The sequence below is a fragment of the Syngnathus leptorhynchus genome, chromosome 7 (assembly GCF_054491065.1).
Source record: "Syngnathus leptorhynchus isolate UIUO chromosome 7, UIUO_Slep, whole genome shotgun sequence".
Lineage (NCBI taxonomy): Eukaryota > Metazoa > Chordata > Actinopteri > Syngnathiformes > Syngnathidae > Syngnathus > Syngnathus leptorhynchus.
This window is the reverse complement of record NC_141201.1, coordinates 13,009,223-13,140,339: the sequence shown is the minus strand read 5'-3', so window position 1 is coordinate 13,140,339 and position 131,117 is coordinate 13,009,223. Positions and strand designations below refer to the sequence as shown.

General features: G+C 42.8%; 4 protein-coding genes and 2 pseudogenes across 9 annotated transcripts in view; 2 read left to right on the top strand and 4 right to left on the bottom strand.

The window, feature by feature from the left end:
• Positions 1–10,215: 10,215 nt before the first annotated feature.
• LOC147054822 (unconventional myosin-XVIIIa-like) lies at positions 10,216–31,072 on the bottom strand. Its single transcript, XM_085915556.1, has 3 exons — positions 30,907–31,072; positions 22,267–23,348; positions 10,216–13,254 (listed from the first exon to the last, which is right to left on the bottom strand). Exons 2-3 carry the CDS (start codon positions 23,263–23,265, stop codon positions 13,207–13,209), a joined length of 1,047 nt encoding a protein of 348 aa, XP_085771682.1. The 5' UTR covers positions 23,266–23,348; positions 30,907–31,072; the 3' UTR covers positions 10,216–13,206.
• Positions 31,073–35,416: 4,344 nt separating this feature from the next.
• LOC147054821 (phospholipid scramblase 1 pseudogene) lies at positions 35,417–36,261 on the top strand (annotated as a pseudogene).
• On the bottom strand, positions 35,980–45,527 carry lgals9l3 (lectin, galactoside-binding, soluble, 9 (galectin 9)-like 3). Its single transcript, XM_085916560.1, has 8 exons — positions 44,433–45,527; positions 43,682–43,770; positions 43,365–43,572; positions 43,163–43,282; positions 42,924–43,085; positions 42,632–42,720; positions 41,184–41,340; positions 35,980–38,947 (listed from the first exon to the last, which is right to left on the bottom strand). Exons 1-8 carry the CDS (start codon positions 44,463–44,465, stop codon positions 38,801–38,803), a joined length of 1,005 nt encoding a protein of 334 aa, XP_085772686.1. The 5' UTR covers positions 44,466–45,527; the 3' UTR covers positions 35,980–38,800.
• A 1,748-nt stretch (positions 45,528–47,275) lies between these two features.
• On the bottom strand, positions 47,276–111,362 carry LOC147054818 (kinase suppressor of Ras 1-like). 6 transcript variants are annotated; one of them, XM_085917327.1, is made up of 18 exons: positions 111,188–111,362; positions 87,800–87,947; positions 85,648–85,996; positions 77,303–77,457; positions 77,142–77,208; positions 73,134–73,217; positions 73,003–73,064; positions 68,260–68,372; positions 68,010–68,175; positions 67,534–67,591; positions 67,411–67,465; positions 62,064–62,282; positions 56,743–56,939; positions 56,533–56,629; positions 53,017–53,150; positions 52,811–52,939; positions 52,303–52,438; positions 47,276–50,419 (listed from the first exon to the last, which is right to left on the bottom strand). In XM_085917327.1, the coding sequence occupies exons 1-18, from the start codon at positions 111,314–111,316 to the stop codon at positions 50,297–50,299; spliced, it is 2,421 nt and encodes an 806-aa protein (XP_085773453.1). In that variant the 5' UTR covers positions 111,317–111,362; the 3' UTR covers positions 47,276–50,296. The 6 variants fall into 6 exon arrangements, with proteins under 6 accessions (XP_085773453.1, XP_085773454.1, XP_085773452.1 ...); XM_085917328.1 differs by having other exon boundaries at positions 47,277–50,419; positions 52,811–52,942; positions 111,233–111,362; XM_085917326.1 differs by having other exon boundaries at positions 47,277–50,419; positions 52,811–52,942; positions 111,188–111,361.
• LOC147054819 (uncharacterized) lies at positions 92,781–93,616 on the top strand (annotated as a pseudogene).
• A 6,273-nt stretch (positions 111,363–117,635) lies between the features above and the next one.
• The window catches only part of wsb1 (WD repeat and SOCS box containing 1), a 27,139-nt gene continuing 13,657 nt past the window's right edge, over positions 117,636–131,117 (bottom strand). The window contains exons 7-9 of the mRNA XM_085916891.1: positions 128,375–128,488; positions 119,242–119,349; positions 117,636–119,146 (exon numbers count right to left, since the gene is read on the bottom strand). Of these exons, the coding sequence (XP_085773017.1) occupies positions 118,984–119,146; positions 119,242–119,349; positions 128,375–128,488 (385 nt within the window). The 3' untranslated portion in view covers positions 117,636–118,983. The remainder of the gene's footprint in view (positions 119,147–119,241; positions 119,350–128,374; positions 128,489–131,117) is intronic.

Genomic DNA, 131,117 nt, shown 5'->3' with positions numbered 1-131,117 from the left:
CCCCGCTGTGGGATGAATAAAGTTCTATCAATCAATCAAAGAGAGGGGGTTGTCTTATAATCAGGGTCATCTTATATTCGGCCCAATACGGTATATGTAGGACCTGACATTCAGAATATTTTACTGGGAATATTTTGGTTTTGTCAAGAAAACATACAGAATGTCACCAGAGCTCCAATACACCAGCCACCAGATTCCAACAACGTTTTTAAAATGACAGATTTAATCTCCATTTATATTTAAACAATTTTTTATATTATTAAATGTATAAAATACTAAAAATATAAACACACACATTTCCAGTGGAAAAATATCATTTAAAATATCCGGTCATAAAAAAAAATGTTTTGGTGGAATATGCGCCGTATAAAAGCAATTGAGGCGGCTCGGTGGTGCACTGGTTAGCACGACCGCCTCACAGTTAGGAGGGTGCGGGTTGGATTCCACCTCCGGCCCTCCCTGTGTGGAGTTTGCATGTTCTCCCCGGGCCCATGTGGGTTTTCTCCGGGCACTCTGGTTTCCTCCCGCATCCCCAAAACATGCTTGGTAGGCCGATTGGGCACTCCAAATTGTTCCCAACCAGTTCAGGGTGTCCCCCGCCTACTGCCCGATGACTGCTGGGATAAGCTCCAGCACGCCCGCGACCCCCGTGGAGGACAAGCGGTACAGATGATGGATGGATGGATGAAAGCAATTGAAGTGGCAACGGCTAACTTAAAAACTTGAGAGCACAATATTTATAAATGCTTTTTATTGACTTTTGTTGATGGAAAGCACATTGCATTCCCTTGTGTATGAAATGTGCTGTGTAATAAAGCTCCCCTTTATTTGACTTCCTGTTTTTCTCCTTTTCTTACAAAAAAGTTAAATACACGTGCCATACATTTACAATCTGTTCAATGATCATGTTGTGAACTCCAAAATCCAAATGCTTTTCACAGTTTCATTATCTCTCTGGTTAACCAAGATATCAGATTCATAAGGCAGTTGCATTCTGCCCTAAAGAATGTTGGTGTACGGTAACATTGTCTTCCTGTTTGAAATTTTAATGCAGAGAGGATGGGGCCCCTGGTTAAAAGAAGGAAACTTGCAACAACAACAAAAAAGAGTAGTGCAACCAAGTTAATAATTAATTCTATTCCTTCACCATATTTCAGCATCTTGTGACATGTGATTCTTGACTTGAAAAGCATGTTGATTCTAAAAACTAATTGAAAGTGACAGCCCAAACTACAAGACTGTCAAAAACTGCTTTTGAATTGAACTGGGGTGTGGTGAAGCATTGTTCTGGCACAATGTCCACATATTTTTCATTGGTTATTTTTTTTCTCCTTGGAATAGGATAGGCAAGAGGATACCAATAAGCCGATTGGGCTTGTTAAAAAGTCAAATTCTTCATACAGTGGATTTTGTACTGTGTCAAAATGTAATACAGTATTTCAAAAAATCCAGCAAAATGCTCAAATCTTCATTCAATCTTCATAGGCGCAAATCAATTTAGAATTGCAGCAGAAGCATTTATAAGCTGTGTTCAGGTTTATTCACTTCGTATGTCCTTTGAGGTAAAAAAAACAAATCGAAAGAGCATCCAGCTATATAAAAGCACATACACTAAGATTACAGAAAACTAAACCATGGACTGCTGCAGCCAAACCACAAGATGGAGCTGAAGAACCAGGAGAAGACAAGCATACAGTGGGAATCCCTTAAACCACACAAAGCCTCTATTCTTTCCCACCAGCTGCCATGAGCTTCAGTGGGGAACTAAGGCTGTGTTAAAGGTGGACTGCAAATGTACTTGTAATGTACAATAGGTTTAGAAATGCACCAAAAAAAATGAAATCAATATGACAGAAGAAGTTGTGGGTGTTGTTCTCGATCTAAGGCGGAAACAATGGGTGAATGATAGTTTTAAGAAAAGGGCGGGGCAGCTTGAGTGGCAAAGGTCTGCAGTGACGTATCAATGTACAGGGTACAAATGTTACAGATTGAAATTACAGAAGCACATACAGATGTTTCCAGTGTGCGTTACCAAACTCAGTATTAAAAGGCAGTGTCACACTATATTCACAATCTGTGCTGTAAACAATGAACTTTTCTGAGGGCACCAGTATCACGCAAAAGAAAAATTTATAAACATTTTAAATTTTAGATTGTGTTAGTTGTATCCAAAGAGAACACATCAAATCAAGCTTTGATCAGGTACACAGAGTAAATTGGAATGTGAAATAGGTAGTATTTAGTTTGGGGGAAAAGAACATACCATAACACGTGTGTTAGATAACCAGAGCTTTGAATCTTCAATCTTATTTAGGGGATTCCCCTTCCAAATACTGCCCCAAATTTGTGCCTTAAAATCCCCCATTCATTCTTAATGGCGCATTAGACACGAGCGACGTATACGACCGAGTTCAAATTTTGACATCTGACAACTTTTTTCATGATTTCTTTCCTTAACTCGTTTATTTAACTCTTATTTTTTATTTATTATTTTCCATTCATTCATTTAGTTATTCATTTAATTTTAAGTTAAAAACATCATTTTACCGTTTTAACAGCATTCACCATTTTTATTTCTTGTTTAATACCATCATTCCACCGAACCAACACTAAGTCGCTGTTTAGCTCAGTAAGAATACAATGATGTTTGAAACACAAGCCACTTCCGCGAGGGAGTTCGATCCCGGTTGGTGATAATTTTTTTATTCATTAATTTTTCATTCATTCAATTTTAACACATTTTAATAATTATTTTCATCATTCATTTAGTTATTCATTTAATTTTAAGTTAAAAACATCATTTTACCGTTTTAACGGCATGTACCATTTTTATTTCTCGTTTAATGGCATCATCCCACCAGAATAGCACCAAGTCGCTGTTTAGCTCAGTAAGGAGACAATGGCGCTCTGAACGCGAGCCACTTCCACGAGGGCGTTCGAATCCCGCTTGGCCATAATTTTTTTATTCATTAATTTTTCATTCATTCAATTTTAACACATTTTAATAATTATTTTCATCATCATCATTAATTTATTATTTTTATTTTATTTAATCATCATTATTAATTTATAATTAATATAATTAATTTTATTTCATTTAATCATTATTTCGAGTCCCACAATAGTGTGAAGTGCCTTCGCCTTCACACGCAATTTCTCCAGAAATTGCCAATTCTAGTTCATTTATATTGCATATTCAATGCTGCACATTTTCGCGCCGCAATTGTGCTATGAAAAAGGCAATGTTAGGGTAAAAACTTGCTGGTTGAGAACAGATTATTGCGTTTTCCGTTATTTCCAATGGGTAAAATTGCTTCGGATCCTAACGGTTTCGCTTCTCAATGCTCCTTCTGGAACAAATTAGCATTGAGATCCAAGGTTCTACTGTACTAAAATTGCCAGGACATTGGAGCATAACAATTTTCCCGATGAAAAAGGGGTGTTCCAAAAGCAAACGGACTACTCCAAACAGATTGATATTATAAAAAAAAAAAAATAAGGCCAGTTCTATTTTCCTGACAAACAAAAACTACATTACTTGAGCTTGTTAGTAAAGAATTTATCATCTTGACGCCATATGTCCTTTAAGTCTTGGGTGGCAGTTTCTTAAATGTTTAGCATGAAGCTGGTATAAATTTCTTTTACACAATTACATTCCATCACTAGCATGTTAAGTTTTGTTGTTCTGTTTTACCTTTATCTATTCATGCATAACTCCTAATGTTAGCAGCGCTTTTATCCCCCCAAAAAATGTAATGTGCCAAATTAGATTTAACGTTCATTAGTCCCACAATGGGGATATTAAGAAAATGTACAAAGTGATTGCATTTTCAGGCTCCCAAAAGTTGCTATGTAAAGAAGCCAAAGTTTAATCATTGTCTCGCGTAAATATTTGTGTCTCAAGCCTGCGCCATCAAATCATGTACACGTGCATTTGGGTAATTTGATAATGTGTGCATTTGTTTGTTTTGAAAAAATAAACTATCTTGGTTGGCGCTGGGTACTAGTTCTACTTGAATGCTGAGTTTGTACTCAAAATACAGGTTGTATAGAGTATACCTCTAATCAAGGGCTATGGGGAAAAATGTGTAAATTGACCACTGAAAAAAAGAATAATCAATTCTAGAAATATTTATTAATGACAGTTCTATTATGATCTATTAGTTTAAATTTAATTTTGAAATATGATAACACTGACAACATCATAATTTTGGGAACGTTAATTGTGATGTGAAATGTTCCTGCATTTTCAAAGCATGTTCATGTACACAGGTTAAGTGTGTGCGTGCTTTTCCATGCCTCATTTCTGTAGCTGATTAGCAGATGTAGGTCAGACAGAGTGCATGTTGCCACATGTACATAAAACATCAATGCAAGCACACAGTCTTTTGAACAAAGTACAGTTTACATTACGACGGTGTCATAGAAAACCAAATAGTGCATTTTTACTACTAACTAAAAATAATACATGATTATGATGAACCCATGCAAAATATTCTATCACCATCAAGGTTTAACTAAAAGATAAGTCAGCTAATTTTAAAAAACACATCAAGTAAACATTTACAGTGCAGTGTGAAAAGGTATGTAAATCCCTAGGCTGATAACTTCACCAAGAACTATTTACAGTCTAAAGTTGACCAACCCAGAGACCAAAAACAATTTACCGTGATTGAAGTTGTTGGTTAAGACGCCCTGCTCCAAAAAAGAAATACACATATTTTGGGTATATTGAGATGGGGGTTTTTGCTGGGGAGAGCGACCAACCCCTGCAGCAAATAGCAAAAATCAGTGAGTAGTTGACCCTGAAAAATACATAGGTTTTGAATTGCTCACTAATGCCCCCAAAAAATGGTAGCATCAAAGAACGTAGTTCACCTATCAGGGGCCTGTTACGTTGATGATTTTATTATATTTATTATTTTGTGTATTTTGCAGATTGTTGTTGTGAACTGACTGAACTGGCTTTTTCAGTTTTGCTACTGGTGCTAAGCAGAAAGACGTTTAAATAGATTTGTAGTGTTTATCATGTAAATCTGGCACTCAATGTAATACAAGATGAAAGCACTGCCTACACTATGCAGATATCATGATCGTGCTGAATAATGAACCTGTTATGAAGTGTGCCCAATGACAGAAGCCTCAGGTCTTAGGTCAGTGGGATGACAGAAATGACAGTGTGCTATTCTCTGTCCTGTTTTCCCAAACGAAAACTGAGCACTAAATAAACTCACTGGCACATGACATTTGTTGAAGGGGAGCCTTTCAGTTGAGTGGCTGTGTGCCAAGGGTGCCCATTAGGTTGATCGTAATTGATCAGTCAATCGCCAAAAATTGTCGGTCGATCCGATGGGATTAACAAATTCACACCTACCCACAATTTTATGATACAGCATAAGTAGATGCCTGCCTGATCTGCACGGTGGAAATACTTCGGCCATCTGCTCTCTGTGTGTTCACCCAGTCTTCAAGAATGTTTTCCAGTTCGGACCACCGGCTTTTAAGACCTCTGAAAGCTTTCATCGTCTTTTTACGTTGTTGCAGTGCTTCCAGATGCCGTTTTCACCGTCTCACCATAGATTCAATAATGCCAAATTGACATGCAACCGCTATGTTCCCTTCTTTATCAGCCAGCTCAATGGCTTTTAACTTGAAAGCTGCGTCATACGCACGCCTTCTGTTGTTTTCCATCTTTGGGCTTAGTTTACGCCAAATTTCCTAATGCACAACCCACCACTACTGTCTTCATCGACGCAAATATTCCACCTCTCTCACTATTACCTTTTCTGCTCGAGTCCTCCCCTAATGACTGTTAGAAACAATGCATGTAAAGTCGCCGCATGATCGCGTAAGGTTTTTAATGTCTAATTACCATTTGTAAGAGAATATACACAAAGATTGTCAGGAAAGAGATCATTATTTAGGGACGCATAATTTTTATTAACGTAACAGCACAACAGCAGTCCACAGCCTTTTTCTGAGTGTATATTAGTGATGAAGAAAATTAACAGGAAAAAAAACGAGGAAAAAGCCGCTCTAGAGTATAAGCCGCAGAGTTAAACATTTTAGAAAAAAGTAGAGGCTTATAGTCCAAAATTTACGGTAAATGATAAGCGCAACAGCGCCATCTCCTGCAACGCCATTAAATTAGTTTTTTCACTCTAAATTTACAGAATACGTATGTATACCTAATAGGGCTTGTACTCACTCTTGTCATCCCCATTCGCCAATTGTGCCAACATCAACAACTTCCGAGTGGATTTGTCATTTACGAAAAATAAATACGATTTTTTGAGTAATTAAAGAACTTTTATGTAGCACTTTATCTACACGATATGTTGCTCAAGACATTTTGTCACTATTTTGTAACAATGCGCAATAACTGACTCAGAATCTATAGTTGTCCACAATGCACAGTGAGATTCAACTAATAGTAAGCTATTTAGAACACAAAAAAGTACTGTAATTTTCGGACTATAAGTCGCGTTTTTTTTTCATAGTTTGGGTGGGGTGGGGGGGCGACTCATACTCAGAGCGACTTATATGTGATTTTTTTCACAAATTTTCAAAATTCAAAAATCTGCGATGTAGTAAAACCGCAATAAATGAACCGCGATGTAGCAAGGGATTACTGTCATTTAAACTGCAAGTGACGTCACCTGCACCGCGCGGCGGTTGTTTACATAAAGGACAAAGGATTCGATCACGGGATGACAAAGATGACGAGGGGCCCCACGTTTGAAGGATTTAATGATTTGGAGTGACACAAGGTTTGAAAAACTTATGTTATACTTATTTGATCTTTTATTTCATATAGCAACTTGTACATGTTTTTATCGTTACAGTTCAGTAGTTGCTGGCTCGTTCAACTCTTGTTTTGTTAAATAAAGAGCTGTTTACCAAACTCACGTCTTTCCTGGTACTTTGTTAACGCTACAATATAGTTATATACTAGATCTGTGCGACATAAAGGACGAGGAATTTGATCGATGGATTTAATGATTAGGAGTGACACAGATGGTTTGATAATATTGTTGTTATTTGAAATACACTTTATATGTCGTTATATGGGTCTGTGGAATAATTAGAAATGCAACTTACAATGAGTCCGACGTCAGCGGCGCGGCGCATATGCGGCGCATGCGCGGCATTGTTTACATAAATGACGATCGATGGATTTAATGAATTGGAGTAAGACAGATGGATTGATAAACGTACTTATTTGAAAAACTCTGAATGTTACGTCAGGCCCGTTCTCAGCTTCTCGTTTGTGTGTCACGTTAGCATACCGTATCGTTTAGCCTGTTGTTGCTGGTTCATGTCTGTTCTTGGTGTTGGATTTTGATAAATGAATTTGCCCTAAAAGTGCGACTTATACTCCGGTGTGACATATATGGTTTTTTTTTTTTACTTTATTGTGCATTTTATGGCTGGTGCTACTTATACTCCGGAGCGACTTATAGTCTGAAAATTACGGTAGTTAGAAGAAAATGGCAACAATGCGTCTGCTTGATACATTTTCAAATAAATGAATATTTTGGTTTTTTTTAAATGTTTTGAGTAGCATGATTTAGATACAGTACATGAGTTATACAAATCTATTGCTATAATTGCAATTTTTATTTATTTTCCAGAAATATCTTATTTACTTACTGGGAAATGCATATCTATATTACCCGGGTAAGGGGCAACTCCCTATAGTGTTCCAATGGGATGCTTTAAATAGAAAAGCAGACGTAGTATTATTTCATCTCACGTCGCAAGACATTTTATTTAATGTTGCTTTTTGCTTTCACAATTACAGTATAACTTAACCAAAAGAATAAATCTGGACGGCCATGTCCATTGATATGAGTGTGAATTTGCTGCCTTTCTGTGTCACTGAGACTGGTGCGGAGAGAAAGAACTGCTGACAGTGGGGGTTTTACGTTAGTAGTAGTCAGCACTCGCAGTGACCAAACAGGCTCTGGCATTAGACCATAACATGAACAGAGAAAATATGTTATTGCATTCATAGGCACTTGTCTTCGTACATCTACTGCCCTTTCAAGCAGGGAATGAAAAACATGTTTATTGAGATAATAGTTAATTTGATGAATAAATCTTTTCAACATTTCGTTTTCCTATGGCCTTTGCTTACTTCCATATTCATACTATTTCGAACTGTGTTCATTTTTGGAGGAAAACCATCCAAGCCCAAGTATAATTTGCAAAACACACTAGATATCTCCCAATATTTTGTTATTTTACATTGATATTGTAAAGAAAACCAAAACCAGATGGATGAATAAATAAGCTGAAGGAACAATTAAAAATACCAACGTGTGTTTTGAAAATTGTGTGGGGGGCTTTCTTGTTTTTCAAAAATATTTAAATATAACTGAATTACGTATGCTATGCCGCTGGCGAAATGCATGTGGAAAAATGTTTATGGGCCACCGAAATCAAGGTTGATCTTATTGGCTATGAATCCAAAAGGTATGTTTGGAACAAACACAACAGTGCTCGTCACTGCAAGAAGACCATACCCACTGGAGGGGGGGTAGTGGCAGCATGCTTTTGAGGCCATTTTCCTTCAACTGGGCCGTTAGTCAAGGTGGAAGTTGTTATGAACGGTTCTAAATACCCGTTAGCTTTAGTTAAAAACCTTAAGGCTTCTGCCCGAAAGCAAAAACATGTCTGGAAAATACCGTATTTTTCAGACTATAAATTGCTTTTTTTTTTTTCATAGTTTGGGTGGGGGGGCAACTAATAGCGGCCGCGATTGTGTGTGATGTGAGTCACCCCGCTCACTCTTTGTTTGTACTTCTGCCCTCTAGGAAGAGATACAGATGCCTGCGCTCCCGCACCACCAGACTCAGAGACAGCTTCGTGCTCCAAGCTGTCCGGATCCTGAATTCACTCCCCCCTCCACCCTCTGCTACATGACGTCCTGTTCTTTTGCGCTATGATCTGGCTGTCTGCTATTAGCGTGCTTGCTCCGTTTTGCTGCTCTTATTTGTCTATTTGTCTATTTATTTATTTATTTATTTATTTATTTGGGTTATTTGCTTATTACTTATTCGTTGCTCTTGTCTGTTCGTTTTTACTCTTTGTGCTATTTGATGTGAGTGTTGTGTACTGTGTCTAGTCACCGTGGGACGGTGGGAAACGTAATTTTGATCTCTTTGTGTGCCTTGACATGTGAAGAAATTGACAATAAAGCGGACTTTGACTTACAGTTATTTAATATATAGTTTATTTAGAGGAGCAACATCTATGTTGTTAGACTTCAATAGTTTCCGATTGTCTAGCAAGGCCATGAAGGCAGCGGGGGGGGGGCGGGATGCACGAGAAGAGCGATCCAGCGCGCATGCGTGTGTTGGCTCATATGTTGAGCTCTTGATTTGTGAAATAAAGAGCCGGTTACCAAACTCACGTCTTGCCTGGTACTTTGGTAAAGCTACAATATAGTTATATACGAGATCTGTGGAATAATTGGGACCGCAACTGACGACGAGGCTGATGACGAGGCTGACGACGAGGCTGACGACGAGGCTGACGACGAGGCTGACGTCAGCGGCGCACGTAGGTCCAGAATTGACAGCTGTTGGGTTTTTTTTGGTCACAGAGAATGAATATTCCGATGGATTTAATGATTTGGAGTGACACGGATGGTTCGTTAAAAATCTTGTTTATATTAAATTTATTTGATATATCTAGTCTGACGTCAGTGGCGCACGTAGTCTTTCCAGCATCAACAGCTGTGTGTGTGCGTGTGTGTGTGTGTGTGTGTGTGTGTGTGTGTGCTTTTAAAAAAAAAAAAAAAAACATTTTAAGCGACATAAGACAAAGATTCCGATGGATTTAAAGATTTGGAGTGACACGGATGGTTCGATAAAATTGTTGTTTATATGATTGTTATTTCATACACAGTTTCTATATTGTTCTATGGGCCTGTGGAAAAATTTCAACTGCAATCCGCCGCTGACATCAAACTTGTAAAGGAGGACGCAGATGGTTTCATTATTTATGTTATAGTGATTTGAACAACTGTTAATGTTACATCAGGCCCGTTCTCAGCTCCTCGTTTGTGTTTATGTCATGTTAGCATACCGTATCCTTAGCCTGTTGTAGCTGGTTCGTGTCTGTTTATGGTGTCGGATTTTGTCAAATAAATTTCCCCCAAAATGCGACTTAAACTCCAGAGCAACTTATATAGGTTTTTCTCCTCTATATTGTGCATTTTAGGGCTGATGCGACTGAAACATATGGTACTAGAACGGCCGAACTTTATTAGAAGTAATTTATTATAAAGACTTCCATTAAACACAATTGGTTGATCGATAATCGCAAATTACCGTAATTTTCGGACTATAAGTCACTCCGGAGTACAAGTCGCACCAGCCATAAAATGCACAATAAAGTGGAAAAAAAACATATATAAGTTGCACCGGAGTATAAGTCGCACTTTTGGGGCAAATTTATTTGTCAAAATCCAACACCAAAAACAGACATGAACCAGCAACAACAGGCTAAACGATACGGTATGCTAATGTGACATATACACAAACGAGGAGCTGAGAACGGGCCTGACGTAACATTCAGAGTTATTCAAGTATGTATTACATAAATAACACGTTTATCAAACCATCTGTGTCACTCCAATTCATTAAATCCATCGATCTTGCTTTATGTAAACAATGCCGCGTATGATCAAATTCCTCGTTCTTTATGTCAACAACGCCGCGCTATACAATAACTATATTGTAGCGTTAACAAAGTACCAGGAAAGACGTGGGTTTAGTAAACGGCTCTTTATTTAACAAAACAAGAGTTCAACGAGCCAACAACTACTGAACTTCCAGCCACGGAGGTGGAAGAGAGCTCCATAAAATATGACCGGGCTTGCGTAAAAGCCAGGTCCGAGCCCCATCCACCGTCTCCAGACAGCCACCCGGCCGAGCGCCGGCCCCCGACTTTCATCCACAGAGGTGAAAGAGAGCTCCCGTCGAGAAGGACCGGGGGGGCGTAAAAGCCATAATAGTTTTTCAAACCTTCTGCGTCACTCCAAATAATCAAATCTTTCAAACTCTTTGTCCTCTGTGTCACTTACAAAGCCGCTAATGACGCCGGTAGTACGTGGGGCCCTTTCGTCATCTTCGTCATGCCGTGATCAAATCCTTTGCCCTTTATGTAAACAACCGCCGCGCGGCACGGGTGACGTCACTTGCAGTTCAAATGACCGTAATCCATTGCTACATCGCGGTTCGTTTATCGCGGTTTCAGTACATCGCAGATTTTTTAATTTTGAAAATTTGTGGAAAAAAATCACATATACCGTAATTTTCGGACTATAAGTCGCGGTTTGTGTCATAGTTTGGGTGGGGGGGGGCGACTTATACTCAGGAGCGACTTATATGTAATTTTTTCTGTACATGTATCTGTGATACATTTTCTGTATTTTTACTTTTTCTTGTATTTCTTTTAAAATGTTCGAAATAAATCAACAAATAAAAAAAATAAACAAAGTTGTTTTATTCATCTAAAGAAACACGACGTTACAGAGAGATGACAAAAAAAACTAGATATGTACATCAGCTTAACTATGATAATTTGTTAATATAGCCATAGCGTTTGAACACTTAAACAGAGACATAGACACACAGCAGTTCAGTCTAACTGCATAGCCTGTCAGTATGCTGACATTGTGATTACGCAATCCTCAGAGGAGGCAAGGCAGGAAGTTGGCTCTTCCGAGCAACTTGTCTTCGGTTTTAACATAACGATAAAAATTCTGCGATTATGTTCAAAATGATACAAAACTACTGAAATTAAAAGTAAAATGACTTTATAATAAAAACAGTTGAATCTGTTTTTCCCCCTTTTCATGATGGCACAGGAGGCACGGCCTCCCTTGCCTCCTCTGACTGCACATACCTGGGTCGAATGGTTGGTCAACAAGACCCTGTTCGACCAAATTCGTATCGGTCGAGCAATCGCTGATGTCAGTTTCACGGAAAGTAAATGACTTCGGATGAAACCGTTATTACAAGTACGGCAGGGAATGAACAGGCTGTAAAATTGATTATAAATTAAAATTGGCTGGCAATCAGTTCAGGATGGACCTCGTACTGCCCAAAGACTGCTGGGACAGGCTCCAGCACACCCTCGACCGTCGTGAGGATAACTCAGGAATGGGCAAACTACGGCCCGCGGGCCAAATCCGGCCCACGGGGCCATTTAATCCGGTCCGCCAAACCCGAATAAATTGTATTATTCACCTTTTTTTGGGGTCATTTTCCCCAGTAGATGGGGAAGCGCCCGCCCGCGCATTTACTCCCGGAAGCTGTGTCAAAAAGCTCAGTGCACACTCACAAGTGCGTGTACGTACTAAGTAGTACGGACCTGGCGCACTCCGCGCTCTATTTCTATCAGTGCCAAATTTCCAGTGTGGGTTGTAACATCAGCATTCTCGTAATTCACGCACTGAGCTTTCAGATTCAGTTTTACGCTAATGCCACCCACAAACCTTCCCCTGAAATCCTTCCATTAAAATTAGTGGCCCGAGGAAAAGAAAGATGGACACTGAGGGCCGAATGTTAAAAAAGAGTGGACAATTTGGCTCGACCTACGTGTGTGAGCAGACGTTCAGCCACATGAATGTCAACAAAGCATGTCACAGATCTAGGTTAACGGACCGACACCTCGGCTTTATCCTAAGAATTACCACAACAGATTTTACTCCAGACCATGATGCACTAGCAAAAAAGGGACACCAACAATACTATTGAGACTTCACTAGTTACTTTATTTAGATGCATTCGTTCACTGATTCTTCAAGATGTGTTTGGTCAGAATGTTTGCCGTTTAATGTGATTTCACCTCATTAGATAACCATATTTCATAAATCGGACCTGCAGGCGGTGAAGTGATGGAAACTATTATTCATAATAACAGTGTCGTATTTAATGAGAATCACTGATAGTACCGTATTTTCACATTCAAAAGGCGCACTGTAATAAAAGGGCAGTCTCAGTTGTGTGCCATGACTGTTTAAACAACACATAGGGCGCAACGGCTCATAGGGCGCGGGTTTTATATATACAATCCACGCCCACACATACCCCTTTAACGTTCTCATGCGCTCTCAACTACGCGCGCCTTACAACACACACACACACACACGGTGTCAGCCGACATGTTAGCTTTACTTGTTTTACATGTTTACTTTGAATGGCCGGTCCAGCGGTTGGAGTTCCTTTGTCGTGCCTCCTGGAATGACAGCAAGCTCGGCGTTTATTGCTTCAATTGTTTATTCACATCGACTATGACAATAGCACACACACACACAGATACACACACACGGGGCGCACTGCAAATCCACGCCCACACTTCCCCTGTAAACGTTCTCATGGCACACACACACACACAAGCATACAAGTGTGCGTATTTAAACACGAAGCAGGAGAAAAACTGAGTTTGGTATTCACATTTTTATTACCGGTAATGGTCATCAATTAAACCCATCAATTTCCTCGTCCTCTGTTTCTGAATTGAACAGCAACGCCAACAGACATGCCAGGTTCACTTTCTTCACTGTCAGAGTCACGTGGTGGCTCTTCGGATATGATGCCGGCTTTTATGAAAGCTCGAACAACAGTGCCAGCAGACATGTTAGCATGTTAGCAAGCTCAGCGTTCATTTGCTTCACTTGTTTTTTTAACATCGGCTGTAAGATGGGCACGCATAGTCACAGATCAACAGCGATGCTGATTCGTGGAAAAAAAAACACCTGGTCTCCTTACATGTTTGTGTGTATATGTATAGATAATGATGAGACAGAGGACGACAGCGAGTGCTCAAGTGTGTGACTGTATTGAACCAACGCCCGTGCGTCATGACGTAACACAACACAGCAGTGCCGCTGGGGCATATCATTGTATGTGGGGGTGGGGTTCCACTCCCTCTAAGATCTCCCCTTTTATAGATGGTATCTTATACATTGCTTCAAGCTCCCGAAAAAAATATAAGAAACAAAACTGTGGTGCAAACCAAATTAAAATTCATTAATACTGCAAATCTACGCCCACAATTCTCCCTCTAACGTTCTCATGGCGCTCTTTAATACGTCCGCCTTACAACACACACAGGGATCACTGCATGATGGGGCGCGCCGCACATTTTGAAAAAAATCTAAGACTTTTATCCACGCCTAATAAACGTGATAATACGGTAGTTTTTTTGGTGAAATATATTTCTAATGCTGTTAATAAATGCATTTGTTTTCAAAAAGCTTTTTTTGAATATTCATGCTTTATTACCAACTAAAAGTAAAAACCTTTTATGCAATGACCTTTACATGTCATTTCTTTTACTTCACACAAACACTACATCCATCTGCTCCTGGTTCGGGCCCCGAACTAGAACATGACGTAATTGACCCCCCCACTTCACGTTATAAAACGTCACAATTTTTAACTTGGAAACTAACAGAAGGGACCACTACTTTGGCAAGCCTACCCAACATTTGGATGGCAGTCATGATTAAAATTGTTACCCAACCATTCTGTGAAGGACAGATTACACCCTGCTGGTTTAGGACTGATATGCGCTCCAAGCCTGTAAGCACCAGTGGAATACAGAAATGATGCCAACCAACGCGGTTAAATATACGCTTGTAATCGACCTGTGTATGTACACTGTTTATTATAAAGTCCCAATAAAATATATGGGGCAAAATGTCTGAAATGTACATTGAGGTTTATTCCCCCCCCCCCCCCTTTTTCCCAATAAAGTGAAATAATTTAAGACAGAAAACAGCTACAGTACATGTTCACTGTGGGGTGAATAAACACTCCGCAAAAGCTGTCCCATTCCTTGAGCCTGTGGTTAAATTGTTTTATATTAATAACAAACAATGGAATTTTCTAGTGTCTGAGCCAAAGTTAGAGGCAGTACATAGGATTGCCAATGACAGGACATGAGGAGATGTTTTACATTATTTGAAGTGCCTTTAATATGATTAAATTACGTTGCACTTAGCAGAAAACTGCCTTTTTTTTTCCCAAAAAAGTTCAGGTACACACACTTTTGATCTCGAGAAGTATCCATGAATATTCAAAGTTTTCTCTCTGTAAGCCCTTAGCTTAGCCCAGACACAAATTTGTCTTCCTCTAATACAGAATACCAGAGGGAAAGGGTCAGGAAGTGGCCTATTTGTTCCAAAGCAGATTCCATAAATACCAGACTGAAAGAGAGGGCCCTGCTTCCCGTTGTTTGAAGTGAAACTGTTAGGACAAGATTGCTTCTTCTAAAATAAAGGTCTAAAACAGTGATCCCTCAATATTTTTCCCACAGACTGGTTTCAACATGCTGGAGGCTGGGAGGGTTGTGGTGATGTAGCTAACAGTGTTCCCTTAGGGCTGAAAGTAGTTGAGAAAAAAATTATATTGCGATTTTTCGATGGATATTGGGACTTCAATTCGATTTGTGATTTTCTTGAAATCAGGTTTCGATGCACTATTCACATTGTACAGTAACATTAATTGGAAACATGACAGAAAATGACATCACACTATTAATTGTATTCATTGAATTTTTTGGTCCTGACAGAAATAATATATGAAAAAATCCTAATAGGAGTACAGTAACCCTTTGCTGCATCGTGGTTTGTTTATTGCGGTTTCACTACATCGCAGATTTTTTTTCCAAATTAAAAAAATATTAAATTCAAAATAAAACTTCTTATTTGGGGAATTATGGCACAAATGTTGCCCACACGGCAGCAGAAGGCAGGGTGTGCCCACACAATTGCAGTGCGTACACTTTTATTTAAAAAAAAATGTATAATGATAAGAGTTCTAAAAATATATTTACAGTGTTGTACCTTGTTATAGAAAATGTGTTATAATAATAAAAGAGTTCTAAAAACATATTTACAGTATGTACACTTGTACCTTGTTATAAAAAAATGTTATAATAATAAAAGCTGTTCTAAAAACATATTTACAGTATGTGATAAAAATTCTCCATGTTATGCTTTGAGTTGAGGTAGGGTGCTTTATATTTATTTATTCTGTTTCACGTTCGTGTACAGTGGTGTTACAGTGGTACAGCGGTCATTGACGGTAAGTGGGTCTCCTAACAAGAGAAATGAACGATCACATGTGTCTAACATTTAGGACAATGTAGTATTGCTCCAAATGTTGGTTTACATTCCTTTAGAGGTCCTTTTTCGTGTGTTAGCACAATCCATCTCGAATTAGCATCTTTCCGCTAACTCGTTAGCCTGTCCAGTACTTCTTGTTAACATGTTACACTTTATATTCTATACATGCTCTCCCTGGGTCAGGTCATCAGCCGACATGGCATCTTTTTTCACTGCTAAGCCAATGACACCCAGTTATACCTCCGGACTGACCCCAATCCACGCTCCACTCTGGTCCCCTCATCATCACCCACACAGGCCCTTACCAACTGCATGGAGGAGATTAGGGCATGGATGAGTTACAACTTCCTTCAACTGAACAGTTGCAAAACCGAAGCCATAAAAATTGGCACCCCTCACCAGATCCAGTCATCACCCATAACCACCATTTCCTTCTTTGGTCAAGATATCCCCCTCTCCACCTTTGTTACCAACCTCGGGGTGAAGTTCGACCCACAACTTACCTTTACCAACCACATTAAACATCTGTACAAAACCTGCTTTTTCCATATCAAAAACATTTCTCAACTCCGCCCGTTCCTCACCTTTTCCGATGCAGAAAAGCTCGTCCATGCCCTAATCTTCTCCAGGCTGGACTACTGTAACAGCCTGTTCATCGGTATCCCCAACAAACACCTCCAGAAACACCAATTCATTCAGAACTGTGCCGCCCAAACTCCGATGAAAACCCGCAAACATGACCCTATCACCCCTATTCGTCAGCACCAACACTGGCTTCCCATAACATCAAGAATTCATTCCAAGATTACCCTCATTACCCACCTCTGCATCTACAGCAACGGCCCTCAATACCTCAAAGACCTCCTTACCCCTCACTCATCTATCCGCAAAAAAAAAAAAGGGGGCTTAAAACTTTTCTGTTTAGAAAGGCTTTCCCCGGCTCCTCATAGGTGTGTTTTATTGCCTCTGTGCTTTTATCCTTTTATTCTGGTTTCTTGTGTGTTTTTATTTCTAGTCTTGTTTCTGTAGCACTTTGAGATTCTTTTATGAAAAGCACTTTACAAATAAAATGTATTATTATTACTATTATTATTATTACACGCACACACGTATATATTTATACTTTCAATATTTATAAAATAAATTCTGTATGTTATTTATACTATTAATGTATTATTTGCATGTTTGAAACAATTATTTAATGTTCTAATAATAAAATGTGCACTTAAATGGTTTCATATACATTAATAGACACACAAAAAATGTACAGATGAGCGGGTGACCCTACTTCACGGGTTTCACTTATCGCCGGTGGGTTTTGGAACCAATTATCCGCAATAAACGAGGGATTACTGTATTCTTGATTGGGCTATTTGAATGCGGAAAGGCATGCTGGGTAATCGGGAGAGCCGGAATTTTACCCGGAGGGCTGTCCCACTGTGTGGGGGTAGGGCCAGCCCGTCATTTATAGGCTACAATTTAATTAAGATGTATAAATTGTTTTAATTCAAGAAAATCCACCATATTATGTCTTCGAACCCCCCCTTTTGCATTGCAGTTTTCTTTCCCATGTGTAAAGTTGGGAGATACCATTACATGGTCGTGCACCAAACAGTACTAGCTTGTTTTCAATAAAAACATGAACACCCTTTTGTGTTTGTCAATTTCCATCTTTAGAAGCTACATTCATTTCCTTTTGTAAGTTCTCACTCGCGTTGTGCACAAGGTGTGTTCAATGACCACTCACAGTCGGAAAACTCAATAATTTCACCGAAAAGTAATTACAAGGACGTGAGCACATTGCAAGGAGTTCATGAAAGCATACAATAATTTATTAGTCTGACTTTTTGTTTGTCTTCTCGGGGGTATTCTTTAGCAAGTGTAGAATATTAAAAGAGGTTCCACAACCCCCCCCCCCCAAGCATTTTCTGTTATATAGGTTTGAAAAAGCACAAATAAGTGTTGTTTTGGTTATCTGTATGTTTTACACAGAGCTATAGGTGTGAATTTTGGGGTCTTTATTTGCTTTTACATTGATTCCTATGGAAAATGTTGATGTCATGTTGATGAAAATGCTTGCTTCTACAAACCCGATTGCGGAACCAATTAAGTTCGTAAGTAGAGGTACCACAGTACAGTGTTTTTGTTTAAGAAGGATACCTTTCAAGTCCAATCAGATTGAATGAGGTTTTTTTTTTAAGTGAAAGTAAACACGGAATGTCATTATTTCAAGAGACATTCCATCAGGTTTTTTGGGGGATATCCTGTCGACACTAACCATTGTTAAAGGCATGGTTGTATATCCTGTCTGGTTTTGTTGAAATATTGATTTAATCCTTGTGAGATCCTGTTTTAAACCGGGGTCACCAATTCAGCTCCCCAAGGGCTTCTACCCACAATGTTTTAGATGTATCCCTCCTGATCATTTCAATCAGGTGTGTTATTGGAGGGACACATCTAAAGCATTGTTGATAGGTGCCTTGGAGGACCAGAGTTGGTGAACTCTGTTTTAAAAAAAAAATGCTGAGTATTTAGAAGGATAGGAAGATTAGGATAGACCCTTGATTTAACTTCTTGTTACACGGCCATTGATGTTTGTTTCTTTGTTTGTTGCTGCTGAATTTCTTTACTGTTTCTCGTGTGTGTGTGTGTGTGTGTGTGTGTGTGTGTGTGTGTGTGTGTGTGTGTGTGTGTGTGTGTGTGTGTGTGTGTGTGTGTGTGTGTGTGTGTGTGTGTGTGTGTGTGTGTGTGTGTGTGTGTGTGTGTGTGTGTGTGTGTGTGTGTGTGTGCCTGCATGCCTGCCTGCCTGCGTGTGTCTGTTTATGCACTGGGAACTGAGAACGCACGTTGTCCTGGGGTATGTCAAGTCTGGCTTTTATGGCTCTCATTTACCAGTGTTAAAGTTATTAAAGTTTTATTTATTAATCAATCTTTGACATCTTTCTTTGCAAATATCTCATAATATTATGCCGAAACCTGCAGCTAATAATAATATTGGCAAAGCATAGCTATTGCGCCGTTTACTCAAGTGCACTTTGTCGTCTGGAAATTATGGTAATCAAATGCAAATTGACATTTCAATGTACAGTAATCCCTCGTTTATCGCGGATAATTGGTTCCAAAAACCACCCGCGATAAGTGAAATCCGCAAAGTACCGTCACCAACAAGAAGTACTGGGCAGGCTAACGAGTTAGCGGAAAGATGCTAATTCGCGATCGTGCTAACACGCGAAAACGAACTTCTAAAGGAATGTGAACGAACATTTGGAGCAATACTACATTGTCCTAAAGGTTAGACACGTTTCCTCAATTTAGAAGTTTTATTTTGACTTTTCAATGTTTTTTTTAATTTGGGGGAAAAAATCCGCGATGTAGTAAACCCGCGTTAAACGAAACGCAAAGTAGCGAGGGGTCACTGTAGTTGACTGCTGTAATCTGCACTTTAGTTTGTGTGATTTTTGACTGATTTACAGCACAGTATACACTTGTCAACATCATGTTAACATCACACTTGTTGCAGAATTTTACTGTCCAGGTGAATATGCGATGCATTTGCTTCTTAACAGTTACCAGAGAATGATAAAAGTGGGACAGTCAGCCAAAAGTTAAAGGATGGTGTGATATTCAGAAAACTTGCTGAGGAACAACCTATCTGTACGGAAACAGTTACCATGTTGCAGGCATTTTTAAAAAACTTTTCTTTATAGTTAGAATGAGCATAATGCAGAAGCATGTATAAAAAAATAATTAGGGGAGTCTTTAGCTTTATAGTCATCACACAACTCTAATACAATTAGATAAAAACAATGTATCCTAGTCATGCGCAATTTCTCAAAAAAGGATCTGTTTCAGACAAACCATGCAAACGAATGCCGCTCCCACCACAATTAATGAAAGGGTTTGTTTCTAGCTCTAGCCTTCCTGTTTGGAGGGCGCATGTTCTCCCTATGCTGGTGTGAATTTCCTCCGGGTTGCTCTGGTTTGCTCCCGCATTCTAAAAACATGTTTTTTTTGGAGGCCTACTGACCTCCTGAGGTAGTACAATGTAGTCCTATAGTAACTTCCCTGGCTTTGTTCAAATAAGTTGGAGTCTGTTCGAACTACTCCCCTCCGGACGGTGTTACAGAGCCCTGTACGTCAAAACCAGCAGACACAAAGACAGCTTCTTCCCCCAGGCTGTCGCTCTGATGAACTCACACCATTCTTAGAGTCTCAGAGACATTGTTGTGCAATAACATCCTGCTCTCAACGCTTTATTATGAATTGTCTATATTATGTGTACTAAGTGTCCACTCTGCATCCATTGCAGCCTGGTCATCCTGGAAGAGGGATTATCCTATCTTGTGGTCTCTTCTCAAGGTTTCTCATTTTCCCTAGTAGGAGTTTTGAGTTTTTCTTTGCGCTCCTGGGAGTTTTAGATCAGGGGATGTTTGAGAATATTTGTCAATTATCGCACATCTTGAGAGTTGTTCGTCACCTAAATGTGTACAGAGGCTGATATGTACCGAAGTCAAATTACTTGTTTGGCATGCTCAAACATGGCCAATAAAATTCTTGAATCTTGAATAGGTGCTCTCCTGTATTTGGTGTTTTCATCAGTGGTGGTAGTAGCAGGCCTTCTGCTACAGTGAAACCTGTACTTACGAACATCTATACTTTCGAGATACAATATAGAGCCTCAAGATTTATTTGCCTCCACTTACAATTTGACTTTCGATCCTGTGAGCGCCTGGTCACGTTGTGACGCGTGTGTTCGTGCCTCTCCTCTAACCACTTCCTGTGATTGTCTTGGCACACGTTAGCATAGCAGTGACAAATTCATCCGTAGTTCAGCCATAGTTTTTTTAGTCAAACATCTGCTAAGAAAGCTAGTACAAAAAGCAGCGATCGTAGTCAGAAGCGGGTGTTGCGAACTTAGAAATTAGGCACGATACATGATTCTCCCCCGCCCCGTCTCTCAAGCACCTACTCCTTCAGTTGGTCGTCATTTCTTTCAAGGTAAAGCACTTAAAAATTAATTTTTTAAAAATGATTAAAAAAAATACAAAATTGGCATTCGTTCTGATGGGAAAAATTGCTTCTACTTACATTACAGACTTTTCTACCTACGAACGCAATCATGGAAGAAAATTAAGTTTGTAAGTAGTGGTTTCACTGTACAGTGGAGCCTCGGTTTTCGAACGTCCCGGTTCTCGAACAATTCGGTATACGAACAAAAAATTCGAGATTTATTTGATTAAGCTCCGTACGCACTGAGGTCCACGTAAATTTTGGAAAGTACATCATGACTTTAAAAATATTTTCTAAATTTCAGCGGCCGCTCTGTCACAATAATGCGACCAGGGCAGTGCAGTTGCGTGGTCGGCGACGCGCTACGGTTGCGCGTTCGCCAGTGCGCTACAGTTGCGCGATCGGACAAAAATGCGCAAATGGAAAAAATGACGTATTTTTTTGCTTGGAACGGATTACATTTTTTTTCCATTATTTGTAATGGGAAAACACGATTCGGAATTAGAATGATTCACTTCTCGAACAGCCTTCTGGAACAGATTGTGTTCGAAAACCGAGCCTCCACTGTACTTGGTTTGTCAAGAACAGATGCCGTTTCGAGAAACTTGCCATGGATGGTGTATATTGTATTGTACTTGGAAGGATGACCATAAAGCTTCAAAAACAGACACTGAACTTCGAGGATCGAAAATACTTAATTTAGCAACGGTGTTCCAATGTCAATTGGCTAGAAAATGATATGCTGATATGATATGCTTCGTGATATGATATGCTTAGTTAGCCTGGCAAACTCTAATGGCCACAGGTCTGTCCAAATTATGCCTGAAACGAAATACTTAAGTATATATTGACTTTGAGGACACAATATTTGTCCCGTGACAACATAATGGCCCATCTGCACCTAGGACACCAGGGGGAAAATGCAGAGACTCCAGCTGTATATGGGGACTCAACAGGACTTTACTTATGAAAAGATTGGGTAAAAATGTCGATATGCACACAAAGCTGATGCCGCAAGAAGTATATTATTAGGCAAACGTGAAAGCAGCACAGAGGGCATAATAGGTTATAGTTATGCAAAATTAACAGTAAAGTTCACGTCTAACCTGACTCCGAAGTTCCTCTGTGTTCCTTAGCCAAGAGCGGCTCAGCTCACTCAGCTCCAGGATTGGCTGCACTTTCAGTCGCACGGTGTCACCAGACTGGCGGATCATCTCAACGATTTCATCCCGGCTCTTGTTCTCTACATTGCGGCCATTTATCTCCACCAGTCTGTCTCCTGGCACCAGACCAAGCGCCAGATCCTTTGTGCCTGCACCAGGCTCAGCAAAGTGAACTACCCGCCTGTAGACTCCGCCGTCCGGGCTGCGGTCCAGCATGGTAGTACGACGCAAAGAAAATCCAAAATCACCTGTGTTGCGACGCTGGAGTATCAGCTCACGTGTCTCAGGTGGTGTTGGGGCAACAACAGCTGGTAGATATAACTGAGCAGGGAATGTCTTGTCAACGACTTCTGGAATGGAAAACTGTCTGTCAATGGGTTTTGCAGTATGTTGGTTGAGGCTATGTTTGCGCAACATGTTGAAGACTTTGCTCTCCACTTGTGGAGAATCAGAGTCCTGGCCTGAAGGTGTGGAACATTCTGAAGGGCTCTCTTCCTTGCTTCTTTGGGAAAAGGAAAACCGCTTTATCATTTGTCCCATCTGTGAGGAGTTCTGTTTGGCCAGTGAGCCAAAGTGAGCTACGCGATGTCGTACAGAATTGCGATGATCCTGACCTCCGCCCTCACCCTTCAGGTCATCAGTGGAGCTAGCAGCGCTCAGCTGCTCATCCAGAACCATACTGCTTCTGTTGCTCAGGCCGTCTGATTCAATGTCAGTCAGAGTGAGTTCTGAGCCGCTCGCCACTTTTATAGGAATTGGGTTGGAGATCTCCACCTTGTGCTTGGACTCACGCTTTGTTTCTCTTTTCAAGTTGAAGAAACCTCGCCGCATGCTCATCTCCTCCAAGCTTCGCAGGTCTGCCGCAGACATTCTCTCCTTTTTGTCTTTCTTTTCCTTCCTTCCCGATTCCCTCTCCTTCTCCTTTTTCATCAGATTGAACATGTTGATGTTTCCTGCCAATATGGTTTTGTTCTTTTTCGGAGGAAGAATCCACTAATATACTTTTATCCAGCCAGGACAAGTGCCTGAAAATAAATGGAGACAAAGACAACTTGTAAATATTGTCAATGCTAATGCTAAATGGCTTTGCAATCACTGAAGATCCATATTCCCTTTTTTTGGGTGTCGGTTTTTGGCTCAGTTCAGTATCAAAGTCAAAGTCTGCTTTATTGTCAAATTCTTCACATGTCAAGACACACAAAGAGATCGAAATTGCGTTTCCTACTATCCCACGGTGACAAGACATATTACACATATATATATATATATACAGACAAACACACACACACACACACACACACACACACACACACACACACACACACACACACTACGGGGGTCGCGGGCGTGCTGGAGCCTATCCCAGCCGTCATCAGGCAGTAGGCGGGGGACACCCTGAACCGGTTGCCAGCCGATTACAGGGCACACAGAGACGAACAACCATCCGCACTCGCACTCATGCCTAGGAACAATTTCGAGTCTTCAATCGGCCTACCAAGCATGTTTTTGGGATGTGGGAGGAAACCGGAGTGCCCGGAGAAAACCTACACGGACTCGCGGAGAACACGCAAACTCTACACAGGGAGGGCCAGAGATGGAATTATATTATATTGGTCCACGGACAAACAAAACATTCAAGTAAACAATACAAAAAGTAAAAACAAGAAGGCACATACAATGAATAAATAAGAGCAATGAATGAATGAATAATAAATAAATAAATAAGAGCAGCATGGTTGAAATGGAGCAATTGTGCATACAGCAGACAGTCAGAACATAGCGTAAAATTAATACATTCTTATATACATATACATTCAGGTTCAAAGTCACAAGAATGAGGCAGTTTGACAATTGATTGACGTCATTGTGACAGTCTTGAGGAGGGAGGGACGGATGGACGGAGTGCTTCATTAAAGGCCATGTGAAACAATTGCGTGTGGTGTGCAGGTTAGCACATCCACCTCACAGTTAGGAGGGTGCGGGTTCGATTCCACCTTTGGGCCTCCTGGTGTGGAGATTGCATGTTCTCCCTGTGACCGCGTGGGTTTTCTTGGGGCACTCCTGTTTCCTCCCACAGTCCAAAAAAAAGCTCGGTAGGCCAATTGAGCACTCCAACTTGCCCGTAGATGGGAGTGAGAGTGCGGATGGTTGTTCGTCTCTGTGTGCCCTGCAATTGGCTGGCAACCAATTCAGAGTGTCCCCCGCCTACTGCCCGATGGACTGCTGGGACAGAGCCTACTCCAGCACGCCTGCGACCCTGTGGGGACAAGCGGTATCGAAAACCATCCGTACTCACACCTACAGGCAATTTGGAGTGTTCAATTGGCCTACCATACATGTTTTTGGAATGTGGGAAGAAACCGGAGTACCCGGAGAAAACCCACGCAGACACAGGGAGAACATGCAAACTCAAAACAGGGCCAGAGGTGGAATTGAACCTGCAACCTTTGAACCGTGAGGTGGATGTGCTAACCAGTGCTCATCATGCCACCCATACAAAGACATACTGACAAATATTACCGTAATTTTCAGATTAAGTCGCGGGTTTTTTCATAGTTTGGGTGGGGGGTGCGACCTACTCAGGAGCGACTTATATGTGATTTTTTTCACAAATTTTAAAAATTCAAAAATCCGCAATGTAGTGAAATCGCGATAAACGAACCGCGATGTAGCAAGGGATTACTGTCATTTGAACTGCAAGTGACGTCACTGGCACCGCACGGCGGGTTGTTTACATAAAGGACAAAGGATTCGGTCACGGGATGATGAAGATGACGAAGGGCCCCACGTTTGAAGGATTTAATGATTTGGAGTGACACAAGGTTTGAAAAACTTATTTATGTTATAGTTATTTGATATATTTTATTTTGTGTAGCAACTTGTATATGTTTTTATCATTACAGTTCAGTAGTTGTTGGCTTGTTGAACTCTTCTTTTGTTAAATGAAGAGGCGTTTACCAAACCCACGTCTTTCCTGGTACTTTTTTAACGCTACAATATAGTTGTATACTAGGTATGTGCGGCACGCGCAGAGCGTTGTTGACATAAAGGAAGAGGAATTTGATCGATGGATTTAATGATTAGGAGTGACAGATGGTTTGATAATATTGTTATTTGAAATATACTTTATACGTCGTTATATGGGTCTGTGGAATAATTAGAAATGCAACTTACGAGTCCGACGTACGCGAAAACCATCCGCATACGCGGCGCATACGCGGCGCATACGCGGCGCATACGCGGCGCATACGCGGCGCATACGCGGCGCATACGCGGCGCATACGCGGCGCATACGCGGCGCATACGCGGCGCATACGCGGCGCATACGCGGCGCATACGCGGCGCATACGCGGCGCATACGCGGCGCATACGCGGCGCATACGCGGCGCATACGCGGCGCATACGCGGCGCATACGCGGCGCATACGCGGCGCATACGCGGCGCATACGCGGCGCATACGCGGCGCATACGCGGCGCATACGCGGCGCATACGCGGCGCATACGCGGCGCATACGCGGCGCATACGCGGCGCATACGCGGCGCATACGCGGCGCATACGCGGCGCATACGCGGCGCATACGCTCAGCTTCAGTGTGACTACGATAGGAGACAAGGAAACTGTTTACTGTGCCTTACAATGTTGACAGCGGACAGTATGAAGCCAAATAAATTAAGGCAGCACTTTAAGTCATTGCACTCCAATCACACTGATAAGATGCTTGAGGTTTTTCATCGAAAACAGGCTGAATATTGCCAACAATCATCCCACTTTGTGAATGCTACTTCAGTCAGTCAGCAAGCACTGTTAGCATCATATAAAGTAGCGTACAAAATTGCTTAGTGCAAAAAAAAACAAAAACACACCATTGCAGAAGAACTGGTACTACTTGCAGCCGTGGATATGGTCTCCGTCACGCTGCCTTATTTTGATTAAAAAAGAAACAGCACAAATTGTTTTATTCATTTTTGTTTTCTAGGTTAAAATGTTTTATATATTCTGCTCCTGAGTTAATGTTGCTGATTACTTTGAATTGAATATTATCTATTGCTGTTATTTAATTTAATATTATGTACCGTAATTTTCGGACTATAAGTCGCTCCGGAGTATAAGTTGCACCAGCCATAAAATGCACAATAAAGTGAAAAAAAACATATACAAGTCGCACCAGAGTATAAGTCGCACTTTTGGGGCAAATTTATTTGTCAGAATCCAACACCAAGAACAGGCATGAACCAGCAACAACAGGCTAAACGATACGGTATGCTAACGTGACATATACACAAAAACGAAAAGCTGGGAGTGGGCCTGACGTAACATTCAGTTATTCAAATAAGTATTACATAAATAACACGTTTATCAAACCATCTGTGTCACTCCAATTCATTAAATCCATCGATCGTCCTTTATGTAAACAATGGCGCGTATGCGTGGCATATGCGCCGCTGACGTCGGACTCGTTGTAAGTTGCATTTCTAATTATTCCACAGACCCATATAATGATATATAAAGTATATTTCAAATAACTATCATATAACAACAATATTATCAAACCCTCTGTGTCATTCCTAATTATTAAATCCACCCATCAAATTCCTCATCCTTTATGTCAACAACGCCGCGTGCGCGCCGCACAGATCTAGTATATAACTATATTGTAGCGTTAAAGTACCAGGAAAGACGTGAGTTTGGTAAACGGCTCTTTATTTAACAAAACAAGAGTTCAACGAGCCAACAACTACTGAACTGTAACGATAAAAACATATTCAAGTTGCTACACGAAATAAAATATAAAATAACTATAACATAAATACGTTTTTCAAACTTTGTGTCACTCCAAATCATTAAATCCTTCAAACGTGGGGCCCTTCGTCATCTTCGTCATCCCGTGAACGCATCCTTTGTCCTTATGTAAACAACCGCCGTACTGCTGACGTCACTTGCAGTTCAAATGACAGTAATCCCTTGCTACATCGCGGTTCGTTTATCACGGTTTCACTACATCGCGGATTTTTGAATTTTGAAAATTTGTGAAAAAAATCACATATAAGTCGTTCCTGAGTATAAATCGCCCCCCCCCCCCCCCCCCCCCCCAAACTATGAAAAAAAACGCGATTTATAGTCCGAAAATTACGGTACTTTTTTGGTGTTCCAAATAGCTTACTATTAGTTGAATCTCACTATGCATCGTGGACAACTATAGATTCTGGGTCAGTTATTGCGCAGTGTTACAAAATAGTGACAAAATGTCTTGAGCAACATATGGTGTAGATAAAGTGCTACATAAAAGTTTTTAAATTACACAGAAAATCGTTGTTTCACTAGCTTGTGCCATTTTATATTTGACAGTGCACCATTAATTTTCCTTTGCTCAAAGGAAATGATTGGTACCAGTGCTCTGAATTATGTTGTTGCTGTGACTTTCGGTCCGTCCCATCAAGGACCACCACAACTAGTAATTTGCATGAATTCTTTGGCACAGTTTTTAAGTCGGATGCCCTTCCCATTTTTTGTGGGTTTTAGCGGTACTGGTCATGAACTGAATTTACAGAGTCTGTATTAAAGGCAGCAGCATATACCATTACACCACCAGTATCTATCATGATTCAGATCTACCTGTTTAAAAAATATATATATAAAAAATCCTTTCCTCCTAATCATGTTTGGATGTCAAACCAAAATATTTCCAGTCTATAGCAAGAAAAAAAACATAAGGCTCACTCTCCCTGTACTTTCAGTGCGTCCTAGTTTAAACTGCACTTGATTACGTAGATTGCTGCTGATTGCTACATACATTTATATATATCCATCCATCCATCATCTGTACTGCTTGTCTCCACGGGGGCCGCGGGTGTGCTGGAGCGTATCCCAGCTGTTAGATTAGGATACAATAGCGACCAAACTGGGAGTGGCCACAGTAAACTGATTTCAGCATCTATCCTAAAAACTTGATTCTAAATTTGTAAAAACCTCATTAAGGATGTGGCGACGTCAAATCTACCTCATCAATGAGCAATTGGCAGTAGTTTGTGTCAGCCATACACATTGGCACAGCCAGTTACAAACCTTAAATCTACACATTATCACGCAGTGCCTGCTAATAAGCAACTAAAACCTGATTAAGCGAATAGCTACGGTGTTGTGGATAGGGATCCATATAAAAGTCCACAAATCCATTTGCATCACTTTTACAATTTAAGTCACACCACATGAAACGACGTACAGATATCATATAGTCATTTAAAGTATTTCTATGTTTCGGCGAATCCGATCCCTCTTGCCCTGAAAAAAACTAAGAATACTAGTTAAATGCTGACCCACCATATTGGAGGAAATGTGGTAAAAGAAACAGCATAAATAAATAAGTGAATGTGTTAAAAAGTTGTAAAAGTATTGTTTTCATCCAGTTACACTGTAGATATTTATGTAAATCTGCCTCTATTGCAGCATAAATCGTAATCTTTTTAACGGACAAAATTTCAAAACCGAATCAGGAAGTCATCACAGACATCCTTAATTAAAGCAGACAACCAACATGTTGTAAAGCCTAGTAAATGCCCTTGGGAAAGCCTTTCCATGACCAAACCACATTCTTGTCTCTACTTGTAGTCTCGCCATAGAAGAAAAAGAAAATCCGGTTGAGATTGTTCTTCCAGATACACAACCATCCTGTCACATACCAACCATTCGTGACAGACACACACACACACGCAGAAACAAACAACAATCCCAGAGTTCAGCGGATGTACTTTACAAATATTCATAATGAGAAGTACACAGCATTTGTATTCCTTATGTTTGATTAATCCCTGTTGTTAACCGATGCTTATCATTGCATTATTTTCTAGTGCTTTAATGTTTATGTTGTAGTGGGGGTGGGTCAGGAGTATTTTTTTTCAATTCTCTTGAATCTTTTACCCCACCCAGGCCAACAATGCATAACACAATTAGGCAAGAGTCTCTCTTTAATAAACTCGACATTAACCCAGTGTTACATGTCAACTTGCTCCCATGTTATCTTGCTCTCCGTCTCGAGTTACGACTGTTATGGTAAACCAATCGGACTTTGTGTTTCCCGACTGGAGGGTGAGCGGTGGGATATACAAAAGTAAAATTCACTTTAATTGACTTTACAGGTGTTTGTCTCTAATTATTCATCACATTTTAACGGTCCTTACACTACTATTTCAAAATCCATGCATTGACATCATCCCTGACATGGTGGTGCAAACAAACTTGAACATTGCGTGTATTCAGATACCTCTAAGGACTTTTGAATGTCAACATTGTGCAAAGAGCTCTGATGTCAAACATAACAGAACAATAATTCATCCTTGGCTGGGGGGGCTTGTGCAAGTGTACCACCTTTTCAGCAGTAAACCTTTGTTCACTCTCCGCACGTCGCATGACAGACAACCATTTGTAAAATTTTGTTCTCTCCACACTCCCATTAATACGCAAAGCCGATCAATATAACACCGCTGCTTTAGTACTTGGACCTAATCCTTATGTGTCTAGAAAGTTGATCATGTCATAAATGCATGATGCCCTGCTGCGAGGTTGACGTTAAGTTTTGGAACGGGACCATGTCAAGTTGGTGCGGAGGAGCCAGTTAACATGGTCGGGTGTACACAAGGCATCAGACCGCCTACCCTCGCCGGGTAATTTAGTTTTGCCTATATCGAAAATTATCTAAGGCGTTTGCTGTGTGTCACGGTAGCACGACGGTTACGGCGATGCTCAGTACGCTGTACTTTATTTCTTTGCGTCACGGGTCAAATCTCGCTTATGACTTTTCTATTTTATATATTTTGTTAGTGTTTGCTATGTGTTGCAGTCAGTCGGAAATGCAAACGAGACGTTTCGTTCAGCGCTTTTATTGAGAATTTGAACAGTTTTGCAGTCAGGCAAGTTCCAAGTCGCTTGTGACGAATCTCCAGTCGCGAAAAACAAAATCGCTTTACCATAACAGTCGTAACTCGAGACAGGGAGCAAGATAACATGGGAGCAAGTTGACATGTAACACCGGCGGGCGCCTGCTGTTCGTTAAGCTCACGCCTATTTAGCTACTTAGTGAGCTGCAGGCAAAAGGATGCCAACACCTGGTACGCACTAGTAAACAAAATGACATAGTTGATTTTATTCTTTTTTTTTTTTTTAAGGACCACTGTGTGCAATGTGCATGCAACCTATGGGACACAAAGAATGACAGCGCAAAAGGTGTAGCTTTTCGGCTATGTTAGCTAGCCGAGCTACTGTAGGTAGGCACTATTGATGAAGCACAATAATGTTAAACAAAACCCATTTCATTGCAGACCAACAAGATCCACAAGCAAAGTCAGTATCTTAGTGACAACTTTGTTCAACTTTCAATGAATATATAGGATAGGCTCCCAGCGCAATTCAGTAAAGTCAGTCTTAGTTTCTGTCCTCATTTTTTGTGTAAAAAAAAACAACAACCTGGACCGCATTGAATTGTTAACATAATCCAGTCCGCCCGCCCAATACCCTTACTCTACACTGCTTCCTACCGAAATGCCTGCTCCCTACGCACAATTCGTACATATCAAAGGCAAAATACTCACTGTTGTCTTCAGCAAACTGAGGAGCACTCGTAACCCGTTCAAGGGTGCAGCTCTGAAGGCAGCCTGGCTTGTAGCTAACTGCTTACCATCGGTGGTTGTTCCCATTGCACCAGTCTGAGCGGCCAAGGGTGACCCCTGCTGGACAACACTAGTACACTGCACTGGACAACTGTTTCCCAACAAACATGTATACTGAACTGACATTCTCTGTAATCAAAAGTGCCAGACCCCACAACAACAACGAATATCCCAATGAGTCAGTACTGTAGCGGTATTGTGTTGAGATATGCAGGGCAATGCCGTTTAGATCAATTTCACTTCACATTTGCATTTCTGCCCAGACTAAATCACAATAGTCACATTCTATGAAGGAGCTTCCCCGGCTCTCGTCTGTCACAAGGGTAATGTAATATGACTCTCAACCTTTGTGAAGGACAAAAAACTGTTGCTAAGGGATGTCATAACAATGTATCTCATATCACGAGCAAACAACCTGCTGTTTGGCAAACCACATAGAAATAATCATTTGATGAGAGCATATGGTGGGTAGAGATTCTATTTTTTAAAAATCAATATGTAAGGAATATATTTTACTCAGCCATAACTTATAGAAAATATGTTTGGGCAAAGAAATTTGAGAATCAAACATTAATGTGACATTTAGACGTCAATAAGTTGTTAAATACTTCCCATCTAGTAATAGTCTACTACAGGGGTCGGGAACCCAAAATTTTCAAAGAGCCATATTGGCCCAAATAAAATAAAAACCATACCTGTCTGGAGCCGCAAAAATCTAAAAGCATTTTATAAGGCAACGTAGACTGTCAATACATAAGCTGTATGCCTACTAATAAAATAATTAAAAAAATAAATAATTGTGGTATCAATTCGATCAATTCTTCTTGCGGCCCATTAGAGTTCACGTACCTGCATAGCAGAGCTGTCTGTTCGATATCAGAATTGATGTCCTTGATCTGGTGATCGGTGATATTGTCGGTGAGGCATGTCTTTAGTTTTCTGAATGATTTCGGTTTTGTTTTTGAAGTCCAAAAATAGGCACTCTGATATTTTAATGACTGAATCCTTCATCTACTCGCCATCGGTGAAGGGTTTTCCGCGCTTTATTATTCAAGATTCAAGAAGAATTTATTCGCCATGTTTGAGCGTGCCAAACAAGGAATTTGACTTCGTAACATCACGGTCTCTGTTCAACATTTAGGTGACTAACAACACTCAGGACATGTGAAAATGACAAATGACAATATTCTCAGCCATCCCCCGATCTTAAACTCCCATGAGGACAAGGAATAACTCAATCTCCGACTAGGGGAAGTAAGAAACCTTGAGAAGAGACCACAGATGGGAGGGTCCTACTTCCAGGATGACCAGGCTGCAATGGATGCAGAGAAGACACATAGTGCAAACAGTGTAGACAATCCCAAAAGGTGTGGAGAGCGGGATGTTATCGCACAGCAATGACTCTGAGACTCTAAGAGTGGTGTGAGTTCATCAGAGCGACAGCCTGGGGGGAAGAAGCTGTCTCTGTGTCTGCTGGTTTTGGCGTACAGAGCTCTATAACGCCGTCCGGAGGGGAGTACTTCAAACAGACTGTAACTTGGGTGAGAAGGGTCTGTAGAGATGTTGCTTGCGCGTTTCCTGGTCCTGGACAGGTACAAGTCTTGGATAGATGGGAGGTTGATTCCAATTATCTTTTCTGCAGTTCTGATTGACAGTTGCAGTCTGTGCTTGTCTTGTTTGGAGGCCGATCCAAACCAGACAGTGATGGAGGTGCAGAGGACAGACTGGATGATGGCAGTGTAGAAGGTCTTCAGCAGCTCCTGCGGCAGGTTGAACTTCTTGAGCAGTCTCAGGAAGTACAGCCTCTGCTGGGCCTTCTTCCGGACAGAGTCTATGTGGCTGGTCCATTTCAGGTCCCGTGAGATTGTGGTACCCAGGAACTTGAAGGTGTCTGAGGAGAGTATGGTATTACTGCGGATAGTGAGGGGTGAAAGAGGTGAAGGATCTCGCCTGGAATCCACTGTCATCTCCACGGTCTTGAGCGGGTTCAGCTCCAGGTGATTTTGGCTGCACCAGTGGACCAGCCGCTCCTGTAGGCCTCCTCCTTGGCTTTGCGCTAGCCTCCTGAGGTTCGGTGTAAACCAAGGTTTGTCGTTGTTGTACGTGCAGATGGTCTTAGTCTGCACACACAGATCCTCACAAAAACAGATGTATGATGTAACAGTGTCAGTGAGTTCATGCAGGTCTGAAGTTGCTGCTTCGAAGACTCCCCAATTTGTGCAGTCAAAGCAGGCTTGGAGGTCCTGCCTTGACTCCACTGTCCACTTCCTTACAGTCCTCATTACAGGCTTAGAAGTTTTAAGTTTCTGCCTGTAGGCCGGGACCAGATGAACTAGACAGTGGTCCGAGAGTCCTAAAGCTGCACGAGCCACAGACTGCTATGCATCCTTAATTACGGTGAGGACACTGGGGAGTTCGTGTGCGAGGTTCGCCCTGTTGAGATCACCCAAAACAATGATTAGTGAATTTGGTAGAAGTTTCCCCATGTCTGTTATCTCCCGGGCTGCAACAAAACTTGCAGCAGTAGTAGAGTTTGGAGATGCAAACCACTTCTTGGAAATGTTTTTTCGGTCCTCAACGTTCTCCACCAGCACTGCAATTACACGTTTCCTCTCAGTTGCAACTGGGTGATCGGCAGCAAATTTAGTATGCTTTCACTGAAAATGTCGCTCCAAATTCCTCTTCTTGTTATTTGACCCTTTGCAAAACAAACTTGCAGGCAATGCTTCAGCATTTGCAATGAAAGCAAATAGTTCAGTCCATTCTTCTTCCTCTTTTCTCATCAGCAATCTTTCTCTTTTTGTCTTTTGAATCCATGGCCCATCACTCACACACCTGTTTGTTTACAACTCGCCTGTGCTGTGTCGTCGACCATGACGCGATTTTGCTATTTGACGCCATTCTTAAATTTGGTATTTTTCATATATGTACAACTACATACATTTTTACACCATGAGAATGGTTGTGTCATGATTACCATATAAAAACCATATGTAAAAAAAACAACACATTTTTCAATTTTCACACATTTTTGCATTTATTCCAGGGAGCCGCTAGGGGTGTGCTAAAGAGCCGCATGCGGCTCTGGAGCCGCGGGCTGCCGACCCCTGGTCTAGTACATACTCGTGCACAGTATTGCAGCAGTAGTAGTAGTCAATAGTATTAGTAATTTATGTGTTGTGTGATCTTCAATGTATACAGTATTGTTTCAATCATTTCTTTAGACTGTCATAATGGAAGCGAAACGTAATTTTGATCTCTTTGTGTGTCTTAACATGGGAAGAAATTGACAATAAAGCAGACTTTGACTTTGATATACAGGGGGCTCAAAAGTACTAAGAGTAGTATACTTTTCTTCTACCTTTTTTCCCTTTTTAAAGTTAATAGAAAAAATAAAAGACATTTTCTAAAAAGATTTTTAAAAAGGAGAAATATATTTTTTAGGTTTTGTTTAATTTTTTTATGTAGGAGGAGCCTGGACCGGAGTATGCAGAGAAATCCCACACAGGTATGGGGAGAACATGCAAACTCTACACAGGAAAATGCCTGTGAGAATGAAGCGGTTCAGATATTGGATAGATGGAGGGATGTTTACCTATTTTTGCACCTCCCTGTACATACTAGCATAATGCAAAATCGGAAAACAAATGTAATATTGGACTCCATCATACGGTTATCTTTCCCCTCCTGTCTGTCTGCTATTCACTTTTAGTTATTATCGCTCTTTTTGTGAGATACAATTCCCTCCAAAAGAATTTGGAATGGTGAGGTCAATTCTTTTTTTTTTGCTCCACAGTATCCTGAAAACATGGGTTTCAGTTCAAATGATAAATCTGACAGAATTTTGGATTTTATTTCATATTATTTATATCGAAATGTTAAACAATTCAGGACAAAGCACTTTCATTTCAAGCCACCACTTTTCAAGTGAGCAAAAGTATTATTAAATAATAGTTTAACGTTGCTTAACCTTTACTTGTAACAACTGCATCAAGCCTGTGACCCATTTACTTCATGAGAATGTTTCATTCCTCATTTGAAATGCTTTTCCAGGCTTTTACTGCAGCCTCTTTTAGTTCTTGTTAGTGTCTGGTGGGTTTCAAAACAAGAAATGTTGCCAGGCCATACACATTAGGCGTCCAATAAACAGATGATACTGAACAATTTCAAACCAATATTGACAGTTTTGATTGAAAATTTTATACATATTTCAAAGTTGAAACCGACATGTTTTTTACCCCAGTAGCTTACCGCTACTCCTGTTTTTAGCACCGCTAGCCACGCTTCCAAACAACACCATCAGCAATGTGGGTAGGCTATGCGAGTGTTACATTCACTATCAAACACTAGGAATTTATCAAAATCCAGTATATCCAACTCCATTGGAAAGTGCAGCAGTAGCTCCCCCACCGTACACACTACCGCTGCTGCCATGCAGGTGCCCTTACCTGACCCAGTTTTAGGCTGTCCACATGGACTAGAACACCTGATTCAAATCAGCCAGCTGAGAGGGTCCACCTGGCTGAGACAATTACTGGCTGGGAGATGAACAATGTTTACACAGTAAAGAATATCTTGGGGCAGCAAGTGTTCGGAGCTACTGAGGACAATGATATCTTCACCATGCAGGCCTGCGGCCCGGCTAGGCCTTTCACTATCCACCTTCGTGAGAATTTAGGACATGACATTGTAACTTTGAGCTGCCAACTGAGATGCTTCCCCTGCTGCCTGCAGGAGCTGGAGGTGCAGAACCCCCTAGAAATGCCATCGGTTATGTGGAAAAGAACTGGCACCCTGTTTTGCCCAATTCTATCTTCTTGAATGAGACAAGAAAGTCCCAACTCGAGCTCATTGGGCCATTCCGTGACTGCAACTGTATGTCTGATTCAACTTGTGAGGTGACCTCTTTGGACGAATCTGATGTGGTGGGCCAGATGAGTAAATAATGGGGTGGCTTCATGCAAGACGGTTTTACAGCTGCAGTTTATTATCTCATTTCCATTGAACCTGGATGTTACAGTTTTTATTGATTGCTTGGACCTGTTTGAAGAAACTGGGAACCTCAGTCTTCATCACCACCATCTCAGCAGAGCAGAAGACACCTCATGTGAATATGTTACGAAACAGATACCATATGCTCTGAGCTCTTACAAACTCCCTGACTATTATACAATCACTTAAAGCACCTGTCTTACACTTCTTCCCAAAATGTTTCAATATGCAATCAGTCTTTAGGCTTGTGTTGTTTTTTTGCTAGCATGGATCGAGGTGGTCTAAGGCAGATGAGAGGTAGAGGGGTCAGAGGAGTCCGTGTGCGAGGTGGAGGTCGTTAGAGTGGTGCTCACTCTAACTTATTTGCAAGAACCACACGGGAGACAGTATGCCCTTTGAGCACTTGCAAGTGGAGAATTTGTTCGTTACTGTAGGTACAGCGCTGTTCGTTCGAACAAAGCCTGCCTTTGGTCTCTTGCAAGAGCATATTTATTAAGAACAAGCAGGGTGGGGGTGACATTGGACATGTTTGGTGGTCACCTCAGCAACTGCATGTATACTCCAGGTATAGCTGGAACGGCTCATAAGAAGAGACACAAGAGCAGGGGTCACCAACCCGGTGCCGCACAGGACTGTTCTAAAATTAGCTCAAATAGTGGCACTTGTCAGTGAGCTGCATCCATTTATTTTACAGTCAAACCTCGGTTTCCGAACGTCCCGGTTCTCGAACAGATCGGAATTTGAAAAAAAAAAAAAAAAAAAAAAAAAAATTGAGGTTTTTTTTTGCTTTGGTTGTTGAACAAAATTCGGAGGTTGAACTTCGCGAGATGAGCTGGGAGGACCCGAGAAAACCCGACCGCGCGGCCCGAATGCCAACTGACTCCGTAGTTATTGGATTTTCGTTACTTTGAGGATTGTATTAACCCCTAATCATGCCTCCAAAGAAAGCATGTGGGAGCAGTAAAGCCATCCTAAAACACAAAGACGCTCTTAAAGCAATGCGACAGTGAGCGCCCGGCGCACTGCGGTTGCGCAATCGGGCGAAATTAACCTCCCTGCGCACTGAGGTCCACTTAGATTTTGGAAAGTACATCAGGACTTCAAAAATATTTTCTAACTTTCAGCGACGGCTCTGTCACAATAATGCAACCAGCGCGGGGCAGTTGCGCGGTCGGCGACGCGCTACGGTTGCGCGTTCGGCGGTGCGCTGCAGTTGCGCGATCGGACAAAATTAAGCTCCCTGCGCACTTAGGTCCACTTAAATTCTGGAAAGTACATCAGGACTTAAAAAATATTTTCGAAATTTTAGCGACGGCTCCGTCACAATAATGCGACCTGCGTGGTGCAGTTGCGCTGTGGGCGACGTATTGCGGTTGTGCGTTCGGCGGTGCGCTGCAGTTGCGCAATCGGACAAATATGTGCAAATGAAAAAATGCTTTTTTAAAAAAAGTTTTTTTTTGTCTTGGAATGGACAAATTTTTTTTCCATTATTTGAAAAGGGAAAAATAGATTCGGAATTCGACCGATTCGCTTCTCGAACGGATTATGTTCCGTGATGAGGTCATTAACGAGAACTGCTTTCGTATGAAGCGATCTAATATTCATAAAACCAAGTTTAAGTGTAATCGGTTGATCAGGGTTTGTATTTATCAAAGGATTTTTAAACGAAATGAAAGTAAGATTGTGTTCTCTAGGCCTGACATCACCTCTCAATTGTTTATTAGCGCGGTGGGACGATACGACCGTAGGAATTTGATAGTAAATATTTGGTACACACGTAATATTATCTGAAACAGGCACCATATCATCAACTATACCGGTCGGGGTGGAGCGATTGAATTTGTCCGCCAGCTCAGTAGAAAGTGTGTTCAAGTGTACTGTAGCACTATTCAAACTGTGACGCTCTAGTCTACACAAGGAGCTATGTGCATGCTGGAAGTCTAGCCTAGCGCTAGTTAACAGCGTGTCACCTGCCGCGGCCTGCTTTTCACTCATGCTCGATCAAAAAGCACTCCCTCCCCTCTACTCAATTCTCAGTACATTCATGTGTAAGTGGCACATTATTGCTAAATTCATGTTTGACCTTTGTTAACATTACAACTTATAACAACACGTTCTCAAATTAATTCAACAACTAATCATCTTTTGTGCACAGAATACTTTATGACAAACAAAATATAATAGGTGTATTTCAGCTTCTCTATTTGTGGTCAACATGTCACATTATCATCTCTTAACAATGATCATGGGCTTTTCTAGCATATTAAAATATTCAAGCAGTTTCGATATAATATGTCAAAGCAAAAATAATGTACACTCATCCAAAATTGTGTGTCCCTGTTTCATCCAGAATATGGCCTTCTGATTAGTAACAATTGTGACTACTGATCTATTAATCAGGTGAATTTAACATTAACAACATCTTCTGGTAAAATTGTTATTATTATGAATTATTAATTTGGAAAAATTAACTATTAACCTATCTTAACTCGGCCCCCTTCCTCAGGTCTCTCATGTCAATTTCTTTGTCACCATCTTCTGGCGAAATTTAGAATTTCATTCAAGCCAATTGTCTAGGCCAAATCCAACACTTATTCACACACCATCTTAACCCCCATGTCACTCGTCAAGTCACATTTGAAAACAGTTTGATAAACGTGTACTTTTTGTTATTCAGCAAACATATTTTACTGAATGTTATGACATAGTACAGTGTATAATATAATCTGTGTTAATTATGTACTATATTATAATAATAAATGAGAACAATAAATGATAGTTGAGGGCATCGCTGAGGATGTGGGACGGCATTTCCTGAATCTCCTTACACATTAACTGAGGTGATGCTGATGTCACCGTCAAGCTCCAACTCTGAAATGTGCTGCAGGTGAGTGAAACGATGCCTGTAGGTGTGAGCTTGCATTCCATTCGCCACAATCCTGAAGGAATGCTTCTCACAACAGATGGTTAGCTAAACAAACAAACAAAAACAACAACAAAAACACTTTTGATGTTACACAGTCAAATTTCTATTTTCAAGATCAGATGACTAATAACTTGGAGTGGATTGCAAATCACCATTGAGCTGGCAAATGTAAATAAGGTGCATGAATAATAGTGATAGTATTTTATACATTTTTACAAATTCAACTTGATAATGATAATAATAATAATTCATGCAAGACAGTCCAATTTAGCATATTTTAATGCTAGAAGTGACTGTGCTATCATGTGACTTTACATGACACATGACGTACTGTCACGGATGGACGAGACGTGACACATACAGTATAATACAGATGATGGAAAAGCTATGGGTAGAAAACAATGGAGTAATAATGATAATAATAAATTATATTTATAATGCACTTTACATTTGAAAAAATGCCTTTTTAAAAAGAAATGTCTGAAGACGGTTTTTAAAAGTGTGAACCGACTGCGGTGCTCTCAGGTGGACAGGTAGGGCATTCCACAATGTGGGTGAGACAGAGCAGAAAGCCCAGTGGGCCTCGTAATTGAGGTGGGGGTCCTCCCGGCAAGTGCTCCTCCCGCCGTCATGACCACATTCTACCGTGGCACCATTGAGAGCGTCCTCTCCAGTTGTATCGCTGTGTGGGGTGGTGGCTGCACTGAATACAACATGAAGGCCCTGCAGCGCATAGTGAACACTGCTAGTAAGATCATTGGGGCTTCACTCCCCTCCCTGAAGGACATGTACACCTCCCATCTCACCCGCAAGGCGAAAGGGAAAGGCAGAGCCATGGAAATGACCTTGTGGTCAGACACTCCCATGTCATAAGCAACAAAGTTGCTGACCGGGGTCGTGATTTCGGTGATGACCAAGTCGAGTGTGTGGCCCTTCATATGAGTAGGGACATGGACATGTTGTGAGAGGTTGAGGAAGTCGAGAAGTTGTACGAATTCACAGGCAACCGGGCAGGAAGGGTTATCTACGTGAATATCTAAGTCGCCGAGAATTACGACATTTGAAGATGTAGTGCAGAGCGTAGTGAGAAGGTCATGTATTTCTGAGCTGAAGACTGAGTTTGGTTTGAGTTTGGGTGGCCGGTAAATGAGTGTGACGGGAAAAGGCATTTAGCAGCAAGGCATTCAAATGAGGTTGGTGAGGGGAGGGGAAGAGGTGTTATTTCCATCTCTTTTTTATGAAAAATGGCTAAGCCGCCACTCACCCGACCAGTACTGCGGGCTTTCTGGATATAGCTATATCCAGTTGGGCAGGTTATATTCAGGCTGGAATAGACCTCAGGCTGGTGCCAGGTTTCACAAGGACACATAATGTCTAAGCCCTTGTCCAGAATTTGTTCATTTATGTGTGGTGCTTTAAGTGTGAGTGACTGGATGTTAAACAGCTCCATTTTGACAATGTGGTGAGTCTCCAAAGTGGAACGAGGACACGGAAATCCACTCCACGTTTTCCACGCTGGTGAGTCTGTGACGCACCCACAGGGCCTCCAGGGCGCTCAGCTGAACAGATGGAAGGTATGTTGTGATCAGACCCAGAGTATACAAACTTGTGGCGATTACTTCTGTGAATGTATCGTGGACCGGAGAAAAGACCAGGTTTTTTGATGGCTGAAACACAGGCTGGAATTTTGTGCGTTCTCAATTCCAGTAAGCGGGGGATGGAATATTTCATCATTTCTCCGGTCGGAGGAATGCAGAGACTTGTTGACTGCGACGTTAGCCGTTGGCCAGGCTAGCCGGGATGCGATCGCGGGGGCTGCTAGCAGGCAGCCGGCTGGTAGCGGTGGTTGTTGAGATCCTGGTGCGATTGGTCCGGCCGCTTTATCCTGCGAGAAGTGCTGTGAAGAGCTGGTTGGAGGAATGCAGAAGCCTGTTGACTGTGATCTTAGTTGTTACCCAGGCTAGCCGGGATGTGTTGGCGGGGGCTGCTAGCCGGCAGTGGAGGTTGCTGCTATTGCTGGCAGCCAAAAGTTTCAGGGAGTTGCAGAGAGTTGCCAAAAAAAAGCCAGACTAGCCGGGATGCGTTGGCTGCTAGTAGGCAGTGGAGTTTGCCGAGTTGCCAAAAAGTAGCATAGAAAACACGCTAAAATACTAACTTTAAAATTGATTAAAAAAAAAGTTACAAAAGAAAAGTACTAAAACTAAGCTAACTCTGGTGGAGAAGCGGCGAACATTCAGCACCTGCGTCGTTTCCGACCTGCATGGTTTATGGAGTAACATACCGTGAAAGGCTGTCCCTTGTGAAAGGGCATTTGACCATCACGTTCCTCTGAGTCCCACTTCTCCCCATGTTTGGTGTTTCGAACCACAACGTTCTCATTGAAACGTGGATTATAATGGAGAGCAATGCCAGTGGGATGGTTCAGGTTAACATTGAATCTGAGATGAAAAATGGAAAAGATTTGATGGACATCATAGGTTATCATATATTTTATATACAAATAATAAAATAATTAATTTGCTCCAAAAGTGCGACTTATATATGTTTTTTTTTTTCACTTTATTGTGCATTTTATGGCTGGTGCGCTTTATACTCCGGAGCGACTTATAGTCCGAAAATTACGGTATATATTTTCAGGCACCTTGCTGAGTGGTCACTTTGAGTTGTCATGGTCCAAAAGTCATACAAGATACATCTTGCTGGATTTTTTCTCCACTTACATGGAAAATAATTGTTCTATTGAAATGTTATGACAATTAATAAAACATTACATGTTCTTTAGTAAAAGCGTTATTGTCGCGTGCCTGCTCTCCGAGCACCCAGGTCAACGCCCTGCTTCTGTTACCATCGTCACAGCCACACCCCCGGAGCAATCAGCGCTCATTGCCTGACACCTTTTTTTGCTTAATGATCACCACACCTGCTCCCGGCTCATCCACTCCCCTATTTAAACCCCACACACCAGTCAGTCCTTGTCAGTACGTCCCCGTATGACACCTGGAGGTTCCTTGTGCTAGTTGGCCTTCTTGCTTGTTTTCTGTTGCCAACCTTGTTGCCCGTTCAAACTGATTGACTACGCCCGAACGCTGCCTGCCCCAACCAATTGCCCGTCTCAAACCACAAATTCGCCTCACATCCTGCTCGCTTTTTGGTGCGACCTACGGCCCATCCTCGACTATACCAACGCCTCGTTCTTCTGCCACGCTGCGCCATAAACCACCCGCTTTCCACTTCCCCTCTCTCTCAAATCAATAAACAAAGTGTGACACTTGGTTGTTCTGCCTGATTTGTTACAGTTACGTATGTTAAGTTTGTTCCTCCTTTTAAATAGCCAAACAAATTGAAAGGCAAACATTCTCCAGAGTGAGTTTAGTGCAGATTCAAAATTTCCTTGTAATTTTATCCTGTGTTAAACATATAGTCATAGTACGCACTCATTTTGGGGCCAATTTTGTTCAAGGATGCCAAGTTTTCTTTTTTGTTTGGGGGAACACATTTTTTTAACGATGAACTTAGTTAATAAAATTCCAATTATGAATTATGAACTGGTCAAGTTCATTTTAAAATTTGTGAATTCAACTTTGAACTACATGTAGAAAAAGAACTTTCGCAGATAGGCACAACAATTAATTCATTCATATTCTAAATAATCCTCATCAGCCTATTGCAGCTGTCTTTGGGCTTTTAACTTGTTAAAAAAATGAAGCTTTTAAACTGATGATGGCTAACCTTGTTGCATTGGGGTGAACAGTTCCTTGGATAGTAATGAGCCTTCCTGTCTTAAATCCTCCACTGATAATGGCCTTGTATGGAACACTCTATAAACATATAACAAGAGTCAGGAAAACAGAATAACAAGCTAAGTGAATTTTTATTTCATTGTCATTATTTAACATTAACTTTCTACAGTACACAAGCCTTGGATGTCCCGTTGTCTCAAAAAATATTATTATGAATGTACTTTAATATTGTGTGTGCAACTGTGCTGTACATGACTGTAAAATTGTTTTAACAGACTCACAAAGAATGCAGGAACAAAACCTGGTTGCGATGGAAATCCAGGTTGCGGGGGGAATCCTGGACAAGGTGGAAATCCTGCCTGGTTTGGATACGTTACATGTAAAGGAAAGGTAGGCTGAGGAGGAAATCTGGGCTGGGCAGGAAATGCTGGCTGTCCAGGGAACTAAAAGCAATACATAAGTAGTTAGACTCAAAATTGCTTTAGTAAATTTACGAGTTTTTAATCATGTTGATTGTTACCATTGAGTTGCTGAAGGTTATGCAGGAAATGTCCACTTTTCCATCAATTGCAATAGTATTCACTTGGAAAAATGAAATACGATGTTTATACTCCATGAAGTGAGTGCCATTGATGTTCAACTAGAGGCAAAAAATATGGAATTATAAACTACTTTGTACTGCAGGGACAAATTTGCCGAAATTATGACAAAAAAGTTTTAACCTGGTAGGAATCGCTGGTGACTGTGATGAGCAGGTTGAAGGCCGAGCCAGTGGGTAAAGGAAAGTTTTGCTTCCTTTCTTCTCTACCCCAACGACCATGCTGGAAGGTATTGGCAACAATATAGCCAGGAAGACTGTCATACCGTGGATTGAAATGGAGCGCAATGTCTGCATTTGTATTAGAGCTGCACTGTAAATTCACATGGAACCTAAAAAAAAATTAAAAAAAACATAGCAATGGATTAAGCTTTTACATAGGATGTACAACTGTGTTTTTATCGGTGAAAATGCAGATACTGAAATAAGGAGGGGTTTAACCTGTCAGCTCCAGGTTGGACCCATCCACTGACTGTGATGGATTTGCCCACTTGGAGACCACCATTAATGGAACCAGTGAAGGGAATTCTCTACAAGGAGAACGGTTTCTGCATTAAATAAATCAAAATGCAAAACAAAGGCTGCGCACTAACCTTTGCACTGGTAGTGGACAAAAAAAAAGTGGGCGTCAGAATGTGTACCTGTGTTCTAAAATACGTTAAATCGCTTTTTTTTTCGGCGGGGAATTGTAGCACTGAGATACTTTTTTAATACAGTTCAATCACATAAATGCCAATGTTGGTTCATTTTACCTTCCCTTTACGGGAGGTTTACCTACCAAACTGCAACTGTACGTCCAGTGGGTAGATTATGTTCTGTTCTATATGATTATGAGAGGTATGAAGAGGTATGAAATGCGGAACAAAACATGTCTTTTTTTTTTCTTCCAACCTTTGAAACTTCAAAAACTCCGTAATTGTATGCCTGCTGTCTGTTTCTGCCGCAACCCGACACTTACCTCGTACGCACTGTAGTAAATCACAAACTGTTAAACTGCTGAAGGCACGCAAAGACAACCGAGTGAGTACGGAACTGATGTTAAAATACTCAGACGAGAAGCGACTGCTGAAACACCCAGGCCCTTGAGTAACGGGACAAATTCCAATTCACTCCCTCTCCTCTCAATGCTTCACAAGAAGAGACTGGTGTCAGAGCAAAATATATTCAACAAACAAAAGCATATCCCTCTTACCGGATTATAAAACGGCTGAGGGAAAGCCATCATACAAGGGAGTGTACAGTCGAGTTCGCTTTTGATGTCGCTGTGAGACGTGAGGACTGTGTTCAAGTATCAATTCCGCTTAAAAGTTTCGATTCTGTATAAGTGGGCGGGACGCAACATGCTGGCGTTTTAAGCGATTTTTTTTTTCAGGAAGGATGCTATATGAGCGAGACGACACGACATAACTTTTCTGGATTAAAAAAAAAACTGTATGTCACTGATTTGATTAAATTGTTAGATGTTCCGTCTGATATGTGCCGTTGGCTGTAAAATTTGTGGCCACCTTCAGGTTTAAGATCAACTGAAAGTTTATTGACATTTATCTGTATAACAACAGGAGCATTGCGACTAATATCTCATCATTTGAGTGTGACTGGATTCCCCACGCCTCTTGTTTGGTGTTTTTTTTTCTTTTTCTTTTTTTAACCTTTGTACTAAATATTATCCATCCATGTTCTGTGCCGTTCTGTTCCCACGGGGGTCACGGGCGTGCTGGAGGCTATCCCGGCCGTCATCGGGCAGTAGGCGGGGGACACCCTGAACTGGTTGCCAGTCAATCGGAGCTTTGTAAATATTATTCATGCCGAAAGTACAAAATAAATCCCACCCAAGTTGTGACCGATGGCCAACGAGCAAACATTAACCATTTTTGCATTTGCACTCATTTCAATGTGAAAAGAATATATATCACACAATTTGTCCGTTATGCACACGTCAAAGGTGGAATTTACCATGCTTCTCAGTTACTTGTTTAGTTTTTAACCCTTTTATGTACTGTTTTCTGTTGTACCTGAGGGTCGTGAGTCACTACTAGGTGGTGCTGCCTCAAAGAACCTGAATTTAGTCAGGAGAATAGTGTGTTACTGATGGTATTCTTTGTTACTTTGGTGCCAGATCACTGCAGATCATTCATTAAGTCCTCCCATGCGCTTCTGAGATTTTTGCTCACCGTTCTTGTGATCATTTTGACCTTGAGATGTTGTGTTGGAGCCCCAGGTCAAGGCCATTATTTACCAAATTGTGTTTTTCCACTATAATTTGCAAATAGATTCTTTAAAAATCAGACAATGTGATTTTCTGTATTTTTTTCCCCATTTTGTCTCTCATAGTGTGTCTCAAGTGTACCTTTGATGAAAATGACAGGCATCTCTAATCTTTCAAGTGGGAGAACTTGCACAATTGTGGCTACTTTTTTGACCCAGTGTGTGTGTGTATGTTTACGTATGTTTGTTTATATATATATATATATATATATATATATATATATATATATATATAGATAGATAGATAGATAGATAGATAGATAGATAGATAGATAGATAGATAGATAGATAGATAGATAGATAGATAGATAGATAGAGATATAGATAGATAGATATGGCGGCTCGGTGGAGCACTGGGTAGCACGTCCGCCTCACAGTTAGGAGGGTGCGGGTTCGATTCCACCTCCGGCCCTCCCTGTGTGGAGTTTGCATGTTCTCCCCGAGCCCGCGTGGGTTTTCTCCGGGCACTCCGGTTTCCTCCCACATCCCAAAAACATGCTTGGTAGGCCGATTGAAGACTCTAAATTGTCCCTAGGTATGAATGCGAGTGCGGATGGTTGTTCGTCTCTGTGTGCCCTGCGATTGGCTGGCAACCAGTTCAGGGTGTCCCGCGCCTACTGCCCGATGACGGCTGGGATAGGCTCCAGCACGCCCGCGACCCCCGTGGGGACTAAGCGGTTCAGAAAATGGATGGATGGGTGGATGGATGGATATATATATATATATACGTAAACATACACGTGTATATATATATATATATATATATATATATATATATATATATATATATATATATATATATATATATATATATATATATATATATATATATATATATATGTGGGATCATTGCGACTTCAAGGATAGGACTGTGCAGGTAGACATTTTAATAGAACAATTGAATGGGGAAGTTCAGTAGTTGTTGGCTCGTTGAACTCTTGTTTTGTTAAATAAAGAGCCGTTTACCAAACCCACGTCTTTCCTGGTACTTTGTTAACGCTACAATATGGTTATACACTAGATCTCTGCAGCGCACGCGCGGCATTGTTGACATAAAGAACGAGGAATTTGATAGATGGATTTAATTATTTGGAGTGACACAGATGGTTTGATAATATTGTTTTAATATGATACTTATTTGAAATATACTTTATATATCGTTAAATGGGTCTGTGGAATAATTAGAAATGCAACTTACAACGGGTCCGACGTCAGCATATGCGGCATTGTTTACATAAAGCACGATCGATGGATTTAATGAATTGGAGTGACACAGACGGTTTGATAAACGTGTTATTTATGTAATACTTACTTGAATAACTGAATGTTGCGTCAGGCCCGTTCTCAGCTCCTCGTTTGTGTATATGTCACGTTAGCATACCGTATCGTTTAGCCTGTTGTTGCTGGTTCATGTCTGTTTTTGGTGAGGTATTTTGACAAATAAAATTGCCCCAAAAGTGCGATTTATACTCCGGTGCGACTTATATGTTTTTTTTTTCTTCACTGCGTGCGTGCGTGCGTGCGTGCGTGCGTGCGTGCGTGCGTGCGTGCGTGCGTGCGTGCGTGCGTGCGTGCGTGCGTGCGTGCGTGCGTGCGTGCGTGCGTGCGTGCGTGCGTGCGTGCGTGCGTGCGTGCGTGCGTGCGTGCGTGCGTGCGTGCGTGCGTGCGTGCGTGCGTGCGTGCGTGCGTGCGTGCGTGCGTGCGTGCGTGCGTGCGTGCGTGCGTGCGTGCGGCGCGGCACATCCCACATCCCGTCAGCGATCATTGCGACTTCAAGGATAGGACTGTGCAGGTAGACATTTTAATAGAACAATTGAATGGGGAACTTGCATTTTAATAGAACAATTGAAACTTGAAAGCGGAGGAAGATTATTATTAGTAGTAGTACCAATTAGAAAGTATATTCTTACATAGATGGCTTGATATTTACAACAATGGCTTCAGGACCATACATTAGATGTCTGTCTCTGTGTTGTCTGGTCACAAGATGAAAAAGTAAATGACAAATCCTCAGGAGCAGTGTATTCCAGATTCCTGAATATCACTGTTCATTTGTTTTTATCTCTTATCTGGTGGTATTATTACAGATTCCCCTTCAGTTTGACATCAATTTCAATACAAATTCTATATTCTGCCTTTCAATCTGTGTCAGTGTCAGGTGGCTGGCTTCAGATGCCAGGGACTGGGGGTGAAATCCTGGTCAAGGCCAATGGTAGCACCTACGGGTGGGTTGCATCAGGAAGGGCATCTGGCGTAAAAACTGTACCAAACATCACACGAGTAACATCATATGACCCCTGACTAAAAAGGACTAGCCAAAAGTCAAACAACAATCTGTGTCACAGTGTGTACTGTATGCATAACTTTAACCAGTCTAATTGTGGACTTCCTCTTTGGGAAGCTTAAACTAAAACTAACAATTAACGAGATGAATGAACCTCGCAGAAGGTTCTGAGTCCAGATATCAACTTTAATGTATTAAATTACTGATCACATAACATAACTTTTTGCACAAATCCTCTGTAAATCTCCCGAAAATAAAACAAACAAACATACATCTCAAAACTATAAACACTTATCATACGTGCATTTTTTTCCCCACAATTTAGAACTGTCCCCTAATTCTGGTATAGGTTTTCCCAAGAATAAGGAAATAAAGCACACTTTTATCCCCTACTTTTAGCATTACATAAATATGCTTTTTAGAGCAGGTCTACAGGTCTATATTTAAGTGAACTCCTCCACTGCAAGTGTGACAATTTGAGGACGATTTCAGCTATATTTAGCAAAAATCTCAATGCCTCGAGCAACCCCGTCCCCCCCACAGGCCGTTTTATATTTTATTTTTTTCAAAGTTATGAGCATCAGCAAATCATCACTGTCAGGTGTATAACTGTCTAAATGTGGTCAGTTTTGTATTTTCTCGCAAATTTATGCTATTGGTGTGTTCTTATTTATACAAAGATTTATTGTTAGTAGGGAGAGATGGAAATTCCCCACAAATTGATGCGATTGGTGAGTGCCCACTTAGGTTTCTTATTTATACAAATAGTATACAAATAGTTATTGTTAGCAGGGAGAGATGGAAAAACAGGCAGGATATGGCTATTGTAAGACCAGGGATCCCTATCCCTATTCTCAAGTTTTTAGAATGCCTTTCTCTCTTTTTGATGACTGCTGATTGTTTATTTTGTGTGTGTATTGTATTGTATTGTATTGTATTGATCACTAAAATGCCTAATTATATTTGTCAATTTAGTGTGAGGGTTTGTGTATATTGTGCATATTGCAGACACATTGCTAAACACAGGTACTCCATTGGCATACAAGCAATTGAAACATCCATATCCCATAATGTGTCCTTTAAGGTATTTTGAAAAACAAAATGGAACAATAAAAACATTTGAACAGCAACTCATCTAATCTCTGTATATTCATTTGTTCATAAACTATGAAAACCATCAATTTTAATGTTATTACCACTCGCGTACATTGAAGAGGAGCTAGAGCCAATAAGCTGAATACAGCACCCTCTGTGCTATGAAGCTTTTTAATAGAGGGAATACAGTGAAAAACAGTTAGTGGTGAAGTAAGAGGAGGAAGCAGTCAGCCGGTTAGATGAGGAACTACTGAGCAGCTTAGCAATTTATAAAAATGAAATTTTTAATTGCAGAAACTAAGACATTTATGTCACTAATATCTTAATCTTAATTCAGTTTTTGATTTATTATACATATTAATATAACCCCTTATGGGGGAATTTAAAGTACACTCTCCTGTAGATAGCTACCTATATTCCGGAGCGACTTTTAGTCCGAAAAATACGGTAGTAGTATTATTGTTCATTGTCTGAGAGGAGGATGAGCGAAGATAATGATTCCATGGTCCATCCACCATTGGAGTGGAAAAGATATACAGTAAAATAATGACAGCTTTAAACAGAGGCGTATAGAATAAAGAGAAATATTGGTATTCAAAATCTTGAACATGATAATCAGGTACAGCAGGAGAACGTGGATTAGGACATCGCAGAATGAAGAGAGAAAAACTGTGAAAATCGGACCATATCATGAAACTGAGATTTACGTAACCTCTGAAAGGTACAAACTTAATAGTCAAAGCAAAGTCACTTCCTGTACATTCCTGATACATTGCAAAACAACTTCATCAATCTGCAAAATCATTTTTGGGGAGTTAATTTCTAACCTTGTTTGCAAGCTGAATTCTCACGGTATAAACACGAGAATCCATCTTGTCCCAGGCCCGCACAACTGAATGACCGAACTAATCACAAAGCAACAATGTGTTTAGGGTCAAGACATGTTTCTGCGCCAAAAACAAGACGCGCTGAGCCGGGGAAAACCAACGAACCAACCACACTGGTGACACCAGTGGACGAATGCATGGATGCTGCGATTAATTCTGTTTCTGCAGTTACTCACACTTTCCTTTTAGAACGTTTGTGCTTCTTTAACGTCCTCATTAGAGTTTCCGCTGTTGCGATTGGTCAAAACAAAAGTTTGATAGGCTGCACAGGCTGCACAGGTTGCCACATCACCCAATCAGCTCTAAGTATTGTGCTCAATTGTCCCTCCTTTCCCAAGCAAATCACAGTGGAGTGGTCCCCGATTGATACTGTGAAGAACTCCGTCGAGTGATTCACATATCAATCTGGTTCTTGTCATGTTGGTTCATTTCCCGTCGTTTCAAGCTTCCTTTTTGTGTATCACTGTGAGTGAAGTTGATTGTTGGTTGGACCCCCAATTTCTATCATACAGACTCAAGAGACTTCTAGAAGTGTCCAGGGTGAGACAGTCGGCGGTTCAGTTTCGGCAGCCTGTCCAACATACTCGCCAGCTGGGTGAAGGTTGGCCTGTCATCAATTTCAAATGACCAGCAGGTAGAAAGGATCTCCTGTTGTGGCAAAACATTGATACATGCCAACATTAGTTGTTACAAATTGACAGATTTGTGCATCAGTATCAGGCACTCACCATGACATGACAATTTTCATGAACCATATGGCACTTGGGAAACATATTGTATCTTGGATATTTATTTGAACTACAGGGACACTGCTGGAAATTTCTGGACAGGATGATAAACATACTGCCATTATTCACAACACGATTGGCTGGCGACCAGTTCAGGACGGCTGGGATAGGCTCCAGCTCCCTCGTATGTATCAGCGATTTGAAAGATGAATGAATGAATGAATGTATTAACAAAAAGTAGACAATTTGTACAAGTTTGTATTTAGCAGAAGAAACATGAAGTCGATGCTGAAGTCCACTCACGACACATTATTATGACTGTAATGATCACTTCAACTCCAAACCCCATCAACATCTGGAAATGCTCCTTAAGGTTAAATTTTCCTCCACCAATTAATATAATGTCAACTTTCGGCCATCATTGTAATGTAATAGAAATAAAATTTCTCCTGAAGTCAAGTATGGCATCACGTCTCGTCTCCGCTCCTCATCGTTTCCTCATGGGTCAGTGTTTGTTGTCATGGTTTCCGTTCGCGTCTGTGCACTCGCCCCTCCCCACCTGTGTCCTACCAGTAATCACTGTACTCGCCGCCACCTGCCCCTTGTTTCCAGTCATGTCTGTGTGTCGTACCCGGTCGGATTGTTCCGTAAGCCTGTTGCCAATCCTGTTTGTCAGTCCTGTTAGTCAGTCCTGTTGTCCTCCCTCTTTGCTCCTGCCTGTTTTCCTGTTTGCCAGTTTGTTCCTGCCTGTTTGCCTCCCTGCTATGTCCTCCTGCCTGTTTGTTCCCCTCATACTCTCCTCCACCACCCTTTTCCCTTTAACATAAACCTTGGTCCGAGCTGCATTTGATCGCCCTGCTCCATTCCGCACATGACACATGGAGGGCTTCTTATCCGAAAAGGAGATGCTTTAAGCGCCCACACTTGGCTGGCTACACATTACTAGAAGTCCAGTGCTCTCGCAGTTATTTATCCGTAATTGACGCACACGAGCGGGATGACTGGGCAGCGCGAAACAGGCTGCTGCATCTCATACTCCTGGATGGAGCTAGATGGGCGGAGGGCGGTTGCAACAACGGAGAGGTCAGAAAATTGCAGGCAGGGAGCTTCTTCAGGCGACGCAGCCGGGAGATCCTCCCAGCTGCCTCACAGGCTGTGGCTGGCATGTGATCGGCGGTGGACTATGAGCTTTTTGGCTGCGGCAGAGAGGCCCATGTCTGGGAGGTAAAAAGCTGAAATCGTGCTGCTAATCTTGTTAGTTTAGCCGTTGGATACAAATTCTGCCTTGAAAAGCCATAGGAGCTAGAGGGAGCAGTGTCTGTTAACCTGTCTGACTATGAGCTGTAGTAACCTTTGTGTCACTTAATGGCCAAAAATTACGACCAATCGCCACTAAAGTTCTGGTGCGCATTCCACCTCTTGTCCACTTCAACCTGTAAAAATAATTTTAAAAACTATCAGCACAATTGTTTAGATTTTCTGAGATGCCTGGTACATCCTTGTCTTTGAATTGGCAGCACTTTTGACTGCATTTACGATTGTGGAGATTGAGCTTTTATATTCACTCAAATGTCCATTTTTCGTATCCATTTCCACGTAAACACAATATGTTAATCTGTGATGTCAAGCGAGCATGCTGGATCTCTTTGCCTCCAGCTAAGCCATGGCCCCAAAATGACACCACATTGTTTATGAACTCTTAAAAGGGTCCATACACACAGTTAAAAAGTGAATATTACAGTGAAATCAACCTAAAAGTCTTTTAAGACAATGTAATAGCTCTACTTTATGCTATAGACTTACCATAACTTCCTTGCCCAGGTTGGCATCTGTCTGCACCCTCTTCATGCCCTCATTGCTACCCACTAACCAGATTTTGGCTTCCACGGGATGGTTGGTGATTGGCCAATCTCGAGCATGCAACTCATACCAGATTGTACTGAAAAAAAGGCAATATCAAGTTAAATAAAACAAATGGGAAATGAATTGCACTTCTAAACCAAAAAAACATGTATGCCTAATATATTGATAATTTATATGAGAAAAGGATTGTCCTGGCATCTTTTTACACCTACAACAATGGTGTGGACTTCAAGAGAATGTTTGATGTCGACACATGGGTCTGGTGCAACATGCTGAGTAGTTGAACAGATCTGACATTTGTGCAGTAATGTTACTCTCAAGCCATTTTTTTTTTTGCTTTCAGGCTTAGAACCAACCAATAATCACCATGAACATTTGGAATATTTTAAAGAATGTTAACTCTAGCTTTTTATGTAATTATTAGTTTTGAATTGACAACATTTAATACCCAAAAGCATAAACATCGGCAGCTTTCGAGAACGGCAGCTGGTCCTCTGCAACCTCTGGGCTCATCACATGAACAATCTCTGGGGACAGGTAGTTGATCCATCCTTGGGGTATTTTCAACACACTCTTTCTTCTATTCACACAAAACATTGCAATCACAATGTAGACAATAATAGCATAAACTGAAGACATCTGTTGCATTCTTACCTTCCTTCTTCTACCACACCGGCCATCCCAAACAGACCAAAATCTGTTATAACTACTCTGTTGGAGTCATAGAACACATTCTTGGACTTCAGATCTTTGTGAATGATGCCTTTGGCATGCAGATAGCCCATTCCCTTTGGTAGAGACAAATATGGAAATAATACATAGCAGTTTGGGACTGTCAAAAGTCAGCCTCATGTTGTGAAAAAATGGTATCGGTTTAGCTGTCCATACCGTAGTTTTCGGACTATAAGTCGCGTTTTTTGTCATAGTTTGGGTGGGGGGGCGACTTATACTCAGGAGCGACTTATATGTGATTTTTTTCACAAATTTTCAAAATTCAAAAATCTGCGATGTAGTGAAACCGCGATAAACGAACTGCGATGTAGCAAGGGATTACTGTCATTTGAACTGCAAGTGATGTCACCCGTGCCGCGCGGCGGTTGTTTGCATAAAGGGCAAAGGATTCGATCACGGCATGACAAAAATGACGAGGGGCTCCACGTACTACCCGTATCATTAGCGGCTTTGTTTGTAAGTGACACGGAGGACGAAGAGTTTGAAGGATTTAATGATTTGGAGTGACACAGAAGATTTGAAAAACTATTATGGCTTTTACGCACGCCAGGTCCTTCTCTTTCACCTCCGTGGATGGAAGTCGGGGGCCGGCGCTCGGCCGGGTGGCTGTCCGGGGATGGTGGATGGGGCTCGGACATGGTTTTTACGCACGCCCGGTCATACACCCGGTAGTTGTTGGCTCGTTGAACTCTTGTTTTGTTAAATAAAGAGCCGTTTACCATAGTTAATTGAAATATACTTTATATATCGTTATATGGGTTTGTGGAATAATTAGAAATGCAACTTACAACGGGTCCGACGTGAGCATATGCGGCGCATACGCGGCATTGTTTACATAAAGCACGATCGATGGATTTAATGAATTGGAGTGACACAAATGGTTTGATAACCATGTTATTTATGTAATACTTACTTGAATAACTCTAAATGTTACGTCAGGCCCGTTCTCAGCTCCTCGTTTGTGTATATGTCACGTTAGCATACCGTATCGTTTAGCCTGTTGTTGCTGATTCATGTTTGTTTTTGGTGTTGGATTTTGACTAATAAATTTGCCCCAAAAGTGCGACTTATACTCCGGTGCGACTTATATATGTTTTTTTTTCACTTTATTGTGCATTTCATGGCTGGTGTGACTTATACTCCGGAGCGACTTGTAGTCCGAAAATTATGGTACATACTATACGTATGAAAAAATTTAAATGAATTCAGGCAGGACGTTGTGAAACAAAACATCAACAAAGAAAAAAACACAAAACAGTGACTTGCAAATCCATCCATCCATCCATTTTCTGTCCCGCTTTGTCCCCACGGGGGTCGTGGGCGTGCTGGAGCCTATCCCAGCGGTCAACGGGCAGTAGGCTGGGGACACCCTGAACCGGTTGCCAGCCAATCACAGGGCATACAGAGACGAACAACCATCCGCACTCGCACTCATACCTAGGGGCAATTTAGAGTCTTCGATTGGCCTACCAAACATGTTTTTGGTATGTGGGAGGAAACCGGAGTACCCGGAGAAAACCCACGTGGGCTCAGGGAGAACATGCAAAGTCCACACAGGGAGGGCCGGAGGTGGAATCGAACCTGCACCCTCCTAACTGTGAGGCGGACATGCTAACAAGTCCACCACCGATCCACCGACTTACAAATCCATTTCAACCTATTAAAAACAGCAAATTCAACCTACATTAAACATACTGTATATTGAACCTAAATCAATACACTACAAAGCAGTGCTGTAGTACTCGAGTCGGAGTCCAGACTATACACATTTTTGTTGACTCAGACGTGACCATCGAGAACTGGCGTTAACAAATATGAAGCAACCTGCAAATTCTGTAAAAACAGAATTTCAGACCCATATTGCACCACACCGAACTTTGTGTGACACTTGCAAAGCTCTAACAAAAAGAGGTACCATATTTTTTGGACTATAAATCACTACTTATTGCACAAGCTTTGGATTGTGACTTGTAGTCCGGTGCAGCGTGTCTATGGATTTTTGTGATTTTTGTGACGTCTATCTGTCCGTCCGTCCCTCCCTCCTCAAGACAATGATGTGTCAATCAATTGTCAGACTGCCTTTGTACCGTACATGCAGAAGGGCATGCAGAAGGGCATAGAAAGAGCTCCATCCATTCATTTTCCATACCGCTTGTCCCCACGTGGGTCACAGGCTTGCTGGAGCCTATCTGAGACATAACAATCGACTGTTGAGAGGGATACAGAATGCTGACTCAAAAAGATCCACCCTGAATGAGTCTGTTAACAGTCTTAGAGAAATTACTCAAATCAACATGTGAATGTTATTTTGCACCTTCTACCTCTCTGGTCTCATTTGTAACTAACAAAAAAATTATTATGTTGGTCTAGGATGCATGTTTACAAATGGAGGCAAGCCATCTCGCTGCACATCTTCGTTGCATGCACTCGTGACTCCTTCCTGTGTCAATGTGTCAAAATTAAGACATTTCCATCAATCTATTATCTGTACTGCTTGTTCCCACGGGGGTCGTGGGCGTGCCGGACGGAGCCTGTCCCAGCCGTCATCGGGCAGGAGGCGGGGGACACCCTGAATTGGTTGCCACCCAATCGCAGGGCACATAGAGACGAACAACCATCCGCACTCACACCTACGGGCAATTTGGACTGCTCAATCGGTCTTGATCCGCCCCTGATCACTGACATATAAAATGGGTGAGAAAATTGAACCCCAAAATTTTGGGCTTATTTGAACACGAACTAACCCTCAAAAAACTAATTAAATTTTGTCAACAAAATTTACCAAATTGACAAACAGCACCAGACTAATCTTGCAGTCATCAATCGAGAGAAAATGACAGTTGCAAAAAATAAGCCTTCATCAGTTTGAGGCCCTATTTTCAGGCTCAGCCAAGTATTTTCCCAGATTTACATATGAGTTGACTTTCCTTTTTTCAATCAAAGCAGCTCTCATTATTTTTAAAATCAGGGCTCACACAGTCTTTGACATTGTGGAAGCAGAAATTGCGTTTGTACTGGTAAACTGCCCTTGCGGATGATGTAACTGTACAGGTAATTTGGGCAATTGAAGACCACCTTTCACCCATATGTGATCTCCTCACCATCCATCCACAGTTATGTCACACAGTCAAGACGTTGCTATCAAAATATTTTTAGGATAAAAATTCATTAAAAAATTTATTTCCACGTTTTGAGGGAATGTTTCAGTGTTTTCATTGTTGTGAATGAAATACATTGACATGGACCACCACCTTGATTCCCCAAGTAGTCTAATTAATAGGATCATCAATTGCAAAAACATTAGTTTGTATATATGTATAGGTTGAAAGGGATTTACAAATCATTATATCATGTTTTTATTTCTGTTTTACACAGTGTCCTAACGTCATTGTAATAAAAAAAGAAAAAAAAAATCCATTTTGTATTGATGCTTCTTACCTTTACAATTTCTTGTGCAATCTGTCTGGTATTATTTATATCCAACAAATGACCTCTTTCTCTTACAAAAGAGTATAAAGGCACCCCTTTACAGAAACTGCAAAGCAAAAAAAATATGCAGCATTGTCACAAAAATGTTAACATCTGTGTTTATATATTGGAGGGGGAAAGAAAAAAAACATAAACAGAAATTAGTCATCTGAGTTCTACCTGGTGACAATAGCAAGGTGGGGCGGGGCCATGCAGGCCCCCATGAACAAGATGACATTTTCATGTCTGGTTTGCCTGTAGTTCATCACCTCCTTCTTAAAAAGCTTCAGGTGCTCCTGGTTATTGCCGTCGACCTCCACAAGGCGAATGGCGACCTCACCGTGCCAGCGACCCCTGAACACCTTCCCCCAACGACCCTGGAGAGTTGAAAGACACTCATGTTTGGTGTCTGCTTGACCCCTTGTCAAGACAAATATCTCATCGTATTTCACCATAATTGATTATTCCAATTGTTGTCCTTACTCATATTTTTTTCATTTTTTTTATTTTTATTTAGCACACATAGAAATAACACAAATGTCACATGAAGAAGAAAAAATAATTCAAAGAAAATAGTAATGCACAAGGAAGACAAGAAACCCTGACGGGCTTATAAGGTGTCTCCCTCAGACTTCAAGTTAAAATTAAAGAGATTTTTATAAAAATATATCTAATCAGTCAATTAGCCTACTATTTGAAGTAGGATTAAAATCAGTGTAATTAGAAAGGGATGGCAATAATTACTTAATAAACAAATAATGATAATAAATCGTTAGTAAACAAATAATAGCATCATCAAGGCAAAATAATAACAGTAGCCAAGGTAACAAGCACCCTAACTCAGGTAATACTACTATAGTTCATAGTGCATATGTGATTTGTGAATATGTATTGTTTCACGGCAGTTTTAAACATGAAGGACGGAAGGTCAAAGAAATGGATAGGAAGTTGATTAAATACTTTGGCACCCCTGAAATGAAAACTAAATTTGGAGAGGGAAGTTTGTACGGGGGCAACTCAAGTCTAGCTTTATTTCTGGTGTTATGAAAGTGATAGTCTTCCCTTCTCCTGTAAAAGCTATTGAGTGTAATGGGGAACTGATTGTGGGTTGCTTTGAAGACTGAGCTGTGTGGAGAAGGTTTACCTGGTATATTCTGAGAATTGATAGTTCCTGAAATAGCAGTAGTGAATGAACAAGGTAGTTAGCATGTAGAATGATTTGGACACAACGCTTTTGTAGACAATGGATGCGATTCGACTTGGTAGGATGAGTGCTGGCCCAAATCACATTGGGATAATTGATATATGGATAGATTAGGGAGTAATAGAGCATCAGAGTTGTTTTTCTGTCCAAAGTATGCCCTAGTTTGCTCAAAATACCAGTATTCCTAGCAATTTTAGAAGATATTGTACTAATATAAGATTTCCAGCATAGTTTGTCATCAATTAAATGCCCACAAATTTGACAGATGAAGATAGAGAAATTAACTTATTGTCAATAAAGACCACTACGTCTTTGTTGCCCAAACAACTTCTCCCACAGTTGAACAATAAGAAGTTTTTTTATATATATTCAAAGACAATTTATTTGCTTTGAACCACCGAGAAAAAGTTTGCAAATCGTTGTTTATTACTGAGAGGTGTTTGAGATTGCTATGTGAATAAACAACTAGTATCATCAGCAAATAAGATGGTTGACAGATGGTGAGAGGCTCTACAGAGATCGTTAATATAAATTAAAAAACAACAGGGGTCCAAGAATGTAACCTTGTGGGACCCCATATTTGATGTCTAACTGGGGTGAGTCAAATTATTATAATTTTTTTCGCGGGCTGCATTGTAGTTATAGCTTCTTTCGGAGGGACATTATGACTGTCAACCCAAATAAATGTATGAGCACCTCATATTATATACAGTAAAAGCTACAAAACAAACTGACAAATAACTTGTTTTCAAATCAGAAGAGTAAAAACTGGTCAAACATAAAAAAAAAAGATATGATTAAAAGTGAAGACAAGTTGCAATTCTAGTGATGACACACGCATTTGATGCACAATTTGTCTTGCGGACCACACAAAAATGGGCCGTATCTGGCCCCCGGGCCTTGAGTTTGACACCAGTGCCTTAAATGAAACATTGTTTCCTCTCTTTCAAGTAGCTGGCAAACCAATACAGTGAGACATCAGAGACACCAATATGCTTTAATTTTGATAAGAGAATCTCATGGTTTATCGTATCAAATGCCTTGAATAAATCAAGGAAAACTGCAATAGAGTATTCTTTCATAACATGAGCTTTGTATAGTTTCTCTGTTAAATGAGAGATAGCCATGTATGTTGAATGAGACTTACAAAAGCCATACTGGTGTTCATATAGTATATTGTGATTATTGAGGAAGCTACACAGTCTATTGTGGGAAGTTTTTTCCAAGCTCTTGGACATGACAGGTAAAATGGATATTGGGCGATAATTGGTAAGAACTGTCGGGTCATCATTTTTAAAGATTGGTACAATCTTAGCCAACTTTAGTTCCTGTGGGACAATGCCCTTTGAGAAAGACAAATTAAAAATGTACGTAACATAAGGGTTTCACAATCCAGATTGCAACTTCTTTCACAAGTCTGGAGTCAAAGTGATCATGACCAGAAGTGTTTTTAAGAGATGAAATTATGTTATGAATCTCTTGTTCAGTGGCTAGGGTCAGAGTAAAAGCTGCAGAAGTACTAGTCTCCATATAATTGATTGGGTTATCGGCTACTTGTGGAATTTGTCTGGCTAAGGTTGGTCCAATTTCTGTGAAGAATTCATTAAATTTACAGGTGATTGTTTTGGGATCTGATAAAGGCTTGTCATTTACTGTGAACTCAGAGGGAAATGGATTGGATGATTTCTTTTTATTCAGGATTTCCTTTACTGTAGACCACAACGCTTTCATGTTCTTGCTGCTTTTGACGATTTCATTGACATTGTTGGGAAAAATGTTCTACATTATCATTAGATTCCATGGGTTTAATGCAAAATGTTCGCTGTATGGCAGTTTGACCTTGTGACCAGGGAGCTTCCAACCGTTAAGCAAAAACATCTGGGTTTGCTCTTCCATGAGTTGGGATGTACATGTCTGGAGCCATGAGTCGAGATATATATGTTTACAGTCATGTCTGGAACCATGAGTCGAGATATACATGTTTACAGTCCTGAGTCGTTAAGCAAGAACGTCCTGGATTTGAATGATGACACCGTTGAAAGGTCTATACTGCTCTCCTTAAGTAATAACATCTGGGTTTTCTGTCTCATGTGTTAAACTGACTGCTGTGAACAAATGAGAAACTGTACATTTGTGTAAACCCCACCCATTGTATTTAATCAATAAAAAGCGGCCAGCCTGAAGAAGGGCACGGTTTTTGAGCAACACTTGCTGTTGTTTAATCACCGTCCTTTTGCAAAAGAAGCTTTGTGGCCATTGAAGACAACTCTCTCTGCCTCTGTGAAATTCTTTGTAAATGTTGAAGACCCAACAGACATAATGTTTTTTTTTTGCAGCTCTGATCACATGGTTGAGTTTGTTTCTATATTGTTTGTATTTATCATGATTCATAGATGAAGAATTAGCGATGAATTTTTTGTCCAGTTTATTTTTGTGCCTAATAGATTTGGTAAATATGAAGGCAGGAGATATTGTTTTGATTTCCATTTTTTGGTTCATTAATAACATAGTATCTTATTTGATCCTGCATAGCCTTATAAAATACAGAAAAACAAAATTTACTAAATGCTGTGATATCCATGGGCTGTTGAGCCCTACAAATCGTCCCTAGGTGTGAGTGCGAGTGCAAATGGTTGTTTGTCTCTGTGTGCCCTGCGATTGGCTGGCAACCGGTTCAGGGTGTCCCTCACCTACTGTCCGATGACGGCTGGGATAGGCTCCAGCACGCCCGCGACCCCCGTGGGGACAAAGCGGGACAGAAAATGGATGGCTGGATGGATTTGCAAGTCACTGTTTTGTGTTTTATTCTTTGTTGATGTTTTGTTTAACACAACGTCCTGCCTGAATTCATTTACATTTTTCATACGTATAGTATGTACCGTAATTTTCGGACTATAAATCGCTCCGGAGTATAAATCGCACCCCCATGGGGACTAAGCGGTTCAGAAAATGGATGGAGATATATATATCACAGACTGGATGGATGGATGGATGGATGGATGGATGGATGGATGGATGGATGGATGGATGGATGGATGGATGGATGGATGGATGGATGGATGGATGGATGGATGGATGGATGGATGGATGGATGGATGGATGGATGGATGGATGGATGGATGGATGGATGGATGGATGGATGGATGGATGGATGGATGGATGGATGGATGGATGGATGGATGGATGGATGGATGGATGGATGGATGGATGGATGGATGGATGGATGGATGGATGGATGGATGGATGGATGGATAGATAGATAGATAGATAGATAGATAGATAGATAGATAGATAGATAGATAGATAGATAGATAGATAGATAGATAGATAGATAGATAGATAGATAGATAGATAGATAGATAGATAGATAGATAGATAGATAGATAGATAGATAGATAGATAGATAGATAGATAGATAGATAGATAGATAGATAGATAGATAGATAGATAGATAGATAGATAGATAGATAGATAGATAGATAGGTAGATAGGTAGATAGGTAGATAGATAGTCTGATATGACATGTTAACATGTGCAATACAATTATGTGCAGAACACATTATATGTATAATATCTTGTGCAATTTCAGATACAAAGTCAGTCTACCACCTGCTGCTACTACTGGGAATACAACTTTGCGTGACCCTAGATGCAAAGCAACTCACCAAATACTCCAATCCTGCACCAGCGGACAAAGTTACATTCTCCACTGTCCTCCTTATATATGCCTATTCTGTATTCTATACTATCCCACTCTATGTTTCACACTCCCATTCCCTCCTACAAAACACCAACGGAGCAGCGCTCCCAATTTCATTGTATACTTGCTATACCTACCTATATACAATGACAAAGGCATTCTATCCTATTCTATTCTATTCTATTCTATTCATGGCCCCACGAGGAAACCATAACTACGATGTGGCCTACAACAAAAATGAGTTTGACACCCCATCTTTAGACGATCAACCACTGTTGTAGAAAACAATGACCTTCAGCATTAATGGACTCTTTGGAGCCAAAATATGTACTTCCATCTCGACATTACGAGGACGGCGCAAACCGACAAGCAAGCGCATGCTCAAGCTCTTTTATCAATGAACACTGTTTAATCAATGTACGGTTTAATAAGGGTTAAAATTCTAGGTGGTGTTCAAGTTTAAACAAAGTAAACTGTCATCCCCTTGATTCTTGACAATATATGGTGTTATATGTCCTATGTATGCTGTGATTTTTTTTTCATGTTTACATGCTGCTTTTTGGTTTTATTTCAAGGAATGAGCATCTCTGTCTTCACCTTTCCTACAAGCTCTCCGAGTTGCAGCTCCTCATATGGGATGTCCCATTCCTGCAGGTAAACGCTGGTCTGACTGGCTTTACGATCGATGTCCCCCCTCCAACGGCCAACAGTCCGACGACGACAGATAGACGAGGGGAGGTCTTCCAGCCCATCTTCATCATAGTCCTCATTGGAGAAGTTCTTGACTTGGCAATCAGGATGATTCTCCTCTGCTCTCTGATAAAGAACAACATACAGTATACTTAATTCATTATGATAAATGTCCACTGCACAGCGAAGAAGCTCTTTGCGCCACTGGTTGCGTTACAACTTAATTTCGAATAAATAACTACAAGGCAACCCCCGAAGGCCGGCTTGTTGGAAAGATTGGGAGAACAGGTCTTCCAGCAAGGAGACTGACCCTTCAGCTGAATGTGGCTGTTTCAAGCGCCTCTCTTTTCGATAGGTGGCGGAGGGGATTCCCACACGTGGACTTCAGGAAAAATGTTTAGATTACAGATTTCAATTGAATATTTAACGACCCATAAACAATTTAACTAACATCAAGACTCTTACACTGCATCGTGTTGGTGACTGATGAAAGGAAGAGAGGCTTGTCATTTTTTGCTCTTAAGTCAGCCATGGAAAGGCGTTTTATGAGGTTTTCAGAGGTAGAAATGGTCCACATAGAGATGTCCACATGCATTTTGAGGTTGATTGATCCCCATTATTTTGACATTACAAGCTATATAAAAACAATGATTTCCAAAATTGTGAGATTGTGATCGCTTCCTTTCATGACCACGGCATGGAGGGGAAGAGTGTGTGGCCATATTCCACATTAAAATTGTGCGTTTCTGAAAACGTGTTATTTCATTATTTCCAAAATGAATGGATAAAATAAAAAATGCTAACTTTTTTAATTTTCCTGAGGCTAGTTAGTAAAAAATGGACCATCATTGGTTTTGTATCCCGTTAAGGATACAAAATATTGTACGCTAATGATTTGAAAAATGCATTTGATTTCAAGTTAAATATACCATAATTTTTGGACTATAAGTTGCCCCGGAGTATCAGTCGCACCACTCATAAAATGCACAATAAAGTGAAAAAAACATATATAAGTCAAACCGGAGTATAAGTCGCACTTTTGGGGCAAATTTATTTGTCAAAATCCAACACCAAAAACAGACATGAGCCAGCAACAACAGGCTAAACACTACAGTATGCTAACGTGACATATACACAAATGAGGTGCTGAGAACGGGCCTGACGTAACATTCAGAGTTATTCAAGTAGGTATTACATAAATAACACGTTTATCAAACCATCTGTCACTCCAATTTATTAAATCCATCGATCGTGCTTTATGTAAACAATGCCGCGTATGCGCCGCATATGCTGACGCGGGACCCGTTGTAAGTTGCATTTCTAATTATTCCACAGACCCATATAACGATATATAAGTATATTTGAAATAACTATCATATTACAATATTATCAAGCCATCTGTGTCACTCCAAATAATTAAATCCATCGATCAAATTCCTCATTCTTTATGTCAACAACGCCGCGCCTGCGCTGCAGAGATCTAGTATATAACTATATTGTAGCGTTAACAAAGTACCAGGAAAGACGTGGGTTTGGTAAACGGCTCTTTATTTAACAAAACAAGAGTTCAACGAGCCAACAACTACTGAACTTCCAGCCACGGAGGTGAAAGAGAGCTCCCGTCGAGAAGGACCGGGCGTGCGTAAAAGCCATAATAGTTTTTCAAACCTTCTGTGTCACTCCAAATCATTCAATCCTTCAAACTCTTCGTCCTCCGTGTCACTTACAAACATAGCTGCTAATGATGCCAGTAGTCATCCCTTGATCGAATCCTTTGTCCTTTATGTAAACAACCACCGCGCGGCACGGGTGACGTCACATGCAGTTCAAATGACAGTAATCCCTTGCTACATCGCTGTTCGTTTATCGCGGTTTCACTACATCGCGGATTTTTGAATTTTGAAAATTTGTGAAAAATATCACATATAAGTCACTCCTGAGTATAGGTCCACCCAAACTATGAAAAAAAACGCAACTTATAGTACCCAAATTACGATAAATAATTTTGCTTCTGTCATTAATTTCAAGATGGCGGCGTGTGCACACGCAGCGACCTCTCTCTGTCCCAACCGAACGGTGTTTTGTTCATTTAAGAAGTGTTTGTCCAACAGTTTTATGTGTTTGTCTCGTCTTACTGCGTCGTACTACAAGTACAGCAGGCAGGTTCTACTCGACATCGGCAAAAGTGAGTTTTGCAGCATTCTGAACTTCGAAACAGAGACATTAAAGAAATTCGGACTACTCCGGCCTGAAACAACACTGGACTCGCCTGCTACTCCTCCCCCAGATAGAAAGCGTCGGAAGCGGTGTGCAAGGAGGCAGAAGAGGGGCAAGCGTCTGGGCCAGGCTAGCGGCCAACCCAACTCGCCCAGCCAAACCTTCCATTCTTCTGGCGAATGTTCGATCGCTGGACAACAAAATAGATTACTTACGACTCCTGAGATCTACGAACCGGACAGTGAGTAACTGGTGTGTGCTCGTGTTCACTGAGACTTGGGTAAATGTCAACATTCCAGCCTCTGCTGTACAACTGGGGCAACTAATTTCGATCTCTTTGTGTGCCTGGCATGTGAAGAAATTGACAATAAAGCGGACTTTGACTTTGACTTTGAACTAGCACGCTATCGAGCGGACCGGGCCATTGTAAAGGGTGGAAAATCGGTGTCTACATCCGTGACGAATGGTGCCGGGACACTGTAGTTGTATGCAAACACTGCTCGCCACTGGCGGAGTTTGTGATCATAAAGTGCCATTCTTTTTACCTGCCAAGGGAAACTACTGCGATTCTGCTAGTCGCGGAATACATCCCGCCTTCCAACATTGAAAGCGACACTGTGACAGGTGAACTGTACCAGGCTGTCAGTGAACAACAGACGGCGCACCCTGACGGTTTCACCATCTTTGCTGGGGATTTTAATCATGCAGACCTAAAGTCTGTTTTTCTAAAGCGACAAAAGCATGTTAATTTTCCAACACGTGGTGACAGCTTCCTGGACCTGGTCTACACTACACATAAAGGAGCTTCCAAAGCCACTCCCCTCCCCCACATTGGACTTTATGACCATATCACTGTTATGCTTATGCCCGCATACAGACAAAAGAGTGAAAGCCTCCAGGCCGGTTCGCAAGCGGGTAAGAGTGTGGCCTGTGGGAGCCTCTGATGCTCTTCGAGACTGCTTTGACACAACAGACTGGGAAATGTTTAAGCGGGCAGCCACTTGCAAGAATCAGACAGATAGAGGAGTATACAGACTCTGTAACCTCTTACATCACAAAGTGCATTGATTATGTGACCCACACAACATACATCATTACTCGGGGTAACTGGAAGCCATGGCTGACAGGGGCTGTCCTCAGGCTGCTGAGGGCCAGAGACAAAGCCTACAGAGCTGGGGATGAAGCTGGCATGAGAACAGCAAGGGCCAACCTGTCCCGGAGCATCAAGGAAGCGAAAAAGGCATTCACTCGCAATATTACCGCCCACTTCAAAGACAGCAGCAATGCACGAAGCTTATGGCAAGGCATTCAGACCATCACAGACTACAAGCCGGCGCCGCAGAGCTGTGAGGGCAACATCCCTCTGCTCAACGATCTGAACCGCTTCTTTGCTCGCTTTGACACTCGGAACAGCACTGGCCTGCTGAAGACCCCTCCCCCTCCACACAAGCAGCCCCTGTGCCTCTCTGCCGATAGTGTGAGGAGGACATTTGCTATCAACACCCGTAAGGCGGCGGGCCCAGACAACATTCCAGGTCGAGCGCTGAAAGACTGCGCTGAGGAGCTTAAGGGTGTCTTCACCGACATCTTGAACATTTCCCTGCAGCAAGCCATCGTCCCATCATGTTTCAAGGCTGCCACCATCATACCTGTGCCGAAGAAAACTGATCCATCCTGCTTCAATGACTACCGCCCCATGGCACTGACACCCATCATCATGAAGTGCTTTGAGAGGCATGTCATGACACACATCAGATGCATTCTCCCCCCCCACCATTGACCCCTTTCAGTTTGCGTACCGAGCCAAACGGTTCTCTGAAGATGCAATCTGCTCTGCCCTCCACTCAGCCCTCACCCATCTGGAAAATAGAGACTCGTATGTGAGATTGCTGTTTGTGGACTTCAGTTCTGAATTCAACACCATTGTACCACAGCGACTCATCTGCAAACTCGACAAACTGGGACTCAGTACCTACCTCTGCAACTGGTTACTGGACTTCAGAGGCCTCAGGTAGTACGTGTTGGCGACAATATCTCAAGCAGCATCACGCTGAGCACGGGGGCCCCCCAAGGCTGCGTGCTCAGTCCGCTGCTCTTCACCCTGCTGAGGCATGACTACACTGCAACCTACAGCAACAACCGCGTGTTGAAATTTGCTGACGACACGACTCTGGTGGGTCTCATCACCAAGGGCGACGAGACTCAATACAGGGCGGAGGTCGACCTTCTGGCCACATGGTGCAGGGACAAAAACCTCCTGCTGAACGTCAGCAAGACCAAGGAGATTGTTGTTGACTTCCGGAAGGGTCACACCCAACACCTGCCACTGGCAATCGACGGTGCTGTGGAGAGAATGAGCAGCACCAGATTCCTGGGGGTGCACATCAGTGAAAACCTCTCCTGGACCACCAGCACTGCATCACTGGCGAAGAAAGCTCAGCGCCGCCTGTACTTCCTGCGGAAACTCAGGCAAGCAAGTGCTCCACCAGCCATCATGACCATATTCTACTATCGCACCATTGAGAGCATCCTCTCCAGTTGTATCCCTGTGTGGGGTGGTATCTGCACTGAATACAAAATGAAGGCCCTGCAGCGCATAGTGGACACAGTTGATAGGATTACTGGTGCTTCACTCCCCTCCCTGAAGGACATTTACACCTCCCATCTCACCCGCAAGGCAACCACGATTGTATGAAATGTGAGTCACCCCGCTCACACTTTGTTTGATCTACTGCCATCTGGGAAGAGGTACAGAAGCCTGCGCTCCCTCACCACCAGACTCACCAACAGCTTCATACTCCAGGCTGTTAGGATCCTGAACTCTCTCCCCCCTCCACCCTCGGCTGCATAACGTCCTGGCCTTTTGGGCCACGTTGGCTGCCTCCCACAATATATGTAATATGTCTTATCACCGTGGGATAGTAAGAAACGAAATTTCGATCTCTTTCTGGGTCTTGATATGTGAAGAAATTGACAATAAAGCAGACTTTGACTTTGACCTATTGGTATAAGTGTCAAATGGAATGCCTGTACAAACCTGGTCTTGTTCAGCTGCTTTTACTTGCATCTCGGGAATAGCTGTCTGCGATACTCTAAGAATGAGAATAATTAATTTAGACAGTAATTGATGAAGCAGACATTTTTCTTTGTTGCATTTTACCCAGAGTCATTGGAGCTGTCAGACTGTTGACTATCGGAATTTTTAGAATCAGAAACATCTGTTTAGAGGGGACAACAGAAATAACATTAAAATCCCTCTTCAGTTCCTAGAAATAACTCATAGCTGTTCCATGTTACTCTACTAACTCAGTTATGCATCCTAATTTCAACTGTAAACATGCATTTATTACGAAACAAAGACAGACAGGAACTAAAGGTAAGACAATTAATGTGCTCCTAACCCTAACCCTAACCTAGTTATTCCATCCCATACACATCAATATTTCATTTATGGTGGACAGATGCATTAGTTCTCAAATAATAACAAATGTACGAGTTTCATGTAATGTAAAACAATATGTAAATATAAACTACAGTATGGGCAAGAGGCATCATCCAAATGTTCATATCAAATTTCAGTCATGTAAAACATTAGTTTTTGGCAGTAAATGTACGAGGTAGCCACAGAAGGCTGACCTGGGAAGTGGAAGTTGTTGCGCTGGGAACCTTGTGGAGACGTGTTGAGTGGGGGTGTGGCACCAACACTGGGTGGGTTACTCTGCTGGGAACGTGCTGGAGAGGAAGGTGTGGAGGAGGTGGTTGATGATGGGTTACTACTGGAGTCCAGCTGGACAGCAGGCTCCTGTGTGAAACAGATTTACGGTACAGTAGAGTAGGGTAGGGTAGGTAGTGTCACAAATTCTATTGCAGTAGTAGTTGTACATACCCTTTTGGTTATTGCCTTTGGTAATGTGCCAAACTGCAGTGGGATCTTGGCTTTTTGATCAATACGATTATGGATATCAGACGGCACTGATTCTGCCCTTCGCATCTTTGGCACTACAAATAAAAACATTAACACTGTGAATGTATAGCAGGTTTTTTAATTGAATACTAAGCTATCCTTTCCTACTGATGGTAGCTTGAATGGAATCCTTGCAGTGCATAAACAAAACAAAACATAATGGACTCTCATCAAAAGAATTTTGGCTTTGGTTACCAGCATCCTTGCTTTCCTTTATGTTAAGGGTTTAATCCCCTACCACCAACTCTGCATGTCTTCTACTGTACAGAGGATGACTCCACAAAGGTGCATACATTCCCCATATAAATACCATGTAATAGTGGTTTCAAACTAGGGTGCGTACGTCCTAGAGGGTGCCTGGTGTTATGAGGGAGGCATGTGGTTATCATGAACAATTTTCATTATTAAGTTATGCTACATGTAGACTGAATGTGTGCTCATATCAGTGACGTGCGGTGAGGTTCATGACTGGGGAGGCACTGACGTCATCCCCCCCGGTAAAATTTGTCCGACAACTAACCATGTCACAAAAAAGCTTAGCTTATTCATTATTGAATTTGAACTATTATAATTGAAATCCCATATCATCAGTCTTCACACATAAAAACACTCAATAAAGCACATGGAATCAAAAACTTGTTTTTGATCGTGCGTACAACTTTGCTTGAAAAGACATGCTCTGAAGTCCGGTTGTCCGAATCAAACCTTTGAACTTCGGAGTTGGTCTTGCTTTACTGATGACCTTCTGCTTCGACCGAAAATCCATAGTTGAAAATCGTTTGGATATGTACCATATTTTTCAGACTAAAAGTCGCTCCGGAGTACAAGTCACATCAGCTATAAAATGCCCAATAAAGGGGAAAAAACATATATAAGTCACACTGGAGTTTAAGTCACATTTTGGGGAAATGTATTTGGCAAAATCCAACACCAAGTACAGACATGAACCAGCAGAAACAGGCTAAACGATACGGTATGCTAACGTGACATAAACACAAACGAGGAGCTGAGAACGGGCCTGACGTAACATAAACAGTTATTCAAATAACTATAACATAAATGTTGGAATAATCTCGGGGGAAGCCTTGGCCTGCCAGACCAGGAGGCCTTATCTTTATGAGTTTACGACTCTCCTTGAAAACTAAATGCTTTCTATTTGGTTCAAGGAATGTCTTTTGATCCCCGTCAGCCTTATGTTTCCTTCCTGTCCTTATGTTACTTTTGTGTTTGTTTTGTAAGAAGTCTTCAATGACAATGAGCAGAGCTTCTTTGCATAGGCGAAATGTTCTTTGTCAGTTTAAAGGGACTTCATTCCTTTTAGTTAACTGTAGCTTTGATTCATAGATTGTAGATGATCAAAACTGGTTATATACAGTTTGAAGTAGTCGCATTAAAGTTATCCCATATTTACTCAATGTTCGTTTAAGGAACTGTATACCAGTTACCTTACATTTACTTAATATGTGTTGAAATGTTTAAGTAGGGTTAGATATTATTATTATTATGTGTTGTGTTAGTTTACTAAGAAGATAAACTTAGCGAGGGTTTAGTTGCATTGTTCCACAGGTAAGCGGCATTCAACGTGCTTCAAGTTATCTGATCACAGTCAGGAGGAGTCGGCCACCCATGGAGAGGACAACTGGTTGGGGGAAGAAAGCAGACTCTGCAGTCCCAATGCGGGGGTCGAGGGCCGTCGAGTGCTAGATCACACTACACTACATTCCTTAGCTAATCAGCGTTGCTACAGCCACTATCTCCCCTCCCTTTAGTGTAGCAACGCCTCTGTAACCAGGGCAACCAAGACATTAAAAAGAGGAGCACGTGGAGGAGGAACTCAGAACTGGTGGAGATTGTAACTGAGCTTCCTTTCTCTATCGTTCTCCTCGCGAGTAAACTCATCCTGGTTGTCTTCTCCTCTTCGTTCCAGCATGTGATTTAATGTCTGATCATATTCAGACCCAACAATAAATAATACGTTCATCAAACCATCTGTGTCACTCCAAATCATTGAATCCATTGATCGAATTCTTCGTCCTTTCTGTAAACAACGCCGTGTGTGCGGTGCGCCGCTGACGTCGGACTCGTCGTCAGTTGCAGTTCAAATTATTCCATAGGCCCATATCACAATATATAAACTATATATCAAATAACTATAATATAAACAACAATTTTATCAAACCATGTCTGTCACTCCAAATCAATGAATCAATCGAATTCTTTGTCCTTTATGTAAACAACGTTGCATGTGCAGCGCGCTGCTGACGTCGGACTTGTCGTCAGTTGCAGTTCAAATTATTTCTCAATATAAATAACAATTTTATCAAACCATCTGTGTCACTCCAAATCATTAAATCCATTGATCGAATTCTTCGTCTTTTATGTAAACAACGGCGCGTGTGGAGCGCGCTGCTGACATCGGACTCTGTCGTCAGTTGCAGTTCAAATTATTCTACAGGCTCATATAACGATATATAAACTATATATCAAATAACAATAATATAAACAACAATTTGATCAAACCATCCGTGTCACTCCAAGTCATTAAATCCATCGGAATCTTTGTCTTCTCACTTAAAAAAAAAGAAACACACAGTTGTTGACGTCAGACTAGATATAGCAAATAAATGTAATATAAACAACAATTTGAACGAACCGTCCGTGTCACTCCAAATCATTAAATCCATCAGAATCTTCATCCGCTGTGTCACTTAAAAAAACCCAAAAAACAGCTGTCGACGTCACCCTCGTCGTCAGTTGCGTATATTGTAGCGTTACCAAAGTACCAGGCAATACGTGGGTTTGGTAACCGGCTCTTTATTTTACAAAACAAGAGCTCAACATATGAGCCAACACAATGCTATAAGCAAGCGCCCTGGATCACTCTACCCCCCCCCCCCCCCCGCTGCCTTTATGGCCTTGCTAGACAATCGTAAACTACTGAAATCTAACAACATAGACGTTGCTACTCTAAATAATCTATACATCAAATCACTATAACATAAATAACAAGTTTATCGAACCATCTGTGTCACTCCAAATCATAAAATCTCCTGACTCCGGAAATCAGTGAATGGAACTCATTGTCAGTGTGGCTCCAATTATTCCACAGCCATAATGCGCTCTCATGCGGTTTAAAATGAAAATAATATGTGAAGTGATCATCTATACTAGTAAATCAGTAATGTGTTAATGATCAAGTAAAAATTTGTGAATAATTACACATATAAGTCGCTCCTGAGTATAAGTCGCCCCCCACCACACCCAAACTACAAAAAAAATGCGACTTATAGTCCGATAAATACGGTAATCCTCTATTGTAAAACGAAATGTAAAAACCAAAAAAAATTAACGCATGTAAAACAAAATAAATGGACGACTGCTGCTCTGTTGTTCACTGTAAATTTGAACTGGAGATCACTTATTCTACAGGTGGGCGCATGAAGCATCCCGAGATCATTCGCACCCCGCCATAAGGCTGGAGAACCTTTTTTTCGTTGCCTCCGTAAGGTTTTTTCCAAAGCCGTTTTGTTCATCTAAAGAAACATGACGTCACAGACAGATGACAAAAAACACTAGATATTATATACATCAGGTTAACGACGGAAATTAGTTAATGTAGCCACAGTGTTTGAACACTTATACAGCAGTTCAGTCTAACTGCATAGCCCGTCACCATAGGCAGCCGTGTGATTACGCAATCCTCTGAGGAGGCGAGGCAGGAAGTTGGCTCCTCCGAGCGACTTGTCATCGGTTTAAACATAACTTTAAAAATTTTGTGATTTTGGTTCAAAATGATACAAAACTACTGAAATAAAAAGAAAAATGATTTTAGAATAAAAATATTGATTCTTTTTTTTCCCCTTTTCATGATGGCAGGAGAGGCACAGCCTCCCTTGCCTCCTCTGACCACACGTCACCGGCTCATATATAGTCAAGGCAGTTCGCATGGTTAAATTTTCAAGTGTTCAAATTGGAAACTTTGCTCCTTCGCCCATTTCACCTATGTCGGGGAACCCATGTAAGTGAACTGGCCCGTACAAGCATGCGTATGAACAAGCAAATGCACAGCAAATTTTATATAAATACACGCACACACATAATGCGTGTGGTGAAATAAAAACAAAACGTGACAACAACATAATTGCAGTCCGTGGGACCAAAAAGCATACAACACAACCAACTTCCTTTCCTGAGACAAAAAAGCAAGCAAAAAAGCATTTATCAGCCAATACAACAACCATCGGTCACCAGATTTTCTGTATACAAATACGCACACTTATTGGATACACTGTTTGTGTGGGCGCTGCAAAAACGTTTGGGAAACTATCATAGAGAAACCCATTTTACATTTTAATGTAAAACCAATTTTGAACATGCTTGTTCTTGACTTTAGTTTCTATTTTCAGTTTGTAGCATTGAAATGGTAGTGTCCAAATTAAAATGTTTTTACATGGGGCCACAAATCGTGACCACTCCAGATGATCTTATGATCATTATAATGTTGAAGAACCTGCATAATTACTAGCTGTTTCATCAAATAGAGTCATGTCACAAATTCAGCTGATGTTTCAGCAGATGTACATATGGAACATGCATTTTGTAATGGCAAATTGGAAATTTAAATTAAGATCTTAATGTATTTCCCTGATCATGATCATTGCTTACATGTGAGAAATGATATCCGACAAGAGGGAGCATCTTTGGTACATTTGTTGTGACACTTTAATCTGCAGAAAGAAAAATGAAAATATGTGACATCATCATCATACATAAGAATTGAATATTGAGTGTCTTACTTGCAGTGTTTACACTTTACACCAAAGATCATGTGCTTGGCACACACTTGGCATATCTGTGAGAGCCACGATTTTGTTGAAAATCTGAAACACCAGAAAAGGAAATGGTGACGAAAGACATCTTGGGCCCTATTTTCGTGTTTATCTTAATGGGGCATAATGGGGGCATGGATGTAGACTTTTCCCAGCCAATCAGCGCAGTGTCCCTCATTTGCATCAAAATCAGGGCAGTCGAAACGCAAATCCAAGTCCACCGTGCCTGACAAAGTGGAAAGCAAAACTTGGGGATTGTAGCGACAGCCCCGCTCTGAACCACAGAACACCAACCGCTGAGCTAAAAGTTCGGGGCTGCCGCACTGCCTCATTTCCTTAAAAACTCAATGGAAAGTACAACCGAGGCTGGCATGATTTGCATATGTTAAACATTTTCATATTCTATGTTTTTGCCCCGTCTGTCCCAACAAGATGCTCTTCAATGTGCACATTAATTATTATTGATCAGCCAAAAAAAGTGCAACTAATATATGAATTTACGTTGAGCTTTGTGGAATTCCCTCTCCCCCCCCCCACACACACAAACAATAGTGACAGGGTGCTTATAAAAACAATATAATTTTTAAGATAATGATGAGGATTATAATCCATTCAATTAATCAACCAGGATTGTTATATGCTGATGTATCCATCCATGTTCAACACTGTTTATCCTGATCAGAGTCGCGGGGGGTGCTGGATCCAATCCCATCTGACATCGGGCAAAAGGCAGACTACACCCTAATCTGGTTGCCACCAAGTCCCACGGCACACATAAAGACAAACGACCAGTCACACCCAAGCATAAGCACACGCACACAAGTCAGGCGTGTCGTACCCCGACACTATTGGCCACCCGGTGTTATATTCATGAATTAAATAGCCTACATGATGTAATCCAGCACTTACACCCGTGGAGCGCTGGTTTGTCTGCGCCTGTATCAAATACACTAAAATTGTGTTCGACGGCCTGCACCTGGAAAGAGACCTGCTTTTTTTCAGTCTGGAGTTTAGTCTAGTTTTTTTTTTTTTTTTTTTTTTTTTTTTTTGAACCAAATTAGAAGATGCGCAGTGGGTGAGGTAGAAATGCCCAGTGAGATGCAGCATGGCCCAAGACACACTAGACTAGATTTCCGCTTGCAAGAAAATTAATTTGTGCCCATTCTTGCACCGAGCGCATGAGCACTTGTCTACCAAGATAGATATTTAATATATATTATATTAATATATAATATATATATATATATATATATATATATATATATAAAAAATACTATATTATTCACCCCTCCGTGAGTCGTCACCTTATCGTGGTGGAGGGGTTTGCGTGCCCCTATGATCCTAGGAGCCATGTTGTCTGGGGCAGGGTAGGGTCACCCATGGCAGAAGGGTCCTAGGTGAGGGGCCAGACAAAGCACGACTCAGAAGACCCCTTATGACGAGTAAAATATATGGACCTAGTTTTCCATCGCCCGGACGCGGGTCACCCTCTCTGGAGCCAGGCCTGGAGGTGGGGCTCGAAGGCGAGCGCCTGGTGGCCGGGCCTTCGCCCATGGGGTCCGGTCGGGCGAAAAGAAAACGTGGGTGCCCCTTCCCATGGGCTAACCACCTGTAGGAGGGGCCAAAGGGGTCGGGTGCAAAGTGAGCTGGGCGGCGGCCAAAGGCGGGGACCTTGGCGGTCCGATCCCCGGCTGCAGAGGCTGGCTCTAGGGACATGGAATGTCACCTCTCTGGCTGGAAAGGAGCCCGAGCTGGTGTGTGAGGCAGAAAAGTTCCGACTAGACATAGTCGGACTTGCCTCCACACATAGTTTGGGCTTCCGGACGGCTTCGAGGAAATTCTGGTCCACCATCCGGCGTCTCAGGAGGGGGAAGCAGTGCACGGTCAACACTGTTTACAGTGGAGATGGTGTGCTGCTGACCTCGACTCGGGATGTCGTGAGTCGGTGGGGGGAATACTTCAAAAACCTCCTCAATTCCACCGACACGCCTTCCATTTTGGAAGCAGGGCCTGAAGACTCTGAGGCGGACTCTCCAATCTCGGAGGTCGAAGTCACTGAGGTAGTTAAAAAACTCCTCGGTGGCAGGGCCCCGGGGGTGGATGAGATCCGCCCGGAGTTCTTAAAGGCTCTGGATGTTGTGGGGCTGTCATGGCTGACACGCCTCTACAGCATTGCGTGGACATCGGGGACGGTGCCTCTGGATTGGCAGACTGGGGTGGTGGTTCCCCTCTTTAAGAAGGTGGACTGGAGGGTGTGTTCCAATCACAGGGGAATCACACTCCTCAGCCTCCCTGGTAAGGTCTATTCAGCGGTGCTGGAGAGAAGGATCCGTCGGGAGGTTGAGCCTCGGATTCAGGAGGAGCAGTGTGGCTTTCGTCCTGGCCGTGGAACAGTGGACCAGCTCTACACCCTCGGCAGGATCCTCGAGGGTGTTTTGTGGACTTGGAGAAGGCGTTCGACCGTGTCCCTCGGGAGGTTCTGTGGAGGGTGCTTCGGGAGTACGGGGTGCCGAGCCAACTGATAAGGGCGGCTCGGTCCCTGTATCACCGATGCCAGAGTTTGGCATTTCCGGCAGTAAGTCGGATTCGTTCAGAGTGAGGGTTGGACTACGCCAAGGCTGCCCTTTGTCACAGATGGACAGAATTTCTAAGCGCAGCCGAGGCGTTGAGGGATGTCCGGTTTGGGGACCTCAGCATCGCGTCACTGCTTTTTGCAGATGACGTGGTGCTGTTGGCTTCTTCAGGCCGTGATCGCCAGCTCTCACTAGAGCGGTTCGCAGCCGAGTGTGAAGCGGTTGGGATGAGGGTCAGCACCTCCAAATCTGAGTGCATGGTCCTCGGTCTGTAAAGGGTGGAATGCCCTCTCCGGATCGGGGATGAGATCCTGCCCCAAGTGGAGGAGTTCAAGTATCTTGGGGTCTTGTTCACGAGTGAGGGCAGGATGGAGCGCGAGCTCGACAGGCGGATCGGTGCAGCGTCGGCAGTAATGCGGACTCTGTACTGGTCTGTCGTGGTGAAGAGAGAGCTGAGCCAAATGGCAAAGCTCTCGATTTACCGGTCGAGCTACGCTCCTACCCTCACCTATGGTCACGAGCTATGGGTCGTGACCGAAAGAACGAGATCCAGGATACAAGCGGCCGAAATGAGTATCCTCGGCAGGGTGTCCGGGCTCTCCCTTAGAGATAGGGTGAGAAGGTCAGTCATCCGGGAGAGACTCAGAGTAGAGCCGCTGCTCCTCCACGTTGAGAGGAGCCAGAAGAGGTGGCTTGGGCATCTCATCAGGATGCCTCCTGGACGCCTCCTTGGGGAGGTGTTCCGGGCATGTCCCAGCGGTAGGAGACCCCGGGGACGACCCAGGACACGCTGGAGAGACTATGTCTCTCGGCTGGCCTGGGAACGCCTTGGGATCCCCCGGGATGAGCTGGATGAAGTGGCTGGGGAGAGGGAGGTCTGGGAGTCCCTCCTAAAGCTGCTGCCCCCGCGACCCGACCCCGGATAAGCGGAAGAAGATGGATGGATGGATATATTATTCATCTAAACCAGGGGTGTCCAAACTACGGTCCTCAATAGAGTTTATAAATAGAATACAATATGGCCCATACTCCAACTTACACTTTTTATTTTTAACATCAGGAGAAGCTAGTGTTTTACTACTACTGTTGATCAAGGCAGTTGTTCCACCAAATAGGACAAAAGTACTAGAACAGGGGTGTCCAAACCACGATCAGATAAAGTACTAACTACTCTGCTGCCCTCATTTTTAGATGCAAATAATATATGTTGACATTTCTATATTCTGCATAGTGTAAAAGGGATTCAGGGTGGTAATATAAGATGGTACAGAGGCCGACTCGCGTGGGTTCAAATCTAGCCTCAAAAGTTTTATTTCATTAGCCGACAAAACAAAGTTACATAAGAAGCCTTCTCTCAATGTGTTTTGTTGCCTGGCTTTGTCCCTTATGGCAGGTAACTCACCTGTGTGTAACAGCCAAGCCAATATCTCGCTTCACTGTCTGAGGTGAACTCCTGTGCACCGCAAGGTCTGTGAAACACACCAGCACACACTATGTGAATAACACAATAAAATGAGACATATCATACAAGAAGATGGCTGATGTCATAACTGCGGGACTCACTTTCCAGGGATGTGGGAGCGGCAGTCATCGTGTATGGGGCTGAGGCAGGGACGGGGCCATGTGTGGGGGCAGACAGCGGGCACGAATGCAGATTTAAATCATCAAGACTTTTTCCATTGAGGTGGATAGAAGCCAGTGCCTTCTTCCTATTGACCCTTCAAAGATACAGTGAAGCTGTCAATGGAGCTCACAAAAAACAATTCTGGGCACGCGATTATAACAGAATATTCCAGCTAACAAGCATGGGCCCCGCAGAAGCCAAACAAGTGTGGCTTTGGCCAATCAAGGTTGAAGGGTTGGAGAGTATGATCAAACGATAACGTAGGATTTTGGAGACGTTAAAAATATATCTCCTTAAGCTCCTTCAATTTACTGCTTGAGCACACTTGGGTTCAATTGAACGCAAGTAAGCATACATCCAGTATGTCTGCCACGCCATCCGATGCCCCCCTCTCATATACAGCCAGCACATCTAACATTTGAGAACCATTCACATCCTCCTCACAGGTCGAAGGTCCAGTGTTTGATACTGGCTCCGGCCTTCCTGTGTGGAGTTTGGGTGTTCTACCCGTGCCTGTGTGGATTAGTCTCCAGGTACTCCAGTTTCCTCCACATTCTAAAAACAATGCATGTTAAGGCGATTGACCACTCCGAATTGTTTGTAGGTGATTGTGAGTGTGAATGGTTGGCATGGCTCAGTGGGAGAGTGCTCATCTCCCAACTCTAAGGTCGTTGGTTCTATCCTCAACTCAGATCACCATTTCAAAGTGTCCTTGAGCAAGACATTGAACCCTAATTTGATACTGTGGTGGGGCTTGCAGAATGGCAGCAGCCTCCTATAGGTGTATGAATTTATGGGTATGTGAATGCGAGGCATTGCGCACCATACGGTGTAGATGAAGCTCTAGTATATAAATGCAGTCGATTTCCCATTTGTCCATGTGTGTACCCTGCCTACTGACCATAGATTGCTCCAGCATGCCCGCAACCCTTGTGTGGACAAAGCAGTTCAGAAAATGGATGGATTGCTTTTTAAACCAACTTGGTTTAAAATTCTGTTTGTGTCCTTTCTTTGGTAGGCAGGACTTCTTTCTGTTTATTTTAGCCACTTGTGTTTCTCCCAATTTGGCTGAGTTGTTAATTTTTTTTGTTTTAGTTTTTTTGCACTTTTCTTACATTTATTTCCATTTTGTATTTTTACCCATCGTGCTCGATCCATCTTGCTTGTGTGTTTTGAGTTTTGGTGTCAGTCTTATGCTGATGTACCGTAATTTTCGGACTATAAGTCACGTTTTTTTGTCATAGTTTGGGGGGGGGGGGGGGTTTTGCGACTTATACTCAGGAGCAACTTATATGTAATTTCTTTTGCAAATTTTCAAAATTCAAAAATCTGCAATGTAGTGAAACCGCGATAAACGAACCGCAATGTAGCAAGGGATTACTGTCATTTGAACTGCAAATGACGTCACCCGTGCCGCGCGGCGGTTGTTTACATAAAGGGAAAAGGATTCGATCACGGGATGTCGAAGATGACGAAGGGCCCCACGTACTACCGGCATCATTAGCAGCTTTGTTTGTAAGTGACACGGAGGACGAAGACTTTGAAGGATTTAATGATTTGGAGTGACACAGAAGGTTTGAAAAACTATTATGGCTTTTACGCACGACCAGTGCTTCTCTACGGGAGATCTCTTTCACCTCCGTGGATGGAAGTTGGGGGCCGGCGCTCGACCAGGTGGCTGTCCGGGGATGTAGCCCGGTTGATGGATTTAATGATTTGGAGTGACACAGATGGTTTGATAATATTGTTGTTATATAAACCTACGTGTTTCCTGGTACTTTGTTAACGCTCCAATATAGTTATATACTAGATCTCTGCAGCGCAAGCGCGGCGTTGTTGACAAAGAACGAGGAATTTGATCGATGGATTTAATGATTTAGAGTGACACAGATGGTTTGATAATATTGTTTTAATATGATACTTATTTGAAATATACTTTATATATCATTGTATGGGTCTGTGGAATAATTAGAAATGCAACTTACAACGGGTTTGACGTCAGCATATGCGGCGCATACACGGCACTGTTTACATAAAGCACGATCGATGGATTTAATGAATTGGAGTGACACAGATGGTTTGATAATCGTGTTATTTATGTAATACTTGAATAACTCTGAATGTTACATCAGGCCCGTTCTCAGCTCCTCGTTTGTGTATATGTCACGTTAGCATACCGTATCGTTTAGCCTGTTGTTGCTGGTTCATGTCTGTTTTTGGTGTTGGATTTTGACAAATAAATTTGCCCCAAAAGTGCGACTTATACTCTGGTGCAACTTATATATGTTTTTTTTTTCACTTTATTGTGCATTTTATTGTTGGTGCGACTTATACTCCGGAGCGACTTATAGTCCGAAAATTACGGTAGATTTTCTGTTTTGCATTCATCCTTGCTCATGTTGTTGTGCTCTCTTGGTTGAATAAAGAATTGCATTTTGCTTTGGGTTGGAACTGATTTAGGGTCTGAGGTTCTGGGCACGAGATTGTGACTAGAACAGTACAGTGAAGTACACACTTTGGATTTTGCTGGAACAGTACAGTGAAGGACACACTAATGATTTTGCAAGAAAGTCTTGACAAGACCGATGAGTGAAATATTACGGGAACACGACAATTTGTCGACTTATCGCAACAGTTGTGCCAAAGACTGCGGCTCAGTGGCCTAGTGGTAGAGTGTCCGCCCTGAGACTGGAGGGTTGTGGGTTCTAACCCCGGCCGAGTCATACCAAAGACTATAAAAAATGGGACCCATTGCCTCCCTGCTTGGCACTTAGCACTAATGGTTGGAATTGGGGGGTTAGATCACCAAAATGATTCCCGGGCGCGGCTCCACTGCTGCCCGCTGCTCCCCTATCCCCCAGGGGATGGATCAAAAATCACATGGGGATGGGTTAAATGTAGAGGACTAATTTCGCCACACCCAGTTGTGTGTGTGACTATCATTAGGACTTTAACTTTAACTTAAAGTAGTTTCTCTTGTGGTAGGGGGGTATGCATTTTTTGACAGCAGTGCAGCATTACTTTCTTGATTTCATTTAAAGACACTGTCAAGTTGCATGGTGGTACAAGATGGTGTAAAATTGGGTATCGAATTTGGCCCAGGCATATTGGCTATCCCAAAACATGTAGTTCCAAAATTTCCCAGGAGATGGTGTTAAAGCTTGACATAGGGGTGACCTGATGGAAACTAACAAATCTAATAAATTAATCCATCCATCCATCCATCCATACATCCATCCATTTTCTATGCCGCTTTGTCGCCACGGGGGTCGCGGGCGTGCTGGAGCCTATCCCAGCCGTCATCGGGCAGTAGGCAGGAGACACCCTGAACTGGTTGCCAACCAATCGCAGGGCACACAGAGACGAACAACCATTCGCACTCGCACTCACACCTTCTATTGCACGTGTTGCAGCCATAAAATTCTAAATTACCGTAATTTTCGGACTATAAATCGTGTTTTTTTTCATAGTTTGGGTGGGGGGGCGACTTATACTCAGGAGCGGCTTATATGTGATTTTTTTCACAAATTTTCAAAATTCAAAAATCCGCGATGTAGTGAAACCGCGATAAACGAACTGGAATGTAGCAAGGGATTACTGTCATTTGAACTGTAAGTGACGTCACCGGCACTGCGCGGTGGTTGTTTACATAAAAGGTCAAAGGATTCGATCACGGGATGACGAAGATGACAAAGGGCCCCACGTTTGAAGGATTTAATGATTTGGAGTGACACAAGGTTTGAAAAACGTATTTATGTTATAGTTTCTTGATATATTTTATTTTGTGTAGCAATTTGTATATGTTTTTATCGTTACAGTTCAGTAGTTGTTGGCTCGTTGAACTCATCTTTTGTTAAATAAAGAGCCGTTAACCAAACCCACTACTTTCCTGGTACTTTGTTAACGCTACAATATAGTTATATACTAGATCTGTGCGGCGCGCGCGCCCCGTTGTTGACAGAAAGGACGAGGAATTTGATCGATGGATTTAATGATTAGGAGTGACACAGATGGTTTGATAATGTTGTTGTTATATGATAGTTAATTGAAATATACTTTATATATCATTATATGGGTCTGTGGAATAATGAATGAAATGCAACTTACGAGTCCGATGTCAGCGGCGCGGCGCATATGCGGCTCATACATGGCATTGTTTATTTAAGGACGATCAATGGATTTAATGAATTGGAGTGACACAGATGGTTTGATAAACGTGTTATTTATGTAATACATACTTGAATATCTCTGAATGTTACGTCAGGCCCGTTCTCATCTTCTTGTTTGTGTATATGTCACGTTAGCATACCGTATCGTTTAGCCTGTTGTTGCTGGTTCATGTCTGTTCTTGGTGTTAGATTTTGAAAAATAAATTTGCCCCAAAAGTGTGACTTATACCCCAGTGCGACTTATATATGTTTTTTTCACTTTATTGTGCATTTTATGGCTGGTGCGATTTATACTACGGAGCGACTTATAGTCCGAAAATTACGGTCATTATTATGAAAAATAAAATAAAGTTTATCAGTTTGAGCATTAAACATGTTGTCTTTGTAGTGTATTCAATTGAATATAAGTTGAGAAGGATTTTCAAATCATTGTATTTTGTTTTTATTTACATCTTATACAATTTCCAAACTTCAACTGAATCCGGTTTGTAGATTCACCTCACGTTGTTTTCAGACTAAACCGCATGAGGGCGCTCTAGGCCTGTGGAATAATTGGAACTGCAACTGACGATGAATATGAATCCATCCACTGACTTCCGGAGTCAGCAGTGGCATTGTTTATAAGTGACACAGAAGACGAAGATTTCGATGGATTTAATAATTTGGATTGACACGGATGGTCCGATAAAATGATCTATGTTATAGTTATTTGATGTATAGTTTTTTATTGTTCTATAGGCCTGTGGAATAATTGGAACCGCAACTGACGATGAGTCTGACTCCATCGACTGATTTCCGGAGTCAGTGCAGTTCACAGAGGACAAAGATGTTGATGGATTTAATAATTTGGAGTGACACGGATGGTTTGATAAAATTATCTGTGTTATAGTTATTTGATGTATAGTTTAGGCCTGTGGAATAATTGGAACCGCAACTGACGACGAGTCTGATGTCAGCGTCACATGTACTTCTGGAGTCAGCAGCGGCGTTGTTTACACAGAGGACGAAGATTTCGATGGATTTAATGATTTGAAGTGGCACGGATAGTTTGATAAACTTGTTATTTATGTTATAGTTTTTTTTTTATTCTTTTTTTTGATTCAACGTTTTACCAGGTAAGTCAATTGACAATGGAGACCTGGAGGCAAGATGTGTGAAGTGTCTTGCCCAAGGACACAACGACGTGACTGTGACAGAGCAGGGATCGAACCGCCAACCCTCCGGTTACTAAACGACCCACTCTTCTGCCTGAGCCACAGCTGCCACAAAGTTATTTGATATATAGTTTATATATAGTTATATAGGCCTGTGAAATAATCGGAACTGCAACTGACAACGAGTCTGTCGTCAGCACCGCATGTACTTCCGGAGTCAGCAGCGGCGTTGTTTACACAGAGGACCAAGGTTTCAATGGATTTAATGATTTGGAGTGATACGGCTGGTTTGATAAACTTGTTTTTTTATCAAAAAGTCAAAGTCAAAGTCTGTTTTATTGTCAATTTATTTACATATTAAGACACGCAAAGAGATCGAAATTACATTTCCCTCCGTCCCACGGTGACTAGACGCATTACACAACATATACAAGCAAATAGCACAAAGAGTAAAAACGAATAGACAAGAGCGATGAATAAGTAATAAGCAAATAACCCAATAAATAAACAAATAAATAAATAGACAAATAAGAGGAGCAAAATGGAGCAAGCGTGAATACAGCAGACAGCCAGAATACAGCGCAAAATAAAACAGGACGTTATGCAGCCGAGGGGGGAGAGGATTCAGATCCTGACAAGTTGGAGTATGAAACTGTTGGTGAATCTGGTGGTGCGGGAGCGCAGGCATCTGTACCTCTTCCCAGAGGGCAGAAGATCAAACAAAGAGTGAGCGGGGTGACTCACATCACACACAATTGCGGTCGCCTTGCGGGTGAGACGGGAGGTGTACATGTCCTTCAGGGAGGGGAGTGAAGCCCCAATGATCTCACTAGCTGTGTTCACTATGCGCTGCAGGGCCTTCATGTTGTTTTCAATGCAGCCGCCACCCCACACAGCGATACAACTGGAGAGGACGCTCTCAATGGTGCCACGGTAGAATGTGGTCATGATGGCAAGAGGAGCACTTGCTCGCCTGAGTTTCCGCAGAAAGTACAGGCGACGCTGAGCTTTCTTCGCCAGCGACGCAGCATTGGTGGTCCAGGAGAGGTCCTCACTGATGTGCACCCCCAGGAATCTGGTGCTGCTCACTCCACAGCACCGTTGATGGTCAGCGGCAGGTGTTGGGTGTGACCCTTCCGGAAGTCAACAACAATCTCCTTGGTCTTGCTGACGTTCAGCAGGAGGTTGTCCCTGCACCACATGGCCAGAAGGTCGATCTCCGACCTGTATTGAGTCTCATCGCCCCCGGCGATGAGACCCACCACAGTCGTGTCGTCGGCATATTTCAGCACGCGGTTGCTGCTGTAGGTTGCAGTGCCGTCATGCGTAAGCAAGGTGAAGAGCAGCGGACTGAGCACGCAGCCTTGAGGGGCCCCCGTGCTCAGCGTGATGCTGCCGGAGACATTGTCGCCAACACGTACTACCTGAGGCCTCTGACAGAGGAAGTCCAGTAGCCAGTTACAAAGGTAGGTACTGAGGCCCAGCTTGTCGAGTTTGCAGATGAGACGCTGTGGAACAATGGTGTTGAATGCAGAACTGAAGTCCACAAACAGCAATCTCCCATACGAGTCTCTGTTCTCCAGGTGGGTGAGGGCAGAGTGGAGGGCAGAGCAGACGGCATCCTCAGAGGACCGATTATGCTATAGTTATTTGAATAACTGCTCATATGTTAGGTAAGGCACATTCTCAGTTCATTGTTTGTGTTTACGTAACGTTAGCATACCGTATTGTTTAGCCTGTTGTTGCCTATTCATGTCTGTTCTTGGGGTATTTTGACAAACAAAGTCCCCCCAAAAATGCGACTTGTACTCCGGTGCGACTTATATATGTTTTTTTCTTCTTTATTATGCATTTTATGGCTGGTGCGACTTGTACTCTGGAGCAATTTATAGTCCGGAAAATATGGTAGCTTGTTCTGTTGTTATTTTCTTATGCTAAACTATTAAGAGAAGGAGAGAATCAATCTTGTTGTTATTTAACATTTTTGAATCAGTACAGCTAAATAAAATGAAATCCCATGAAAAAAATATTTTGTTTATTGGATTTACCTATAAACTTCATCCAGACATGATCATCACCTCTGAAGATAAGATATCAGACAGATATAAGACAAGATATCTGATCCTAGTGGAACTTCAAGTGTTCTGGGAGGAGCGTATTGAAGAAGCAAATGAGAGGAAGCGCGCCAACTACCAGGAACTTTTAGAAGATTCCAGGGAGAGAGGCTGGCGAACCTTCTATGAGCCCATACATATATCGCTTTGTTTCAAATCGTTAGGCCTTATATCGATACTTATCGTACCAATTTTTTGGGGAAAAAAGTATAGTTATCGTTACTGTTAGGATAGGTGTAATGTAGTGTCGTGTAGTGTGGTATGGTATAATATTGCTTTGTATAGTATATACTGTTATACAGTACAATAATATAGAATCGTTTTTAAAAAAGCACAAATTTAGAATGATGTTTTCTGCTTCCATTTTGAGTAGGTAAAAACAGTTTATGTCTTGTCCTAGGCTACCACAACAGTATGTACTCAGGAGGCAATCTCTCTTAAGCAGCTTTTCTCAATTTCAATATTTGGTTCAGCAGCCGGACTTGCACAACCACTTAATACCACTGTCTGGCCGTCCGTCTGTCGGTCCGTCTGTCAGTCCGTCCGTCCGTCTTACAAATATAAGCTACTCAAAAGAACAGTTTACCAATCTAAATGAAACTCCAACTATACCTTTAATTTTGTATAAATCAAGTACATACATTTTCAGTGACTCAAATTTTGCGTTTCACTTTGCTACTTTGTTCTCTTTTAAGGGAAAAACACTAAAATGGGTGGATCAATACAAAGCTAGATGTAACGAGTATGTTTAAAATGTCTAATTGAAATGTGAACTGTACTTTTGTGCAACAAAGTACACAATGTTGGAACTTGGCAGTTATGTAAAGAGTGCAAGGCATCAACCCACCTTTGGTTTGCAGGCTCTTCAGTGTAGTTCACCACTTGTGACTCATGACTCTTGCTTCGTGTTGGTCCAATGGAAATGGGCAGGAGCTGCAGCAGCTTACGGGAATGCCGTGGCAGTGTATGGGCACTTTTGGTTGTTTGCATCTTGGAAGATCGAATTCTGGAGGCAGTGCTCGGCTCCGAGGAGAAGGCGTCTACCATTTCCTCAGTAGATATGTTGTCACCCGAACACGGAACCACGGATATGGAGATGGACCGGCCGTGGTTAACTGTAGGCTGCTTTTTGGTGGAAGGAATGATCGCAGGGAAGACATCAATATGCTGCTGGGATTCAGACCTCACATCTCCACCTAATCAGTCAGTGAGTCAGACACAAGCAAGTTAGTACAGTATGTATTGTGCCAAAACACAGTTACAATCTCGTTTAATAAATTTTCAATTAAATTCACAATTCAAGGCAAATTCAAGGCAAACGATCGCGAAGACTTTCCTCCAGATGTGCAACAACAGCGTTATCGGTCGCAAACACCTTTTCTTGTCGCCAGGAAATTTTCAACTTGCTACAAGAAACGTCTTTTATGAACCCTATTGGGAAAATAATATTAGTTACATGCTCGCAAATAGGCATGGTAATGCAATGGTTAGCACGTCTGCCTCACAGTTCAGAGGGTGCGGGTTCGATTCCACCATTGTTCATACAATTCAATTGAAATTGATATGGGTTCATTTGACTGACATTTTCCCTGAATTTCACATATGGAGTAAAACCTCTGCCGCCTATCCGAAAAGGAGCTACTCTAACACAAACGTGTCAGTCGGCTCGTTGCTCAGCCAGGAGTCTCGACCTGGACCGTGTCACAACGACTGGAGGTCGGCTTGTAAGACTAGCAGCATCGTACTTTCAGGGAGGAGGCTGACCCTTCAGCTGAGTGTGGCCGTTTGAAGCTCCTCCTTTTCTCCTAAATCCTTGTGATATGTTGTAGTCACAAGTACAGATGTCCATGTAAATTTTGGTGCCAATTGATGACTGTTTGTACATTTTAAGCGATAGTATTTACCACCTTGATGAGCACAAGCTGTGTGGTGCAAATCCTCTTTTCTATACGTGCCCTACATGGCAGCAAATAAAACACACTTCTAACAAGTAGTCCTTTAAAGGGAGACATGCAACACACTAAGCGTGAAGAGAGAACATGAGAAGATGGAGACTAGCAAGGAAGAAGTGCTGATTCGCTCTTTGGTAACTGCCCCAAATTCTATGCTTGGCAAACTTTCAGTTATGAGACAAAAAACAGTTGTCACAAAATATAGTTGCACTAGCAAATGCCAAAAGTTTGTCTTAGAAACTAGCTTCAGATATGAACATTCCGCTAGCTAATTATAGGCCAACATTAACCCAAGGAAAATAAGTACGCCTAAAAACTGAACTTGTAACAGTCATGTTGTAAAGCACAATTTTATCATCTTAAAATTATATCTCATGTTTGTTCAGTTAAGACAGGATTATAAATTGTGGCCTATAAGCAAAGCAAGCATATATCACAAATTATTATTAGCCCTTAATTTACAGTGTTGGGAACTCACTACTTATTCAAAAAAGGGAAAGTGTTAGTTAAAAAAACAAATAACACAATACATGCACATTTGTGCCTTTAACCTCAATGAATTTGAAATATATGTTGATATCACCACCTTGAAAATGCTAACTTTTCAGCGGTCTTGATTCGCCAGTCAAGGATGGCTGATGGTGTAGTGGTACACCCGCCAGTCTTGTGTGCAGGCACCATGATTTCGATTCCCACATTTGACGGTGTGCATGTGTGTGAGTGTGTGACTTAAAAAAAAAAAAAAAAAAAAAAAAAACAACCTTAAAAAAAAAAATAGTGCGTCGGTCGGCACACGTGAAAAATACTGGGTCTGATTGGCTACCATAACGCTTCCTTAACCAATCGCTCACTGACTTGTTAGGTTAACCTGAAAACTCCTCACTTGCCTCAGGCTCGTCCACCCGGCCTGCGGCTGAAGGGAGCTCTAAATTGCCAATTCCCCACACAGTGACAAACACAGTGATAAAACCGCTTTCCGGCGCTTTTTTGGGGGGGGGCGGGCTGTTCTGACTATGGATACAGCATACAGTTAGTTTCATGGTTCACCTGTTTCTGTAGGACTCTTTAGACAGGAGAGGGTAGCAGGGATGCGTGAGCAATTCTCTGAGTTAGAGCCTAGGCGCTTCATTGTGTCCTGAACAGAGTTGGGCATCTGCAGCACATTGTCTACAAAACGCTTCTCTTCTTCTGCAGCCTGTGGAACACAGGGGAGAAAACAACATGAAAATGATTTTTGTTTAGAGCCTTCAAAATACGCTCCTCCGTGATTTTAATAGGGAACCTCACATCCCTGTTGGCGTCTCTAATAAAACTAGGGTGACCAGACGTCCTCTTTTTCCCGGACATGTCCTACTTTTGAGACTTGTAAAAAATTCCGGGAGGAATTTCAAAATTGTCCGGGATTTTGTTCGACAGCCTCAAACATAATACATGTAGGGCTACAGTACATTGTCATTAGAATTGCCACTCCGTTCCATTTCACTCAATTCCAGGTTTTTCTATATCGTTCGCAAATAAGTCATGCCCTTCTCTTCAAATTTCGTCACTTTGCTACAAAGTAGGGTGGGCTGGCCAGTCTACACCGAGTGTTTACAAGCAATACCAAAACGAAAACGCTCGTTCATGGAGGAGTAGAATAAAAAATTCCCGTGCTTTCGCAAGGGTTGTGATCCTTATGAAACTGAGTGCTTAACATGTAAGGCAGGCACTTACGTGTCTGTGGCAAATAAAGGTGCCAACGATGTGCAGGCACGCATAGTATGTAAATTCAGCCAAGCACACAAAAGCAGCGAGGGGCAAGAGCTCATCATCCAAAGTCACGGATTTCTTTGTGACGAAGTGCGAGAGCGTAGCCGTCACTGCAGCAGAAGGTAGCTATGCGTTTCATACTGTTAAGCACCATGAAAGCTACAAGTCAATGGACTGCACATCTGGCTTGTTAAGGAAGATTTTCATAGACCCCATCAACTCAAAAATTCTCATGCGCCTGAACAAACACAGAAGCCATTGTAAATTTTGTGATCCCCCATTCTGTTGACGTTGCTTTAGAAGCACTTCAAGGTATTCCCTACTGTGGCGTCGTCCACTAATGGCAGCAACCATGGAGGGTAAAATTATTCCCTCTGCTGATCCAACATTACGACTGGAAGAATGGTGGTGTTCAAAGCAAATTAATAAAAATTAAAAGCACCCCAAATGAATCAGCTGACACAATTGCTATGTAAACACAATGTCTTTTGTGTCATAACACACCAATACACCAATGAACCCAGTCCCCACCAGAAAAAGGTGTCCTCCTTTTCAGAAATCCAAATCTGGTCACCCTAAATAAAACACACTAGAAAAGAAGTAAGTAAGTACAGAGCTGCCAATGTGGAGTTAATGTTTTGAGTGGCAAATACATTTAAACACACTTACAGATACGTTCGAAGGTACTTGGAGTTTGTTACGGAGAATTGACTTGTGCATGCGCGTGTAAAAAAATCCATTTTATTTGAAGCATTTGGCCGGCATACATTATGCCAATATGTAAAAAAATTATCCATCCATCATCATCCATCCCTGCATCCATCCGTCCATGCATCCATCCATTTTCTAAACCGCTTTATCCTCACAAGGGTTGCAGGCCAGCAGTCTGGTGGGAAACCGGAGTATCCAAAGGAAACCCACGCAAGCATGCCGAAAAGATACGAATGCCACACAGGAACGCTGGAGTCTGAATCAAACTCTGCACTTCTGAACTGTGAGGCGTTCAAAAATCAAATCGATAAATTTATTTATTTATAATTGCATGGTTTTATTATTATGCTTCCCATGGGCTCACCATCTGTGGGAGGGGCCAAAGGGGTCGGGTGCAAAGTAAGGTGGGCGGTGGCCAAAGGCAGGGACCTTGGCGGTCCGATCCCCGGTTGCAGAGGCTGGCTCTTGCGACATGGAATGCCACCTTTCTGGCTGGAAAGGAGCCCGAGCTGGTGTGCTAGGCAGAAAAGTCCCGACTAGACATAGTCGGACTTGCCTCCACACATACATAGTTTGGTTTCCGGTACAAGCCCTCTCGAGAGGGGCTGGACTCTCTTCCACTCTGGGGTTGCCCATGTGAGAGGTGTCAAACAGGTGTGGGTATACTTATTGCCCCCCGGCTGGGTGCCTGCACATTGGGGTTCACCCCGGTGAATGACAGGGTAGCCTCCCTCCACATTCGGGTGGGGGGATGGGTCCTGACTGTTGTTTGTGTCTATGCACCAAACGGCAGCTCAGAGTACCCACCCTTTTTGGAGTCCTTGGAAGAAATGCTGGCGAGCTCCTTCTAGTCAAGTCAAGTCAAGTTTATCTGTATAGCCCTAAATCACAAGCAGTCTCAAAGGGCTTCACATAGACAAAGAATTGACAATTATTCTCAAAGCATCCCCTGATCTCGAGCTCCCAAAAGGGCAAGGAAAAACTCAAAAAAACCCTACCAGGGGAAAAATGAAAAACCTTGAGAAGGGACCACAGATGGAAGAACCCCCCTTTCAGGATCACCAGGCTGCAATGGATGCAAAGAGGGCACATTAAATACATAATATGGAAAACAAAAAGTGGATGTCCAGGCCAAAGCGAAGAGCTGTCGGCGGAGCCCTCGATCGTACTGGCAGTGTCTTCGAGGAGGGTAATCCGCTGCAGTTCCCTCATCCTGAATTTGGTCCACGAGAATCTAGATAGCCGCCGTCAGCTTGGGTGTCACCTAACCACCTCCCCAGCCGGGGAGGGGTGGGGGAAGTTGGGTCGGGGAGAGGGAGCAAGAACAAACTCCAGCCACATCGGCCACTACAGGTTAATTAAAGGCCATATCATAGAAATATGTCTTTAAACGTGTCTTAACTGTTTCTACTGAGGTAGCAGTTCTAATATCCATTGGTAGGGCATTCCAGAGCTCTGGAGCCCGGAAAGAAAATTCTCTAGACCCTGCAGACATTTTCTAGGTCCTCTGTGTCACTAAAAGACTAGCGTTTTGCAAACGAAGGTTACAAGACGGAACATAAGGAACAACTAGAGATATGAAGGCGCTAAGCCATGCAATGATTTATAGGTTAATAGAAGAACCTTGAAGTCACATCTTAAATGGACCGGGAGCCAGTGTGTAAGTTGGCTAATATTGGGGTAATGTGATCAAATTTTCTTGTCCATTGCTTGGTCATCCAGGAGAGACTCGGAGTAGAGCCACTGTTCCTCCACGTTGAGAGGAGCCAGATGAGGTGGCTCGGGCATCTCACCAGAATGCCTCCTGGACGCCTCCCTGGGGACGTGTTCTGGGCATCTCCCACCGGCAGGAGACCCCGTGGATGACCCAGGACGCGCTGGAGAGACGATGTCTCTCAGCTGGCCTGGGAACGCCTTGGTATCTCCCGGGATGAGCTGGACAAAGTGGCTGGGGAGAGGGAAGTCTGGTAGTCCCTTCTAAAGCTGCAGCCCCCGTGATCTGACCCTGGATAAGCGGAAGATGAATGGATAGATGCTTTTATTATGGTCGCATTGCATGATTTTTGTTTGACATTTTTCCCCCATGATTCCATGGGGTATGCGGATGCGGAAGAAAATAGCTTGTTGCATTATGGGAAAAACAATGTCTTTTAATGATTCTAAGTCATTAAATCCAGTCATCATGATAGTTGACGATGGAATCCTTAAGTAGGAAGTAGGTAGTAGTAGTAAGTCAACTGTTCACGTAGTTCGTTTGTGACGCCACGATACAAAAATATAAAATCACAAATCTAAATACCACATTGATTAATGAGTAGGGAAAGGCATACCCCGCTCCTTGGATCGCCACCTTGCCGTGATGGAGAGAGCCTTGCATGCTCCGATGAACCTGTGAGCGATACCGTCCGGAGGGTCGGCAATAGCGGTAAGGTCCAAGGGGAGGTTCCGGACAAAGAAGGATCCAAAACAAGTTTCTTCAACGGCGGATTGAGTGGATGATGGTTGCAAAGGTGCTTCACGACGGTCATAAAGGTGGAAAAAGGCTGCAGCAATGGGAGGCTGCCAATCGTCTTGTTCTCCTCATGCCATTGGACCCTAGTCTTCTCTTTGTCAAGGACAGTGTTGGTGGCTGCCTGCGCACTAGTCTCCCCACTCTAAAAGACTCCACGCACAGGCGTTCTCCTTTTAAGGACCCATCCCATACCCATCAAGCTCTATGGCAATCAGAAATTGGTAAAAGGAGCAGGACAATGCAGTCAAGAGCTTCTAGCCATGCAATGGCACACAGGCGGTGGGTGCTTGACTGAGTCGCTTCGGTCTCGGACCAAGGCAGAGAGAGCATCCCGGCAGCAGCATCCATGTCTGAGCAGTCCTATTCAGGATCCAAAAAATAGTCTGCCTCTCAAAACCTTAGAGTACTGCATCAAGTGGGTTCCCCTCATAGCGGTCAAAAACAAAAGACATTAAATTAATTAAGACATTAATTACATTGTCTGAAACCTGCCTGGCCAGGGAAGGGCAACTTTAGGAGAAGAAATTAGGTTATACCTTCTTTTGGAAGGGTAAAACAGCAGATGAGCCTAGCCATGGAGTAGGATTTCCCATCAAGAACCAGCTCATCTCCCAACTCGCTGAGTCTCCAACAGGCATCAATGAGTGTTTCATGACTTTACGCCTGATTCTCTCATACGATGAGATGGCTACTGCTGTGAGTGCCTTTACGACAACCTTGCACTCAGGATGATGACCTTCTATGCAACTCGGGACCAGGTTCTATCAACCATCCCAAAGGAAGACAAATTCCTCCTACTCTGAAATTTCAATGCCAGTGTTGGCAAAGATCACAAGCTCTGGCACTTTAGGTAGTGAGGTTGGGAAGGCCAACTCAAATAGAATGAAATCCTCTCAACGTGTACTGAATATGAGGTTGTGATAACTAATACTCTTTTCCACCAGAGAAATAGGTTTAAAACCTCTTGGATGCATGCCCCATCAAAATGCTGGCATCTCATTGATTATGTTATATGTCAGGGCCAGAGATTGCATAGATGTCACCATCACCAGGGCTATGACCTGCGCAGACAACTGCTGGACAGACCATTGTATTATTTGCTCAAAAATGAAAATCCAGCTACAGCAGGAGGACACAAAGAAAACTAACTCAACGGCCTGGGAGCTTTAAAGGGCAACGTCAAACATCTTGTCTGAGAGGCTCCCTGAGAAATATCCTGTGGAAGAGCATTGGACAACCCTTAAAAACCACCTTACTGGAGACCAGCAGGGACACCATTGGCTACCAGTCTAGGAAGCATCAACACTGGTTCGATGAAGACACTGAAATCACAATGTCAAAAGGAAAGCCTTTTGCTCCTGGCAAAGTGACATCAATTGTAGGGCAAAAAGGCAGACCCACTCCAAGGCAAAGGCAGTTGTCCAGAGCAGGGTAAGAGATCTGAAAAATAAATGGCAGAAGGAGAAGGCCCTGGAAATCCAGAGGCTTGCTGACTCAGGTGACACCAGGGCCTTTTTCAACGCTACCAAGGGTACTCATGGCACCACCTATCGATGCCTCAATTCCCTATGCTCCAAAGATGGACAAACTTTTCTGAAGAATGAATCTGCTCCAAATGGCGAGAACACTTCCAAGAACCCCTGAACTGAAACACTACTGTCGAGTTAGAGCCCATCAACCAGCAGCGTACTATGGAGCATCTGAGCGCCCCACCCACCAAAGATGAGGTCCTGGATGCCATGAGGAGGCTAAGCAATAACAAGGACTTTGAGATGGAATTCTGGGAGAAATCCTCAAGCAGGGTGGGCCGAAACTCCTCTCACACACCCATAGCCTCCTTACAAAGATCTGCGGCAAAAAAGAAATCCCTGAAGAACGTAGGGATGCCCTGATTGTCACTATCTTCAAAAAGTGTTAGGTTTAGGGTTAGGTCTTGTCCAGAACAGGCAAAGTTTTGGCCCGGACATTGTCGAGCTGCCTACTGCCACTGGATACTGGCGAGCCGCCTACTGCCACTATTGGAAGAGATCCTTCCAGAGTCGCAATGTCGCTTCCGTTCTGCCAGAGGAACCTTTGACGTGATATTTACAGCCCGTCAACAGCAAGAGAAATGTCAAGAACAGCAACTACCTCTGTATATAGCCTTCACTGACCTCACCAAGGCATTTGACAGAAGCGCCCTCTGGTGCGCCCTTTCGAAGATCGGATGTCCGAACAAGTATCTGAAGATCTTACGTCTGGTACATGACGATATGACCACAACCGTAATTGGCAAGCGTGGCTTTGAAACAGCCCCCTTCAAAGTGGACACTGGGGTCAAGCAGGGCTGTAAAATTACATCAACCCTGTTTGCCATTTTCATCTCCACTGTCCTTCCCCTTACCAGCCACAATCTATCAGAGGGAGTCCAGCTCATATACAGGTTTGATGGCGGGCTCCTCAATCCTAGTAAATTCAGGGTCAAAAGCAAGGTGCTCACCTCCTCCATCATGGAGCTCCAGTGTGCCGATGACAACGCCTTGATTGCTCACTCTCAAAAATGACATTAAATCCAGTCATCATAATAGTTGACGATGGAATCCTTAAGTAGGAAGTAGGTAGTAGTAGTAAGTCAACTGTTCACGTAGTTCGTTTGTGACGCCACGATACAAAAATATAAAATCACAAATCTAAATACCACATTGATTAATGAGTAGGGAAAGGCATACCCCGCTCCTTGGATCGCCACCTTGCCGTGATGGAGAGAGCCTTGCATGCTCTGATGAACCTGTGAGCGATACCGTCCGGAGGGTCGGCAATAGCGGTAAGGTCCAAGGGGTGGTTCCGGACAAAGAGCGATCCAAAACAAGTTTCTTCAACAACAGATTGAGTGGATGATGGTTGCAAAGGTGCTTCACGACGCTCATAAAGGTGGAAAAAGGCTGCAGCAATGGGAAGTTGCCAATCGTCTTGTTCTCCTCATGCCATTGGACCCTAGCCTTCTCTTTGTCAAGGACAGTGTTGATGGCTGCCTGTGCACTAGTCTCCCCACTCTAAAAGACTCCACGCACAGGCGTTCTCCTTTTAAGGACCCATCCCATACCCATCAAGCTCTATGGCAATCAGAAAATGGTAAAAGGAGCAGGACAATGCAGTCAAGAGCTTCTAGCCATGCAATGGCACACAGGCGGTGGGTGCTTGACTGAGTCGCTTCGGTCTCGGACCAAGGCAGAGAGAGCATCCCGGCAGCAGCATCCATGTCTGAGCAGTCCTATTCAGGATCCAAAAAATAGTCTGCCTCTCAAAACCTTGGAGTACTGCATCAAGTGGGTTCCCCTCATAGCGGTCAAAAACAAAAGACATTAAATTAATTAAGACAATAATTACATTGTCTGAAACCTGCCTGGCCAGGGAAGGGCAACTTTAGGAGAAGAAATTAGGTTATACCTTCTTTTGGAAGGGTAAAACAGTAGATGAGCCTAGCCATGGAGTAGAACAGAACAACATATGCCTTTGTCAGAGCCTACCAACTCCTGGGACTTGACATTTACATAAAAAAACAGAGCAGAAATTCTCCACCAGCCAGCACACCCCTCCCGTAGATAGTGGGAGTATCTACTTGGATAGAATCAGCTGGAAAATTTGGATAAGGTCAACTATCTTCAGCCTTCTCTCCACAAGAGCTGTCATTGGTGATGTAATTAACCACCGTATTGGGTGTGCCAGTGCAGCTTTTGCCAGGCTGAGAAAGTCTTCGAGAACTGAGACATCCAGGTCGAGACGAAACTCTTGGTCTACCAAGCAGTGGTTCTGCCCACTGTGCTATACGGGATAGATAACTGGACTACCTACAGCAGACACATTAATACACTGCAGCAGTAATATCTGCGATGTCTTCGCAACATCCTGAAGACAGGTTAGGAGCAGTGACGTGCGGTGAGGTTCATGACTGGGGAGGCACTGACGTCACCAGGCAAAATTTGTCCGGCACCCAACCATGTCACAAAAAAGGTTGGGGACCACTGCTCTAGTGTGGTTTATGCATTATTTAATTTGAACTACTTGAATTAAAATTTTTCCACCTCCGGCCCTCCCTGTGTGGAGTTTGCATGTTCTCCCCGTGTCCGCGTGGGTTTTCTCCGGGCACTCCGGTTTCCTCCCACATCCCAAAAACATGCTTGATAGGCCGATTGAGCACTCCAAATTGTCCCTAGGTGTGGGTGCGAGTGCGAATGGTTGTTCGTCTCTGTGTGCCCTGCGATTGGTTGGCAACCAGTTCAGGGTGTCCCCCGCCTACTGCCCGATGACGGCTGGGATAGGCTCCAGCACGCCCGCGACCCCCGTGGGGACTAAGCGGTTCAGAAAATGAATGAATGAATGAATGAATGAATGAATGAATGAATTAAAATCTCATATCAGCAGTCTTCACACATAAAAACACTCAATAAAGCACATGGAATCAAAAACTTGTTTTCGATCGATCGTTCGTTCCCAAGTCCCGTTGTCCAAATCAAACCTTTTAACTCCGGAGTTGCTCTTCCTTTCCTGATGACCTCCTGCTTCGCCCGAAAATCCATCGTTGAAAATCGTTTGGATATGTAATCCTCCATTGTAAAATGAAGTGTAAAAATTTGAAAAAAAAAAAAAAAATTAACGTAAAACGAAACAAATGGACGATGGCTCCTCAGTTGTTCACTGTGAACTGGAGATCTCTTATTCTACAGGTAGGCGCATGAAGATCACTAGCACCCCCTGCCATAAGGCTGGAGAACCGTTTTTGTAGCCTTCATAAGGTCTCTTTTCAAAGCCGTTTTGTTAATCTAAAGAAACACGACGTTACAGACAGATGACAAAAAACACAAGATATTATATAAACCATCGTAACTGTTTGAACACTTAAACACCGACATAAAGACAGAGAGCAGTTCTGTCTAACTGCATAGCCTGTCAACATAAGCAGCCGTGTGATTACGCAATACCCAGAGGAGGCTAGACAGGAAGTTGGCTCCTCCGAGCGAATCGTCTTCGGTTTTAAAATAACTAAAAATTCAGCGATTTTGGTTCAAAATGATACAAAATTATTGAAATTAAAAGGAAAATGACTTTATAATAAAAACAATTGAATTTGTTTTTCCCCTTTTCAAGATGCCTCCCTTGCCTCCTCTGACACATCCCTGGTTGGGAGGATAGGCGAACTAATTTGTCCTGGAGGAGGCCAACAGTTCCAGTATTACCACAACCATTGTTCGGCACCAGCTACGATGGACAGGCATGTTGTCCGCATGCCTTGTATCCGCCTTCCCAAACAAATTCTGTATGGCCAATTGAAGGAAGGATACCGGACTCAAGGAGGACAGAAAAGTGTCTTGACATGTGAAGAAATTGACAAAAAAGCAGACTTTGACCTTGATGATTATACAAATCAATAAAGAACAACTGCCATATCTCGGCTCTGTTTACCTTGTTTAAACAGGCACTGTACGGCCACCTCAGCCTAACCACAAATCTTACACTGGAAAGAATGAGCTTTGGTCAAAATAAAAACAATGATGTAAAGATTTCCACATATATTTAAAGTATTACAATTTATCTATTGACGAGTAGATGCCACAAGACTTATCTAGCTAAGGAGAAAAAAAAACATTAACATCAACTTATAATGGTTCCTTTTTCTTTTATGCAAGGCAACAATCTCACACAAACACTGATTAATTGATCCAATTACTGATAGGATAATCTATTCCAAAAAGATTTGTTGGTGACAGCCCTCATCTGAACCAACACCACTCTGTAGCCATAGTTTTAAGTTTTAAGACAACACGTGGGTTGAAGGCAAACTGCGTGGCACTGACGCAATGACGTCCGTGCGGCTTCTGCGATAATAAAAAGATAAGCCCGTGACCTCTGCTTGTTAGTCCACATTTACTTCTGCTAATATAGGATGTTGAGAGTGACATTGTCTCTTCTGCGCATGCAGGTCACTTTGGGGACTGGTACGTTCACACACCAGACGGACTGAGACACACACACACACACACACACACACACACACACACACACACACACACACACACACACACACACACACACATCGAATTTTACCCAAAAATCCGAATAGAGCACCTGCGGTGTGAATGTAGCTGAAATGTAGCTTGAGTTGCCCCATTTCTTTTCGTCTTGAATCGTTGTCGCTGTCATGTTTGTTTCCTGGTGTTTTGTTTGAGTTCTGGTCATTTCAGAAATATGTACCGTATTTTTTGCACCAAAAGGCCCACTTAAAAGCCTTTAATTTTCTCCAAAAACGAAGGTGTGCCTTTTAATAATGTGCGCCTTTTGTGTGGACCAAATTCCAAAATCTGTACAGTTGTTTTGTGTGGCTTATATAGGCGTAATATGAAGACCCGATCAACCATCCATCCATCTTCTGTACCGCTTGTCCCCACGGGGGTCGCGGGCATGCTGGAGCCTATCCCAGCGGTCATCAAGCAGTAGGCAGGGGACACCCTGAACTGGTTGCCAGCCAATCGCAGGGCACACATAGACGAACAACCATCCACACTCGTACTCACATCTCGGGGCAATTTGGAATGCTCAATCAGCCGACCATGTTTTTGGGATGTGGAAGGAAACCGGAGGAAAACCACACAGACACGGGGAGAACACAGACAGGGTCGGAGGTGGAATCGAACCCGCACCCTCCGAACTGTGAGGCGGACGTTCAGTTCATACTCACGTTCTGCAGGAGCCTGATAATTAAATCAGGTGTGTTTAACGAGGGAAACTTGGAAAACATGTAGGAATGCGGCCCCCAAGGACTGGCGTTTGAGACCCCTGTTCTACACCAATGATTGCTCCTCAGGCGACTCTTCTGTGAAGCTCCTGAAGTATGCGGACGACACCACTCTCATGGGACTGATCCGGAACGGTGACGAGACTGCGTACAGACAGGAGGTGGAGCGGCTGGTCCACTGGTGCAGCCAAAACCACCTGGAGCTGAACCCGCTCAAGGCCGTGGAGATGACAGTGGACTTCAGGAGAGACCCTTTACCACTTCCACCCCTCACCATCCTCAGTTAGGCTATTCCCACCACAGACACCTTCAAGTTCCTGGGATCCACTATCTTCCAGGACCTGAAATGGACTGGCCACATAGATTCTATCCGAAAGATGGCCCAGCAGAGGTTGTACTTTTTGAGACAGCTCAACCTGCCACAGGAGCTGCTGAAGACCTTCTACACTGCCATCATCCAGTCTATCCTATGCATCTTCATCACTGTCTGGTTTGGATCGGCCACCAAACAGGACAAGCACAGACTATAACGGACTATCAGGTCTGTGGAAAAGATAATTGGGATAAACCTTCCATCTAGCCAAGACCTGGACCTACCTGTCCAGGACCAGGAAACGTGCAAGTAACATCTCTGCAGACCCTTCTAACCCAGGTCACAATCTGTTCAAACTACTCCCTTCCGGACGGCGTACGTACAGAGCGCTGTACGCCAAAACCAGTAGACACAGACACAGCTTCTTCCCCTAAGCCAGGGGTGTCAAACTCATTTTTTTCACGTGGCCACATTGTAGTCATAGCTTCTTTTGGAGGGTCATTATGACTGTCAACCCAAATAAATGTATGAGCACCTCATATTGTATACAGTAAAAGCTACAAAACCAACTGACAACTCGTTTTCAAATCAGACGAGTAAAAACTGGTCATATATTTAATAAAAAAGATATGAAAAGGGGGGCGGCTCGGTGGTGCAGTGGGTAGCACGTCCGCCTCACAGTTAGGAGGGTGCGGGTTCGATTCCACCTCCGGCCCTCCCTGTGTTGAGTTTGCATGTTCTCCCCGAGCCCGCGTGGGTTTTCTCCGGGTGCTCCGGTTTCCTCCAACATCCCAAAAACATGCTTGGTAGGCTGATTGAAGACTCTAAATTGTCCCTAGGTATGAGTGCGAGTGCGGATGGTTATTCGTCTCTGTGTGCCCTGCGATTGGCTGGCAACCGGTTCAGGGTGTCCCCCGTCTACTGCCCGATGACAGCTGGGATAGGCTCCAGCACGCCCGCGACCCCCGTGGGGACAAAGCGGTTCAGAAAATGAATGAATGAATGAATGAATGAATGAATGAAAAGAGGGCGGCTCGGTGGCGCAGTGGGTAGCACGTCCACCTCACAGTTAGGAGGGTGCGGGTTCGATTACACCTCCGGCCCTCCCTGTGTGGAGTTTGCATGTTCTCCCCGTGTCCGCGTGGGTTTTCTCCGGGCAGTCCGGTTTTCTCCCACATCCCAAAAACATGCTTGATATGCACTCCAAATTGTCCCTAGGTGTGAGTGCGAGTGCGAATGGTTGTTCGTCTCTGTGTGCCCTGCGATTGGTTGGCAACCAGTTCAGGGTGTCTCCTGCCTACTGCCCGATGACGGCTGGGATAGGCTCCAGCACGCCCGCGACCGCCGTGGGGACTAAGCGGTTCAGAAAATGGATGGATGGATGGATGGATATGAAAAGTGAAGACAATTTGCAATTCTAGTAATGACACGAATTTGATGCACAATTTGTCTTTGCGGGCCACAGAAAATTATGTGGCAGGCCATATCTGGCGCCCGGGCCTTGAGTTTGACACCGGTGCCCCAGGCTGTCGCTCTAATGAACTCACACCACTCCTCATAGAGACTCAGAGACATCACTGTGTAATAACATCCTGCTCTCGCCGCTTAAATGTTAGTTGCCTGAATGTTGTCAGTCGCTTAAATGTCGTACAGAGGCTGAGATCAACGAGAGTCACATTCCCCTGTTTGGCATGCCAAACTTGGTCAGTAAAGCTGATTTTGATTCCGATAGCTTTTTCTCTGTTCTGCAAATCTTATTTCTAAGAAGAAATTTGAGGGTGATGTTCTGAGAATGAGCTACCAAGCTTTTTATGAATTAATCAATAAGGATACATTCATGAAAAGCTGTGATGAATGCAGTGTTGAGTTTAATTATATTCAACAATATAACGTTGAATTTATTTATATTCAACAATATAACATATTTGACCACTTTTAATTGATTTTTCGAGGCTAAATACCTAATTTCTAGTAAGTAGCCCACCCCTTCCTATATGTTTATGCATGTGGCTCTCATTGAAAAAAGTTTGGACACCCCTGTTCTAGACATTTAGAGTTTTGCAGATAATATGAAGCAAAAAAAAAAATAAATGTGAATCAGACTTTGCACCTCACACTGCAATAGCTGTGACATACCAACCACCTGGGCAGTGCCTGGGCATGCCTTGGATGCTTGTGTTTACAGCTAACAAAGCGGGAGCAGAATTAAAATGACTCAAGTACAGAATCCAACAGGGGAGAATGAAAGCTCTTCGAAAATATATTGTTCTTCTACCAAACGTCCATTCTTTTATCATAAATATTGTCGTTTCTTTGTCACACTCGCACTCACATCAAGACAGGTAAACAGACCAAGGAAACAGCTTTAAATGGGAGGGGTAGAGTCCACAGTAATCGGCACGTGTTTAAACGTGTAAATATATGCGTCAATTTAACAAGCAGATAGCATGACTTTAAAAAGTGTTGTTTCTGCCAGACACTTGTGCAAAATGTAGGCGAGCATCTGTCAAGCAGTAAAAGCGACCACGCGCAACTGTTGCGCGACACAAGTGGAACTATTTCTAATTTTAAAAAAAAAGAGAGAGAGAGAAAGTGAGGTACTTTCTTTGCACGTTAGATCGCAAATTACATTCAGAATCTGTTCTGAATTCTGGTAGTCGAATTACGTTACCATGTCAACAGCACGTCAGAGAGCCTGCTCTCGTAATCCAGGTGTTGTTCAAAGTAATCCACTGTGCAGTCGACAGCTCAAAAACATACTGACAGCAGTCCAACCAGCATTCCCGACTGTTATCACACTCCCAATTTGTCTATTCCCTCCCTCCTACCAATCTCCTTCCGCGATTATTCCTTACCTCCCTCTCTCCTATTTTTGGATAGCCATTCATTTCATTTGCCTTGTCTACTTGACAATGCCAATACCATACATCTAGGGCACAGGTGTGAAACTCTAGGCCCGGGGGCCAGGTACGGCCGGGCACATCATTTTTTTGTGGCCCGCGAAGACAGATTGTGCATCAAATTTGTGAGACCATTACTAGAATTGCACATTTTCTTCACTTTTAATAATATATTTTTTAAATATTTGACCAGTTTTTACTCGTCTGATTTGAAAACAAGTTATTTGTCAGTATGTTTTGTAGCTTTTATTGTATATAATATGAGGTGCTCATACATTTATTTGGGTTCACAGTCATAATGGCCCTCCTTCTTCTGTCGTGTGTCTTCAGACTTGCAGCTCCGATGAGCCAAGCCAGGTCAACGTGTCGTCGTCCAGGTCAATCAGGCCTTGTTCGCCATTTGGTGGCCGGTGTTCGGGGCAACTGCTGCACCTTATTTTTAATGGCAATCTGTACGATGACATTGAGTTTAGCGGTGGTAAGGCCTTCAAGGTTGAGCTGCAGTAACGCTAACGCTTTGTGCGGTCTCCAGACGTGGCAAAAACATTTGTTTCGCTTTTGTAGGCTTATTAAACCTGTAAGATACTCGTAGGGGAGGCCATGTAGCGGCTGTCTTTTTCTCCCCTCTGAAAGAAGCTATGCCTACAATGCGGCCCGTGATAAAAATGAGTTTAGATTCTAGGGGGAAGCACTTAGGACATTCTAGCAAAAAACAAAGGTTTTGCAGGTTAATGTTTATTCTGTATTGATAATGTCAGTTGTGGTTTCAGTTCTTTTGGGTTGTGTAAGGACTGTCATGTTGGATACTAACAATTTCCATAATTCATGATTTCAATTTAATCCATAATTAATTTATAGGACCCATTTTATGCAAAATCTACTTTTTTTTTTTTTTTAGCTTTTAGCCATGTTAAAATGCTGATTCTGCAAGCCCAAAGTGGTGTTTTCCTCCATTCAACATCCATGTAACATTCCTGCTCATTCTACCTCTCTAAGCACCCAGCGCCATATATTATATCGACTGTGTTTACATGCAGTCAATAACCCTTTTAAAACCCAAAAATAAAAATTGCGTGATGGAAACCACTCTTTTTACATGTGTTACTCGTTCGGGCAAGTCATTGGTTTTGTCCTGTGCACTCTCTTGCTCTATCCGCAACGAGTTTTGGTCTCTGAACTAACAGGAGTTATTTGTACACGCAGCTTCCACACCATAGCGATCTTAACTTGAATATATTGATTTCTCAACGCTAAAGATTCATTACTCAATGCTTTATTCGCACTCGCACTCACAGCTAGGGGCAATTTAGAGAGTTTAATCAGCCTACCGTGGGCCGCTCAGTGGTGCACTGGTTAGCACGTCCGCCTCACAGTTAGGAGCAAATGTTCCCGTTTGTTTGTTTTTCATGGCTCCATTTCCCTCCAGGCCCATTTTTGTTATCAGATTGAGCACTTGCCACCTGTTTATATACTTTGATTATTTTTGTGCACTACTTCATTACACCTTTTTTGTGATTCCAACCCTCCCTGTGTCGAGTTTGCATCTTCTCCCCATGCCCGTGTGGTTTTTCTCTCACATCCCAAAAACATGCTTGGTAGGCCAATTGAGCACTCCAAATTGCCTCTAGATGTGAGTGCAAGTGTGGATGGTTGTTCGTGTCTGTGTGCCCTGCCATCGGCTGGCAACCGGTTTAGGGTGTCCCCCGCCAACAGCCGGATGACTGCTTGGATAGACTCCAGCACACCCGTGACCCCCGTGGGGACAAGCAGTATAAAAAATTGATGTATGCCTACACTTGTGCACAAGCAATTATATTTAGGCTTTAATCGGTTAGGTTTTTATTAGGGGATTTGAATGTAATCTAATGATTAGAGGCTTGCAGGCTGGCTCTTTTTTAATCACATCCCTGCTCATTAATTCTAATCAAGAAACATAGTAAATCAACCAGAGGCAAAGCCACCTTCCAGTCCATATTTACAGCGATTTTCATGATGGAATTCAAATGATTTTTCAGGTGTAGGAAAGAAACGCACATCGGTAAGGCGGCAGACTTGGACTGTTTCATAGGGTGCGTCACGCAGGCTTGGCTACAAGATGGCATCTGTCGAGTGAGTTGGCCTCACTTTCTATTTATACATAGCACTCTAAGCACGAGCCCCGCCAGACCCAAAATGAACAGGTTCTCACTTTGTGACATCATTTTTAGGAAAACAGTCATATGTATACACAAATAATATTTTCATCAGGTTGGAAATTTTTTATTCTTCGAGAGTTAGCAAGCACTGTTTCGTTTTTTATTCAGGTTCTTAGTTTTTTTGGGATTTTAATAATCATAGTTTGCTGATGTGCTAACCACTAGCCAACAGCCCTTTTTATTTTTAGAAGTGAAAATTGATACTTTTTAAATTATGACCCTAAGACAGACGTCTCAAACCCATGGCCCGCGGGCCAATTAGGGCCTACAGGATGATAGTTTCTGGCCCTCGCTTTAGTATGAAAGTTTAATGTTTGTGTGGCCCGTGATTTTGATATGAATGGTTGTGTGCGGTGCTGATTCGAATTTGTCTTTTTGGGAGCACCAAACCAAAGCACCAGCCACACTGTCAATCCCTGTTCGTCTCAGCACGGTAGCAGTGTAAAAATAATTATAGTGTATTCAAGTATGTTTCCTAAGACTATCAAAATGAAGCTCGAAATCATAAAGGAGCATGGCAAAAGCATGTGAGATTATCTGCTATGTATAACTGCTATTATCAATTCTTCCCTCACCTCTGGTTCTGTCCCTCTATCTCTCAAATCTGCTACAGTTACCCCGATTATTAAAAAAACAGGTTTAGATCCCAATATTCTCAGTAACTTCCGTCCCATCTCCAACCTGCCATTTCTCTCCAAAATTCTCGAAAAAGTGGTTGCATCTCAGATTCACACCCACCTCACTAATAATAATCTATACGAACAGTTCCAGTCTGGTTTTTGCCCTCGACACAGTACAGAAACAGTCCTTATTAAAATCACTAATGATCTCCTGATTGCAGCCGACTCTGGTCTCATATCCATACTCATTCTTCTTGATTTAAGTGCAGCTTTCGACACTATCTCTCACTCCATCCTCTTAGAAAGACTAGCCGCTATTGGACTGGTTGACACACCCCTGCACTGGTTTCACTCTTATCTTTCTGGCCGTTCTCAATTTATCCAGTTAAAATCTTTCACATCTCACCCCTCCCCCGTGTCCTCTGGTGTTCCCCAGGGTTCTGTCCTTGGTCCCCTCCTATTTATCATTTATCTCCTCCCACTTGGTCAGATTTTCCGTAAACATAACATTAATTTTCACTGTTACGCGGACGACACCCAGCTCTATATCTCTTCAAAACCCCCTTTCAGCCTCACAACCTCCTCTCTCAGTGCGTGCCTTCAAGAAATAAAATCCTGGTTCACCTCAAACTTCCTTAAACTAAACAGCGACAAAACTGAGGTAATCCTTATAGGTTCCAAAGCTTCTCTCAATAAACAACCCTGTTTTACTCTCACCATTGACACCGCCTCGGTTTCCCCTTCCCCTCAGACAAAGAGTCTGGGTGTCGTCCTTGATTGCAACCTATCATTCAGCACCCACATAAACAACACTATCCATTCCGCTTATTTTCACCTCCGTAACATTAATCGCCTCCGCTCATCACTCACCCCATCCAGCGCTGCTATCTTAGTCCACTCACTTGTCACCTCTCGCTTGGATTACTGCAACTCCATCCTTTTTGGTCTCCCTCAAAAACTCCTCCATAAATTGCAACTGGTCCAGAATGCTACTGCTCGCATTGTCACTGGAACCACTGTCTACCATCATATCACTCCCGTTCTACACCAACTGCACTGGCACCCCATAAAACAGCGCATTGATTATAAAATTCTCCTTCACACATTCAAGGCCATCCATAACCTTGCTCCTCCATACCTGTCTGACCTCCTTCATATACACAGTCCTACCCGGTCTCTCAGGTCTGCCTCCAGTATCACCCTCACTGTCCCCTCATTTCATCTGTCAACTATGGGGGCCAGAGCCTTCAGTTGCTCTGCCCCTCGCCTCTGGAATTCCCTCCCCCCGGACATCAGAAACATTGACTCCATCGAACTTTTTAAATCTCACCTCAAAACCCACCTGTTTAGGCAGGCATTTGTCTAAGTTTATTTGCTCTGCTCAATAGGTCTCTTTGCTTTTAGACTTCTCTTCTTTTAATTGTGTCGATTTTATGTGTGTTCGGCGACCTTGAGTGCCGTGAAAGGCGCCATACAAATAAAATGTATTATTATTATTATTATGTGCCCCCCCCCCTCGCCAAGCAAACTTAGGAGGTAAAGAATAAAGTGACATTTATTTTTTGTTAACAATGTTTGAAAAAGTGAAAATAAAACAGTTGTTTTAGTTTATAGGGCAAAAAGTGTGACTTTTACCATAGTCTGGCACGCATTATTGTCACGTGCCGTGCCACCCCATCATCAGCCGGTAACTGTCACAGTCTATCAGTCACCCTGGATACCATGACGTCATTCATTCACAGCCACGCCCCTTCTATTGAGTTAATCACCCACACCTGTTCCTGCTCATCAACCAGTTCCTATTTAAACATCACACATCAGTCACTCCCTTGTCAGTTTGTCCCCGTATGCTACCCTCTCGTTCCTGCTCTGATTCTCAGTTGCTGACCGACTACGTGTGAACGCCAACCAACCAACCAACCAACCAACCAACCAACCAACCAACCAACCAACCAACCAACCAACCAACCAACCAACCAACCAACCAACCAACCAACCAACCAACCCACCCACCCATCCATCCAACCATCCATCCATCCATCCATCGATAAATTTCAGTAGTCAGCAACTATATGTGGTTTCTTTAGTTTTCTATATCTGCTGTATTATTATTGTTTTCATTATCATTTTATTTATTTATTATTGTTTGATAATTATTTTTCCTACATTTGTTAACTTTTTATCCAAGCCTAAAAAAAAACCAATGCGGCCCAGCCTCGCCCCAGACTCTACCTCCAGTGGCCACCATGTAAATTGAGTTTGAGACCCCTGCACTAAAGTAACAGGAGCCACCAAAAGATGTTCAATAACCACACCTTTTTGAGCTATAAAATGAGAAAGGGATAACTCTGCTAACATACATTATTATTAGATCCCACCCCAGCTTCATCCCTGCCTCTTTGTGTATCTTACTAAACTGTGAAAGTCATGCAAACATTGTGGGAACACGCCTGATCCCAGCAAAGCCCTGAGGGCAGTACTCACCTCTCCTACAGTTTTACAAGACAGGAATGCACATGCAGATGATTGAGAATGGGACATTAGTCTAAGTAAGTCCTTTTGACAATTTTTGTTACTCCCCATAAAAAAATGTAGTTGATTTTTTTTTTTTAAACTTAACACAGCAAAAAATGGGCTACTGCGATTTATGGCAAGCACACAGTCCAGTTCACATGGTCCAAAGGGAAGTGCGAACAACAAACCACAAGTTACCTGTTCCTTAGTTCAGGGCAGTTTAGTGCATTTTAGTAAGGTTTGGCTTTTTTGTGCTTTCATTGACAAATGGCACCAAAATATTTGATCGTCTATGAATAAATCCATTCTAAGACAGTGCAAGTAATTTTTTTATCGACTCGTGCCAATGGAACCAGTAAATTCTCTGATTTTCTTTTTAATTAGTATTAGATATGTTTTGATTTTGACAAACCTCCGCTCCACACTTCATATTGCCACTGAATGACGACCTATGTTCATCAGGTCACAGGTCTATGCCAAAGTTCAAACACAACTATACCTATGCACGGATCTTCAACCGTTCCCTGAAGCTGTGTGAGGTTCCCTTGTGCTTCAAGAGCTCCACCATTTTACCGGTGAATTTTACCAAGAAGCCCGCTGATGATTACAGACCTATCGCCCTGACATCTCTGGTCATGAAATCTTTTGAGAGGTTGGTGTTGGACCACCTGAAGGACATCACGGGCCCCCTGCTCGACCCCCTGCAGTTTGCCTACCTGGCAAACAGGTCGGTGGACCATGCGGTCAACGTGGGACTGCACTACATCCTGCAACATCTAGACACCCCAGGGACGTATGCCAGGATCCTGTTTGTGGACTTCAGCTTGGCCAACAGGAGACAGCATGTGAGGCTGGAGACCATCACATCAGACCCCCGGACCACCAACACTGGTGCCTCTCAGTGGTACGTCCTCTCCCCACTTCTCTTCTCTCTCTATACCAATGATTGCTCCTCAGGCGACTCTTCTGTGAAGCTCCTGAAGTATGAGGACGACACTACTCTCATCAGACTGATCCGGGACGGTGACGAGACTGCATACAGACAGGAGGTCGAGCGGCTGGTCCACTGGTGCAGCTATGGGCGGACTGGGAGATTTTTTCAGGCCAGGAGTCAGTTATGTAACGAGGCCACACTGGCCTTCCCCACGAGTGCATGTTTACACCACACTCAAATGCATGGGCACAAGCAAAACGCATTTGTGCGCACACATGCACACAATCATTCTTTGGGTTTTGTTGTGGGTGGTACCGGGAAAACAAATCAAAATCTCTAGAATGAGGGCGAGCAAAATATTAAAAAGTTCTCTCTGAGTCTGGATGTCTGTCTATGTCCTGAGTTGGCCTTTCCCTTGCACTGCTCCCAGGACCTGTCTTGCCACTATACAAGTATAGTGTCAGAACAACCAGCATAATAATTATATTATCGACAATAACACAATCAATATCAAAAGAATGATATGCTTAAATATATGCTTTTTTTTCCCCAAATGTTTCATGCATACTCATACCCTATTCAATCCCATGCATCGATAGATGACTGTCTGTTCTTTACCTGTCAGCTGCTCTGAGCTAGTACTGGGCCTACTGTCTGAAGCACCAAAACTGGCAATATTTCCACCTTTGTATGGGAAACATAGACACATATTTTAATATTAATTTAGCCAGGGCCAGTTACAAAGTTTAGAGGAATGTGCATGTAAAAAAGAATAACAAATGACTCTTCAACTTACAGAATCAACTAGAACCAAATCTAACAATAAATCAGCAGAGGGACAGCCTTATTACATGGTAGTGGAACATATGCACACAACACATACAAACTGGTATGCATACACACGCGGGCACACACACAGTTTTTAATGGCACCGTGTGAGGGGGCCAAATAAATCCGTACATTTTCTGCGTTTGGCCGCGTCCTCCTCCAGCGCCTTTCTTTTTTTGTCCCTCTCCGCAACAGAGAGTTGCATGTCAGCAGGCGTGCTGGAGCCTATTCCTGCCATCATCGGGAAACCCTGAACCGGTTGCCAGCCAATCGCACACAGAGATGAACAACCATCCGTACTCGCACTCATACCTAGGGACAATTTAGAGTCTTCAATTGGCCTACCAAGCATGTTTTGGGGATGTGGGAGGAATCCAGAGTGCCCAGAGAAAACCCACGCGGACACGGGGAGAAAATGCAAACTCCACACAGGGAGGGCCGGAGGTGGAATCGAACCCGCACCCTCCTAACTGTGAGGCGGACGTGCTACCCAGTGCTCCACCGAGCCGCCTTTATTAGTTTCAACCATACAAAATATGTCTCAATATGTTACAATAGTATTTCACATTACGTCAAATACTTCTCAAATTATTTTGTGTCAGTATGAATTGTTATATATAATCTGTTGTATATGCACATGCAGAAACACTACAATAATGTGAACTGCAAAGGCAAGTTTTGGGGACTGAAAATAAATCAATGAAAACAAACGAATAATAAATAAAGTGTTTTGAATTGTAATTAATGCACATTTACTTTAAAGGGGAAGTCAGCACCAACATTTTCATTATAATATTGTGTTGTATGTGCCCCCACTCGTCTAAACATGGCATTCTGATTAATATTGTGGCTGTGGAATGAGTTGAGTAGCAACATTCGCCCATTTTAATCCATGAGAGGGGGCAGCCATTTTGCTACTTGCTGTTGACTGAAAATGAATCATAGACATCACAGTCGCTGGTCTTAGTTCACAACCAATCACGACTCACTAGTATGCTGAAGTTGAGCCGTGATTGGTTCTGATCTGAGACCTGGTTTTGTCATTTTCAGTCGACAGCAAGTGGCAAAATGGCCGCCTCCGAAGATGGATAAAAACAGGTGGATTTTGCCTTTTTAATTCATATTCCAGAAATAAAACATTAATCAGAATACTGTGTTTAAGTCAAGTCAAGTCAAGTTTTTATATAGCCCTAAATCACAAGCAGTCTCAAAGGGCTCTGTCCTCTGCATTTAACCCATCCCCATGTGATTTTTGATCCATCCCCTGGGGGAGAGGGGAGCAGTGAGCAGCAGCGGCGCCGCGCTCGGGAATCATTTGGTGATCTAACCCCCCAATTCCAACCCTTTATGCTGAGTGCCAAGCAGGGAGGCAATGGGTTCCATTTTTATAGTCTTTGGTATGACCCGGCCGGGGTTTGAACCCACAACCTTCCAGTCTCAGGGCGGACACTCTACTACTAGGCCACTGAGCTGGTTTAGCAGGCATCACATTGTGTTTAGACTTGTGGGCTGCACAAAACATATTACAAAGAAGATTTTGGGGATGAGCTTCTCTTTAAGATATACCACTGTGATGAAAAGGAAACAAAAATATCAGCTTCAGTACATAAACATTTGTGGTATAAAAAGACATTTATAGATATTCGAAGTGAAAAATCGATTTTGATTTGATGATGGGTTACAAATGTTACAAAATCATTACATCCTTGAATCATATCTTACCCCATATATGGAGATATTAAAGTCTCTTTTATGAGAGATGTACACTAGGTATAAATCGGTGTAAATTAGTCAGAGGTTGCTGATTATTTGTTGTTTCTTTGACTATGATGAATACAGCCTTTAGAGAGCTTTCATGTGTTGTTGCGTGTACACAAACACATGACAAAAGATTCATCCTTCCATCCATTTTCTATACCGCTTGTCCCCACGGGGGTCGCAGGCGTGCTGGAGCCTATCCCAGCAGTCTTCGGGCAGTAGGCGGGAGAAACCTTGAACCGTATGCCAGCCGATCGCAGGGCACACAGAGATGAACAACCATCCGCACTCGCACTCACACCTAGGGGCAATTTGGAGTGCTCAATTAGCCTACCAAGCATGTTTTTGGGATGTGGGAGGAAACCGGAGTGCCCGGAGAAAACCCACACGGGCACGGGGAGAACATGCAAACTCCACACAGGGAGGATCGGAGGTGGAATCGAACCGGCACCCTCCTAACTGAAATGCGGACGTGCTAACCAGTGCACCACCGAGCCGCCCACAAAAGATACAGTTGTACCATACTGAACCGAATAATAATCGAACCACATTCTTACATGTTAAAATTGTTACACTCTTGATTTGTAGCATACTCCCGTGTATCCAGAATTGTATTGATACGATATACATACATACGGTTGTTGTTTTGTTTTTCTAAAAGAGGTACTTGTTCTTGCCTCAGCGTCCTGGAGGTCATCTACTGAGCTTTGGTGATGGTCCCATTCAGTATGATGGTCACATAGAGTGTTGCCATTTCTCATCAGCCTTTCTCAGCCACCTGCCGTTTCCTTCTCAGCACACTCAGGAAAAAACCTGCAGCACAACTTCAAACTTGCCCTCCGTGTTTGTGTTTTGTTTACAAAGAGCTGTCAAGACTGCCGAGCCGTGTGGGTGTGGGTGCGTGTGCGTACGTACGTGCGTGCGCGTGTAAGCGTGTATGCATGTGCGTGTGTGTGTGTGTGTGTGTGTGTGTGTGTGTGTGTGTGTGTGTATGTGTGTGTGTGTGTGTGTGTGTGTGTGTGTGTGTGTGTGTGTGTGTGTGTGTGTGTGTGTGTGTGTGTGTGTGTGTGTGTGTGTGCCCGTGCGTGCACGTCTGGTTTTGGGTGTGTATAGAGGGCGTACAGGGTAGGGACGGATGATTGCAGAGCAGCTGACTCAGCACATTCTAGTTTTGTTTAGTTCTCATTACACAGCAATGCTGGCAAAGAAGGCATTTGCTACATTATCCTTTTTTTAATTATTATTAAAAATTGCACATTTTACCAAACTAGCAGTAGCTTCTTACAACCATATATAATACAGTGAACACCATAAAACTACAAGAAAGAAAAATGAAAATGATAATGAACCACTAAATAAACCATTACAGTTTTTATTGGTTGTTTGGACGCAGCCATCAACTCAAATCCAAATTTTCAAAACAGTTAACAGAGAAAGGGCTAAATACATGCCACAGTGGTCAAAATGACATATTTTGTTTGCAAAAGGCTCCAACTGTGCTAAAACATTTGTCATATGAAACAAAAGCAAATTTTCCCTTCAAATAACTCAACTTATACACAAGTATATGAGCACCTTCAAGCAATCATTACACAATGGGCAACAAAATATAAAATGTACATCCCCAATTTGATGCTTATTCTATGCGCCTTTTAATCTGGTGCGCCCTATATGTGAAATCATTTCTAAAAAAAAAAATTCAATGGAGGTGCACCTTATAGTGCACCTTAAAAGTGTAGAAAATACAGTACTTTTTAAAATATGTAAAATATAGGTGGCAAATATAGACCTGAACAAATAAAGCACTCAAATACAAGGTTTTGTGTGCTTTAAAATGTGTGGGTTGACCAATAGTTGACAGAAATAAATTAGGTGTCTGGTTACAATCTTTATTTTTTTGACGCAGCCGTCAACTCAAATCCACATTTTCAAAACAGTTAACACAGAGGGCTAAACACATGCCACCGTGGTCAAAATAACAAAGGCTCTAACTGTGCCAAAACATTCCAATCAATCATTTCTCAATGGGCAACAAAATACAGCACTCGTGTGAATCAGTGCACCATTGCTTGTCATTGCAGCCTATAACTGTATGTAGCTTACATGCAAGTGCCGTTTGCCCTCTTGCAAAAAATGCATTCAGAATCACATATGCTTTGATGAAAATTTTAGTGATTACATTATTTTTTTCTGACTAGCTGACAAATGAAATATTCACACAGAATACTACATGCAAAAAAAAAGCAATTTTTGTGTGAGGAATTGGGAAATTAAAAAAAAAGGATTTTACAGTAAAGAACAAAAATATGTAGTAGACCTATACTATAAGAGATAGCCACAAGTGATACTCCTGTGTCTCTTCTTCTGAGCCCATCTATGCCTCCACCTCACACATGGACTCTTTGTCCTCTGACCCACATCTTACTGTCACTCTACCTCATCTGCCTTAGACTTCCTTGATCCATGCTTGCAAAGTACAACACAGGTCTGAAGACTGATTGCAAATTGAAATATTTTGTAAAAAAGTGTCAGACAGGTGCTTTTAATGATTGCATACTGATCAGGGACTTTCAAAAAACTTGGAGCATATTGTTTCTGTTCTGCAAGCACAGCTAAAACACTGGAGTTTGAACTTCTTGAATGACATCTCAGTGTCTCGGATTTTCTTTTTTCGCGGGACGGACCATGAAAATCAAGGAAAATCATGTACATCCGAGACAGCAACACTAGGCTAAATTATTGGTTTCTACAGCATCTAATGTACAGCATATTGTTGTGTATTTTCTGAGAAGCGTTTTTTCCCGGACCAGGTGCCGGGCAAAGCCGGGTGGATTTGGGAAAATGACTCCTCATGATACAGGCATCTTGTTCAGAAAAATATTTTATTCCTGCTCATGCTGATGTTTCCTCGTTACATCGCGTCCACAGAATTCTGTCTCCGTGCTGATAGTATATGGTAAACTGTAATACTCGGTAGGACCAACAGAGGTTTCCATTGTCCAAGTCAGCGAAACGGAACGAGGAAGACTGATTTCTTGGCAATGGCGATGTGTGAAAAATAAAGTTGGAGCACAATGTTGTTGTTCAAGACAAAATGTGGTCATTCTGAAAGATGAACAATACATGCGCTAGTCTCCTCGTGTCTCTACTTTGCTCCTGCGACCCTCTCCTTTTGGGTACCTGCATGCGAGCTCGCGACGGAGTATGGCCGTTGTTGTGCAAAGTAAGATACCCTTGTGAAAATGCCCTGCTGCAGGAGCGTACACGCATTGAGTGAAAGGCGGAAGCCTTTGCCGTGCGGCAGACAGTGTCAGCTTGTTTTCAATAAAAACATGATGAACACACGGACAGTCCCAGCTTGTTTTCAATAAAAGCATGAAGGTTAACACAAATGAACACTATTACAACTTTTGTACCTTTACTGCTCTTATCTACCTAGCCTTGAGAGCTCATAACAACAATGACTCATTTCCTCTACTTGTTGGTCCGGCTTTCATGCGGAAGCAGGTGATGCTAGAGTGAAGAATCGATCCACATTCCATTGAATGCAACTTTTGGCATCAGGACAAATAAAAAAAACCTCTTAGTGTAGAAACCAGATTCGGTTGAAGTTGGGAAATTGTGTAAAATGTAAATAAAACCAAAATACAATGAATTGAAAATCCTTTTCAACCTGTATTCCATTGAATACACTAAGACAATATATTTAATGCTCAAACTCATAAACTTGATCTTTCAAATAATAATTAACTTGGAATTTCATGGCTGCAACACGTGCAGTAGAAGTTGGGAAAGGGCATGTTTACCACTTCCTTACATCACCTTTCCTTTTAATAACAATGAACGTTTTGGAAGAGAGGAGACTAATTCTCTTAGCTTCTCATGTGGAATTATTTCCCATTCTTGCTTGATGAACCGCTTCAGTTCTTCAACAGTCCGGGGTCTTCCCTGTCGTATTTTATGCTTCATAATGCGCCACACATTTTCAATGGGAGACAGGTCTAGACTGCAAGCGGGCCAGGGGAGAACCTGGACTCTTTTACTTCGAAGCCACGCTGTTGTAACACGTGCAGAATGTGGCTTGGCATTATCTTGCTGAAATAAGCAGCAGCGTCCATGAAAAAGACGTCGCTTGGATGGCAGCATATCTTGCTCCAAAATCTCTATGTACTTTTCAGCATTTATGTTGCCTTCACAGAAATGCAAGTCACCCATGCCATGGGAACTAATGCACCCCAGCCCCATACCATCACAGATACTGGCTTTTGAACTTTGCGTTGATAACAATCCGGATAGTCCGCTTCCTCTTTGGTCCAGAGGACATGACGTCCAGTGTTTCCAAAAACAATTTGAAAAGTGGACTCATCAGACCACAAAACACTTTTCCATTGTGCATCAGTCCATTTTACATGAGCTCGGGCCCAGAGAACCCGGCGGCGTTTCTGGATGTTGTTCATAAACGGCTTTTGCTTTGCATAGTAGTTTTAACCCGTACTTACTGATGGAGTGACGAACTGTATTTACTGACAGTGGTTTTCAGAAGTTTTCCTGAGCCCATTTGGTGATATCTTTTACACACTCATGTTGGTTTTTAAAGCAGTGCCGTCTGAGGGATCGAAGGTCACGGTCATTCAGTCTTGGTTTCCGCGCTTTCACCAGATTATCTGAACCTTTTGATGATATTATGGACCGTAAGATGTTGAAATCCCTAAAATGCTTGCAATTTTGCTTTGAGAAATGTTGTTCTTAATTAAACTGTTCAACTATTTTCTCACGCAGTTGTGGACAAAGTGGTGAACCTCGCCCCATCCTTGCTTGTGAATAACTGAGCATGTTTGGGGAGGCTCCTTTCCATTCATGGGATGTTCCAAATAGTTGTTTGATGAGCTTTTCTCAGCTTTCTCAGTATTTTTTGCCACCTTTCCCAACTTCTACTGGACGTGATGCAGCCATGAAATTCCAAGTTAATTATTATTTGCCAAAAACAATTAAGTTTATCAGTTTGAACATAAAAATATATTAAAAACAATAAATAATAATTGTCTTTGTAGTGTATTCAATTGAATATGGGTTGAGAAGGATTTTCAAATTGTATTTTGTTTTTATTTACATTTTACACAATTTCCCAACTTCAACCAAATCCGGTTTGTATGTACGTATATACAGAGCAGATTTATTGACATCAATGGCAACCATCTTTGGATCTTGTATGTTCTTCTTGAGGGTGCTCGGGAAAAACATCCACCAGTAGTTGTTCCCAACTTTCTACTGCTCATCAACAGTATTCTGACAAATTGCATCACTATGCTGAGGCTGATCTAAGATGCTCTAAAGCAGGAATGTCCAAAGTCCGGCCCGCGGGCCAATTGCGGCCCGTTGTCAAATTTCATCAGGCCCGCAGCCTCTGTGATAAAATCTTTAGTATGTGGCCCGCCGCCATTGTTGACCAGCGCTTTAATACACACGTACCAAAGCTATTTTATATTTATGCCGCAGAAATGTAATCTCGCGCGACCCGGCGTGATTTCACAGCGAGAACATTACTCCAGTTGTTCTGCTATGCGCAAGTCAAATGCGGAAATAAACCCGTTGTAAAAAGGGTACGCGCGAACCGGCTGCGTGAACCCTGTGTGAAATGTTCATGAGGCGAAAATAATTTTAGACTCATGTAAATTTAAGGTATTTCATACAGTTTGTTCAATGTTATCGTATTTTATGTATTACTTATAACTCCTGTTTAAAATGTTCATGAGGCGAAAATGATTTTAAACTCATGTAAATTTAAGGTATTTCATACAGTTTGTTCAATGTTATCGGACTCTTCAGATATGAATGAAAGGCAGAATTTGTGTTTTTAGAGTTGTTCACATCTGCCTGAGTGGCTTATATTTGGTTATTTTGTCATTTAAAAAATAAAGACAATCGGGAGAATGAAATTTGTTTTATAACAGTGTTTATTTGGATGAAATTGTAGTTAAAAAAAATGTCCGAAAAAACTACTGGCCCCCGGGCCCCTTCACTTTATCAAATCTGGCCCTCCTTGCAAAAAGTTTGGACACCCCTGCTCTAAAGAGTGGCCAAGTCTACGCTGAGAATCATCGGCTACCCACTGAAGGATATATCCAAGTCCCGCAGCTTCAGAAGAACGGAGGCAATCAGATGGGCAGTGCGCGCCTTTTAGAGCGTGGTCAGGGGCAGGTGGATTGTCAGAATGGCTGGCGGTCAGGGCGTGGTCGGGGACAAGCAGTTTTTTAGGACAGGCGGCGTTCAGAGAGCTCCAGGTTAACAGGCTGGCAAAGTCGGAAACAGGAGTCAGTTGGTGGGAGAGCAGTGTGCAGCATCACGGACATTTTGCCAGAGAGTGATGGTCGTCCAGATTTTAAGTAGTGGAGTTACCAAGCCAAATGCTGATTTCATAGGAGCTTTGTTTTTGAAATGCAAAAAAAGGGATTGTTTGAATTATTTGGATCAAATTTAGCTGCAGTAAGAAAGTACAAAACTACTGATTTCTAAAGTCTTTTATTTCAAAATGGAATGTGAAATCTCAATCTTGGGATAAACTATTATATCCCAGAATTCTTCCCCAATCAAAAAAAAAAAAAAGGTAAATAGCTGTGTAATAACAGAGGGGTTATTTTACAGAATGGCTGTCCATGTATATTGATGATTAGAAATTTGCCCTCACAACACGTTGGCTGTATGTTACCCAATGCCAAGTATAAGCTGGTTTTCAATATTTGTGTAGGCTGCCTTGACTTTGTTTCAACTTGAAGATAGCCGGACCAACCTGTGGTGGGCCTTCCTCAGCAAAAATTGTCTAATCATTGGGTGAAACACCCTGTGGTCCTGAGGTATAAGTTGTCTTGTAACATTGTATCCCAGTGGAAAAGCAGCCATCTAATTTCTATATTGGATGAACTGTAGCTTTTTCCAGCCGACAGGCAGGTTCTTGCACTGCTTGCTTACCAGCTATGAGGGTCTCTGAGAATAAGACTGACACCAATTAGTACTTCCCAAGTACGGTATCCTTCAATACTTCAGTTGTAGTGACTGTTTCAAACAAAAATGAGGCTGATAAAATATACTCAAAAGCCTTTATTGAAATAAAAAAAAAATACTACCATAAAATGGCAGCTTACATTCAGTTGACAACTTCAGCAATTCATACTGCATTAAACTTTAGATGTCTTTTCATTCCTTAAATACACAAGTACTTTAATGTTGGGTAATGCAACCTTCAGTTGCTCAGAATTTATTGCTCAGAAGAACTTGCCCTGCACTGATTTGCTTTCATTAACACAAAACTCAAGAATGCTCTTCACGCCCCCCTCACACAGCCGACACAATTCAAAGTGAAAGTGCCAAAGTGACCAATCATAAGCATTACTGTGGCTTGTGCATATATTTGTAATGACACATAATTGCATCTGATGGTACTAGAATCACATTGATCCTTAGGAATCCAATTACATCCACAATTCTTGCTAGGTTTGGAACTGTTCCATTTAGTGCCAGTCACAAAATGTTTATTTGATCTTAAAATGTAAGACAGGGGCATTTGCTTGCTTATATTTTCACATTTATCGAGAAAAACCAAAATGAAGATTTAAATTGATACATTTACAGATATAGTATGTACATTATTCACTATATTGAGTATGAAGCTTTTACACAAGTTTGCAGTTAACCATAAGAGGTGCTTTGTTTTCATTAGAGGTAATTAAAACTGGTCTCAAATAATTATGTAACGTTTCCCTGGCAGGGCAGAAAAAATCCATGCAAACTTATTTTAGCAGAGGGGAAGTGAGCCAGGTTTGCACAGTGAATGTGCTACACTTGGTTGAGCACATCACAGTTGGATGAGATTGTCATTTAGACAAAAGGTGGGAGACAAAAAATCTGATAGAACCACAAGAACAGTGAGTCAGAGAAAAGCTAGGAAAAAAAAATAAACACTGACTCGGATGCCAGTGTGAAAGCGCTTTTAAGATCCCCATATGTCCCAACTTGATCTCAACCAATTACAAACAAGACATGCATGATACCAAAGCCATCTCAAGTTGGAGGAAAATATGAAGACTGTCCAATTGAGCCTGAGCCAAGCCAGAGGGAGAAGCAGAATACTTCGTAGTTAAAAAGATGAGGATTGATGAAGATGAGCAGAAGAACAATGTTGACCTTAAAGCCGTTGGTGGCGCACTGGCTCCAGCACGACATTGTATATTAAGTTGTTACAAAAATAAATATGTACAAAATAACATCCTACTTTGGGACAGAACTTGAGACAACGGTATTCAAATGAAATTATCATTCTCTCAACTTTCACAAATCTTACGAGTTCTCTCAAAATATACCTATACACAGACAAAGCGATTTATTGTCAGCTTTCCAATGTGCTGTGCAGACACTGGCAGATGCTCACGGAGAATCAGATGACTTTGTAGGACAGGTAGTCACGGAGTGGTATGGGAAGGGCCAACGACTCCACCTGCTTCGTGGTAATCACTCGCCGAAGAGCCATCCTGCACAAGTGCTGCAAGCTGGCAGTGCTACGAGGACACTCCCAAAAGTGCACACTGCCGTCACGGGTTCTACAAATTACAGGTTATCGTTAGAATACATCTTGTAGCATGTAAAAGCAGTCAGCCACTACTGTTTCTATAAACATAGTATGTCAATATCTTACCCAGCAGCAAGGACACTTCCTTCAGGAGAGAAGGCACAGCAAAGGCCATTAGAAAGAGAGGCGATAGCCTGAGGAGCTCTTTCTTCAATACTCCAGAAACGGACCAGTCTATGTCAAGAAGGAACAAACCACATTGAAATGTATTGTAGTAGCAATTTCCAAATTGCAAAGGCAGCAATTTGAAAAATAAACAAACTGCTTCAATTTGGTCGGTCGGCTTTAAATGATATATTTGATGATGCCTCGTCAATTGGCTATAAAAATTGTACTGGTGTTGAATCAGAATTTTCAGATTTCAGTCAGAACGGGTCCAGTGACAATTGCTCAGAGATTACAAGGTAAACTCAAGCTCTTTTCTACAGAGACGAGGTATGGTGTTTCCCCAGCTCAACCAATCACGTCACCCATCTCGGGAATGGCAGCTTTGGGTGGGTGCGCGAGGACGTCAGGCACCCCAAAGTGAGAGCAACGAGCCATTGATTCAGGGGGCCAAATAAATGAGAGTGAGGGGTCTCCCTCCCTCCCTCCCCCCCCTCCCTCTCTCTCTCCCCCCCTCTCTCTCTCTCCCCCCCTCTCTCTCTCTCCCCCTCTCTCTCTCTCCTCCCTCCCTCCCTCTACCTCTCTTTCTCTCCCTCTCTCTCTCTCCCTCTCTCTCTCTCCCCCTCCCTCTCCCTCTCCCCCTCTCCCTCAATTTGTTCTCGAAGGCTGTTCAGAAGTGAATCGTTCGAATTCAGAATCATATTTTCCCATTACAAATAATGGAAAAAAAATTAATCTGTTCCATGAAAAAAAAAAACGCCCTTTTGAAGCATTTTTTCATTTGCGCATTTCTGTTCGATCGCGCAACTGCAGCCCATTGCCGAACGCGCAACCGTAGCGCTGGTCGCATTATTGTGACAGAGCGGTCGCTGAAAGTTAGACAATATTTTTAAAGTCCTGATGTACTTTCCAAAATTTAAATGGACCTCAGTGCGCAGGAAGTTTAATTTTGTCCGATCGCGCAACTGCAGCGCACCACCGAATGCGCAACCGTAGCACGTCACCGACCGCGCAACTGCACCGCGCTGGTCCCATTATTGTGACAGAGTCGTCGCTGAGATTTAGAAAATATTTTTAAAGTCCTGATCTACTTTCCAACATTTAAGTTGACCTCAGTGTGCAGGGAGCATAATTTTGTCTGACCGTGCAACTGCAGCGCACCGCCAAACGTGCAACCATAGCGCGCAGACGACCGCGCAACTGCACCACGCTGGTCGCTTTATTGTGACAGAGCGGTCGCTAAAATTAAGAAAATATTCCTAAAGTCCTAATGGACTTTCCAAAATTTAAGTAGACTTCAGTGCACAGGGAGCTTCATTTGGTCCGATCGCGCAACCGCAGCGCTCCAGCCAGCCGCTCACTGTCGCATTGCTTTAGGAGCGTCTTTGTGTTTTAGACCGGCTTTACTGCTCCCACTTGCTTCATTAGGAGGCATGATTAGAGTTGATGCAATCCTCAGAGTAACGAGAATGTAATAAGGAACGGAGTCAGTTGGCATGCGGGTCCTCTCAGCTCATCTCGCGAGGTTCGACCACCGAATTTCGTCCGACATCCGAAGGAAAAAAATCTTGAATGTTTTGTTTGAATACCGAATTGTTTGAGAACCGGGACATTCTCATATATATATATATATATATATATATATATATATATATATATATATATATATATATATATATATATATATATATATATATATATATCATTGAAGATTTTTTTCTTTAATGATATCTTGACAATATCATGACAATAGCGTAACATTAGCTTACATCATGTTACTTTCTAAACCCTCATGCTTGTTTTTTTGTTTTAATGTGCTCCTTAATGTTCCTTGCGCCACGACCTCCATAGCTGATCATATCTTGACAGAAAATACACAAAACCTTCCCTGGGACATCTACTTTACGGATATGTTCCGTCATGCACGTGGTTACGGACTGTGTTCCGAGTTGTACAGACTACTCTTGAGCCATGCCCATCTGAAGCAGTTTCCCTGGCACGATCCTCATGCTGGCGAAAACCTTTGCTGAGTAGGCCCTAGATCTATCTAAATAACTCATCTACACGTGATGAAAACCCAATCACAAATTCATATTGTGGCGGTGTAAAAAAACTTAGTTCTCTGCGTAAGTTAACAAGTGGAAATGATGTGACAAAAGTAGTGCCAAAATGCTGCCAAAAATAAGATGGATGTTGTCACATCACTACTGCCAGTTAATTAGGTTTACAGAGGCAAGCAGATTTCCGTCAGATGCCATCGGAGCGGGCCGGGCTAATGCTCGCGAGTTGCCGAAGTTAACCTTGCCCGGCCGCCCCCCCAATATATAAACATTTTCTCAACGGATTTACATGATTCACAAAAATTATACTTTCGATGGAAAAAAAACACGGAAATCCGTGGATCTGTGGAAAATGTCCTATTTTTACCTGGGACCCCCCTCGAAAACGAGGTGATACACCTCAAGTTAAAGTTAAAGTCCCAATGCTCGTCACACACACATCTGGGTGTGGTGAAATTTGTCCTCTGCATTTAACCCATCCCCATGTGATTTTGATCCATCCCCTGGGGGAGAGGGGAGCAGTGAGCAGCAGCGGTGCCGCGCTCGGGAATCATTTGGTGATCTAACCCCCCAATTCCAACCCTTAATGCTGAGTGCCAAGCAGGGAGGCAATGGGTCCCATTTTTATAGTCTTTGGTATGACCCGGCCGGGGTTTGAACCCACAACCTTCCAGTCTCAGGGTGGACACTCTACTACTAGGCCACTGAGCTTAACCTCAAGGGGTTAAACCTAATAAGGTTTTTAATATATGTTTGTTTTCACTTGTGCATTTTATGGCTGGTGCAACTTATACTCCAGAGTGACTTTTGGTCCAAAAATTACGGTAATTTACTTCAATTATAGACACAAATTCAGACTGTGGCAAATGTTGAACTGCAACATTGTATTTTGTCAATTGTCCATAATTCTACTTTCTAGATTACTTGAAACTCATGTGCTCATTCCATGCATCTTTTTTTCCCCCTTCAACGTTTCCTTCCATAACAAAAGTTCAGTTCTTGGTCAGCCAGCAGTAAGCTTGATAAATAGCCCTATGTTGACAGCCATGTGACTCATTGGAATAAAGCAAAATACAAAAAGTCATGACTCCACATTTTAAGAAACAAACAGTGGAACATTTCTGTAACACATTGCTGATTCTTTGAACGCAGGAAGTCCATTAGTACAGGAAATAATGCAGACAAAAGGTTTGTTGATTAAATGGAGACTCAGAATGTGCGCTCACTAATGGTATGCTGTTTTAGTATGCAGACTAGTGCTGGGCGATTGACCGTTTTATCAAAATCAAGATATGAACAATCAAGATATTAACATCGCTACGTAGATAACATTCTAGAAAAAACAAAAACAGGACATACACAACACCTTACAGACCACCTCAACACCATAGACACCACTGGGAACATAAAATTCACTCATGAAGAAGAAACAGATCGATCCATAGTCTTTCTAGACATCAACATACACCACATAGACAACTGAGACATTTTGGAGAGGTGAATGGACAGCAGAGGGCGTGATTCATCTGTCAAATCTGACAGGTGAGTCACGCCTTCATCCATCAACTGATAAAGCCACGTCACAACCACACCAGTGACACTCTGATGTCAGGTAATGCAGCCTAAAATAGTTTGTGATAAAAGAACCAAAAGAGTGATTGACTATAGACCTGTCGCTCTGACATCTGTGGTCATGAAATCTTTCGAGAGGTAAGTGCTGAACCACCTGAAGGATGTCACGGGCCCCCTGCTTGACCCCCTCCAGTTTGCCTACCGTGCAATAACATCCTGCTCTCCACACCTTTTATGAATTATCTACCGTTTGTACTATGTGTCCTCTCTGCATCCATTGCAGCCTGTTCATCCTGGAAGAGGGACCCTCCCATCTGCGGTTTCTTCTCAAGGTTTCTCATTTCCCCTAGTTGGAGTTTTGAGTTTTTCCTTGCCCTCCTGGGCGTTTAAGATCAGGGGATGTTTGAGAATATTTGTCATTTTTCACATGAGTGTTAGTCACCTAAATGTTGAACAGAGGCTGTGATATACCGAAGTCAAATTCCTTGTTTGGCACCCTCAAACATGGTGAATAAAAACTCTTGAATCTTGAAAGGAGGGATCCAAGGCTTCCCTGGTTGCATGGAGCATGCAAACGTGATATGGCATCAGATCCAAACTGCCAAAAAGGAGCAAAAAGATCTCCATGATGTGTTCTTGGACCAGGCCAACACTTTTGCGTTTTGTTCCTCACAGTCTCTTGTGGACTGTGTTGACTATATCAGCATCCCGCGCACTATTACTACTCTGGTCAAATCCTACTTCCAAGACATCCAGCTATGCATCACCACAGAAATGTACACCACAGCAGGGCAGCGACTGGAACGAGGGATCATGCCAGGTTGCACCATTTCTCCTCGTGGTGGGTGGTCAGCAGCTCAACACTGGTCTTCGCCTCCCTCGCATCAGCGCTTACATGGATGATATGACCATACTTACAACAACATGCACTAGGTGACTGTTGAAAAAGCTCCAGGACAACATTGAGTGTGCTCGAATGAAGATAAAGCCAAACAAATCCAGAAGTATATCGGTGGTCAAGGGCAAGCTTTCAGAGCAGTGCTTTTACATCGGAGAAGAAGCTATACAACAGTATCAGAGAAGACAGTGAAGATGCTGGTACAATGCAAACGTAAGAGACAGGGACCAAGTGAACTAGATTAGGCAGGACACAATCAACGGCCTTGAGAGCATTGATAAATCCCTGCTCCCGGGCAGGCTAAAGCTCTGGTGCCTTCAACTTGGCTCCTACCTCGGCTAATGTGGCCTCTTACCATCTATGAGGTTCCTACCTCAAAGGTTGAAAAACTGGAGCGACTACTCAGCTCTTTAGTGAAGAAGTTGCTGGGTGTTCCCAGGTGTTTCAACAGCTTAGGGGTGTACAGAAAAGGCATTAAAGTGCTCCAAAGTGAGGCTGTAGAAGACACTAACTGAATCCCGGGACTCGTGTAGCCCAAACAGCCCCTACTCTGATAACTGGAAGGAAGTGGTCTGCAAGTGTAGGAAGCACCGTGACATTGTGGGGCTTGTGCAGAAGGGGAGGGCTTGACCTTGGCGAGAGCATCCGTTTTTCAGTCCATCCGTTCATCAGTCCATCCATCCATCCGTCCGTCCGTCCAATCTATCTATATCATGACAATGCACCGTCCTATGCTGCAATGAATACCTCTGTGTCATTGGCTAAGGGCATAAAAGGAGGTAGGGAACCTTTGGCGTATCATCAAGCAAAAGATCTATGACAGTTCTCATCAAAACAACAGCTCTGGGAGGCTATTCTGACATCATGGAAAGCAATTCAAGCAGAACTCTCCAGAAACTCACAAGTTCAATGGATACAAGAATTGTGACGGTAATGTCAAAACAGGGTTCCTATGATAACATGTAACTTTGTCTGTTAGGATGGTTTTGATTGAACTAACTTGATTCAGTGAATGTGACCACCTAATGCTGCAAATTCAACAAATGACTATTTTCAATTCTTTACAATCTATAAAACGGGTAAAACTCTGCCGTGCATCATAATTTAGAACAGTGTATTTCGAGTTTTCTTTATTTTTTTAACAATATACTGTTTTCATTGGGAGGTTTGTTCAATAAAACTTGACTTATACTAATACGGTTGATGACTTATCATACCGCCACTTGCATTGACCATTTAGGAAAATCTGAGAAAAAAGCAATTTTTTTTTTTTAAACAAATGAATAATCGTTTAAATATTTCGTCATTTCGAACACAATCAAAATTAATCGTTGTTCGATTAATTGTCCAGCCCTATTATGTACAGTTTGAATACTGCGTCTAAATGTAGGAAAATTGTATTAAAAAGGTAAATACAACTGAACAGTAGTTGGGCAATAGTTCTTTTCAAGTACAACTACAGTGAGCCCAATAAACATGAATGTCTAGTAAAATCACTGATACAGAACACTTATTTATCTGAATCATATTTGTACAGATTATGATATAATCCTTCAACATCATCACATAGCACAACAATGTAAAACAAAATCATCCATCCATCCATCCATCCATCCATCCATCCATCCATCCATCCGTCATCTTCTTCTTCTGCTTATCCGGGGTCGGGTCGCGGGGGCAGCAGCTTTAGGAGGGACTCCCAGACCTCCCTCTCCCCAGCCACTTCATCCAGCTCATCCCGGGGGATCCCAAGGCGTTCCCAGGCCAGCCAAGAAACATAGTCTCTCCAGCGCGTCCTGGGTCGTCCCCGGGGTCTCCTACCGGTGGGACATGCCCGGAACACCTCCCCAGGGTGGCGTCCAGGAGGCATCCTGATGAGATGCCTGAGCCACCTCATCTGGCTCCTCTCAACGTGGAGGAGCAGCGGCTCTACTCCATGTCTCTGTCGGATGACCAAGCTTCTCATCCTATCTCTAAAGGAGAGCCCGGACACCCTGCGGAGGAAACTCATTTCGGCCGCTTGTATCCTGGATCTCGTTCTTTCGGTCACGACCCATAACTCGTGGCCAAAGGTGAGGGTAGGAGCGTAGATCGACCGGTAAATCGAGAGCTTTGCCATCCGGCTCAGCTCTCTCTTCACCACGACAGAGCGGTACAGAGTCCGCATTACTGCCGACGCTGGACCGATCCGCCTATCGATCTCGCGCTCCATCCTGCCCTCACTCCTGAACAAGACCCCAAGATACTTGAACTCCTCCACTTGGGGCAGGATCTCATCCCCGATCCGGAGAGGGCATTCCACCCTTTTCCGACCGAGGACCATGGACTCGGATTTGGAGGTGCTGACCCTCATCCCGACCGCTTCACACTCGGGTGCGAACCGCTCCAGTGAGAGCTGGAGATCACGGCCTGAAGAAGCCAACAGCACCAGGTCATCTGCAAAAAGCAGTGACGCGATGCTGAGGTCCCCAAACCGGACCCCCTCAACGCCTAGGCTGCGCCTAGAAATTCTGTCCATCGGTGACAAAGGGCAGCCTTGGCGGAGTTCAACCCTCACTGGGAATGAATGCAACTTACTACCGGAAATGCGGACCAAACTCTGGCATCGGTGATACAAGGACCGAGCCGCCCTTATCAGTTGGCTCGGCACCCCGTACTCCCGAAGCACCCTCCACAGAAGCTCCCGAAGGACACGGTCGAACGCCTTCTCCAAGTCCACAAAACACATGTGGACTGGTTGGCCGAACTCCCATGCACCCTCGAGGATCCTGCCGAGGATGTAGAGCTGGTCCACTGTTCCACGGCCAGGACGAAAGCCACACTGCTCCTCCTGAATCCGCGGCTCGACCTCCCGACGGATCCTCCTCTCCAGCACCCCTGAATAGACCTTACCAGGGAGGCTGAGGAGTGTGATTCCCATGTAATTGGAACACACCCTCCTGTCCCTCTTCTTAAAGAGGGGAACCACCACCCCAGTCTGCCAATCCAGACGCACCGTCCCCAATGTCCACGCAATGCTGTAGAGGCGTGTCAGCCATGACAGCCCCACAATATCTAGAGCCTTTAAAAACTCCGGGCGGATCTCATCCACCCCCGGGGCCCTGCCACCGAGGAGTTTTTTAACTAACTCAGTGACTTCAATCTCCGAGATTGGAGAGTCCGCCTCAGAATCTTCATGCCCTGCTTCCACAATGGAAGGCGTGTCGGTGGAATTGAGGAGGTCTTCGAAGTATTCCCCCCACCGACTCACGACATCCCGAGTCGAGGTCAGCAGCACACCATCTCCACTGTAAACAGTGTTGACCGTGCACTGCTTTCCCCTCCTGAGACGCCGGATGGTGGATCAGAATTTCCTCGAAGCCGTCTGGAAGTCATTCTCCATGGCCTCGCCGAACTCCTCCCACGCCCGGTTTTTGCCTCAGCAACCGCCGAAGCCGCGTTCCGCTTGGCCATCCGGTACCTGTCAGCTGCCTCCGGAGTCCCGCAGGCCAAAACGGCCCGATAGGACTCCTTCTTCAGCTTGACGGAATCCCTTACCGCCGGTGTCCAACAGCGGGTTCGGGGATTGCCGCCACGACAGGCACCAACAACCTTACGGCCACAGCTCCGGTCGGCTGCCTCAACAATGGAGGCACGGAACATGGTCCACTCTGACTCAATGTCCCCCGCCTCCCCCGGGACGTGGGAAAACCTCTGCCAGAGGTGGGTGTTGAAGCTCTTCCTGACAGGGGATTCTGCCAGACGTTCCCAGCAGACCCTCACAGAGTGTTTGGGTCTGCCAGGTCGGACTGGCATCTTCCCCTACCATCGGAGCCAACCCACCACCAGGTGGTGATCAGTTGACAGCTCCGCCCCTCTCTTCACCCGAGTGTCCAAAACATGCGGCCGCAAATCCGATGACACGACTACAAAGTCGATCAACGAACTGCGGCCTAGGGTGTCCTGGTGCCAAGTGCACACATGGACACCCGTACGCTTGAACATGGTGTTCATTATAAAAAATCTGTGTTGAGCACAGAAGTCCAATAATAGAATACTCGGGTTCAGATCGGTGGGGCCGTTCCTCCCAATCACGCCCTTCCAGGTCTCACTGTCATTGCCCACGTGAGCATTGAAGTCACCCAGTAGAACAATGGAGTCCCCAGAAGGAGCGCTCTCCAGCACTTCCTCCAGAAACTCCAAGAAGGGTGGGTACTCTGAGCTGCCGTTCAGTGCATAGACACAAACAACAGTCAGGACCCGTCCCCCCACCCGAAGGCGGAGGGAGGCTACCCCTAAACAAAATCATATTATGAACAATTTGCATTTAAACTGACAATAGAGGGCTCAAAATTGTACCTACTCTATTAATTTTTTTAAACCTGTGTAGTAAAACAACAGTTCTGAAACTGCTGCCAAGAGAGAAAAGCTGCGGGTTAAACATTAAACCGAATCATGGTACATTCATGCGCCACTAACTACAGAGGACAATGTGAACAAAGAAGCAGAGACTTTAAAAGTCACATCCAGTAACTGTGGATTTTCTTCAATAAGATAGAGATACGAATAGAACAAAATGACTTGCCTGTCATCAGTAATGCTGGCGATGTGACGGCCGTCAGGGCAGAAGCTCACAGAGCGCACCCAGCGGTCATTTGACCCTCCAGCAAAAATGAGTGATGGCGGAGGAAAGAGGTGACTGTGAAAACATCAACGCTACTTGAGTTCAAAGTGTAGTGTAGTACACGTTAATTTCACTAATCTCTATCAATGTCTGGTAGTTTCTATTTATACAAAAACATTCATTTCAACTTCAAGGTCTTCCGGCTTGTGAGTGCTGTTTGTCTCCCTTGCTGGTTATGTCTAAGAGCTTAGTGCATCCATTTTGCACACCCATGGAAAATGTTTGAACTTCTTGAATCTTCTTGAAGTGGAAACAGACTCTGCAATTCCAGTGCGGGAGTCACGGGCCAACAATTAACTGCTAAATCACACCACGCTACATTCCTTAGATGGGCAGCGTTGCTACAGGTCCAAACCCTCTCCCTTTAGTGTAGCAACGCCTCTGTAACCAGGATAACCAAAACATTAAAAAGAGGAGTACGCTGAGTAAGGACTCAGATTGATGGAGATTGTATCCGAGTTTCCTTTCTCTATTGTTCTCCTCGCGAGTAAACCTATCCTGGTTGTCTTCTCCTCTTTGTTCCAGTGTGTGATTTAATGTCTGATCATACTTAGACCTGACAGTATAACACTCTTAAATGTGTTTTTAGAACTCTTATTATAAAATTTTTTTTTATAAAAAGGTACAAATGTACGCACTGCAATTGTGTGGGCACTCCCTGCCTTCTGTTGACGTGTGGGCAACTTTCGTGCCATAATTCCTCAATTTAAAGGTTTTGTTTAGAATTTTATTCTTTTTTTAATTTGGGGAAAAAAATCCACGATGTAGGGAAACCACGATAAACGAACCGAGATATAGCAAGGGATTACTGTAATTTGACTGCAACTGACAACGTCAGTGGTGCGGCGCGAACGCGCCGTTGTTTACATAAAGGACGAAGAATTCGATCGATGGATTTAATGATTTAGAGTACCACAGATGGTTTGATAAAATTGTTTATATTATAGCTATTTGATATATAGTTTATATATCATTATATATGCCTGTGGAGTAATTTGAACTGCAACTGACAATGAGTCAGACGTCAGCGGCGCGGCGCACACGCGGCGTTGTTTACGTAAAGGACGAAGAATTTGATTGATGGATTCAATGATTTGGAGTGACAGATGATTTGATAAAGGTGTTATTTATGTTATACCGTAATTTTCGGACTATAAGTCGCGGTTTTTGTCATAGTTTGGGTGGTGGGGCAACTTATAGTCAGGAGCGACTTATGTGATTTTTTTCACAAATTTTCAAAATTCAAAAATCCGCGATGTATGTAATGAAACCGCAATAAACGAACCGCGATGTAGCAAGGGATTACTCTCATTTGAACTGCAAGTGACGTCACCCGTGCCACGCCGCGGTTTATTACATAAAGGGCAAAGGATTCGATCACGGGATGACGAAGGGCCCCACGTACTACCGGCATCATTAGCGGCTTTGTTTGTAAGTGACACGGAGGACTAAGAGTTTGAAGGATTTAATGATTTGGAGTGACACAGAAGGTTTGAAAAACGATTATGGCTTTTACGCACGCCCGATCCTTCTCGACGCGAGCTCTCTTTCACCTTCGTGGATGGAAGTCGGGGGCCGGCGCTCGGCCAGGTGGCTGTCCCGGGACGGTGGATAGGGCTCGGACATGGCTTTTACACACGCACGCTCCTATTCTATGGAGCTCTCTTCCGACTCCGTGGATGGAAGTCGGGGGCCGGCGCTCGGCCGGGTGGCTGTCCGGGGATAGTGGATGGGGCTCGGACATGGCTTTTACGCATGCCCGCTCCTATTCTATGGAGCTCTCTTCCACCTCCGTGGCTGCAAGTTCAGTAGTTGTTGTCTCGTTGAACTCTTGTGTTGTGCGGCAGGGAAAGAGAGGCAGTTTTGGATTTTGGTGATGTGGCGGAGGTGAAAGTAGGTCTAGACAACTGAGCTAACATGAGGGTGGAAGGACAGTGTAGGGTCGAAGATAACGTCGAGGTTGTGTGCCAGAGGGGAGGGACTGATGGTTGACGAGTCAATGGTGAGTGAGATGGGTCCAGTTTTATTGAGGGAGGACTTGGTGCCTATGAGGAGGAGCTCTGTTTTGTCACTGTTGAGTTTGAGGAAGTCAGCCATCTTTTTATTGTAGAGATGCAAGTTTCAAGGTGGGTGAAGGTTTCGGGTAGATCTGGGTGTCATCAGCGAAACAGTGGAAGTCCAGAATGAGTTTGCGGATGACATAACCAAGGGGGAAGAAGTAGCAGATGAATAGGAGGGGGCCAAGAACTGAGCCTTGGGGGACCCCCTGCGTGACTGAGGAGAGGATGGATGTGTGGCCGGAGAGAGAGAGACAAACTGGTTTCTGTTGGTGAAATAAGAGGTGGGCCAGTCGGGTGCAGTTCCCTCAACACCTAGTTAGCGCAGCCTTTGAAGAAGGATGGAGTGGTTCACAGTGTCAAAGGCTGCGCTAAGGTCGAGTAGTAACAGGGTGTTGAGGGCACTGGAGTCTGCAGAAATTAGGCCATTTGTGACTTTTACAAGAGCGGTTTCAGTGCTGTGAAGTGGACGGAATCCGGACTGGAAGGGTTCATAGAGGTTGTTGGACTGGAGATGGGTGTGGAGTTGGGCGGAGGCAATGCGTTCAAGGGTTTTGGAAAGGAATGAAAGATTGGAGATGGGACGG

Coding starts and splice junctions, on each gene's coding strand:
- LOC147054822 (XM_085915556.1), bottom strand. CDS start 23,265: ATGTTCAATCTGATGAAAAAGGAGAAGGAGAGGGAATCGGGAAGGAAG. Junction 13,255..22,266: donor CAGAGGAACTTCGGAGTCAG/GTTAGACGTGAA, acceptor CTGTCATTCCAG/GAGGCACGACAAAGGAACTC.
- LOC147054818 (XM_085917326.1), bottom strand. CDS start 111,316: ATGAGAAATGGCAACACTCTATGTGACCATCATACTGAATGGGACCAT. Junction 77,458..85,647: donor GAAGAGCCTGCAAACCAAAG/GTGGGTTGATGC, acceptor GTATCTTTGAAG/GGTCAATAGGAAGAAGGCAC. Junction 50,420..52,302: donor ACCTGGGCAAGGAAGTTATG/GTAAGTCTATAG, acceptor TTGCCACAACAG/GAGATCCTTTCTACCTGCTG.
- lgals9l3 (XM_085916560.1), bottom strand. CDS start 44,465: ATGATGGCTTTCCCTCAGCCGTTTTATAATCCG. Junction 43,283..43,364: donor TCACCAGCGATTCCTACCAG/GTTAAAACTTTT, acceptor TTTTGCCTCTAG/TTGAACATCAATGGCACTCA. Junction 38,948..41,183: donor ACAAGGGACAGCCTTTCACG/GTATGTTACTCC, acceptor TTGTTTGTTTAG/CTAACCATCTGTTGTGAGAA.